This window comes from Esox lucius, chromosome 8, assembly GCF_011004845.1.
Source record: "Esox lucius isolate fEsoLuc1 chromosome 8, fEsoLuc1.pri, whole genome shotgun sequence".
Classification (NCBI taxonomy): domain Eukaryota; kingdom Metazoa; phylum Chordata; class Actinopteri; order Esociformes; family Esocidae; genus Esox; species Esox lucius.
Genome location: NC_047576.1, coordinates 34080336 through 34224514, shown reverse-complemented (window position 1 = coordinate 34224514; position 144179 = coordinate 34080336). Strand labels below are relative to the sequence as shown.

Below are 144179 nucleotides of genomic sequence, written 5' to 3'. Positions count from 1 at the left end.
AAACATATGATCTCTGTAATTGCAAACAAAGGTTTCTGTACCAAATATTAAGTTCTGCTTTTTTGATGTATCATATACTTATGTCATGCAAAAAATGCTAATTAATTTCTTAAAAAATTTGATTTCCTGGATATTTGTTTTAGATTCCTTCACTCACAGCAATTAAAAAATTGCAGACTTCTACATGCTTTGTATGTGGGAAAACCTGCAAAATCGGCAGTGTATCAAATACTTGTTCTCCCCACTGTACCTGTTTTGAGGCAGATGTTAATCCAGCTATTATAAATAAAAGTGACTTGAGTCTCTGTAACCAGGACAACGATGACGTTCAGTGACAGACAACTCGCCTGCCATTCTGATTAAATACTTCTCCACTATGTTTCATGAAACTCTTTAGGTTTTCTTATTTTTCGTGTCAATCCATGCTTAAAGTAGGGTGTGCATGAAACAAATCCCATATTGATTCTGTAAGGGACAGTGCATTTTCTTTTTTCAGTACGGGACTATACCGTATTATATGGGACAAGTGACAACCCTAGGTTAGATATACCTTCATTGCTTTAATTAAGCTACAGTAGCCTACTAGCTGCCTAGCTGGCCAACAAGATGTAGGCTGACATAGCTAACTGCACTTAAGTTAGTTGACTGAGGTCGAAAACACGCTCTGTGTTGTTTTACCCAGTGGTGATGTAGTCAAATATTGTTATACAAATAAATGTTACAAGCACATTTCAGGAAAATTTCTCTTAGCTGCCTATAGACTCCAATCTACCAGGCTCCAGTCCGGATAAGTCCCAGCAAGCGAGCCCAGTGTGGGTGTGGTGTTCTTTGGGTGATGTGCATTGTTGTTTTTGCGCCAAACATACGGACGCCTTAAGGTTTTGTGCCAAAATGTCCTGGTATTTGGAACTGTTCATAATTCCATCCACTCTGACTAAGACCTTAGTTCCAGCTGAAGAAAAACAGCCCCAAAGCATGATGCTGCCACCACCATGCTTCACTGTGGGTATGGTGTTCTTTGGGTAATGTGCAGTGTTGTTTTTGCACCAAACATACCTTTAGGAATTATTGCCAAAAAGTTCAACCTTGGTTTCTTCAGACAATTTTCCCACATACTTTTAGGGGACTTGATGTTTGTTTTTGCAAACTTCAGTCGGGCTTGGATGTTTTTCTTTGTAAGAAAATACTTCCATCTTGCCACCTCACCCCTTAGCCCATTCATATGAAGAATATGGGAGATTGTTGTCACATGTAGCACACAGCCTGTGCTTGCCAGAAATTCCTGCAGTTCCTTTAATGTTGCTGCAGGCCTCTTAGAAGCCTCCCTGACCAGTTTTCTTCTCATCTTTTCATCAATTTTGGAGGGACGTCCAGTTCTTGGTAATGTCTCGTTGTGCAATATTTTTTCCACTTGATGATGACTGTCTTCACTGTATATCTAATGCTTTGGAAATTATTTTGTACCCTTCTCCTCACTGATATCTTTCAACAATGAGACTCCTCTGATGCTTTTTGATGCTCTCCGTGGACCATGGCTTTTGCTCTGAGATGCAACTAAGAAAATGTTAGGAAAATCCTACTAGAACAGCTGAACTTTATTTGTGATTAATCAGAGTCACTTTAAATGTTGGCAGATGTGTAATGACTTCGATTTAACATGAGTTTGAATGTTATTGGTTAATTCTGAACACAGCCACATCCCCAGTTATAAGAGGGTGTGCAGACTTATGCAACCAAATTATTGTAAGGTTTTTATTTTTCATTTTTCCCACTCGAAGATTTCCGTTTGTTTTTCAATTGAATTGTTCCCATTATAGGTCACATTAAAAGTGGAAAAAGTTCTGACATGATTTATCTTTTTCTAACAAAAACCTGGCATTTTCACAGGGGTAAGTAGACTTTTCATCTACTGTACATACTTGTTACAGACTAAAACTGTTTCGCCGTGTTTAAGGGTACTGCACCCCGGAACCTTTATTAATTAACCCAGTTGCCCCCCCCAGGGACGTTAAGAGGGTTACCCCGCTAGGTTGACATGTGCTGCTCCAGAGTGTTCCTACTTGTGTATGTGGGCTGATGCAGACATTAAGTAAAGTCGATTTTTACTGTACTACTAGCATAGATACAAGCAGAAATGACAAGTAGACATCTGCAATTGATGTTTCAAATATATTTTTTTGACAAAAAAAATACAGAGGGCCTGAAATATTCCCCATTTAAACTTTCTTGAAGGTCCGTCTGTCAATTTGCATTGACTTGTAATCTCCTCCCCTCTTGTTTTAGACACTCGCAGTATTATTTTCCCCTCTCTAAATCACCTCGGATTAGCTAATACAATTCTGATCTCATTTTATAAGGGACACAAGTCTTGTTATTGTTTGAATTCAGTCTTGTAACGTTAGAGGCAGGATTCTATGAATCATTTTAAGCAATTTCCCCCCATTTCGGTTGAATTGGAAAAATATAATATATGATATTACATGTATTCAGTATTTTCATAACTATGTAGAAGTGTTCTCAAAAGTGAATACACCTCAGCAATTTTTCTAACATTTGAATGTTTCTGTGTTAACTAGAAAGGTGAGTGCCGCTCCTATGTAGAACTAATGATCCGTTAATAAGCAAGACAAGGTAAGTTTATTTGTATACCACGTTTCATAAACTGGGGCAATTCAAGGTGCTTCACATTATTAGCCCAAAAAGAACAAAACAAACATCAGGCATACTAGAAATACATTTAACATCAAAGAAAAATCATAAAAAGAAAACTTCACATATAAAAAACAAAGCATAAAAGATTATTAAAAGATGAATGAAAGGCAGCAGAAAACAAAGGTGGTTAATCAGCTGTGCAAATTGGAGCAATAGGTGGGAGGAGAATAATGATTGTAATCATTCTAATAATAATTCTTTATGGCCATCTCGTGAAAAAGTATTACTTTGGGTATTTATATACCCAAAATCTAACACCCAAGACTTTGTTTTAAGTGGCTTAAAGGCAGGAAATGTTTTTTCCCCCAAAGTACATGAGTATCTCTCCAGGGCAGAGGCTGTTTTAATGATTGGGAGATTCCTGCTTCCTTACTATCCTCATCCTGTTCACTTCCTATCCAGCAAACGGGGATGTGGGCTCTTAGGACTGAGAAACCCCTATCTGTTCAACACAATAGGGGTAGAGAGAGGGAGAAAGTTTCCAATGGGGAAATTCCAGAATTCATTTGGAATGCCAATGTCATTGTGATGAATTCCAGTAAATGTGTGGTTTCATAGTGTGGGTTGGGGTATATATATATCCACTTTCACCAGAAGCATTATAATTTCAGCCTCTGGTGAAGAGATATATTTGGTTATTTAACTGCACTAGACCATCACATTCTAATTCTACAATGGTAAGTACTCTAGAGAGTTTTATCCTGCCCTAAAATGTTATCCAGTTCGGAGAGCTAATTCATTTCTTAGTCGCAAAAGAATGGCTTAATGGTGTCTCATCTCTCGTTAAAATTATTTAAATTCCACAGGATATCTGCTTCAGATTGCTGCATAATCATGCAGCCAGAACCTCTAGCTCATGGTTCTACCACATCCTCTTGTATTCAAGTAAGCAACCAACATTCAAAAGATCTATGACTCTAAGCATCCATTCATTTAAGCACCAGGAAGAGTATTAGATTAGATTAAACTTTATTGTAATTGAACTGTACAGAACAATGAAATGCAGTGTGACATAGTGTCAAAGTATGTTGAGCCTGAATACAACAGTAGGAATTCAATTATATACTGTATATAAATATTCACCTTCTTACGTGTGAATTTTCAGTTTTCACCATATGGACTGTAGTAGAAGGCTGGTCCTACCATCATTCCCCTAAAATTATGAACTGGGACAATGCTAGAACGTGGTGCAGGAAGAACTATACTGACATGGTGGCCATTCAGAATCGTGAAGAGATCTCTCACCTTAACGACATCCTGCCCAAGAAGCCTAATTACTACTGGATAGGGATCCGTAAGGTGGCCAGCGTGTGGACCTGGGTGGGCACCAATAAGACTCTGACGGCCGAGGCAGAGAACTGGGCAGGGGGTGAACCCAACAATGGTGGGAACAACGAGGACTGCGTAGAGATATACATCAAGAGGGACAAGGACGCAGGGAAGTGGAATGATGAGTCATGTGGGAAGGAAAAGACGGCTCTGTGTTACACAGCCTCGTGTAAGAGTAACTCGTGCAACCATGGAGTCTGTGTGGAGACCATCAACAGCCACAAATGTGAGTGCTTTGAGGGCTTCTACGGAAACCAGTGTGAGAAAGGTAAGCAAAAATATACTCTAATGATCGTATTCATATATAGCCTATAGTATGAAACCAACTTAAGTATTCATTCATATTCCAGGTTCTCTTAAATTAAGCTCATGTTCTTTTCTATTTTTGGCAGTTATTCAATGTAAGATGGAGGAAGTCACTGTTCCTGATAAAGCCAGTGTCAGTTGCTCCCACCCCAATGGGAATTTCTCCTTCAACTCAACATGTCAGTATTTCTGTGAAGAAGGGTACCAGCTAAACAATTCTGGAAATATGAAATGCACAGCCTCACAATCATGGTCGGGACAGCCTCCTACCTGTGAATGTAAGTTTATATGGTCTTCTGGAAGGACAGCATTAAAGCTAGAATTTATTTCTCAATTTATTTCTCAATTTCCTTCTCTATGCCAATATTAACCTCATGGACAGAATACTTCAATCTGAACATTTAAACAAATAAATCTAGATTTTTATTCTGTCAAGATTTTACCAGTTGGAAAATTTAGACCTACCGTGCTTGTCAAACATTTAGTAATATATTGCCATTTGCTCTCTCCTACCAAGTGCTGCAATGCAGTAAGCTGTATGAACCCATGATGGGTTCCATGGCCTGTTACCATCCACTGGGCTCCTTCAGCTACCTGTCTACCTGTGTGTTTACCTGTAAGGAGGGCTATGAGATGGTCAACAGCTCTCCTGTACTGCAGTGTGGAGCGTCAGGACAGTGGAACACCTCACTACCACAGTGTGTTGGTATGTGTGGTTCTATATATCTGTCCACTTAACATATCTGTTGTAGTTGCTCCAAATACATGACACAGGAAATGTTACGATCAGAAATGTCTAGGAAGGACAAACATTTTTATTACATTCCTGGATTGTTCTCTGGACTCAGACTGATCCCTGTCTCCAATATTCCATCTCTGTCCTGCAGCTGTAAGCTGCCCTTCATTACAAAAGCCACAGGATGGCGCTATCACCTGTGATGAGGATTTCACTTATGGAAGCAGCTGCAGGTTTAGCTGCTCTGAGGGTTATCGCCTACAGGGGGCCAGCAAGGTGATCTGCACATCAGCTGCCAAGTGGAGTGAGAAGATACCGCACTGTGAAGGTAAGGGGCTTTAGGTTTGGAATTCCAGAACTTGTTATATATACTGTCTTCTATTAACCACTCTGATTAACTTTCTACTGCTACTTTCTCTCTCTCCATCTTTGCCATTCAGCTATCAAATGCCTGGAGCCAGAGAAAAGAGTTCACTTGTTGACTGAGTGTAGCCATGCCCCCAACGTCCTCTGGCCAAACTCCACCTGTAGTTTCAGCTGTGCTGCAGGTTTCCACCTACTTGGGGCACCCAATACAAAGTGCACAGAGATGGGACAATGGAGCACTGACATGCCCACCTGCACAGGTACAAAGAGTTGGAGACACACCTAGGTCCTTAGTGTTTTGCAGTGTTACTGCTTGGATTAAACATGGTTTGAATTTGAGATACAATTCAAATGGTGTGTCAGTAAGCTACTCACAATATGATATAATATCGAAGTTGTTTGTGTCACCCCCAGCGATGGCCCCTTTTCTATATTTACCAAGTACAGTGTTCTTCCCTCAGCTATTCAATGCCCATCACCGGTGGCACCACATGGGGGCCAGGTCAGCTGTGAGGACCCCTCCCATTCCTGGGGCTCTAGCTGTGCCTTCCGCTGTGATGAGGGCTTCAACCACCAAGGCGCCTCAAGCATGAAGTGTTCAGGATCAGGGGAGTGGAGCGCAGACTTTCCAATCTGTACAGGTATGTACATCTAGCTCTTAACTCCTAAGTGATTTGTAATGTTAAAGGGATGTTACAGTCTGAAATAAAATGTATTTCATTTGAGATAATATGTATGTGTCAATAATCTCAATAGAATATCAAATATTGTCAAAGCTGACGTTTGTTTTTAGAATTAATTCAAAATGTAAAGCTGAAAAGTCTTAAGGATTTACCCCATTTGTTAGGGCAAGTGTAGATACATTCAGGAGTAAAAATATGTTCACCAATTTAAACAATCATTTTCATGAACTCTCTGTACAATAATAGTGGGTAAAATATTAAATGAGAACGGAAATAACTTAGTGATTTCTCTTTTGGGTAGATATTGATCAATGTGTCGTCTGTCCCTTAGCAAAGTGCCCATCCTGTGGCTTTTCTGGGGGTGGGGGTCAGCTGTGTGGTCCCATTTCTCTCTTTACTAACTGCAGTGTTCTTCCCTCAGCTATTCAGTGCCCATCTCCTGTAGCACCACATGGGGGCCAAGTCAGCTGTGAGGACCTCTCCCATTCCTGGGGCTCTAGCTGCACCTTCAGCTGTGATGAGGGCTTCAACACCCAAGGGGCCTCAAGCATGAAGTGTTCAGGATCAGGGGAGTGGAGCGCAGACATCCCAACCTGTACAGGTATGCTATGACCTCTGTTACTTACTTTCTCCGCAAGACACAACCCAACCAAATATTCTCAAGGCATATCATGGTGTTTAATGCCATATTGGATTCTAAAGTCTCTTTCTCACTCTTGTAGTGTTGGAATGCCCCTTGCTTCAGGCTCCAGTTAATGGACAAATGAGTTGTTTCCACGAAAGCTCAGATGCAACCACCTATGGCTCAGAGTGCTCCTTCTTCTGTGACCAAGGTTACATTCTCCATGGACACGAGGCCATCATTTGTGATCTCTATGGCAACTGGACAGGAGAGGTGGCAGTGTGCCAAGGTAAAGAACCAAGCGCACATCGCCAGCACAATACTGGCACAATGAGTGTCCTATGTGGAAGTCCCAACCATGTTATGCATTCTGTATGTAACAGAACTACAGTAAACTCACCCCATTATAGGAATTTTCTAGAGGAGTTAATTCTGTGTGATTGTTTCCTGTTACCTCCAGCATCTCCTGGGCCACTCTTGAGGCCCACCACCATGGAACTGGCTGCAATAGGTGCTGTGTCATTGTCTGGCATCTCTCTGGCTGCATGGTTCCTCAAACGACTCAGACGGAAAGGTAAATAGAAGTCACTTACCGCCTCTATTCACAGAGACATTAGCCAAGAGTGATGTATCCTTTATTTACACACAATTTTTATTCAGAATGGCTTTTAATGACAATAATTGTATTTTCTTTGTTCTTTCCAGCTAACAAGTTTCATCTGGATAGCACTTCAGACATAGAGGAACCTCCACAGACCTACAAGAGTAGCATTGACAGCCTAATTTAGCGGTGAACCACAAAAGCAGGAGAAACGTTAGGAACAACTGCAGGAACTGGTTTGTTCCATTTTCACTGAAGAACTGTTAGTTAAACCTGTTATTAGAACTGTTAGTTCTAATAACATATCTGGCTTCTCTTAACCAGATGAAGGAGTCAAGTCAAGGTTAAAGCATCATGTTGGCCATAGTCTTTGTAAGATTATTCATGCTTTTCTGAATTTAATTAGTCCTTTTCATGAAAACAGGAATATTAAGCAAGCAAGTAGGATTATTCCACTATTAGTAAGGGATATTTCATATTAATCAGATAGATTATTGTCATGAACATACTCAGGGCTATGAGAAAGTGTCACCCAATGTCTCCCCTGGAAATGCCGGATTAATTAGTCAATAATGTTTATCATTTTGCTTATAGGTTACTTATTCATGCAAGCTTTTATTAGCAAGCATAGCTTACAATTACTTGTCTGTCATTTTTATCATAAGGAGAGTCCAATAACCAGGGAATGCAAAAGACGCAAAGAATCCACTCACTGCCAGGAAAACACGTTTTATGACCCTATACACATTTATCTTGCCAAATTGTTTAGCATCACCTATACAGGAAACTTCTAATGTAAACGTTTATTTTTATCACAAAGCAAAGTTTACAGTTTACATAGCCGTACTCTGTTGGGTTACATCGGCAATATATTGGTTGAGGAAGTTGGACAGATATATGATTGATTATGTGAGGGATTTTTCTTTTTACAAAAAGTATCTAAGTTTGAGGACCAAACAAGTTAGGCTCCGGTTGTACTGACGATAATAATCTTATTGAGAAAGTAGAAATAATGTTGTTATTCACTAGGGCATGTCCGGACGGGTTATACTTAAAGCTCTCTTCATGCAACCGGGAATTCTGAGTTTCCTCAAATTTTCGTTTGACAGACTCTGACTTTCTGAATTAACCCTCCGCCTCACAGTTCCTCAGTACAAAAATAAGCATTTGAGGACAGAGGACAGAGGTGCTACAATGAGCATAATAAATAATTGTTATGCATCATTGACCTATCATTGAACATGTTATCCTCCCTAAGGGAGTTTTGTCTTTGAACAAATTGTTCACCACTGGTTGGTAAATAACATTTTTATGTTTCTGTAACTTTCTTATCCAAACTACAGAATATATAATATCCCACTGTATAATTATTTTTATGATTATTATTTTTAAACTGTGAAAACAATGACTTTTTACACAAGTGCTATTTATTTTTTAAAAGCTGTCTGTTTTGTTACCTAATAAATGATCCAAACAGTGACTATTACTCTGCCTGCACAATTATTAGGCAAATCATTTTCCTCAAGATTTATTTTATTGTTGAACAAACACAATACTCTCAGTCAATCCAAAATATAATTCAACCTCAAACCTGAATGTTTAACAAAGGAATTTTTTTTGGGATCTTTCTCAGGGGAATACATAAGTGTGCACAATTAGTAGGCAACAATTATTGTGCACAATTATTAGGCAACTAAATAACAAAAATTATTTCTCCAACTCACTTGTTTATTCTAAATTTTTTGAGTAATTGCAACAAGTAAGTAACACAAAATGAAAATTAAATAACATTTCTGGCCTTTCAAAAATATTCAGTGACCGATATAGCCACCCTTCTTTTCAATAACTGCCATGAGCCTTCCATTCATGCAGTTTTTCACGGTCAGCTTTTGCTGAAGCAGCAACCACAGCCTCCCAAATGCTGTTCAAAGAAGTGTATTGTCTTCCCTGACTGTAAATCTCACATTTGAGAAGGGTCCACAAGTTCTCAATAGGATTTAAGTCAGGTAAGGAAGGGGGCCAGATCATTGTTCGGGCATCTTTGAGGCCCTTGCTTGCAAGCCAAGCACTGGATTACTTGGATACATGTGATAAAGCATTGTCCTGCATAAAGATCATGGCCTTCTTGAATGCTGAGGACTTCTTCCTGTACCACTGCTTGAAGAAAGTATCTACCAGAAACTGACAGTAGGTATGGGAGTTGAGTTGGACCTTTTTTGGACCTTTTCAACCCGAAATGTTCCAACTACCTCCTCTTTAATGATAGCAGCCCATACCAGTACCCCTCCTCCACCTTGCTGGCGTCTGACTTGAAGTGATGCCCTGTGTCCATTAGTGATGGCCACAGGCCCATCCATCTGGTCCATCAAGAGTCACTCATTTAATCTGTCCATAAAACCTTTGAAAAATCTGTATTCAGGTATTTCTTTGCCCAATCTATATGCTTCAACGTGTGAATCAATCAAATTTATTTCAATCAATCAAATTTATTTATAAAGGCCTTTTTACAACAGCAGTTGTCACAAAGTGCTTTACAGAGACACCCGGCCTTAAACCCCAAGGAGCAAACAACAGTAGTGTTGAATGTTATTCAGTAGTGGTCTTCTTTCAGCCTTCTTGACCTTGGCCATGTCTCTGAGCACTTGACACCTTGTACTTCTGGAGACTCCAGGTAGGTTGCAGTTCTGGAATATGATGGCACTGGAAGATAATGGGTTCCTGGTAGCTTCATGTTTAATTCTACTCAAGTCTTTTGCAGTTAATTTGCGTATTTTCTTCTGCATTAGTTTTTTTGCACCCCAGTTGACTATTCACAACAAAACCTTTGATTGTCTGGTGGTCACGCCTCAATAGTTTAGCTATTTCAAGAGTGTTGCATCAGTCTGAAAAGCATTTTAAAATGTTAGATTTTTCTGTGTCAGTTAAATCTCTTTTTTGGCCCATTTTACCTGAGGTCATGAAGCTGCCTAATAATTATGCACACCTTGATATAAGGTGTTGTTCACTGTTGCCACACTGTCCCTCATTACACAAATACATATCACCTGAAAATGATTCAATCCAATGAGCATTCAAGTTATGGTTTGGAGTTGGAAAATGTGGATAAAAATAATAACACGATCAGAATACTCACTTGCCTAATAATTGTGGAGTGTATTTGCTTTTTCTCATAATTTTATGCCAAATGATTTCATTATAGTTTCATTTTTCCTCCCATTGTTTCAAAAGTACGTTTGATGCTATCAACACTATTGCTTGTTCCTGTCTGTGTGGAGGCTGACACAGGTTTTTAGAAGGCTTGTGTCTGGGTCATTCCCACATACAGTACCCATACATGTCTCCTTGTGCAACGACTAATGGCCTCAGGCCTTTATGAAGGGTCTGTTCTTGTTTTGAATAATTATGTAAGTCCTTCGATTTTAAATGGAATAAACAAATTGAGAAACATTGTATGTCACTGCATTTGTCGCTCTACACTAAGAGCAGCACCTTTAGAGAGTTATTTGATATGGACTTCTTGGACTTCACGGCATACCATGACTATTGTGTCTCCCTGAGCTTTAGCTAACCTCTCTTTTAGCTTCATGAGATGACAGAAACAGATCTAACATTTCACCTCAAGGTCAAGATTTTCTCACCAACAGCAGCAAGTGCTATTTCCTATTCAAGAAATGTTAAGGACATCCTGATAATAACATCTTGGAATAGTGAGGTGCATATATTTGCCCTAAATAGATTTGTGTGCAAATCAGGAATATTCTCCATGTACATTTCCCTAAACAATGGCAACTAAACTATAACCCAACATAAAATACCTTTGACTTCCCAGAAAATGTGAACTCTGTACAGAAGCCATTTACTGAAAAACATTCAGTCAGTCATCATATCCCATTCATTGCAGTATAAAATAAACAGCAAATTCAATGATAATGCATCCGTGTATTCTATGTTACTTTGGGAATCAATGGTAAAAGAACACCATGTGGTACATTGACCACAGATAGGAATCAACATAGGTATGACAAACTGTTATGAAACCAAAAACTGATATTCATTCCACACCACAACCCGAAATCCTGAGCAAGAGAACAAGACATGGTAAGTGTGAGATACAAACTCTCTGGTTCTCAAGTATTGGCTGTCGTGTTGTATTGTAGATCCAATGTCTAAGTTCAAAACAGTGTGCAATCTCTGTTATAGCAGCTGTCCTGCTTCAGATCCAATCTCTAATTTAAAAAGTGTCCCATTTGTATGTTTTTTTATGGACAGATACTGGGAATCCATGGACATTTCTACAAACATTCAGAGCCAGTGACAATGATGTGGACGCTGATCATTACAATCCTAAGTATGAGTGGAAGTGGCATGGGTTGGACATATCAGTACTCCAATAAGACCATGAACTGGACTGAGGCAAGAGAGTGGTGTTGGACCAACAATTACACTGATATGGTGGCCATCCAAAATAATCAGGAGAATGATTACCTTGTCTCCATCTTGCTTGATAGAACTAAGGCTCCGTATTATTGGATCGGCATTAGAAAGATCAATGGAAGCTGGACTTGGATTGGAACCAATGGAACGTGGGCCCCCAATGAGTCTTGGGCACCCAATGAACCCAATGACAAACTGAATGATGAGTTCTGTGTTGAGATTTATGTCAATAAAGCAAATAAAGACAATCATGGAAAGTGGAACGATGATAAGTGCTCAAAAGAGAAACACCCAGTTTGCTACAAAGGTGAGGAACTTGGCATTTTTATTTAAATTCCACGGGTAAATTTTTAGAAACCTACAACTTTATTTTCATTATGGAAGTGCTGTTGAGATTGTTACATGTATGTTACTAATGCCAGGGATGAAAACTGTAGTTAACCAAGCAACCAGTTACTTCATAATGAAACTTCATTATACACTAAAGCTCCTTTGTTTGTAATTGTAAATCTGAGCTGCTGTTTCTTCAGCATATTTAATTATATTAGGTTGCTGTAGTTTGAAAAGGTTCCAAACATTTTCATGATAAATGTTCAAATCATAGACAACAATTTGCCAGTTCGATGCTAACAGAATTTGTAATTTACCTTTTTGTACCAAAAAGCTATGTTAGAAATCAGAATAAGGTATCTCTGAAACCGAAAGGACATGATTTCCTGCTTTTGAATGTACACTATTTGAATGTAGTTGAACTATCAAACTCCTGCAACATTTAATTAAAATACAACCCTGTTTCCAGAAAAGTTGGGATGTTGCGTAAAATTTTAATAGAAACAGAATGCAATGATGTGCAAATCATTTAAACCCTATATTAAAGAGAAAATAGTACAAAGACATGTTGAAACTGAGAAAGTTTATTTTTTCTTGAAAAATATATGCCCACTTTGAATTTGATGCCAACAACATGTTTTTAAAAAGTTGGGACAGAGGCAATAAAAGACTGGAAAAGTTATGTAATGCTAAAAAACTAAACCTGGTGAAATATCACACTAATTACGTCAATTGGGAACAGGTCAGCATGATTGGGTATTGAAAGATCATTCCAGAGAGGATGGGTCTGTCAGAAGGATTGGGAGGGGTTCTCCACTCTGTGAAAGACTGTACTGGCAAATAGTGCAACAATTTAAGAATAATGTTTCTCTACGTAAAATTGCTAATTGTTTGGGGATCATCTACAGTACATAATATTATTAAAAGATTCAGAGAATCCAAAGAAATCTCTGTATGCAAGGGACAAGACCCAAAACCAATATTGGATGGCTGTGATCTTCGGCCCCTCAGGCAGCAATGCGTTAAAAACAGACACGATTCTGTAGTGGAAATCACTGCATGGGCTCAGGAACAGTAGCTGTATCCACAAATGCAAGTTAAAACTCTATGATGCAAAGAAGAAACCATATAAACAAGATCCAGTACTGCTGCAGCCTTATTGCACATCTGTGAAGGCACCACTAATGCTGAACAACATATTCAGGTTTTGGAGCAACATATGCTGCCATCCAGATGTCTTTTTTAGAGAAGACCTTGCTTATTTCAGCAAGACAATGCCAAACCAAGCAAGCAAGAATGGAAATACATTTCACTTTTAAAACTATGGCAATCGGTCTCCTCAGTTCCCAAATGTTGAGAGTATTGTTAAAAGAAGAAGTGATGCAACACAGTGGTAAAAATGCCCCTGGCCCAACTTTTTCAAAATGTGTTGCTGGCATCAAATTCAAAATGGGCATGCATTTTTATAAAACAATAACATATCTCAGTTTCAACATTTGAGATGTTGTCTTTGTACTGTTTTCAAATAAATATAGGGATAAATAATTTGCACATCATTACATTCTGTTTTTACTTGCATTTTACTTAGCGTATGCAACGTTTTGGAAACAGGGTTGTATACAGTTAAGCATACTATTCCCCAAGACTGCAATATATATTTTTTTATCACAGAACAATGCAACAAAACATCATGCAACGGACGAGGAAGATGTCTTGAGACCATCAACAACTTTACCTGTGTCTGCGAATCGGGGTTTGAGGGCAACAGGTGCAAAACAGGTGAGGGGAATTACAGAAAATTCTTGGCACAAAGTTTCCACATGTACAGATTATGTATCTTCCAAGAATGTTTTAATTTTTTCAACTTGATGGTAGACAGTTCCTGAACCTAAATGTAATCTATCGACCAAGAAAATTGCTGTAAGCATTTTTAGGAGAGAGGAACCATCTAACATCAAATAAAAAAATACAATTCTCCTATAAATTCATCATCCTGTTGTTGCAGAACTGTTTTTCTACAGCATGAAAGGCAAACGAGAACTTGTATAAATTCCACTTGCCCCTATGAAGAATGTACCAAGCTCTTTTAAAAACGTACATATAAAATCCAAATAACAGTTCACATTTTCTTGTTGCTGCAAAATTATTTTCCAGTATCAAAAAGGATTCACTAATAGATTCACTAAGTACAGATACCCGAAAAAAATACTTAAGTAAAGTAACAAAGTATTTTTACTTTGTTACTTACCACCACTGTCATTTTCCCGCTGATGCAACCTGGCTCAAATTAAGATACAAGTCATATCTGAATATATGGATAATATTTTTTTTTTTATTAAATTATATATTTTTTTAAAGTATGCATTCTAACTTCCAACTTCACAGCACCCGCACACAGAACAGAATGATTTATTTGTTCACTTTTAACAGTAGTGACATGTGGGGAACCTATCCCCCCTCATCATGGCAGAATAATGAATTGTTCCGGTCCCCATGGAAAAACTTCCTTCAACTCCTCGTGTACCTTCCGCTGCCTTGAGGGTTTTAATTTGTCAGGGTCCCCTGAGGTCAGGTGTAACTCCTCTGGGCTGTGGGATGCCAAAGAACCAATTTGTGCAGGTATGTCAAATTAATCTGAAACCACTTCATTACTGTTAATTAATGAAAACAGGAAACACTCCATTGGTAGCTGTTGTTCATACATTTTACTCTAACTAAACGTTAACTATAAAAAAATAAATCCACATTTTCCAGAGTAGTACTTACACAGCTATTTTAGACAGGCAATATGGAAAGCCCCTATATTGTACTGCTGAAACCATTCTTTGACCCTAAAGCTTTAGAATGTAAACCCTTCTTTGTACCTGATGGGGTTGTGAACTGCTCTGGAGCCAACCTCACTGTCAACACTACCTGCCAGTTAAGCTGTGTGGCAGGGATCCTACTGGCCTCTCCAGAAGTCAGCTGTACCGTCAATGGGGTCTGGACTGAAGTCTGGACTGAGGTTTGGGCTGATGACATCTGGAGGAGAGTCAGAGTCTTGAGTGGATGGAGGCCAGTTTGTGCAAGTAATAACATCTCCATTTCTACCTCTCACTATGGATTGTATATAGAACCAAGTTATGATTTTTGTCTAGCTACACCCTGGGTGTCTCAGGGGAAGTGACTCCCCAGGGCTGCAGATAAGACAGGACCTACACATCATTGCTCAGTACACTGTGACTTACTGTCTATTGTTGTATTTTGTATTCCCAACATACTGAGTCAAAGGACAGGGGATGCTATTAAAATCTTTATTATGGGCTACTTTAAAATACTACAAATAATACATTTAAATTGTTGGTATTTCTGCACTGTGTTCTAAAGGTTATCAGAGTGTCGTAATGGTTGCAATTGGTGGCTGGCTTCTTTCAACATCCTGCTCTATCTGCTGTTGCTTCGGTCTTTGCATAAAAAGTATGTTTTAAAAAATAAAAATATTTGCAATTTAGTACATTCATGGTTCCAAGCACCTTATAGTCATGCATGCATACTTAACTTGAACCAACTATCATATCATTAGAAGCACCATTTACAATGCACAAAGCAAAGTATTTTGAAATACTGTACATGCAATGTTTTATTTTTTCCTTTTTTACCTTTTGTTTAGTGAAAAAGCATGCAAAACCAAGGTAAGATTAAATGCTGACTTTTCCAGCCTTATGTTTGACTTGTTTTATGAGCTCACAGTGCATTAGACAAATAGTATGCTGTTGAGCTTAATCAACATCTTGACTTTCACTCTCATTCTGCAGGGAAGCAGAGGAAGGTGTGATGTCAGCCTGTGAAACTGAACAACCTATGGACCAATGATATGTCACCATACAACATTATCTAGCTATTATATCAACATGTGGTTGGATTAGTACTCATCAAACATACTGAAGGATATTGTGAATGCTGTATGTCATTGTAAATGTCATTGTATGTTGTTAGACCCACGAAAGTAATAACTTCCCTCAAACTTACTAAACCAAACATAATAAAATTCTGCCGCTTTTAATGTAATAATCCCACAAAGGTAATATGTTTCCCACAAACGTAATAACAGTTGCCTACCACAAACGTAATAACCAATTTCCTACAAACGTAATAATTATTAAGTTTGCAGGGATTTATTACATTTGTGGGAAGGTAAAATATTTCAGATTTTAAAATTGTAATAACTTCCCACCAATGTAATAAATCACAATTTTAATCAAAATCTGACTCTAAATGTTTTCAACAACCAATGATATGTTCTTCCCACATATTCTTGGTCTTTAGATTCTTGCCTACTTAAATGGATCAAGTGTTCTGTAAACTGATGAGAAATACATCCCCATCACATATATTCCAGTGCAAAAATACACAGGATAGAACACATTGTGTTCCCTTCATTTTTTTGAGCACTGTATATCAATATGCACATTTGTGCTAATTAGTTTGCTTATCCTGGCAGAAATAGTGAACTTTTGGCATTCATTTTGAAAATATGATTGATCATGCAAACAAAATATATTTTATTTAAGGATAGTGATCATATGAAGCCATTTATTATGACATAGTTGTTTGGCACCTTTATAAATCATAATTATAACAGAAATCACCCAAATGGCCTGGATCAAAAGTTTACATACCCTTGAATGTTTGGCCTTGTTACAGACACACAGGTGAAAATGGCAATTAAAGGTGAATTTCCCACACCTGTGGCTTTTTAAATTGCAATTAGTGTCTGTGTTTAAATAATCAATGAGTTTGTTAGCTTTCACTTGAATGCACTGACCAGGCTAGATACTGAGCCATGGGGAGCAGAAAAGAACTGACAAAAGACCTGCGTAACAAGGTAGTGGAACATTATAAAGAAGGAAAAGTATATAAAAAGATACCCAAAGCCTTGCAAATCCCAGTCAGTACTGTTCAATCACTTAATAAGAAGTGGAAAATTTGGGGATCTCTTGATACCAACCCATGGTCAGCTAGACCAAGAAAGGTTTCAGCCAAAATTGCCAGAATAATTTTTTGGGATACAAAGAAAAACCCACAGGTAACCTGAAGAGAAATACAGGCTGCTTTGGAAAAAGACGGTGTAGTTGTTTCAAGGAGCACAATACGATGATACTTGAACAAAAATGAACTGCATGGTCGAGTTGCCAGAAAGAAGCCTTTACTGCGCCAATGCCACAAAAAAGCCGGGTTACAATATACCCGACAACACCTTGCATGGTGGTGGCTCACTGATGTTTTGGGGTATGTGAGCTCTAAAGGATCAGGAAATCTTGTGAAAATAAATGGCAAGATGAATGCAACATATCATCAGAAAATACTGGCAGAAAATGTGCATTCCTCAGCACGAAAGCTGTGCATGGGATGCTCTTGGACTTTCCAGCATGAGAAGGACCCTAAGCACAAAGTCGACCCTCCAGTGGTTACAGCAGAAAAAGGTGAAGGTTCTGGAGTGGCCATCACAGTCTCCTGACCTTAAAATCATCAAGCCACTCTGTGGAGATCTCAAACGTGCGGTTCATGCAAGATGACCAAAGACTTTGCATGACCACGAGGCATTTTGCCAAGACGAATGGGCAGCTATACCACCTTCATTGTGGGTATGGCAACTATTATAAGCTGCACTTGAAGACATTCACATTCTAGCAACTGCCTTTTTCAGCTGTAGGAATAATCAAATGACTAAGTTCCTTGTCTAAGAACTAGTTCATTCATGGTCTTAGACTGCCATCGTGTGGACCAAATGTGTAACAGCACTGTAGCTATTTCTTGTTTGCTGCAATGTAAGTATTGTTAATAATGATGCTATTTTTATCATTGTAACAGGAACCACACACACTTTTTCACACACATTCACATTCAAACACTCACGGTCCAACACACACACAAATACTAACCCAAGAACATTATGCCAGCCTGTTAAAAGAACAATTTGGAATAAACCTAGTTTGAAGAACTAGAGTTTGCACCATCTTTCTAACAGAAGACCTTAGTTTTAGTACTGCCGATCAGCAACAGTGCACTGTCCTTCACACTTTCGCTTTCCGGGCGCTAGGGGTGCACAACATATTGACTCAATATCGTTATGGCAATATCACGTTGCGCAATATCACATCGAAAATGTTGTGAAAAGTATGGAATATTCCGTTGATTTTGTGGAGAGATGCTTCGGTTGGCTGTGTGGCTTAGTTGTGTTGGATTCAAAGTCCGCTTGAAACCGCTATATAATGTTAATGTTGTGTGTGCATACTTCGACGGCGTGAGAGTGAAGAGAGAGATAAAGACAGCAAAACGAGTCAGTGGAGCGAATGAAAAGAACGGACAGAAAATTAAGAAGATGAGTGTGGCTCAGGAAGACAACGAAACAACGTAGATTAAAGAGGAAACGTTATAGTGGCCAAATAGTTACGTGATGGACTGTAACTGTAATTTTGATCAATGTCACAAATAGCATTACAAAAGTATAATCCAAAATAAATATAGAAATCTTGGCATTAAATGGAGTCGGGAGTTTAGACGAACAGAAAATGAATGAATGTCTAGAATTTGCAACAGAGTCAATGCTTCTAAAATGACTTTGGAGTAGATTTGAGATTTAGTCAATTTAAAACATCTCTATTGATGTATGCGCTGCCAAGAAATACAATAGACACCTTTACATAGGCTGAAACACGTCCGGACTCTTCTACCGAACAGCGTTCAGATTATTTATTTTTATGTTTTCAAATTATTTCGCCTTTAGTGTTGATTAGGTACCATGTCTAAAAAGCCAATACCTGTGATTGGCCCTGTTTGAGAGTTAAGCGTTCCTCTACTGTAGAGACTAAACTTGGAGATAAATCCTAAGAAAACATTAGATTAGATTCAACTTTGTCATTGAACAATACAAGTACACTACAACGAAATGCAGTTAGCATCTAACCAGAAGCGCAAATAGAAGAAGGCAGAAAATTTACAAGTATTACTTATGTACAAGTACGGGATGTCTACTGTAGATCTGCAATGAAGGCAAATGCAAGTGCAAATGGCAGTTTTTACATATGTTTAAGAATATCAAAATGAAAATCGATATTGCAATATTCATGATCAATATCGCAATATAAAATGTTGTCAATATCGTGCAACCCTACTGGGCACCACCATCGCCCAGGACCTCAAATGGGAGCCGAACATCACCTCACTTACAAAGAAAGCTCAGCAGTGGATGTATTTAATATGGTAATGGACTATTCATAACTCTCCCCTCTGGCAGAAGGCTGAGGACTAAAACCTCTCGCCACAAGAACAGTTTCTTTCCTACAGCAGTAGGTCTCACAAAAATGCCCCCGGTGCCAAAATGATTATAGCCCGCTCCCCACATGCAAACACAAGCCTCAACTGGACCAATCTACATAACCCTCCCCACATACACACACAACCATCAACTGGACAAATCTTGCACCTTACATATTTTTGAGTATATTTTTGAGTAATTTATTAATGCTCAGTCTACAGTTTTTATACTTATTCGAACTATTCTTATTTGTTTATATTACTTTGGTATAACATTGTTGCACTAATGGACCAGAACAAATTCCTAGTTTGTTGTGAGACACTTTCTGATTCTAACTATTCTAGAGGATTCTGCAGACACAACTTTCAAACATCAAGTTAAAACTGGTTTTCTTTTTGGCTTTTTACATTTCATATGCAAACAACCTAAAGAGCAACATTCTGGGTAACTTATTTTTGCCTAAATGTCAGAACATTCTAGTCCCATGGTCTGAATATTGCAAAATCTGTTATTGCCTCATTCTGCAAAGGAAATTGCACCTCTTAGACGGTCTATTTGCATTGGGTGATGACACAAAAAAGCATATGTTATTAGTTTCTCCAATCTGGACAACGAAGCAAGACTTTTTTTCATTATTGTAGACTTACATTCTGTCATACTGTACAATTTACAGTGGATATAAAAAGTCTGCACACCCCTGTTCAAATGCCAGGTTCTTGTGATGTAAAAGAATGAGACAAAAATAAATCATGTCAGAACTTTTTCCACCTTTAATGTGACCCATAATGTGAACAATTCAATTGACAAACAAACTGAAATCTTTTAGGGGCAAAAAGTAAATAAAATAATTCACAATAACCTGGTTGCGTAAGTGCGCACACCCTTCAACAACTTTGTTGAAGCACCTTTTGATTTTATTACAGCACTCTGTCTTTTTGGGTAGGAGTCTATTAGCATGGCACATCTTGACGGGGCAATATTTAGCATTTTGCCAAGACGAATGGGCAGCTATACCACCTGCAAGAATTCAGGGGCCTCATAGACAACTATTACAAAAGACTGCTCACTGTCATTGACGCTAAAGGGGTCAATACACAATATAAAGAACTAAGAGTATGCAGACAATATTTGCCTACTCTTCATTGCAAAAGCACTCCAAATCTGTCAGATTGAGAAGACATCTCCTGTGCACAACCCTCTTCAGATCACCCCACAGATGTTCAATTAGAACACTGTAACTGTTTTGCCATTCCAAAACGTTAATCTTCTTCTGGTGAAGCCATGCTTTTATGGATTTGGATGTGTGCTTTGGGTCGTTGTCGTGCTGAAAGGTGAACTTCCTCTTCATCTTTGTTACGGACGCCTTTAAGGGTTTGTGTGAAAATTGCCTGGTATTTGTAACTGTTCATAATTCCCTCCACCCTGACTAAGGCCCCAGTTCCAGCTGAAGAAAAACAGCCCCAAAGCTTGATGCTGCCACCACCATGCTTCACTGTGGGTATGGTGTTCTTTGGGTGATGTGCAGTTTTGTTTTTGCGCCAAACATACCTTTTGGAATTATGGCCAAAAAGTTCAACCTTGGTTTCTTCAGACCATGACACATTTTCCCACATACTTTTGGGGGACTTGATGTTTCTTTTTGCAAACTTCAGCTGGGCTTGGATGTTTTTCTTTGTAAGAAAAGGCTTCCGTCTTGCCACCCTACCCCATAGCCCATTCATATGAAGAATACAGAGATTGTTGTCACATGTAGCAGACAGCCAGTACTTGCCAGAAATTCCTGCAGTTTCTTTAATGTTGCTGTAGGCCTCTTGGAAGCCTCCCTGACCGGTTTTCTTCTCATCTTTTCATCCATTTTGGAGGGATGTCCAGTTCTTGGTAATGTCTCTGTGGTGCTATGAGGTTTTTATTTTTCCCCCTCGAAGATTTCAGTTTGTTTTTCAATGTTTTTTTGTTGTTCACATTATAGGTCACATTAAAAGTGGAAAAAGTTCTGACATTATTCATCTTTGTCTCATTCTTTTATATCACAAAAACCTGACATTTTAATAGGGTTGTGTAGACTTTTTATATCCATTGTAGTTTTATTGCATATGTTTTTCTGATACTGTATTGGTCAAACTATCTCAGACAGAACCTGAATAATAGGATTCTGGTCATTTCATTGATCACAATCAACCACGTTTCTGTGTGATGTCAGTCTGTGAAACTTTTCTGTGTAATTCCAGCCATGCCTGGTGTCTATGGGTTCGGCCCTGGGGGGCAGTGTACTTGCCGATGCCCTGCTCTGCTCCAAGGCAGTTTTGATTTCCTTTTTTCTTCAATGCAGCCTGTTCTTTATGTTCTGATAGTTTTCACCTGTTTGTTGTTAGCCCTCGTTAGCACCCTATTCTCTCAGCCCAGTTCTCTCAGCCCTTTGTTGAGTTATTATGCATGTCTTACCTACCATTGGTCTGTGTTTAACCATTTTATGGGTCAGTATTTATTATTATAGTGATTATTATTATTTTTCATTATTTTTGTTGTCAATATTCATTCTTTTTGTTGTCCTTTAACTCTGCGCCTGGTGTCCTGCTAAACCAAAATGTTACAGTTTCCAACCTTGTTAGCAGAAACCTCCACATTTTCTAATAAAAGTATCCACTCAAGTCAAACTAATTCCTAAAGTACCATGTCAAAAAATACAGTATTTGGCACAAGAGCATTTACAGTGGGGAGAACAATTATTATATACACTGCTGATTTTACAGGTTTTCCTACTTACAAAGCATGTAGAGGTCTGTAATTTTTATCATAGGTACACTTCAACTGTGAAAGACAGAATCTAAAATCCAGAAATCACATTGTATGATTTTAAAATAATTTAATTTGCATTTTATTGCAGAACTTTTTCCACTTTTTATGTGACCTATAATGAGAATAATTCAATTGAAAAACAAACTGAAATCTTCAAGGGGGAAACTGGACGTCCCTCCAAAATTGATGAAATACCAGAAGTAAACTGGTCAGGGAGGCTTCCAAGAGGCCTACAGCAACATTAAAGGAACTGCAGGAATTTCTGGCAATACTGGCTGGGTACTACATGTGACAACAATCTAACATAATCTTCATATGAATGGGCTATGGGGTAGTATGGCAAGACTGAAGCCTTTTCTTACAAGAAAACTCCAAGCCTGGCTGAAGTTTGCAAAAACAAACATCAATGTGTTATGGTTGGAAGAAACCAAAGTTGAAAATGTTTGCCATAATTACAATAGGTATGTTTGCCGCAAAAACAACACTGCACATCACCCAAAGAACACCATACCCACAGTGAAGCATGGTAGTGGCAACATCATGCTTTGGGGCTGTTTTTCTTCAGCTGGAACCGGGGCCTTAGTCAGGGTGGAGGGAATTATGAACAGTTCCAAATACCAGGCAATTTTGGCACAATCCTTTCAGGCGTCCAGTTCGAAAGGTGAAGATGAAGAGGAAGTTCTCCTTTCAGCATGACAACGACCCAAAGAACCACATCAAATCCACAAAGCATGGCTTCACCAGAAGAAGATTAACATTTTGGAATGACCCATCCAGAACCCAGACCTGAAATCCAACTGAAACATCTGTGGGGTATCTGAAGAGGGCTGTGCACAGAGATGTCCTCGCAATCTGACAGATTTGGAGTGCTTTTGCAAAGAAGAGTGGGCAAGTATTGCCATGTCAAGATGTTCCATGCTAATAGACTCCTACCCAAAAAGTGCAGTAATAAATAAAAAGGTGCTCTCAACAAAGTATGAGCTAAAATGTGTGCACTCTTATGCAACCAGGTTATTGTGATTATTTTATAATTTTTTTCAGAAAGATTTCAGTTTGTTTTTCAATTGAATTGTTCATGTTATAGGTCACATTAAAAGTGGAAAAATTCTGAAAAATGTTATCTTTGTATTGTTGTTTTACATCACAAGAACCTGGCATTTTAACAGGGGTGTAGACTTTTTATATCCACTGTAGGTCATGATTGGGTTTTAAAAGATCATTCCAGAGAGGATGGGCCTGTCAGGAGTGAGGATGGGGAGGGGTTCACCACTGTGAATGACTGCATGGGCAAATAGTGCAACATTTAAGAATAACGTTTCTCAACGTAAAATTGCAAAGAGTTTGGGGATCTCATCATCTACTGTACATACAAGTGCTGGTCATAAAATTAGGATATCATCAAAAAGTTGATTTATTTCAGTAATTCCATTCAAAAAGTGAAACTTATATATTATATTAATTCATTACACACAGACTGATATATTTCAAATGTTTATTTATTTTGATTGTGATGATTATAACTGACAACTAATGAAAATCCCAAATTCAGTATCTTAGAAAATGTGAATATTACTTAATACCAATACAAAAAACTGATCTTTTGAAATGTTGGCCAACTGAAAAGTATAAACATGAAAAGTATGAGCATGTACAGCACTCAATACTTAGTTGGGGCTCCTTTTGCCTGAATTACTGCAGCAATGCGGCGGGGCATGGAGTCGATCAGTCTGTGGCACTGCTCAGGTGTTATGAGAGCCCAGGTTGCTCTGATAGTGGCTTTCAGCTCTTCTGCATTGTCGGGTCTGGCATATCGCATCTTCCTCTTCACGATATCCCATAGATTTTCTATAGGGTTAAGGTCAGGCGAGTTTGCTGGCCAATTAAGAACAGGGATACCATGGTCCTTAAACCAGGTACTGGTAGCTTTGGCACTGTGTGCAAGTGCCAAGTCCTGTTGGAAAATGAAATCTGCATCTCCATAAAGTTGGTCAGCAGCAGGAAGCATGAAGTGCTCTAAAACTTCCTGGTAGATGGCTGTGTTGACCTTGGACCTCAGAAAACACAGTGGACCAACACCAGCAGATGACATGGAACCCCAAACCATCACTGACTGTGGAAAGTTTACACTGGACTTCAAGCAACGTGGATTCTGTGCCTCTCCTCTCTTCCTCCAGACTCTAGGACCTTGATTTCCAAAGGAAATGCAAAATGTACTTTCATCAGAGAACAAAACTCAGCAGCAGTCCAGTGTTTTTTGTCTTTAGCCCAGGCGAGACACTTCTGACGCTGTGTCTTGTTCTAGAGTGTCTTGAAACAAGGAATGCGACAGCTGAAACCCATGTCTTGCATACGTCTGTGCGTGGTGGTTCTTGAAGCACTGACTCCAGCTGCAGTCCACTCTGTGAATCTCCCCCCACATTTTTGAATGGGTTTTGTTTCACAATCCTTTCCAGGGTGCGTTTATCCCTACTGCTTGTACACTTTTTTCTACCACATCTTTTCCTTCCCTTCCCCTCTCTATTAATGTGCTTGGACACAGAGCTCTTTAGCTATGACCTTTTGTGTCTTGCCCTCCTTGTGCAAGGTGTCAATGGTCGTCTTTTGGACAGCTGTCAAGTCAGCAGTCTTCCCCATGATTGTGTTGCCTACAGAACTAGACTGAGAGACCATTTAAAGGCCTTTGCAGGTGTTTTGTGTTAATTAGCTAATTAGAGTGTGGCACCAGGTGTCTTCAATATTGAACCTTTTCACAACATTCAAATTTTCTGAGATACTGAATTTGGGGTTTTCATTAGTTGTCAGTTATAATCATCAATATTAAAAGAAATAAACACTTGAAATACATCAGTCTGTGTGGAATGAATGTATAAATTCTACAAGTTTCACTTTTTGAATGAAATTACTAAAATAAATGAACTTTTTGATGATATTCAAATTTTATGACCAGCACCTGTAATATCATTGAATGATTCAGAGAATCCAGAGAAATCTCTTTACGCAATGGACAAGGCCAAAAAACAGTATTGGATGACTGTGATATTCAGGCACTCAGATGACACAGCATTAAAAACAAACACAATTCTATAGTGAAAATCACTGCATGGACTCAGGAACACTTACGAAAATCATTGCATGTGAATACAGTTTGTCACTCCATCCACAAATGCAAATGCAAAACTCTACCATACAAACAAGAAACCAGATATAAACAAGATCCAGAAACGCTGTTGCCTTCTCTGGGCCAAAGCTAATTTAAGACGGACTGAGATGAAGTGGAAAACTGTCCTCTGGTCTGACAAATATAAATGTGAAATTAGTTTTGGGAATCTTGGATACCGCTAAAGAGGAAAGTTGTTATCGAGTTGTTATCAGTGCACAGCACAGAAGCCGGTCTGCAGTCCAGATCTGTCACCCATTATAAACATTTTGCATATTATGAAAGGAAAAATATGACAAAGGAGATCCTGAACTGTTGAGCTGCAGAAATTAATTAAGCAAGAATGGAAAGAAAAATCACAAAACTACTGTACAGCAATTGGTCTCCTCAGTTTTCAAATGCTTACAGAGTGGTGTTATAAGAAGAGGACATGCAACACAGTAATAAACATGCCTCTGTCACAACTTTTTTGAAATGCGTTGCTGGCATCAAATTCAAAATAAAATTTTCCAAAAACAATAACATTTCTGATATGTTGTCTTTGAAATACTTTTAATTAAATATAGAGATGAATTGATTTGTATATCCTTGCATTCTGTTTTTATTTGCATTTTATGCAGAGTCCCAACTTTTTTGGAAACAGGGTAGTATATAATGATATCATCAAATATATTTATAGATGTTAAGTTAACATTAGTAGTTAATGTAGGGTATAATGTGTCAGAATGGTGATTTATGGCCCTGGAGGGCGGGACTTCCATATTGATGTGACAGGTGGGCGGGACATCCGGTTTGTAGGGTGGGACTTCCTGTATGACGTGTGTACGGGCGGGACTTCAGGAGTGACGTATGCATCTCCGGTGCCTTTGTAATCTATGATTACATTGATGTGTCAGTGTTTGATGTTTTACAACGACTGATGAGCAAAACAGATTAGTGTTATAACAGGTGGGTTATGTTTGATGATTAACAAATGTGTTACAACAGATGTAAACTTCCATGTTTTACAATGTGCGTGTAACATGGTGTTTTTCCACAAGCACAGAGTTACACGTGAGAGACATACTTTATGTGTAAGATATAAAGAAGGGGGTAGGGACTTACGATTTGGAGAGTTTCAGCGCATTTTTCATTTTAACAAGAGATGGATCTTAAAATCAGATCTGTCCTATAGTAATGGTCCCTTAATAACCACTATTACAAACTGTAGTATATGCAGGTTGAAAATCATCCCGTGTTTCACGGTTTGTAGTCCAACACAGCACTACAGCAAACTAACATCACATGAGCAATGCTATTATTTTGAAAGAAGAGTCATGGCCAGGGCCAACCACACATTACGCAAAGGTGGATTGTGTGGTGGTTTGGGTTTTAAAATATTGTTATAAATAAAAACATGGATTTAGGCACATTTGTATGTATGAGCAATGTTGAGTTTTGTAATAAAAATTGTTGTTTTAAGTAAGCATTAACTTTTAAGTTGCATTATATGGCAAAACTTTACAAAGTTACCCGCCAGGTAGCGTATAAATTTGCATGAACAATGGCGAATCACTGACAGGTCAGGATATGTTATTTCAGGTAATTAAAACATTCGTAATGGCGTCTTTTGAAATTGTACAACGGGGATCAACGCAAGATTGTTTTCCACACATTGGTAGAAATGTTTAATAATAGGCAACGTTGGTTAAAAAAATAAATACTGGAGGATTAGCAATTAACGTCTGTGTTAGTATGGGCGTATGCTGTCACTTCTGGGTAAGATGTGCTGCATTCTCGTAATGACCAACTCGTGAAATCAGATTTTTTATTGCTGTATTATGGTCTTGTGTTTGTTAAATGTTGAACAGATTAATGGTGATATGGTGACAATAGCCAGCCTTTATATGTAAGCAGATGAGTTTATCGTTAATATATACAATTATATGAAGCGATGTCACGGCTGAGCCGCGAAAATTAACGAGCATGGCATTTCTACCAGACAGGAAGTATCAATATATTTGGTTGTCAACAATCATCAGAACTAAATAGTTATGTTTTATCCAGAATTGTATTCATTGCAGCCTGTATAGTTCTAACACAATTTTTATCTAACGTGAAGAACAATGACATGTAACCAATGACGAAGTTAAGAGGCGTGACTTGCTGGAGGCACACCGGCTGCAATGTAAAGGCAGTATTTAACTCTGCAACATCCACAGAATTCAGCTGTTGTTTCAAGCACGGAGTATTGACAGAAATGTTTAGGCTTGTTGTAAAGTGTTATTAACAATTATGACAATATGCATACAGCTGAACCTTGGTACAACATTCTTTATTCCAACAGATTGCGGACAGCCCAGTGATGATGCAGAGTTTATTACCATAATGGATTCAGTTACGGACACCCTACCTTATGGCTGCACAGCATGAGGGGATTTTTGTTTCATTGTTTTCTTTCATGCTTGATAACTTAAGGTAATACCGTCAACTCATCAAAAACTGCGCTGTATGTAAATGTATGTTTGAGTTAGAATATTTTAACCTGAATAGTGGATCGTTGTTTACACGTTAAGCTAGAGAAATGGCGAAAGATAATGCTAACAACAGACCAGACACGGAACAGCCAACAACCTCTACATAAAATCAAGCGATCACACCCCAAAATACAAATGAACCAACCATTACTTTGTTACACAGCGATGCACACAATAATCCTCAGATACAAGGCTTGTTAACCGAGCTTAGTAGCCCCCATTTTTCACACGATCTAGTTGACTCCCCTTCAAGATCTCTGATGCAAACTCAGTGCAGTGATGGCGGTGTTAGAATTATACAACATAATGCATTTGACAATGTTAAATGATGACAAAATACTGGTGAAGTTAGTGATTTTGGCACATTCTATGCAAGTATTATGGCAGGCTTGGATGCTTTGATTGTTAGAGCTTCAGACTTTGTACACGGGCCTGGTGATCGTCTGCAGATTGAGTTGATTGGTGAATCTCTGATAGACCCCGTACATGTGACCATGAGAGCAGATGAATATAATGAACGCATGTTTGGTAATTTACTTGAAAGTGTTATGCAGATTAATGCTGAGATTATGATTGATGAATCTCTAGAACTGGTGGTACAAATTGTCAAAAACTGTGAGGGTGGTGCCCCGGGACATAAAGCTCAAACACTGTTGATAGAGCAGATTATCAATAAAAAAAAGAAGGCATTTATATGTGGCTGTGAATAATGATTCTATGTGTTTTTTCTGTTTGTTTGATGGGTATGTTGAACCCGCAGTACACACATCCTGAGGCCCTGGTTAGTGTTCGTGAGTTACATACGGGCGCTGGTTTAGCGTTAGATGATTGTGTGGCATTGACAGATATTGTTCGGTTTGAGGAAATGACAGGGTTTAAAATTGTTGTCTTTCACCGAACACGGGATGGCCACTTTACCATGTTTCAAAACAGCGAGGACACCCTCCCTAGAACCGTCTTTATGTACTTACACGATAACCATTTCTATGGCATCATAAATCTGAAGGGTTTTCTGGGTGTGTCTTATGTCTGTGACTGGTGCTATACCGGTTTCAACACCCATGATGATCATGGTTGTAAACATAGCTGTAGTGTCTGTCTTCATGAAGATTGTCATACCCAACCCCCTAACACAAAGCAGTGCCCAGACTGTAATCGTATATGTTATTCAGACTTTTGTTATAGACAGCATAAACGCATAAATACTGTGTCGATTGCGGCCGTTATTACAATGTTAGTATTACCAACTATAAAGCGCACAGGTGCATGGCTAACATGTGTCCCAATTGTAACGTGGATCTGGCTGTTGAAATGAATCATCAGTGTTTTATAAAACCCTCCAAGCCCGAGGACCCCAGTGAGCGCTACATATTTTATGATTTTGAGACTATTGCCAATCCGGTGAATGGTGTACACACTGCAAATTTTGTGTGCGCAATAAACTTTGATAACGAGACGTGGTGTTCAGCCGGAGATGGTTGTGTTGCTGCTTTTTTCCAAAGGTTTAGGCAACCGAAATATAATGACTACACATTTATAGCACACAACTCTAAAGGTTTCGATGATTACATCTTGATGCAATACCTTGCTAACAATGGTATTGGCACAACACTTATTGCTAATGGTAGCAAGCTCATGATTTTTACAGACAGCACATTCAATCAGAGATACATTGATAGTCATTGCTTCCTACCTATGAAGCTGTCGGCCTTGCCACGTGCTATGGGTTTTAAGGATTTGAAAAAAGGCTACTTTCCTTACAAGTTTAACATCAAGGAGAATGCGAACTTTGTTGGCCCCCATCCGGAACCGCATTACTATGGTGTGAATACCATGATAGCTAAAGAAAAATATGAGTTTTTGCAATGGTATGCAACTGTTTCCGCAGACCCCTTTGTCATGCAGGATGAAATAAAGGCTTACTGCGTGAATGATGTGGTCATCTTGAGAGAGGGTTGTATGCGCTACAGACTCGAGTTCCTGGAGTGTTGTGGTGTTGACCCATTCCGGTCAATTACGATTGCTTTGGCTTGCATGAAAGTCTTTTGCAACAGATTCCTCACCAAGGACACCATTGCATTGGTCCCCTCAGACAACTACAACCGTTGTCAGAAGACATTCTCAAACAGCTCAATCCAGTGGCTTGAATATGTGGCCTCTGATGAGAATATATCAATACAGCATGCCCTGAACAAGGGTGAAGTGAAAATCGGTGCCTACTGCGTTGATGGATATGCTGAACGTGATGGGTTGAGCACGGTCTATGAATTTCTATGTTGTTTCTGGCACGGTCACCCAAGTGACATTGTTCAACAAGCATCAATCCAGTGACAAAGATTCAGTACGGGTTGATGCACCAGCAATGGTTGACAAAGCTAGAGGCTTTGAAAGAACAACACAACGTACATGTTCAATACATATGGGAGTGTGAGTGGAACCGGCTTAAAAACACATCCGCAGATGTCAAAGCTTTCTTGAAGACCTTTGATGCTCCAGAGCACCTTGACCCTCGGGATGTTCTTTTTGGCTGTCGTACTAATCTGAAGTTTACGGCTCGAGAAGGGGAGACTATTCAGTATAACGATGTCTGTAGTCTTTACCCATTCTGCAACAAGACAAAGACTTATCCGATTGGGCATTCAGACATAATCTTTCGAGATTTCAAATCCACTAGACACCTACTTTGGTATTGTTAAGGCTACAGTGTGTCCAGGCCTTTATCACCCCGTTTTACCACACAGGGTCGGCGGTAAGCTGTTATTTCCCTTGTGTAGATTATGTGCAGAGTCTGAAAACCAGGTAACTGATTGTTCACATACTGATTCAGAAAGATCTTTAACTGGTACCTGGGTTTCTATTGAGCTGGTTAAGGCTGTAGAGAAAGTTTATCGCATTGTGAAAGTATTTGAAGGGATTTCACCAGGACATCAGATGATCTTTTTGCAGATTACATGAGAACATTCCTGAAGCACAAGCAGGAAGCTAGCAGCTTCCCACCATCTGTGGTTGACGATGAGGCTAAAGACCAGTATATCCGTGAATATCATGAAAAGGAGGGTGTGCAGCTTGACAAGGAAACATTGTTGTAAACAGTGCTAGGCGATCTTTGGCTAAATTGACAATGAATAGTCTTTGGGGTAAGATGGGTGAGCGGACTAACCTCATGAACACAATGTTAATTACAGATCCGGAGGAGTTTAGCCACTACCTTTTTTCCAGTTGTTGAAGTCAACACTTCCCCGAGTTGGTTTGTTGGAAAGGAGAATAAAATACCAGGAGTCAGGTCAATTACCGTACCGCATATTCCGTTTATTACAAAAGCTTTTGGAGACAAGTGTCGCCGCACAATGTGGCGGTCCTGGAGCCTTCTCAATGGCTGTAGAGATCACTCTCATGGCAAGCCCTCATGCATGGGATACAACAACACCCACAAGTAACCATTATAGCACCAAATGTAGCAAGCGATAAAAGAGCAGACATTATCAAACCTTTCCACTGGCCGAACATCGAGGTCAGCCATTCCTCCAGCGGATTATCTATCCCAGAATGCTCGTATGTGACCCCTTGACATAGTCCAATTCAATCCCCCAAATTTCCTCAAACAGGTGTCCTCAGCTGGGATCGCGAACCTCTTCGCTGGGGGAATGAAGACCCGATGCCAACCTGGGAAACCTGTAACAACATACAACACACATCATTATTCCACCAATGTCCATGTACCACTTCATTCTATTCTCATCTCCTCAGACCTTTCTCAGTGACCCTGTCATCTTGGTACAAGTGGTAGGAGCCACTCGGTGTCCTATACTCCCTTTTGTTACAGTATTCCTCAAATCCTTCCCCTAAGAGTCTATTTCCCTGGCGCCGTCCTTTGTCTCCTTCACTCGCTCGTAGTCCCGCCGTGTCCTGGGGTCCGCTCCTGGCACCGGTCCGGCTGGTTTTGGTCCTCCTTCCGTCCACACTGGGGAAAGCTCCTCCTTCCCGGTTTGGATGAGGTCCGTTAGCGACCTCCCTGGCTCCTGCGCTGGTGTACACTGACTCCAATGGTACCACATCTCTCCTTTGTCCCTCAGGCGGACCGCATGGCTCGTTCTCTCCACCACCTGATGAGGACCCGTCCACCTTGGCTCCGACCACTTTCGCTTGATGACCTTCAGCAGCCCCCACTCCGCCTGGGGCAGGTTCTGGTCCAGCGGGTGCAGGTTCCTCCGTTCTCCGACTCTATTGGAGAATTCTGAAACGAGAGCTCGCAATTCATCAAAATACACTCTGTGATCTTTGGGCCACTTTGATGTCTCACTAGCTCGTCTCTCTCAGGGCCTTCTGCTCTTACCACCATCACTCGCGGAGTGTACCCTGCTGTCTGTTTTGCTGCTGTGTCTGACGCTTGATTTCCCTGAGCTACTACATTATTTGAATTATCGTGTCCTTTGCATTTTATGATGGCTACCTTTTCGGGCAGGTCTAGGGCCTGGGCTAGTTCTCTCATCTCTGCCTCGTGTTTAATCGGTTTGTCTCCTGCTGTTCTAAACCCAGCTTTTAACCACTGTCCTAGCTCCACGTGCGCTGCGCCTACTGCATATGCCGAATCTGTGTAAATGTTTACTCTCTTTCCCTTGGCCTGCCTGAGGGCCTCTATCACTGCTCTCACTTCTGCTCTCTGGGCTGACTGCAGCCCCTGGAGCCTCTCTGCTTTAAGTGTGACTAAACCCTCTGGTGTTAGTTTCACTACCGCAAATGCCACCCTCAGCCCATCTTGTTCGTGTCTGAAACAGCACCCATCAGTGAAGAAGTCCTCTGCCCCTGGGAGGGGTTCTGCCTCCAGATCGGTTTGTGTCTTACTCTCCCTCACTACCTCTTGCGCGCACTCATGTGGTGGCCCCGTCCCCAATCGGTCTGCCATATTTCTCCCTTCATGTGTGAAAATCAAATTTGGAGCCCCGAGAATTTTGCTTAGGGGTTGTTGCCTGAGGGAAGTCATAGTGAACATCTGTGAATTTACATACGCCACTACACTGTGTGTTGTGAGTATCTGAAGTTGATGCCCCATCACTATGTGTGCACATTTTTAAATGAGTCTCGCTACTCCCGCTGCATGCTGTGTGCAGGTGGGGTGCCTTTTTTCGGTTTTGTCAAATCCTACGCTTATGTACATAAGGATGTTCCTATCTCCCCTTTTTTTCTGAAACAGGACCCCGTTCATGACTTGTCCTGTTTCAGAAACATCTAGAAAAAAGGGTTTTGTGTAGTCGGGTATGGCCAGATCAGCTGCGGTGGCTAGTTGTTGTTTCAGCAAAATGAAGGCCAGGTCGGCCGGGCAAGTCCAATTGAGAGTGGCTTTAAGTTTACGCATTCCCTGCTCTTTAACTAGCGCTCTAAGTGTCTCTGTGAGCCCTGAATAGTTTGGGATGTAATTGCGGCTGTACCCCGTGAGCCCCAGGAATGATAGCATTTCCTGAACAGTAGTGGGTTTAGGATGGTGGAGGATGGTTGTGCAGTGAGCTGGGGAAAGCCCTGCTCCCTTCTGCGAGATTACTCTGCCCAGAAAGGAGACCTGCGTCCTTACCAGCTGTAGCTTTTCTTTTGAGACCTTGGACCCTTTCTCTGCCAGTCTGGTGAGGACCGTCATCGTAGCTTGGATGCAGGAGGCCACCGTTTGGGCCGCCAGCAGCAGGTCGTCTAGGTACTGGACCAAAGTTACCCCTGTCGGCAGGCAGCATCCCTGCGGCGCTTCTCTCAGTACCTGGTTGAATATACCAGGGGAAAGCGCGAACCCCTGTGGTAGTCTTGTGTATTGCCATTGTTGACCCCTATGTGTGAAAGAAAAAATATCACGAAGTTCCTCTGCTAGTGGGAGACAGAAAAAAGCATTAGCCAGGTCAATGCAGGTGAACCATTTTTGATCAAGGGTGTTACATACGGGTTAGGTACCGGTATAGTGGGTGTGAGTAAAATGTTGTTAATAGCTCTGAGATCATGGGCCATACGGTATTTCCCCGTCCCTTTCTTTTCTACCGAGAGGATAGGCGTGTTCCACGCGGAACCTGACTCCTTCAACACCCCTGTGGGCCACAAACCATTCAATGTCACATCCAACCCTTCCTCTGCCTCTGGTTTGTGTGGGTATTGGGGCAGCCATATGTGCTCTCCCGGTCCCATTTTAAAGGTGACTGGTGGGCAATCGGTGAGCCCCACGTCCGTGGGGCCCTTGGACCACAGTGAGTCCGGTAACTCATTAAGTCTGATCGTGGCTACAGGGTGATCCATCTTTTCCCTCCCATGACCCGAGTTATCTCCCTTCGCTCTAAATATACCCAATCCGTCCCTGGTGCCTCTAACCGATACGTCTTACAGCTGGGTGAGTACCATACGTTTGGCGCCTGAGGGAGTGTCCAATCAGTGCAATCGACCGCCCTTTTAACCATGGGCCCCAGGTCTTTTGCTTGGTGTTTAGGATGCAGGGCAAGTGACACATGCAGGACGGACTCCTCCGCCATCATGTACCACTGATCCTGCCCCTCTTTCAACTGTACATCTGCCGCTACCCCTTCAGGGCCTACATATATGAATTTAGACCCGACCTGCCACGTGTCCCCACACACTACATCCCCAAACCCCTCTCTATACACCTCATCGCCCTGCCGATCATAAAAAAGGGTTACATGTGGGGGGTCTGGCGGAGGAAAGTACGGCTCGAGGAGGGAGATCCACGGCCTCCACTTGAAGTACTGGGACAAAATACCCTGTTTGTCCGGCTTTTCCAGTAACAATAGTCCCCAGTATATCTCCGCTATTTCACCCTTCACCTGTTGTACCAGGTACTGCCCTTTGCTTGTGGTTTCAGGTCCGCACACCGCCGATGTCCCGTCTGGTAACGTGACAGTTAGTCCATCTGGAGAACACAAGATATTAGCCCCCAGTTTTATCAACAAGTCTCTCCCCAATAAGTTCACTGGTGTGTTTGTCGACACCACATACGGATGGCTGAGGGCCTGTTTACCCAGTATCGCTTTAAGAGGAAATGTCACTGGCAAAGTCTGTCCCACTCCTTCAAACCCCACAACTTCCACTGTCTTGGAGGATAGTAGTCCTGTGACGGGAGGGGCGGTGATGGTGGAAAAAGTGGCACCTGTGTCAACCAGAAAGGGGAAGTCCTTCCCGTCGACATTCAGGGACAGCATAGGATCTACCTTTCCCCCGCTGTCCCCTCCCCTCCCTGTAGACTGTCATTCCTGGTCCCACCCTCCCTCATAAGAGAGTGGGTATTGTCCAGGTGCACTAGGTGGTGGGACGGTGTGTGGGTTGGGAACTGGAGCTGCCCCTTGGTTTGGGTATCCTCTGCCCCCTGCAGTGTTCTGTGGGCACTCTCTGGACAAGTGGTTCGGGTCACCACACACAAAGCAGGCTCGTATGGGACTTGGGCTCCTGGAACCCCTCTGCCTCTACCCCGCCCACTCCCCCTACCATAAGCTCCCCTCGGAGTCCCTGGTCGATAGGGCGCGGTAAATGCCCCCTGGCCACCATGAGGTTGGGGTGCCCATGTGGGAACAGGGTATAAATCGGGTTTGTCAGGTTCTCCCGAGCCTAGGGCTGCCATCTGTCTGTTTCTTTTTCCCTTCATTGAACCTCACTTTGGCTTTACCCAGCTGTAAGCGCAACAGTTTCTCTGGACAGTTCCTGTATCTGTGGCTACTGCCCTCCAGTCCCCCAGTGCCAACATTTGACCGGCTGTGAGATTATCAAATTGTGACAACCATAGTCCACCTCCCTCTCCCATTGGGGGTAATTTATCTACCAGTGCCTGTACGTCTCCCAGCCCCAATGGTTTATATCGCGGTTCGCCGCCTCCCACTCTAAAGAGAGGCAGATGAAACCCAGCACAACTAGCTTCCCCTGCTTGTGACCGCGTATACATTTTACTTTAAATCCTTTAAATCGATTCTACTGCGTCATGGTGTAGTTTTTGTTCTGGTGGGGGCGAACGCGGCAGAGGGTATACATCTACGTCTCCCTTACTCCCATCTCCACTACTGTCTGCGTCGGGGTCTTCGTCTGAGTCAGTCCATCTCCCTATTACTTTCCCCGAGAGTAACACCCGTCCTCTATATGAATTTCCTTTTTTCTGCCTAGTTTTTGTCCTTCTCACTGTGTCACTATCGTCCGACCCCGACCTTGAGTCCTCACCTAACCTGCCTTTAGTACGGCCTGACCTTTTGTTTCTGGCCCCTGTAATCTCATCCTGTTTATTCCTAGTTGTCTTCCCTTCTCGCTCCTCTCCTCGTACCTCCCGTACTCTCTCTCTGCCCTTGCCTTGAACGGTTTCACCTCCCCCTCAGTGTCTGTCTCGCTCTTTGACTCCGCCTTCCTACTCAACTTTCTCTTATCTTGCTTTCCTGTGAATTGATTTATGGGCTTGCTGTTCTGTGGGTCTAAAGACAATATCCCACTTTCTAAACGTAACACTGGATACAATGGTACACGCGGTGTACCAGGCACCACCGGGTCATCTTCATATGCTGGGGGTTCTATCTCTCCTCCCTTTTTCTCCTCCTTAATTTTCTGTTCCTTTTTCTCTTTGTTCAAATGGTCTACACCCTGACACCACACTGCTAATTTACACCATTCTTTTCTGTGCTTTTCCCATTCCTTCTCCTGTTCTCTATATCTCCTTCTCTTGACCAAATTTGCTGTTTCCTTCTTGTCTCTAACTCTATCTCGATTTTTGGCACAATCCTTCTCCTTATTCCACAAAATAACATGTAATGGTCTCCTTTCCTCCAACCTTAATCCTGCCTCACTCACCACTTGTCGCAATTTCTCTTCTATCTCTTCTTTTTCTTTCTGAATTGGGTCCATCCTGCCTACAATTGTCATTACATTTGCCACCTGTATCCCCAATTGTTTCCACTTTCCCGAACCTGGACCCCACCCATCGTCATCAACTTCTCTCTCAAACTCCCCGTCCATTTCTCCCTGACTCATGTTACTGTGAGTCCCAGACTCAGAATGATTAACAAATGATTAACAGGTCCCTGACCCAACCCTTTTGGGACTTGAACCCAGTTCTCTTATAAAAATTTCAAAACTCCCCGGCCCTCTAACCCTGCTGAACGTGAACCTTTACACACAATAAATATTTCGAGGTGCCCCTAAGTCCTTGGGCCTTTAACCCGTCTGATTGTCAAGTTTCTTACTTACAATCTCCACCGTCCCCGTCGGGAAGTGGTCTGGGGTAGTCAACCCGAGAACAAATACCAATTGCCTCGCCCTCCTGAATTTAAACCAGTACCACTACGTTCTCCACAGGTTCACAATTTAGTTCACAGCCAATATGCAGATTTAGATATAACAGGCTCTGCTTACCTTTATCATGAGCCGGCTCAGAACCTGTGAATCTCGTATAGGTTAACTGGACCGGATCGAATTCCTTCTCCTTTTTCCAATCCCGTACGAGCCCCCAAAATTGTTGAAGTCAACACTTCCCCCGAGTTGGTTTGTTGGAAAGGAGAATAAAACACCAGGAGTCAGGTCAATTACCGTACCGCATATTCCGTTTATTACAAAAGCTTTTGGAGACAAGTGTCGCCGCACAATGTCTAAGGATCAACAGTCAAAACATAATTTTATACTTCAACTACACCCAAAGGATAGAGGCGTTAAGTTAACAAAGCAAGTGTGCCATTGGCCCAATCCCAGTTCTATTCCTTATAAGGATAACTGCAAGTATCCCCTTGCCCCCCTTGTGGTTTCTGTGTTGTCTGTCTGACTATGTGTGTGCCTCTAACCTGTTTCCTGTTTCTCAAAAGACAGACATACTAAATCTTTCTCTCCCCGGCAACCGCTAGAACAGGGTTTCCTGTTCTCCTACTTGCACCTTCAGTTTCAACACAGTTACAAACACTTACAGTTTTTTACAATCGCTATGACAGTTTTTTCAATACATTTAACAAGTTTCCTAAACTCTTAACGCACCAACACACCTAAAACACACAATTGGCAAAACGGTTAATTTCATGCTCAAAATCACACATTGTAAACTAAACTCCAAAACTAATTTACAAAATACAATATTACACTAACACAATACACTATGTCTAACAAAACACTGCAAACATGTTTCAAAATCAAATAATTATTCAAAACACTAACACATGTTCTCTTCCAACAGGAACATTTAGTCAATCATAACACAATGACAAAAAAAACACTATCATCAGCTGAAATTACAGAAACTGCATTATTTTATGTATCAGGTCTTCCCTTATACAATAGACAGTATATTGTATTGATCATAGATTGTGTTTTGCACTGCAGTTTCTTTTGATGCCTCTCTACATTTTTGTTTTGTTGGGTTTAGTAAATGCATGCATTTTGTTTCTTTTGCTGCAGAAATTCAATATAAAAAATGAATGACCATCTTAGAGTAAAAGGACATTGCTGCAAGATATACAAACAGAAAAAGCACTGGAAAAATAATAACAAAAACAAAGTAATCTTCTAATCTGCCCGGTCTTCTGCATTTGGCCACATGTTCTCATCCTCTACCTTGCCCCACTCGTCTCCCTTGTCCTTGCCCCACTCCTCTCCCTTGTCCTTGCCCCACTCCTCTCCCTTGTCCTTGCCCCACTCCTCTCCCTTGTCCTTGTCCCACTCCTCTCCCTTGTCCTTGCCCCACTCCTCTCCCTTGTCCTTGTCCCACTCCTCTCCCTTGTCCTTGTCCTTGCCCCACTCCTCTCCCTTGTCCTTGTCCCACTCCTCTCCCTTGTCCTTGTCCTTGTCCCACTCCTCTCCCTTGTCCTTGTCCTTGTCCCACTCCTCTCCCTTGTCCTTGTCCTTGTCCCACTCCTCTCCCTTGTCCTGGTACTCGTCTTCCTCTCCGTCGTGCAGGCATTTTTTTCTTTCTTTCTTTCTTTCTTTCTTTCTTTCTTTCTTTGTGTTGCTCCATATTGTTCCTTTTCCACACAATATCAGCCCAAAGAGTACTCTTTTAGAACATATGATCATGCGATTGAAGGTACCTCAACACCTGAGTGTGCTTCCTAGATGGGAATCAGCTGTGATTTATATATTTGCATAACTTCAATAAGCTGTTTCTCATTAGCAATGGAATAAGATACAGGGAATATATTTGTGTTTCAATTCACAATATACACAGCTGTTTACCTTGACTTTAGCCTGTAAGGTTAGGTTTAGAACATGGTGTTATCTGTTCTGACATACCGTGTGAAAGCATTTGTAAATTTGACTGTAAAATTACATTGTTTTGGTCTTGGTTGAGCTTGTGTGTAAAAGAAGTTCAAGCATTTTAAATTTGTGTTAACTGTATGCATTTTGTGTCAAAGCAACAAGAAATGTGTTAATTGTATAGCCTACAAAGATGGATGTTGTGCTAGCCGTGTTAAGAGTTTAGGAAACTTGTTAAATGTATTGAAAAAACTGTCATAGCGATTGTTAAAAACTGTAATAAAACAATTGAATCACAAACTTGAAGGTATCTCACAGCTGCCAACACTCATCACTATGTTGAGGTTATTCAAGATTTAGTTCATGGATACAACCATAGCTACCATCGGTCTATTAAGATGAAGCCTGCTGACGTTTGTGAAGAAAATGTTAGATTAGTTCTCAAGAACCTGTATGGTACAACATTAACAAGAAATGGTAATCAAAGCTACAAGTTCCAGGTTGGGGATACTGTGAGACTCTCAAAGCTGAGAGGTGCGTTTACAAAAGGCTATGAAAAAGGGTACACAGATGAATATTTTACAATAACAGAATGCATTCCTTGGGTACCTCCTGTATATAGAATAAAAGATTATGATGATGTGATAGTTGGGACCTTTTATGAACAGGAATTGCTGGAAATAATAGTGGCTAAGGATACAACTTTTTAAGTGGAAGCAGTTTTGAATGAGAAAGTACAGAAAGGGAAGAAAATGTGTTTTGTGAAATGGCTTGGTTGGCCTGAGAAATTCAACAGCTGGATACCATTGAAACAAGTGGTTGACCTAGAAACTGGATAAAACTCCAGGATTTGACTGCGATCAGCATGGATGACGGTGGCTTCTACATAACGCTCCCCAGTAACTCATCGAGACATGTCTATCCAAGCAATACAAGTTTGTGCTATACCACAAAATTTGCCAAAGGTATAGATTTGAAAGGCGATTGGGAAGTATCTTTGATAGAGTTCCAATACCCGCATACGTGGAAGACTTTTACACGGGGTGAAAACGCATTTCAACTACATGACTCGAATAACGACAAAACTTGGAAATATGAACTCAACACCGGTTATTACAGCAATATAGTAAAACTAGTGACAGAGCTCAACAGTTATATAAAACCACATGGTGTATGGGCGCGGTACGATGAATTTAAAAATAGAATGTTTCTAAAAGGTGAGCCCCAGTTTAGTTTGACATTTTGTACAAAACTGGAACAGATATTGGGCTTAAAACCAGGCGAGCGGTGGTACGCCCCATGGTACGGAACATTCCCCACAGATATTCTGGCTGGGTTTAACACCATTTACATTTACACAGATATAATTGATTATCAACGTGTTGGTGACAGTCATGTCCCACAGCTGCGAACTGTACATATTACTGGGAAAAAGAACAAAGTTGTCACAGTGACATACGACAAGCCACCTCAATTTGATAAGATCTGTATTGAGGTAAAATCTGATCAAAACCAGCTGGTTTCATTTGTAGTTACACTTCAGACCAGTCAAAAAATATTTTAGAATTTAAGATGCAGCCTCAGAAACTCTACGATGATCCTCGAAGGTATGTTGAATACTACACAACACAGGCTGGTAACGGTTTACCGGGGTATCATGGTAGCACTGCAATGTATGGGGCTGGTCTAGGGGGTCTTTTCCGAGGGCTTTTCCGGATGGCAATGTTGAAGCGAGGGTTCTCAATAGCAAAACCACATCTGAAGAATGTGGCTAGGAATATAGTTGGCGATGTTGTCAACAGTGTTATGTCACGACAAACAAAACAGCAGGACGGTTCTGGATTGATGGTTATGTCTCGAGGTGTTAGAAAGAGACCACCTGGTAGGAGGAGCCTACCAAAGAGTAAAAAACGCAAGAATGAGACAAAAACAAGAGCCGCGGTTAAAAGAGGACATACACCCTGGAGGACACTCAAAGGGAACACGGCAAAGCTGCTTAAGAATATATTTTAGAAAGATGGCACTCCTACACCGTATGTCTGGTGAATGTATGAAAACAGAGTTGGATTTATTCACAGTTCCCTTCACACAGACATCTATTGAGAAAAATACATACGTTTAAATACCGACCCTATTATTAATATCAGACGCAGCGCCTCTGGAGTTCTTTATTGCCGGGAATGGCAAAGACTACGTTGATCTAAACAATACTTTGTTGTACCTACGTGTAAAAGTCACTAAACCGGACAGAACTAATATTGATGCCGGAGCACGTGTTGGGGTTATCAACTATCCGATAGCCACCCTATTTTCACAAGTGGATGTCTCCTTAGGTGTTCGTTTAATTAGTCTGAGTAGCAACACATACCCCTACAGAGCCGTTATAGAGAGCATTCTGAATTATGGATGTGATACACTAAAGACAGTTTTCAGCTGGGTTGTTTTACAAGGATGCCGCAGGTCACATGGATGTTACGGACCCTGCAGGCGAGAACGATGGACCTACGAAAAGGGCTGCCTATTCAGCGGATAGTACAACATTTGAAATGCTTGACCCTGTTCATAGCGATATCTTCTTTCAAGAGAAACTCATGTTAAACGGTGTTGATATAAAGGTTAGGACGGTACGCGGTAAAGATGAGTTCTGCCTTATGGGGGTCGGGGATGTGCGTTATCGTTTGCATATATTATCAGCGTCACTATTTGTCAAGAAAGTGTCTGTTTCGCCAGCCGTGAAACTTGGACACACTCAAGCGTTACTCTCAACCAATGCCAAGTACCCAATTGAAAGTGTGTATGAAGACAGTTAGTTTACCGGTTGGGGGTCGTGTTTGTAACCAGGAAAACCTATTTTTAGGACCTCTGCCAAAATGTATTGTAATCGGATTGGTGGACAATGACAGTTTTACCGGAAGTTACACAAAGAATCCATTTAATTTCAAACATTATAATTTGGAGTTTATGGCTATGTATGTAGATGGTCAGCAATTTCCTAGCAAACCATTCCAACCAAATTACACAACAGGGTCAGCAGTGTGTGAATTTTACCAATTGGCCTTAGCTTCAGGAAAACACCTAAAGGACCAAGCCTTGGCTATTGACAGGTCGGACTTCTTACACGGCTATTCCCTTTATGCATTCAACTGCGCACCCGACGAGGAGTGTGGTCAGCACCTATCCTTGATCAAGTCAGGGAATGTACGACTTGAGATGAGGTTCAGACAACCACTACCCCACACATTACAGTTTTTTACAATCGCTATGACAGTTTTTTCAATACATTTAACAAGTTTCCTAAACTCTTAACACGGCTAGCACAACATCCATCTTTGTAGGCTATACATTTAACACATTTCTTGTTGCTTTGACACAAAATGCATACAGTTAACACAAATTTAAAATGCTTGAACTTCTTTTACACACAAGCTCAACCAAGACCAAAACAATGTAATTTTACAGTCAAATTTACAAATGCTTTCACACGGTATGTCAGAACAGATAACACCATGTTCTAAACCTAACCTTACAGGCTAAAGTCAAGGTAAACAGCTGTGTATATTGTGAATTGAAACACAAATATATTCCCTGTATCTTATTCCATTGCTAATGAGAAACAGCTTATTGAAGTTATGCAAATATATAAATCACAGCTGATTCCCATCTAGGAAGCACACTCAGGTGTTGAGGTACCTTCAATCGCATGATCATATGTTCTAAAAGAGTACTCTTTGGGCTGATATTGTGTGGAAAAGGAACAATATGGAGCAACACAAAGAAAGAAAGAAAGAAAGAAAGAAAGAAAAAAATGCCTGCACGACGGAGAGGAAGACGAGTACCAGGATAAGGGAGAGGAGTGGGACAAGGACAAGGACAAGGGAGAGGAGTGGGACAAGAACAAGGACAAGGGAGAGGAGTGGGACAAGGACAAGGACAAGGGAGAGGAGTGGGACAAGGACAAGGACAAGGACAAGGACAAGGACAAGGACAAGGGAGAGGAGTGGGACAAGGACAAGGACAAGGGAGAGGAGTGGGGCAAGGACAAGGACAAGGGAGAGGAGTGGGACAAGGACAAGGACAAGGGAGAGGAGTGGGGCAAGGACAAGGGAGAGGAGTGGGGCAAGGACAAGGGAGAGGAGTGGGGCAAGGTAGAGGATGAGAACATGTGGCCAAATGCAGAAGACCTTTTTCTGTTTGTATATCTTGCAGCAATGTCCTTTTACAAATAAAGTCTTTACTGCAGCAATTCTGTCTCTGTCTTTTTTTTAAACTGTACATTCTATAAAGCTACTCTAAGATGGTCATTCATTTTTTGTATTGAATTTCTGCAGCAAAAGAAACAAATTGCATGCATTTACGAAACCCAACAAAACAAAAATGTAGAGAGGCATCAAAAGAAACTGCAGCGCAAAACACAATCTATGATCAATACAATATACTGTCTATTGTATAAGGGAAGACCTGATACATAAAATAATGCAGTTTCTGTAATTTCAGCTGATGATAGTGTTTTTTATGTCATTGTGTTATGATTGACTAAATGTTCCTGTTGGAAGAGAACATGTGTTAGTGTTTTGAATAATTATTTGATTTTGAAACATGTTTGCAGTGTTTTGTTAGACATAGTGTATTGTGTTAGTGTATTATTGTATTTTGTAAATTAGTTTTGGAGTTTAGTTTACAATGTGTGATTTTGAGCATGAAATTAACCGTTTTGCCAATTGTGTGTTTTAGGTGTGTTGGTGCGTTAAGAGTTTAGGAAACTTGTTAAATGTATTGAAAAAACTGTCATAGCGATTGTAAAAAACTGTAATGTTGCTGTAGGCCTCTTGGAAGCCTCCCTGACCAGTTTACTTCTCGTCTTTTCAAACATTTTGGAAGTACATCCAGTTCTTGGTAATGAGGGTGTGCACACTTATGCAACCAGGTTATTTTAAGGTTTTTATTTTTCATGTTTCCCCCTTGAAGATTTCAGTTTGTTTTTCAATGGAATTGTTCACATTATGTCACATTACTGTGTGGACATGTTCTGACATGATTTATCTTTGTCTCATTCTTTTACATCACAAAAACCTGGCATTTTAACAGGGGTGTGTAGACTTTTTATATCACCCAAATGGGCCTGATTAAAAGTTGACATACCCTTGAATGTTTGGCCTTGTTACAGACACACAAGGTGACACCCAGTTGAAAATTACTAAGAAGTGCAAAATTCAGGGATCTCTTGATACCAAGCCAATGTTAGGTAGACCAAGAAATATTTTAGCCAGAACTGCTAGAAGAATTGTTCAGGATACAACGAAATTCCCACAGGTGACCTCAGGAGAAATACAGGCTTTTCTGGACAAAGACGGTGTGGTTGTTTAAAGGAGCATACTTGAACAAAAATTAGCTGCATGGTCGAGTTGCCAGAAAGAAGCCTTTTCTGCGCCAATGCCACAAAAAAGCCTGGTAACAATATGCCCGACATCACCTTGACACGCCTCACAGCTTCTGGCACACTAATTTGGAGTGACGAGACCAAAATAGAGCTTTATGGTCACAACCATACAGTAAGTGCTTTGTTTGGAGAGGGGTCAACAAGGCCTATTGTGAACAGAATACCATCCTCACTGTGAAGCATGGTGGTGGCTCACTGATGTTTTGGGGGAGTGTGGCCTCTAAAGGCACAGGAAATCTTGTGAAAATTGATGGCAAGATAAATGCAGCATGTTATCAGAAAATACTAGCAGACAATTTGCATTATTCTGCACGAAATCAATGCATGGGACGCTCTTGGACTTTCCAGCATGGCCTTGTGCTTAGGGTTATTGTCAAGTTGCCCCTCCAGTGGTTACGGCAGAAAAAATTGAAGGTTCTGGAGTGGCCATCACAGTCTCCTGACCTTAATATCATTGAGACCTTCTGGGGAGATCTCTAATGAGTTGTTCATACAAGACAACCAAAGACATTGCATGACCTGCGGGTATTTTGCCAGGACGAATGGACTGGTATACCACCTGCAAGAATTCGGGGCCTCATACACAAATATTACAAAAGACTGCAGACTGTCATTGATGCTAAAGGGGGCAATACACAGTATTAAGAAATAAGGGTATGCAGACTTTTGAACAGGGGTCAGTTCATGTTTTTCTTTGTTGTCATGTTTTGTTTTATGATTGTGCCATTCTGTTATGACCTACTGTTGAATGGGAATTCCATAAGAAATAAAAGACGTGTTTTGCCTGCTCACTCATGTTTTCTTTACAAATGGTACATATATTACCAATTCTCCAAGTGTATGCAAACTTTTCAGCACAACTGTATATAACAACACAAAAACAGCATATGCCTTTTCAAGTCCTATAATATGTTCTAAGGCACCTGTATTTATTGGTTCTACTATAAATAGATATATTGTATTCTTCAAATGGATCTACAGATACAACTTTTAAACATCAAGTTAAAATGGGTTTGCTTTCTAGCTTTTCATATCTCACATCTGACAACCAAAAGAACAACTTCATGTCAACAATTTATTTTTGACCAAAATGTCTGAACTTTCTAGTCCCATGGTTTCCATATTGCAAAATCTGTTATTGACTCATTCTGCAAAGGAAATTGCACCTCTAACAAAGTCTATTCGCATTTGATGTGATGACATGAAACAAGCAAACGTTTCTAGTTTCTGCAATCTGTACGAGGCAAGACTGTTTTTTAATAATTATTTCTGTACTATTGGAAATTATTATGCATTCATTGTACAATTAATTTGATTGCATATTTTTCAGATGAATTATTGGTCAAACTATCTCAGACCAAACCTGAATAATAGGTTTCTGGTGATTTTATTGATCACAATCAACCATGGTAAGACTGAACAACTTAATGTTTCCAACTTGTTAGACAGAAACCTCATGTTTTCTAATAAAATAATCCACTCAAGTTAAACAGATAATTTCTAGTACCATGTTAAAAAATACAGTATTCGGTATGAGAAGATCTAACTGTAAAGTGTCACCTTATTTACCTCAGACCTATGCGGTGACAGAAGAAGAGTACATGCCTGGACCTACCACTACAGCACCCAGAACATGGACTGGGATTCAGCTAGCCATTGGTGCAAGCAGCATTACACTGACATGTTGGCCATCCAGAACCTGGAGGAGATTGTTTACATCAACAACATGCTCCCTAAGCACCCACAATACTACTGGATCGGCATCCGCAAGGTTAGCTTATTTATATTTAATGATTACCAGCCTGTCAATCATGCCAAATGATGTCCATCTACCAAAGGGTTTGTCACTGATTTATTAACGTTAATGTATTTATATCTCATTAATGTTATGGCTTCATATGCATCAGGTGAATGGGTTATGGACCTGGATCGGAACCAACAAGACCCTGACCAAAGAGGAAGAAAACTGGGCCACTGGAGAGCCCAACAACAGAGGCAATGGCCAGGACTGTGTGGAGATCTACATTAAGAGACAGAAAGATGAAGCCAAGTGGAATGATGAGAAGTGCACAAAGAAAAAGGGAGCCGTCTGCTACACAGGTAGAGCAGTATGTGTATGTGTTTGAGTGCATGCTCACATTTGGTGTTTTCAAAAAGGACAATTTAACCATTTATAATTGAATATTAGATGGTTCCTCACTCTGGATGCAGTCGATAAGGCCAGGTAATCGGTAATCCATAGTTCAGTTTTCTCTAAATAATTGTTTCAACGTTTTTAACTTTTCGGCACTGCTGGCTACAAATCAATGAAATTGACAGAGCTGTTTGAGCATGTTTTTAATTCAGTGTACAATCAAATCATATTAAAGTAACAGCAAATCAAATATGCCTGTCCGGCCATGCAATTGGTACATTTCTTTCTGGGAGAGGAACCATCCATTATGTAAAATACTGAAATTCTTCTTTAAGTCTCCTATTTGTTTACTGCCCTGTGTGTGCAGCATCTTGCTCAGAGCATAGCTGCAGTGTCCATGCTGATTGCTTGGAGAACATAGGGTCCTACGCCTGTCAATGTTACCCTGGCTTCAAGGGGCCCCGTTGCCAGGAAGGTGAGTTAAGCTCCTAATACATTTACTATTGAATGGTTTCCTGAAGTAAGGATCAGGACAAGGGATGTAGTTCTACAAATACAAAGAAAAGTAGTCAAAATATAAAATCCATTTGGCAGGTGTTCATGATAAGATGGAAAATTTCAATGGGCAAACAATAACAACTGAGGTCTGCGTCTCCATATTTATTTTCATCTGAATATTTATCAAACATACGAATAAACAGACCCTTGTTAAATAGTGTAGTGGTTAGAGAAGCGTACTTGTGAGCTATAGGTCCTAAGATCGTATCTCCTCGCAGGCAAGGCAAAGTATGCATTGGGAATTATTCTGTATTGGTGAAAACATTGCTGGCTGAAACTGTGTACGGTTATATTGCGACTGTTTCTGGCGTGGAATAGTTCATCTTCAATCTCGCTAGAAATGTATCAATTCATATGATTAGTAGGTGTTAGTAGGTGCTAGTAAGCCTATTTAACACAATGCTCAATGGAGTCTAGCGACTGCTGAATCTTGTGATGCCGTGGCGTAGTGGATAAACCTACGTTCAAATCTATCATGTATTTAGCCTACAGTTAGCCAAAGGGATGTATACATTTTTTTTTCATAGATATTCTTGAAAATGTGAAACTTATCAGTCTCTCAGCATTCTTACTATTAAAATAACTAAATTAGTAAACAATTTTTCTGAACAGTTTTGGATTAAAGACAAATCTCGATTCCATAAATATTGTCCAGTCTGTTTATGTGTGGGACAAAGGCATCAACTTGTAAACAATCTCATTTCCCAAAATTCCACAGTCCATTGTGAGCAATTTATGTATGCACAATACAATAAATACACAAGAGTGACCATTTATTAAAAGTGAATTATTAAATATACATTTAAAAAAAAACTTTTCATGCTTTGAAATCCATCCATCCATCATCTTCCACTTATCCCGGGCTGGGTCGCAGGGGCAGCAGTCTAAGCAGAGATGCCCAGACTTCCCTCTCCCCAGACACTTCCTCCAGCTCTTCCGGGGGGACACCGAGGCGTTCCCAGGCCAGCCGGGAGACATAGTCCCTCCAGTGTGTCCTAGGTCTTCCCCGGGGTCTCCTCCCGGTGGGACGGGACCGGAACACCTTCCCGGGAAGGCGTTCCGGAGGCATCCGAAACAGATGCCCAAGCCACCTCAGCTGACCCCTCTCGATGTGGAGGAGCAGCGGCTCTACTCTGAGCTCCTCCCGGGTGACTGAGCTTCTCACCCTATCTCTAAGGGATCGCCCGGCCACCCTGCGGAGAAAGCTCATTTCGGCCACCTGTATCCGGGATCTTGTCCTTTTGGTCATGACCCAAAGCTCATGACCATAGGTGAGAGTAGGAACGTAGATTGACCGGTAAATCGAGAGCTTCCCCTTGCGGCTCAGCTCTTTCTTCACCACGACAGCCCGATACATCGACCGCATTACTGCAGAAGCTGCACCGATCCGTCTGTCAATCTCCCGTTCCATCCTTCCCTCACTCGTGAACAAGACCCCTAGATACTTAAACTCCTCCACTTGAGGCAGGCACTCTCCACCAACCTGAAGTGGGCAAGCCACCCTTTTCCGACTGAGGACCATGGCTTCGGATTTGGAGGTACTGATTCTCATCCCCACCGCTTCACACTTGGCTGCAAACCATCCCAGTGCATACTGAAGGTCCTGGTTTGAAGGGGCCAACACGACAACATCATCTGCAAAGAGCAGAGACGAAATCGTGTGCTTTGAAATGTATGTTTAATTCAAATCAAAACCTTTATCAACATCTCAGATATAATGGAAAAAATACATGCTTCAAGATTCATATCAGCAAGCAAATAGTTATATGTCGTGGAGCTCCGCCCCCTAGAGGGGCTTTAGCTCCTAGTGGTTTACCCTGGCCGCGTTAGTGGGTGCTGAAAACTCATTATGCAAGATGCAACAGTCAATCCTGCCACTATATATGACCTATGAGCCCAGAGAACACCCTCCCTTTTTATTCAGCAAACGCTTGCTGAGTACTACAGATACTTATTTATTTTGCTTCGACATCTCACCATGAAGAGATGTTTCGCCGCTGCGCGGACCTCGCTGTTGCACCAACCTCTTGGCAAGCGAATCGTGCAGTTCGCTTGCCAGACAACAACATTTATATCTACACGCTTTGCTCACAAAGACTATGAAGAGCTCATTCTGCTGACTAATTCAAATAAAAAACATTTGTTGGATCAAAGAGTTTGTGTTTTATTGCAATTTAAGTGTAGGCTATTATACAGTATGGCTATTTAAAACATACAGTACCTCACAAAAGTGAGTACACCCCTCACATTTTTGCAAATATTAGATTTTATCTTTTCATGTGACAACACTGAAGAAATGACACTTTTCAACTATATTAAGTAGTGAATGTACAGCTGGCATAACAGTGTACATTTGCTGTCCCCTCAAAATAACTTTAATGTCTAAACTGTTGGCAACAAAAGTGAATACACCCCTGGCTAAAAATGTCCAAATTGGGCCCAATTAGTCATTTTCCCTCCCGGTGTCATGTGACTCGTTAGTGTTACAAGGTCTCAGGTGTGTTACATTTGGTGTCATCGCTCTCACACTCCCTCATACTGGTCACTGGAAGTTCAAAATGGCACATCATGGCAAAGAACTCTCTGAGGATCTGAAAAAAAGAATTGTTGCTCTATATAAAGATGGCCTAGGCTATAAGAAGATTGCCAAGACCCTGAATCTAAGCTGCAGCACGGTGGCCAAGACCATACAGCGGTTTAACAGGACAGGTTCCACTCAGAACAGGCCTCGCCATGATCGACCAAAGAAGTTGAGTGCACATGCTCAGCGTCATATTCAGAAATAGACGTATGAGTGCTGCCATCATTGCTGCAGAGGTTGAAGGGGTGGGGGGTCAGCCTGTCAGGGCTCAGACCATACGCCACACAATGCATCAAATTGGTCTGTATAGCTGTCGTCCCAGAAGGAAGCCCCTTCTAAAGATGATGCACAAGAAAGCCCACAAACAGTTTGCTGAAGACAAGCAGACTAAGGACATGGATTACTGGAACCATGTCCTGTTGTCTAATGAGACCAAGATAAACTTATTTGGTTCAGATGGTGTCAAGCGTGTGTGTCGGTAAACCAGTGAGGAGTTCAAAGACAAGTGTGTCTTGCCTACAGTCATGAGTGCTGCAGGCACTGGGGAGCTACAGTTCATTGGGGGAACCATGAATGCCAACATGTACTGTGCATACTGAAGAAGAGCATGATCCCTCCCTTCAGAGACTGGGCCGCAGGGCCGTATTCCAACATGATAACGACCCCAAAACCACCTCCAAGACAACCACTGCCTTGCTAAAGAAGCTGAGGGTAAAGGTGATGGACTGGCCAAGCATGTCTCCAGACCTAAACCCTATTGAGCATCTGTGGGGCATCCTCAAACGGATGGTGGAGGAGCGCAAGGTCTCTAACATCCACCAGCTCTGTGATGTGAGGGGTGTGAGGGGTGCACTCACTTTTGTTTGATACTGTATGTCCAGTAAGGCTACATTGTGGCTTTGCAAAACTATTTTAAACTTAATTTAAACATACTAAAATTTTGACAAAACTTTTATTTATTTGTCAATGCAATTGATTTGGAACATACCATTTTGAACACCCACCTTCGATTACTTTTCCTAAATAGGTATAGCATATATTAAATGATCTCCTCTTTTTAAGAAGGGGGACCGGAGAGTGTGTTCCAACTATAGGGGGATCACACTTCTCAGCCTCCCCGGGAAAGTCTATGCCAGGGTTCTGGAGAGGAGAATACGGCCGATAGTAGAACCTCGGATTCAGGAGGAACAGTGTGGTTTTCGTCCGGGCCGTGGAACACTGGACCAGCTCTATACCCTCTACGGGGTGTTGGAGGGTTCATGGGAGTTTGCCCAACCAATCCACATGTGTTTTGTGGATTTGGAGAAGGCATTCGACTGTGTCCCTCGCGACATCTTGTGGAGGGTGCTTCGGGAATATGGGGTCCTGGGTCATTTGCTAAGGGCTGTCAGGTCCCTGTACAACCGAAGCAGGAGCTTGGTCCGCATTGCCGGCAGTAAGTCAGACTTGTTCCCAGTGCATGTTGGACTCCGGCAGGGCTGCCCTTTGTCACCGGTTCTGTTCGTAATTTTTATGGATAGAATTTCTAGGCGCAGCCAGGGGCCGGAGGGTGTCAGGTTTGGGGACCACACAATTTCGTCTCTGCTCTTTGCAGATGATGTTGTCGTGTTGGCCCCTTCTAACCAGGACCTTCAGCATGCACTCGGACGGTTTGCAGCTGAGTGTGAAGCGGTGGGGATGAAAATCAGTACCTCCAAATCCGAGGCCATGGTCCTCAGTCGGAAAAGGGTGGCTTGCCCACTTCAGGTTGGTGGAGAGTGCCTGCCTCAAGTGGAGGAGTTTAAGTATCTAGGGGTCTTGTTCACAAGTGAGGGAAGGATGGAACGGGAGATTGACAGACGGATCGGTGCAGCTTCTGCAGTAATGCAGTCGATGTATCGGTCTGTCGTGGTGAAGAAAGAGCTGAGCCGCAAGGCGAAGCTCTCGATTTACCGGTCAATCTACGTTCCTACTCTCACCTATGGTCATGAGCTTTGGGTCATGACCGAAAGGACAAGATCCCGGATACAGGTGGCCGAAATGAGCTTTCTCCGCAGGGTGGCCGGGCGATCCCTTAGAGATAGGGTGAGAAGCTCGGTCACCCGGGAGGAGCTCAGAGTAGAGCCGCTGCTCCTCCACATCGAGAGGGGTCAGCTGAGGTGGCTTGGGCATCTGTTTCGGATGCCTCCGGAACGCCTTCCTGGGAAGGTGTTCCGGTCCCGTCCCACCGGGAGGAGACCCCGGGGAGGACCTAGGACACGCTGGAGGGACTATGTCTCCCGGCTGGCCTGGGAACGCCTCGGTGCCCCCCCGGAAGAGCTAGAGGAAGTGTCTGGGGAGAGGGAAGTCTGGGCATCCCTGCTTAGACTGCTGCCCCGCGACCCGGCCCCGGATAAGCGGAAGAAGATGGATGGATGGATATATTAAATTGTTCCATTGTCAGAATTCTATACTCACAAACTGAAAACTGTTTAGAGACTTATTACATTTTTTTTACATTGTATTCCTACTTAATAACTGATTAGGCATGTGAGAGTACAAGTATTATAAAAGACGCTTTGTCTCACCCATCTTTCTCTTAGGGTTAATGTGGAGTAATTAACAGTAATTTGTTGACTTTAGGCCATTGTACAGTAAATAAACAAAGTACATGTTCTGCTCAAATGCCATTTTATTAGAAACTTAAGAAAAAAATCTACTGTTATTTACCTCTGAAAATATTAATGAAACATGGGTTTAACGTACACTCACCTAAAGGATTATTAGGAACACCTGTTCAATTTCTCATTAATGCAATTATCTAATCAACCAATCACATGGCAGTTGCTTCAATGCATTTAGAGGTGTGGTCCTGAACGCCAAACTGAATGTCAGAATGGGAAAGAAAGGTGATTTAAGCAATTTTGAGTGTGGCATGGTTGTTGGTGCCAGATGGGCCGGTCTGAGTATTTCACAATCTGCTCAGTTACTGGGATTTTCACGCACAACCATTTCTAGGGTTTACAAAGAATGGTGTTTGTGAAGCCACAACACGCACAACCTTTTGGCGGATGGGCTACAGCAGCAGAAGACCCCACCGGGTACCACTCATCTCCACGACAAATAGGAAAAAGAGGCTACAATTTGCACGAGCTCACCAAAATTGGACAGTTGAAGACTGGAAGAATGTTGCCTGGTCTGATGAGTCTCGATTTCTGTTGAGACATTCAGATGGTAGAGTCAGAATTTGGCGTAAACAGAATGAGAACATGGATCCATCATGCCTTGTTACCACTGTGCAGGCTGGTGGTGGTGGTGTAATGGTGTGGGGGATGTTTTCTTGGCACACTTTAAGCCCCTTAGTGCCAATTGGGCATCATTTAAATGCCACGGCCTACCTGAGCATTGTTTCTGACCATGTCCATCCCTTTATGACCACCATGTACCCATCCTCTGATGGCTACTTCCAGCAGGATAATGCACCATGTCACAAAGCTCGAATAATTTCAAATTGGCTTCTTGAACATGAAAATTAGTTCACTGTACTGAAATGGCCCCCACAGTCACCAGATCTCAACCCAATAGAGCATCTTTGGGATGTGGTGGAACGGGAGCTTCATGCCCTGGATGTGCATCCCACAAATCTCACAAATCCCACAAATCTCCATCAAATCTCCATCAACTGCAATCCTATCAATATGGGCCAACATTTCTAAAGAATGCTTTCAGCACCTTGTTGAATCAATGCCACGTAGAATTAAGGCAGTTCTGAAGGCGAAAGGGGGTCAAACACCGTATTAGTATGGTGTTCCTAATAATCCTTTAGGTGAGTGTATAGCCTATTGCCTGTTTAACAAACTAAACGTCCTTCATGTAAACACGCTATCTTTAACAACTGAATTATATTTTCACTTGGGTCTACTGTGGCATATTGTACTGTGGCATACTGTACTCAAAGAAATCTGGTGGGGAAAGTAATTTCTTATTTTTAAAGTTTATATTGATAAAAACAGATACAGTTTTAAGGAAATATTCATGCAGAAAAGTGGCATCAATGACGCAATAACTAATGTACTTGGTTAAAGTCTGCAATTATCCTACGTAAATGTTAATTTAATCATTGTAATCACTATATTTCCAGTCAAATAATTTCGACTGGAATTACTTTGGTTTAAATAATTACAATTAACGAAAAGGAAGAGATTAATGTGTGTAGACCAATAACATGGAATCAAACACCGCAACAATAGGATTATAGTAGACAATATTCCTCAGATTTTAATGTTTTATTCTGGCCATATATGTACAGACGCAGGCTTGAAAGACAGCAGTTTCAGGCGGGTGTCGACGTTCTCACAGATGCCTCCTGGTGGCCATTCTTATTTTTTATTTTATGTTTTTGTCCATGCCGCACGGCACTGCAACTTGCCGCGGTATACCGCGTTATAACGAGGCATACCGCGGCATGCCTTGTCGCGGACCGCCCCCTTGGGTCTGGAATTAAATGAGCGACATCTGTAGGGGCAGGCTTGCCTTGATTGGCTGTCACATCTTGCATATTGAGTTTTCAGTACGGCTAGGGTAAACCACTAGGAGTTAAAGCCCTTTAGGGGGCTCCGCTCCACTCATATAACCAGAGTTACATTCCTGGTAACTAACGATTTGGATTGATTAAAGCTCGGATTGACACGAAAAAAACAAAAAAACAAAAGAGTTTCATGAAACATAGCGGAGAAGTATTTAATCAGAATGACAGGCGAGTTGTCTGTCACTGAACGTCATCGTTGTCCTGGTTATGGAGACTTAGATGCACCATAACATCAGCAGTGCGGTTCTCCCAGATCCACGAGTTGACAGTTCTGTAAACAGAAGATACCACTGTTCGCACGCACAAGCTGTGTGTGTTTGTGTGAGAGAAATTTACACTTAGTGGAAAGTCAAGTCACTTTTATTTATATAGCACATTTAAAAACAGCAGGAGTTGACCCAAAGTGCTTTACAGTCGAGGCAGATGGATTAACATCTGCCTCAAAACATGTATACATACAGACGCTAGAACAAACGTTTTGGACTGGCTTTTGATTGCCATGGACGGACACATTTGTCCTACTTATCAACATAGAATGCTGATAATGTAGCTAAAGCGCAATGGATGGAAAGCAAATAATCTTTGCATGTCTGGCTTGCTGAGGCTGTATACTAGCAAAATACACAGTTGTCAATCAAATTTGAAAGCTTTAGTAACTGCAGTAGTTACACATTCTTTGTAGCTTAGTGATCACATCACTTAAATCACATCTTTGATCACATTTGCAGAGGAAGGCAAGAGAGCTAGCCAACATTCCCAACAGCAGATGAAGGCAAGAGAGCTAGCCTACATTCCCAACAGTAATTAGTGAAGTACAGTATAGGGAAGCATCTTACCCAAACTATATTTTTGGGGCAAATAATTCTTGCTGGGAGGCAATGCCCAAGTGCCACCGGGTCTGTATGCATGATTAAAGGAATAATACATAAAAGGCAACAATACATAATATAATACAATAATACATATAATATATAGAGGGCGAGACTAAAATGGAAAACACTTAAGACAAATAAAATTATGTAAAATCAAATCAAAGTAATACAATAAGAAGTTAAGAGAAATCGAATTAAACTGTCATGGAAAACACTTCAGATTTCACTTCAGACAATAAAAGATGCAAAGACTCAGGAGCCTTCGAATCCAAAAGTAAACTTTATTGACGTCATAAAGCCGTGCTGATCTGCAGAGCAACCAAGCCATGTTGGTCTGCAGAACAACCGACTTCCAAACCTTAAACACACATTTTTATACAGTATGGTTATACAATGATATTAGGTCCTCCCATTATGCTAATTTCTGGATGGATCCTTCTCGAATTTTCCATCATGTTTTTCACAACCCTCTGGGATTCGCTCCCCCAGCCACTACTCATCATGACTCAGCATATTTTCTGAAATGGAAAGATTTCCTTATCTATGGGCTCACTCATCCTCCCAAGATTTTGCCAAGACAGTCAAGGACAAGCTACAGGTCCTTCTGTCCTCAATATGAGATAACAACAACCACTCATTGCACTGACCATGGGAACAATAGTTTATCACTCTCTCTTAACCATTAAACTGTTTGGGAAAATAATATGAGCCCTGGTTAAATGTTTTATCAATTAACACTCAATTAATATACAGGTGATCACATGAGATGTTCTGTCTACTCTTCATCAGGTTAATGTGAAATAAAATTTTATGAAAATATCCCTACAAAACCAACAACAGAGTAAGAGGATGTTAAAAATAAGTAAAGAGTGGGCTTGACAAAAACCAAGGGACAGCGTCAGACAGATCAAAAAAATATTTAAATTTGATGCCAGCGAGTGCAAACTTATGAGCACAACTGTATAACCACTAACACTACCTAGACTAATAGTGAATGTATTACCCATTGGTGATGCAGTCAAATATTGTTATACAAATAAATAAACTCAAATATCAGGAAAAACGTGTCCTAGCTACCTATAGACTCCAATCTACCAAGCTCCAGTCCCGATATTCCATAAGTCCCACCAAGCGAGCCCTTCTGAAACCACGCACATGTGAACTTGTCGACTGAAGGAAAATGTGTCTCAAAAATTTGTAAATATTAAATTCAGATCCGTAAATAAACGTAAGATTTGTAAATCTAAGTCAACACTTGTAAATGTTAAATGTTAAGCAACGTAAATGTTTTAAAGATTTGTGTTTTTTTGTGGAATATGTTTTTGCATATTCACAAATTGTATTTATTTGTGAAACATGTTTACATTCTTACAGATAATATTTGTATTGACAAAATATTTTTTCACATTTACAAATCCTATTTTTATTTATGAGTTGTGATGAATATACGCACATATTTTCCAGATATATTTACGAATATTGAGACACATTTAACTCTAAACGATCGGGCCACATGTTAGTGAAACAATTGGATTACTGCCCCCACCCTCCTACTAATTACTATGCCGCATCCACACTCAATGCAAACTTTTGGTACATTTAAAGTAAAACTAGTAAACAATCTGAACCCCCAAATACCACAGTTCAGTGTCAATGAGGAGAATACATTTTTGGTCTTCAGGCTACATTTCTCTTTTCGCCTAACCACAATATCATAAGCCCCATGTGTGCATCACATGAATGAAAGACAAATGTGGTCTGCTTGTTTTATTATCAATGCCCACATAAAATGCAAAATGTAATGACCATTCGAGTGCATTTACCACAAACAATCACAAAGTATTAGGCAGATATCATTAAGTTTGTTCACTGCACATCTGCCAACTTGACAACGTCTCCTTTTCATGGGGAAGGAGTGTCCGTCAAAAGTCGCTGGACCGACAGCCTTGCCCATTATTTGATTCGCACACAGCTCCTAAACCAACTCAATTTGGAACTGCCTTCTGCTTATAGTTGTATTCATGCACTGTTTGTACAAAGTATGTGCATTGATGCCAGCCAGGTCTAAGACTTAAAACACTGCAACCAGGCCATAGCGACTCCCTCCCTTTACCGAATACAACCCTGCTGCCATCTGGTCCATAACATCTATGCCCCACTTAGTGCTGTTGTAGTTGGGATATAATTGGGATATAATATATTTTGCAGCAACAGTTTCTACATTCAAACCATTAGACTCTTTCACTTTGGACTTCAATGTACAACTGGGTACAGTTTTACGACTTAATAATTTTGTATCAAAATGTAGAAGTTAAATTAAAGGGTCTCTTTTGTTAATTTAAAAAGCAACAATTCTTTCACCCATGCATGTTTAATTTTTTACAATCACAACAGGAAGGGAATAAGACAGCTGTTCAAAGTCAGGTAAATGTGAAATAAAATCACAATGTCATAGTAAATTGAACATTGCTACTGACCTGACCCCAATCTCGTAACAATTTTTCTTTTCATAACTGTTGTGCAATATGTGTGGTGTGTAAGTTGTGAAATATTCTCCAACTGTCACTTTTGCTGTGACATCCTATCCCCACCAAAATACAGAACATTGAACATTGATTCACTGGTCCTGGGAATGAAACACAATGTTCTGGTATTGTGCCCTGCTCTATCAACTGAGCTTCCGAGCTAATATTTGTATCTATGTACAGTGCTCTTGATGATTATCAGCAGCCTTGTTGAGAAAAAACACAACGGACAAATGTCATGGTTATTTTACCAGCTTGATTTAACCTCAAAATGTGATATAAATCCTAACTTTAATTACAGTTAAATTGTTCAAAGTTGTCATGGACATTTAGGTTGAGCCAGCTCTCATAGTTACACTTAGAAAAACAGAAAATGTGTCCCCCAAATGGCTCTATTTTTAAACTGAAAATACACCAGGAACCCAGAGGAACTCTCAATGTATAATCTGTCAATTTGTGAAGCATGTTTAAATGGGCTGCAGTGTCAGTATATTGGGTCAAATGATCAAACAGGAGGATGGAGGTGGACAAAGAATATGACCTAAGTATATGGCATCCAGTTATTATTTCACTTTGTGGTGCTAATTATAGTTTATATAAATTATGCTGCATATAAAAAGATGTGCATATATCCATTCTAGTCCAACACAATCTTTTGTTTTATATGCCAGTGTAAATGTAAACATAATGTAAATGATGTTATCTATAATGTTATGTTAACATCATGTTTAATATAATTTAATCCCTGCATTGTGTAAAGTCTTAACTTTAACCATTCTTGTTTGTTTGTGCTTGTGTTTTGTAGTGATGCAGTGCGACACTATAATAGCTCCCCCTCATGCGTCCATAAGCTGCCAAAACCCTGTGGAGAAGTTCAGCTATGGTTCCACCTGTACCGTAGAGTGTGAGGAGGGTTTTTTTCTAGTAGGAACTAACTCCACCCACTGCTCCTCAGTGGGGAACTGGAGCCACAGCCTTCCTACATGTCAGGGTAAGACCAGGGGCCAGTTCGGATGTATTCAGTACCTTTTTACTGTATATTGATTTTACTTCCTAACCCTGAGGTTTGTATGGAGGACCTAAAAGAACGCTGGTTAGCTGTTGAATAAGAAACACCTGCATGTAAAAGTTGGAAATCTATACAAAGAAGAATAGTAAAAAAAAAATGTAGGAGCATGTCAATATAAAAACACATCTAAAAAAGAATGTTAAACTTCCATTTGTAAAATGAAAGGCAACGAAAGTATGAATTTCAATAAAATGGACAGTCTCAGTAACATAAATAATAAGAAAATTAGGCAGTTTAAATGTGATGAGCAAATTATATTGGATATCAAATTATTTTTTATGAAATGTGGAAAACATAAGTCTAGATCTCATTTTTACATTTCTTGTTTGTTTGTGTTTTGTAGTGATGCAGTGCGACACTATAATAGCTCCCACTCATGCGTCTATAAGCTGCCAAGACCCTGTGGAGAAGTTCAGCTATGGTTCCACCTGTACCGTAGAGTGTGAGGAGGGGTTTGTTCTAGTAGGAACTAACTCCACCCACTGCTCCTCAGTGGGGAACTGGAGCCACAGCCTTCCTACATGTCAGGGTAAGACCAGGGGCCAGTTCGGATGTATTCAGTACCTTTTTACTGTATATTGATTTTACTTCCTAACCCTGAGGTTTGTATGGAGGACCTAAAAGAACGCTGGTTAGCTGTTGAATAAGAAACACCTGCATGTAAAAGTTGGAAATCTATACAAAGAAGAATAGTAAAAAAAAAATGTAGGAGCATGTCAATATAAAAACACATCTAAAAAAGAATGTTAAACTTCCATTTGTTAAATGAAAGGCAACGAAAGTATGAATTTCAATAAAATGGACAGTCTCAGTAACATAAATAATAAGAAAATTAGGCAGTTTAAATGTGATGAGCAAATTATATTGGATATCAAATTATTTTTTATGAAATGTGGAAAACATAAGTCTAGATCTCATTTTTACATTTCTTGTTTGTTTGTGTTTTGTAGTGATGCAGTGCGACACTATAATAGCTCCCACTCATGCGTCTATAAGCTGCCAAGACCCTGTGGAGAAGTTCAGCTATGGTTCCACCTGTACCGTAGAGTGTGAGGAGGGGTTTGTTCTAGTAGGAACTAACTCCACCCACTGCTCCTCAATGGGGAACTGGAGCCACACCCTTCCTACATGTCAGGGTAAGACCAGGGGCCAGTTCGGATGTATTCAATACACTTGTACTACTGAATATGGATTTTGTATTTATTTTACTTTCTAGCCCTGTGGTTATAATGGAGAGCCTAAAAGATCTTTGGTTAGCTGAGTAATTAGAAACATATGCATGTAATAGTTAAAATTCTATATTAAGGCAGTAAAAGACAGTTTTTTATTTGCCTTGAATGCATCCATGCTTATTTTAAGTACATCATTATGAAATCACATCTAGGCAATTGTGGTACATTTACATTTGCAAATGATAGGTCACAAAATTTTACATTTCATTAATGTAGATTCACACTGACATGAACATTTAAATAAAAGGAGGGAGTTTTATTGTAATTAGCAACTTTGTTTAGGATATAAAAAATATTTTGGTGAATGTGGAAAACAAATATGTAGATCTCACTTTTACATTGGTTTTTTGTGTTTTGTAGTGAGCCAGTGTGACACTATAAAAGCTCCTCCTCACGCCTCCATGAAATGCCAGGACCCTGTGGAGAGGTTCAGCTACGGTTCCACCTGTACCATTGAGTGTGAGGAGGGGTTTGTTCTAGTAGGAACTAACTCCACCCACTGCTCCTCAATGGGGAACTGGAGTCACAGCCTTCCTACATGTCAGGGTAAGACCAGGGGCCAGTTCGGATGTATTCAGTACCTTTTTACTGTATATTGATTTTACTTCCTAACCCTGGGGTTTGTATGGAGGACCTAAAAGAACGCTGGTTAGCTGTTGAATAAGAAACACCTGCATGTAAAAGTTGGAAATCTATACAAAGAAGAATAGTATAAAAAAAAAGTAGGAGCATGTCAATATAAAAACACATCTAAAAAAGAATGTTAAACTTCCATTTGTTAAATGAAAGGCAACGAAAGTATGAATTTCAATAAAATGGACAGTCTCAGTAACATAAATAATAAGAAAATTAGGCAGTTTAAATGTGATGAGCAAATTATATTGGATATCAAATTATTTTTTATGAAATGTGGAAAACATAAGTCTAGATCTCATTTTTACATTTCTTGTTTGTTTGTGTTTTGTAGTGATGCAGTGCGACACTATAATAGCTCCCCCTCATGCGTCTATAAGCTGCCAAGACCCTGTGGAGAAGTTCAGCTATGGTTCCACCTGTACCGTAGAGTGTGAGGAGGGTTTTTTTCTAGTAGGAACTAACTCCACCCACTGCTCCTCAGTGGGGAACTGGAGCCACAGCCTTCCTACATGTCAGGGTAAGACCAGGGGCCAGTTCGGATGTATTCAGTACCTTTTTACTGTATATTGATTTTACTTCCCAACCCTGGGGTTTGTATGGAGGACCTAAAAGAACACTGGTTAGCTGTTGAATAAGAAACACCTGCATGTAAAAGTTGGAAATCTATACAAAGAAGAATAGTAAAAAATCTTTTGGAGCATGTCAATATAAAACACATCTAAAAAACAATGTTAAACTTCCATTTGTAAAATGAAAGGCAACGAAAGTATGAATTTCAATAAAATGGACAGTCTCAGTAACATAAATAATAGTAGGCAGTTTAAATGTGAGGAGCAAATTATATTGGATATCAAAATATTTTTTATGAAATGTGGAAAACATAAGTCTAGATCTCATTTTTACATTTCTTGTTTGTTTGTGTTTTGTAGTGATGCAGTGCGACACTATAATAGCTCCCACTCATGCGTCTATAAGCTGCCAAGACCCTGTGGAGAAGTTCAGCTATGGTTCCACCTGTACCGTAGAGTGTGAGGAGGGGTTTGTTCTAGTAGGAACTAACTCCACCCACTGCTCCTCAATGGGGAACTGGAGCCACACCCTTCCTACATGTCAGGGTAAGACCAGGGGCCAGTTCGGATGTATTCAATACACTTGTACTACTGAATATGGATTTTGTATTTATTTTACTTTCTAGCCCTGTGGTTATAATGGAGAGCCTAAAAGATCTTTGGTTAGCTGAGTAATTAGAAACATATGCATGTAATAGTTAAAATTCTATACTAAGGCAGTAAAAGACAGTTTTTTATTTGCCTTGAATGCATCCATGCTTATTTTAAGTACATCATTATGAAATCACATCTAGGCAATTGTGGTACATTTACATTTGCAAATGATAGGTCACAAAATTTTACATTTCATTAATGTAGATTCACACTGACATGAACATTTAAATAAAAGGAGGGAGTTTTATTGTAATTAGCAACTTTGTTTAGGATATAAAAAATATTTTGGTGAATGTGGAAAACAAATATGTAGATCTCACTTTTACATTGGTTTTTTGTGTTTTGTAGTGAGCCAGTGTGACACTATAAAAGCTCCTCCTCACGCCTCCATGAAATGCCAGGACCCTGTGGAGAGGTTCAGCTACGGTTCCACCTGTACCGTTGAGTGTGAGGAGGGGTTTGTTCTAGTAGGAACTAACTCCACCCACTGCTCCTCAATGGGGAACTGGAGCCACAGCCTTCCTACATGTCAGGGTAAGACCAGGGGCCAGTTCGGATGTATTCAGTACCTTTTTACTGTATATTGATTTTACTTCCTAACCCTGGGGTTTGTATGGAGGACCTAAAAGAACGCTGGTTAGCTGTTGAATAAGAAACACCTGCATGTAAAAGTTGGAAATCTATACAAAGAAGAATAGTAAAAAATCATTTGGAGCATGTCAATATAAAACACATCTAAAAAACAATGTTAAACTTCCATTTGTTAAATGAAAGGCAACGAAAGTATGAATTTCAATAAAATGGACAGTCTCAGTAACATAAATAATAGTAGGCAGTTTAAATGTGATGAGCAAATTATATTGGATATCAAAATATTTTTTATGAAATGTGGAAAACATAAGTCTAGATCTCATTTTTACATTTCTTGTTTGTTTGTGTTTTGTAGTGATGCAGTGCGACACTATAATAGCTCCCACTCATGCGTCTATAAGCTGCCAAGACCCTGTGGAGAAGTTCAGCTATGGTTCCACCTGTACCGTAGAGTGTGAGGAGGGGTTTGTTCTAGTAGGAACTAACTCCACCCACTGCTCCTCAATGGGGAACTGGAGCCACAGCCTTCCTACATGTCAGGGTAAGACCAGGGGCCAGTTCGGATGTATTCAATACACTTGTACTACTGAATATGGATTTTGTATTTATTTTACTTTCTAGCCCTGTGGTTATAATGGAGAGCCTAAAAGATCTTTGGTTAGCTGAGTAATTAGAAACATATGCATGTAATAGTTAAAATTCTATACTAAGGCAGTTTTTTATTTGCCTTGAATGCATCCATGCTTATTGTAAGTATATCATTATGAAATCACATCTAGGCAATTGTGGTACATTTACATTTGCAAATGATAGGTCCCAAAATTGTACATTTCATTAATGTAGATTCACACTGACATGAACATTTAAATAAAAGGAGGGAGTTTTATTGTAATTAGCAACTTTGTTTAGGATATAAAAAATATTTTGGTGAATGTGGAAAACAAATATGTAGATCTCACTTTTACATTGGTTTTTTGTGTTTTGTAGTGAGCCAGTGTGACACTATAAAAGCTCCTCCTCACGCCTCCATGAAATGCCAGGACCCTGTGGAGAGGTTTAGCTACGGTTCCACCTGTACCGTTGAGTGTGAGGAGGGGTTTGTTCTAGTAGGAACTAACTCCACCCACTGCTCCTCAATGGGGAACTGGAGCCACACCCTTCCTACATGTCAGGGTAAGACCAGGGGCCAGATATTACTTCAAATCAAATATGTAGATAAGAGATGTCACTGAGAATGAGCTGTCCAGTTGTAGTTGGAAGTTTACATACACTTAGGTTGAAGTAATTGAAACACATTTCTCGATCACTCCACAGATTTCATGTTAGCAAACTATAGTTTTGGAAAGTCGTTAGGATATCTACATGGTGCAGTAATTTTTCCAACAATTGTTTACAGATTATTTCACCTATAATTCACTATATCACAATTCCAGTGGGTCAGAAGTTTGCATACACTATGTTGACTAATTGACATAATTTGAGTCCATTGGAGGTGTACCCTTGAATGTATTTGAAGGCCTACCTTCAAACTCAGTGCCTCTTTGCTTGACATCATGAGAAAATCATAAGAAATCAGCCAAGACCTCAGGAAAGAAATTGTAGACCACCACAAGTCTGGTTCATCCATTGGAGCAATTTCCAAATGCATCAAGGTACCACATTCATCTGTACAAACAATAGTACGCAAGTATAAACACCATGGGACCACGCAGACATCGTACCACTCGGGAAGGAGACGTGTTCTGTCTCCTAGAGATTAACATATTTTGGTGCGAAAAGTGCAAATCAATCCCAGAATAACAGGACCTTGTGATGCTGGAAGAAACAGATACAAAAGAAAAAGTTAAACGAGTCCTACATCGAGATAACCTGAAAGGCCGCTCAGCAAAGAAGAATCCACTCCCCCAAAACCGCCATAAAAAAGCCAGACTGTGGGTTGCAACTGCATACTGTAGATAGCATTTTATCATGTTTAATCTACCATAGGGGCATCCAAGAGGGCACTTTTGCTGCGTTTGTTTCTGGCATGGGGCACCAGAGGGGGCAATCACCCCCCTGCCCCCCCTGAGTCCACCGGTGCTCAACACTGTCCTGGATTTATAGGGTTGTTTTAACCTTTCTGTTCCTCACTTAAAACCTTCCTCTCTAACATTTCTGGATAGGAAAGAAAAAGGTGCAGTTGTCTCATAATTATTTTCCAGAGCTGTAATTGCTGGTGAATACCACCTGGCTGAGCAGGCAGTGTAATTGAGGCATAACGGCTAGGCAATCTTTTCAATCTTTGACTCTCTCGAGCCTGATAGAAGTTTCAGTGTTGAATTCAAATAATTTTTTGTGAAATTCAAATGTAAAAAATAATGATTGTTACTGTATCTCACAGAAGCCAACTCTACTTTGTATCTTTCCAGCTGATCAGTGCGACGTCTTAACCAATCCTGCTCATGGCTATGTTAACTGCTCTGGACCCCATGGACAGTTTTCCTACAGTTCCCAATGTCAGTTCTCATGTGAGCAGGGGTTTCTGCTGAATGGAACGGCTGATACAGAGTGCACATCCCTGGGCACGTGGAGCATTAGATCACCCCTCTGTGAGGGTAACTCCCACATCTTCAAACCTTATTGAACACACACCCCCACCTGCTGGATGTATAAAGAAACTTTCTAAACAGTTAGGGACAGATTATTCTTATGTGCACATTTAGTAAATAAACTCTGCATTGTTACAGCATTAGTAATAATGTCACTCTTGGTGGTACATGGATTCTTACAGCACGTGAGTGTCCCTCTCCGGTGGAACCACGCAGAGGCTGGATGAACTGCAGCCACCCCTATTCATCCAACAGTTATGGCTCACAGTGCCTCCTCGGATGCAGTGAAGGATTCTGGTTAACAGGAGCTCCCACTATGCATTGCAACGCATCGGGAGTCTGGAGCCAAGACTTTCCCTCCTGTAAAGGTAAATGGGGCCAGGGTGGGATGCATAGCACAAGACTGATTCATTGATTCATTGACAACCCCTGCAGTAGCCCAATGTGAGAGACTTTTGCCCTTGCACCCCAGGGGAATGTTGCTTTAGCTGCTGTGTCTCTTCACCTCAATGGGACAGAAGAGCATTCCTTCATTATAAAAATGCCATGACCTTGTATAATTTCCAAAATGTTTATACTAGTTCTTATACCATACCTTCTTTGTATTCAGCATGGTCTTTTTATTAAGTGCGTATTTTGACTCAATGTGGACTGTGGTTGTTGTTATATTTTAGAGTCAGCAGGTATGTCGGTGGGAGCTGGGATGCTGAGGTATGCTGCAGTAGGTGCTGCTTCAGCAGCAGGGCTGCTGCTGCTGGTGGGAGTGGCGATTCTGATCTCAAAGAAACTCAAGAAGAAAAGTAAGAGAAATTGTTTCAATTCAATTCAATACAGTATTTTCAAATGCAACCTTGTCACCAGACAATTGTAGGCATGCTTGGAGAAGAAGTTAATGGTTTGCGAGACGCAGTTCAAACACAAACATTTATTTTTGTCTAGAACGTCTAGATTTTATTATGTCTGTAGAAATAGTAAGCCAGTGTTTTCCATTCCTGGTCCTTGGGACCCCAAGGGGTGCATGTTTTCACATGCCTGATTCAAACTAAAGAGTTGTTGACAACTTGGTTACATTGATTACGCAACATTAAAATCGAGTGTGTGAGTGCTAGGGCAAAATTGCACCCCTTGGGGACTCCAGGACCAGGATTGGGAAACACTGTAAGCCTTTATAATGTTGAAATATTATAGAAGTAATATAGATGTATAGTTGGTATATGACAAACCCATAATTATACTGCTTCCTGGTCCTCCACAGGTGACTTCAACTTGAACAACTCATTCTGGGAGGAAAGAGAAAATCCTGCTTTTGAGTTTTCTTAAAAATAGTTTACTTTATATCATCAAGGTTTTGCACAGTAAATTTAGATGGTCAGTTATAAGAGTTAATGTTTTTTTCTATATATTTCATGTTAAAGCCCAAGTTAGTTATATCCAACTGTACTTTGTGATATCAAAATAATATTGATATGGATAAATATGTCATTAATAAAAGTCCTAGAGCAGTCAGAAAATAGATTTTCAACATTTTCCAAGGTTTTTCAAACTAACAATACCCTGAAATGCTTAACATAATTACACATTTCTGTAAATTTGAAGATGACCCTTGAGCTTTAATGGACAGTCTCACAGTCAATTCTCAGACCCCATAAACAACCACATTCACATGTGACCCCATAAACAACCACAACCACATGCATTGCATCCATATGAATGCAATGCAAGCCAGCAATATCCAGATAAAAAAATGTTTCTGTTGAATGACCTTCTGATAAGTGGCTGTCCCATTCCATGGAGAGTGAGGACAGTTTCTGCTGAGATTAAGGACAGGATATAATTTGTATTGACATTGCCATTCATTTATTTGCATTTCACTTCAAAGATAATATGATTTCATGTGTTGTTGTATCTCCCCATACACTGAAATTATCATGTGTGCCGTTCTGATGAAAACATTGGTCATTGGTCACCTTTCTGCTTCTTCTTGGATGTCAACAGTGTTTTGAAAACTGGAATATGGTAGGTAGAGTTACTCTGAAAACACATACACTTTCTATAGTTTTGTGTTTTAGTTTTTTAGTTCTATAGTTAATTTGCAGTGTTTTCATGGACTTGACAAAGGTGAAGTCCATTCATAAGCTACGAAACTATGCAGATTACAATATTCGCAGCATTTAAAGTATATGTCACTGTATTTTCATGAGACAGAACCATACAGTACAGAAATAGTCTACACACTGCACTACACACTGCCCTACACACTGCCCTACACACTGCCCTACACACTGCACTACACACATACACTCACCTAAAGGATTATTAGGAACACCATACTAATACTGTGTTTGACCCCCTTTCGCCTTCAGAACTGCCTTAATTCTACGTGGCATTGATTCAACAAGGTGCTGAAAGCATTCTTTAGAAATGTTGGCCCATATTGATAGGATTGCATCTTGCAGTTGATGGAGATTTGTGGGATGCACATCCAGGGCATGAAGCTCTCGTTCCACCACATCCCAAAGATGCTCTATTGGGTTGAGATCTGGTGACTGTGTGGGCCATTTCAATACAGTGAACCCATTTTCATGTTCAAGAAACCAATTTGAAATGATTCGAGCTTTGTGACATGGTGCATTATCCTGCTGGAAGTAGCCATCAGAGGATGGGTACATGGTGGTCATAAAGGGATGGACATGGTCAGAAACAATGCTCAGGTAGGCCGTGGCATTTAAACAATGCCCAATTGGCACTAAGGGGCCTAAAGTGTGCCAAGAAAACATCCCACACACCATTACACCACCACCACCAGCCTGCACAGTGGTAACAAGGCATGATGGATCTATGTTCTTATTCTGTTTACGCCAAATTCTGACTCTACCATCTGAATGTCTCAACAGAAATCGAGACTCATCAGACCAGGCAACATTCTTCCATTCTTCAACTGTCCAATTTTGGTCAGCTCATGCAAATTGTAGCCTCTTTTTCCTATTTGTAGTGGAGATGAGTGGTACCCGGTGGGGTCTTCTGCTGTTGTAGCCCATCCGCCTCAAGGTTGTGCGTGTTGTGGCTTCACAAATGCTTTGCTGCATACCTCAGTTGTAACAAGTGGTTATTTCAGTCAAAGTTGCTCTTCTATCAGTTGAATCAGTCGGCCCATTCTCCTCTGACCTCTGGATGTTTTTCCCTTTTCACACCATTCTTTGTAAACCCTAGAAATGGTTGTGCGTGAAAATCGCAGTAACTGAGCAGATTGTGAAATACTCATACCGGCCCATCTGGCACCAACAACCATGCCACGCTCAAAATTGCTTAAATCACCTTTCTTTCCCATTCTGACATTCAGTTTGGAGTTCAGGAGATTGTATTGACCAGGACCACACCCCTAAATGCATTGAAGCAACTGCCATGTGATTGGTTGATTAGATAATTGCATTAATGAGAAATTGAACAGGTGTTCCTAATAATCCTTTAGGTGAGTGTATAGAGCAGACAGCTGACTGTTTGCTTTCCAAATATTAGTATAGAGCAAACAATTTTAGGTTGATTCCTTATTCTAGTCATTGATATTATTTAGATTACCATACATCTGTACTGATACAGTATATTAACAATACATATTAATAGATCAATTAATGCTTAGCAGATTAACTGAATGAAGTAGAAACTCCTAGGTAGCCTAGTTTTTTCATCAGTGTAGGACAGTGATCAGCTGGAAATAGTGAAAGGATATTAACCTACTATGTTCCAGCTAAGTAGATGTAAAAGCAAGTATTAACTATATAGTAGCTTTCTAGACAAATAAAATATACAGTTGTTTTTGTTGCAGGCCTTCATTACACTAGATTATCAATGGTTAACTAAATAACTAATTGTCCTGCTGGAATATCTAACCACACCCAGTTTCAGCTTCCTGGCAGAGGCAGTCAGGTTTTTATTTAATATATGCTGGTACTTGATGTCCATGATATCATGTATCCTAACAGCTTGTCCAGGGCTGTTGGAAGAAAAACAGCCACACTTCACAGTCGGGATGAGGCACTTTTCTGCATGTCTATCTTTCTGTCTACAGTATGCCAACCCATCTCTGATGTTTGTTTCCAAAAACCTCAATTTTGTGGTAATCTAACAATCAAACCCAATCCCGTTGAAAGTCCTAATAACATTTGGTAAACTGTAGGCGTTTTAGTTTTTTGTTTGATGACAGCGTTTGTTTAATCGTAGTTTAGAAAACTTTCTGATTCTTTGGCCACTCAAATCATCCTCCTCACTGTGCGTGGGAACAATATAGACACGTCCTCTTCCAGGCCGATTGTCAACATACCCAGTTGCCTTAAACTTTGTAATTATTGCCCTGAAAGTGGAAATGGGCATTTTCAATCTATGAGTTATTTTGGTATAGCAATTTCTTTTTTGTGCATCTTAACAAGATTTGTCGCACATCATTACTTTATTCTCGGGTCTTTCCCATAGCGATGGTTGACTATGGGAATTTGGCCTATGTCACCTCATATTTATACCCCAGTGAGACAGGACGTCATGACTTACCACTAGTATTCCTAACCATTCAGGTGAACTTAAAATATAAAATAGGAGTAGGAATATACTTCTGCTAGATTTTACTCATAATATATTCTTGGGGTGCCAATGATTGTGGCACACGTTTTGGAAAACCAGAAAAGGAACCAGGCAAGCCTAGTTCACCTGGCCCGCAATTAAAAGTGATAACTGTTGTTGCCCTCACTGGACTTGAACCCAGGTGCTATATGTATGTCCAGTGTTGGTATAGCATCTCAACATTTGACAAATCTGTCACAAATTAACATCATACCAAGTTTGAATATTTCGCTAGACACCATTAAGCTTTTTGTTAAACTGACTAACATTTCTTATTAGGTTTACATCCACCACAAACAGCATCTATGAAATATATGGCTTTTGCCATTGGCCATTAAACAGAAATAGTCACAATATAACTGTAAACAGTTTTATTTTATGCTTACTATAACATAGCTACTGAAGGTTGTATCCAGCAAAAAAAATCCTAATGCATAATTTGTTTTGACTGTGATGAGAGTCAAACACAGCACCTATTGTTTGAAGGTCCACGTCTCAAACGACTATGCTACTTAACAAGGGTGAGTCAGTCAGTCAGTCACTAACCAGGTAAGTCTAGGTAGCCAATCTGTTATCTAGTAAGTAGCCTACATGCTAGCTATAAAGCTAGTGCAAGCTAACTTCAGTTGATTTTTTATTTCAAGATAACTTCTGAATTGTAGCTAGCATCAACATTTTTATCTTCACGTCACACAATCCAAAGTTTCCTTAGTGCTGCCAACACACCCTACTAAGCCAGATACATATTATACAAGGACCATATGAATATTCTATTAGTAGGCGTGCACTTCCTGTTATGAACAAAGCCAAAATAAATGAAGATGGAAACACATTTTACTTTTTTCTTTACTGGTGATCCATGTCAACATTTTGAAGTAATGAGGATTGAGTCTATTTTTTTTTTTAATCGGAAATCCAATGACTGAAATAAAAATTCAATAAAAGAACAGTTTTTTTTTGTTATTCAATTTTTCCATTGTACAAAATATTCCAATGACTAAAAATTATACGGAGCCACCTGGACCCTCCCACCCAGGCATTATTCTGTTTGAATTAAAGGTGGTGTCACAATATGTTTACAATGATACTTTAGCAAAATATGTTTATACAATCATCCATTTCATATGGGAGTCCTTATTATAATGGAAAAACATTGTGTGTGTTTTCCCAAAACCTAAACCTAAGTTGAAAATCACATTTTCAGTTGTGATGACCAGACAAATATTTTGTGGAAAACTATTTTTCAGTTTTTACAATCATTGTGTGAATCTGAGATCCCCACATGTAGGCTACTCAGTCGTGTATCACAAACACACACAGTTATATGAACATTGTAAATGTAGCAGGTTTTGGATGCATTTGCTTATAAAACAAATTGGGCTAGTTTTCAGGCTTTTGGGCAAATTTTCAGCAGTAATTGAGCTAGAAAACATATCTGGACCTGGCAACCCTGTAGCCAGACAAAGCGCATCTGTCTCCACCATGAAACAGCATGAAGCCAATTAGAACAGTTAAAAGACAGCGGGTTTATGGCCCACGGTTGGCACTGCGGGTGCAATAAATAACTGATACGCTGACGGGAAGCTGTTTGGCTAACATCAGAATAATAATGAGGTTATTGCTGCCTGCTGAGGCCGTATGATATCCGCTTTATTATTTTTCCTAATCTCCCCGGATTCTGTTGGCAACCAGCCTTATGCACGCTAAACCACGCCCAAAGCAAAGAAACATGCAAATGAAAAAAAAAGGACAACAGGCACGCAGGCGTACACAGGCACGCAGGTGTACACACGCACGGGAACACACACTCAGACATGCACTCAGTGTGCTACTGTAAGGCATGAGCTGGTTGGCAATGGCGTACCATTGTTCCTGATCATTGACTTGCGGAGGTCTTTCATGGTGGGATACCTGAGAAGGGATGGAGAGTAAAGAGGGTTCACAGCAGAGAAAGGAGCCACAACATACACCAGGCTTCGTATCTATCTATCTATATGGCACATTCTCCCCTGACACAGCTTTCAACCACTCCAATGTCTGCCTGCCCGGACCCCACCTCCCCAGTACAACACTCCCCTTCCCAGGAATGGTGCATTCCAGCAGGGCACCGAATCTGGGTGGTCCCCCTTTGGCTGAATAGACGATTCGAGGCAGATAAATGCAGGTAGGGCCTTTGACTGAGGGGAGCACAATGTATGCGTTGATGAAGGCCTGACGGACTTTGGAGGATGTGAGCCTACCTGTGTCTGACCTGATCTGCTGTCCTAACTCAGTGGTTACTGTTTGATGACAGTAGTACATCTGCTCTCACCATTCACGTGGCATGTAGACAGATGGGGGAGTGGCCTGGCCTGACTGTCACAGACATGGAACTGATAAGTAATGCAGATAGACTGGCCCAGAAGTCAGTCTGCTAAATGCCCTCTACACCAGTGATCAGTTGTTCATATCGCTTCAGACACAGCATGTTCTAGGCCAATACTGTGAATGTAACAATTCCAAAACAAACATTGTTACAGTACACTCATTTATTCAGAGGTGATTTGTTTTGTCTGAAAACAGCTTATAGTCTCAGACACGAGATGTAATAAATACAAATAAAATGCACCAATATAGTAATTAACTTATATAATACATTATTATCTGAAAAGCATCATGCAAAACACACAGAGAGAGTCCTCTTGGAGTTAAGTCTTTAGATATATAGTGTGATTGTGAAGTGCTGCAGTTTCCACACATTGAGAGAGGCAAGGGACCAGGGAAGCATGTGTGCCCCCAGAGGTGAGGGTCCAGGCTGGTTGTGTGAGGGGAGACGAGACTCCCTACTCAGGAGGTGAAGTAGGAGTCTTGCATGGAGTAGAGACAGTCAATGGGGGTTAGCAGCGATGAGTCTCCATAAGACAGAGAGGTTCCGTCGTATAGGTGATAGAGAGGGTCCCCATCCATCTCCATGTAAAGGGCCTTGTAGCCTGGGAGACGGAGAAAAGAGAGCACATTGAGGGTGGGGGATTTAAAGTGAGTGATCATTCTTTTCATAACCGGTGCACAAATGCATTCAACAGTTTTCACTGTGTTCATTAGGTGATTTGGTTGCATTCACCATAAGGGTGCATGTGGTCCCCTGGCATCCGTGGAGGGGTAAGTCCCTGTCTGAAAGGTTCCATGTCCTGGTCTTGCTGCTGGAGGGTTGTGACCTGGCCCTCCTGCTGTTGGTGGGGGCTGGGCTGGCAGTAGGAGCCCAGAGAATTCAGGTCAGAGGTCACATTGTCACAGGATGGCGCTGTGGAGCACAGGAATCATGGGAAAGGTCAATCGCAATAACTGATACTTTAAACTGTATATAAAACCTACACAGGGGGCTCCTCTTGTCTTGACTCCCTATCACCAGGAGATGGTGCCCTTGTTGATCTTCTCTGGTTGTGAACTATTGGCTGTGTGCAGTTGGTGCCAGCTCAATTGGATTCCATGAAGCGTGTGAAAATGAAAGGTGAAAAGGAATAATGCAATATTGGTGACTTGACTCCCAACTTTCATTTGCATGTCACACTTTTTTTAGCACCCACATTAGATAATAAAACCGATTTGTCTGCCTCCGTGACTCACTCTACTTAAAAACCAGTAGTAACTGAGGTCATCAGTTGTGTGAAAAAATGCTGAATGGCTTGTCGCGGATGCCTACAAGTATGACATGTCATGATCTTTAATTCTCACTAACGTTGAGTGTTGATGCGACCATGTAGGGTTGAAGGTGGTGGTACAATTAGATTTTATGGGGAGAATAAAGCAAATAAGAAAAACCTTATTATAACCCATCTCTGTGTTTGTGTGGCTAAAAACGCATTTCTGGAATTGGATACCATAGTGCGTTTAAAGTATGGCCTATTGTAGTTTAAATTAAAATTCGTTTTGATGGTTAATTTGCCCCAACACTATTTTCTTATTGAAATCACCACTGCAAAAACACACCGTGTCGGTTTGTAAATATATATATGTGTATGTTTGTGGTACTGCAATCCTGCATGCAGGGGTGTAGAATTAGGAGGGGACGGCGGGGTCATGACCCCCCCAATATTATAGACAGGTCAGTGTAACAACCCTGGAAAAGAGTGAAAATCCTGGGATCCATTGATCCTGACCCCCCCAAAATACAACAGAAACCTACGCTGTTGCCTGGGTGTGTGGGCGTGCGTGTTCAGTTACCTACCTCCGTGATTTGCTGTGTGGTCACGCTGCACTTGGGTTGGCGGCTGCTGCTGCCTCTGTAGCTGCTGTTGTCTTCTGGCCAGTTTCTTCATCTACAATGCAATGTTATTACATCTACTGTTACATCTCACTCCACAGCCTTTCTACCCACTTCCCTCAGCTTCTCATTGAAATCTAGTCTTCATAGAAGTGTGTTCACTCGATAGAACTGCATTAATAGTGTGGGGGGGGGCATATATGATAGAGGTGAAGGTAAAACCACACATGCTGCACATGTAAAGAAATACAGTCTCTATCTGGAGAGATCTAATAGTGAGATGTCATCAGTTTCCTGAATAAAGAGATAACAGGACTGATTTCCAGGTTGGCAGCACAGCACAATGCCGAAAGAGGTCCCTTATGAATGGCGCACATGAAAGTATTCAGGAGGTTGTTATGTGGGAGGGACGTGGGGATGACGGGAGATGGGGTTGTGTGGGGGTGGAGGGCAGCATCACATTACCTTGGCTCTTTGGTTCTGGAACCAGACCTGCACCACTCGCACACTCAGACCAGTCTCCGTTGCCAAGGTCTCCCTTACCTCAGAGGGAACAGACAGGAAGTAAATGTGCAGCGAGCAAACAATTTGTTGGTTTAGAATTCAAAATAAAAGCGACCTGCATGGTGAGGATATATCATGACAAGTAATTTTTCTTCCCTTTTAATCCCCCTGCCTTTTGAAAATATTTTTAGCCCACATTGGTGCTTCGGTGCACCCATAGGAGTCTACCTTTCGACAGGGCTTGGAGGAGACCTCGAAGGAGGCTTTGAAGGCCCGTCTTTGCTGAGTGCTCAGAATAGTGCGTGGACGTTTGGGTTGTTTGTGTTCAGCGACAACTGCTTCGCTACTATGTCTGCCTGAAGCCTTTACACTAGCCTCTTCTTCTTTCTCCTCATCACTTTTACCTGCCAAGACAAAACTGCTTTTTTTTTAAAATGACCTCATTACAATTCTGATGTTTATGGACACGCACACTCAGACTCACCAAAACGTACACAAACAAGTAATCTGTACCTGAGTCTGAGGAGGTGCAAGTGTCTACTTCCAGGTCCAAGTCTCTGGCACAGAGAAGCCGTCCTTCCCTAAAGACAAAGCAGTCGCCAGTCTGTAGACGGCAGGAGCACACACTGCAGCTAAAACAGGCCAGGTGGAAGACTTCAGCCCCAGCACGCATCACCAGCTCTGCCGGGGAGATTGCCTCCACACAGCCTCTACAACGCACTGAAAACAGACTAGAGGACAGAGAATGACAAAGAGAAAAAGCAAAAACGTGCATCAAAGAAAATCTTGGTTTCAGTTTCAAAAAGGATTTCCCTCTAATGACTCTGGCAATTACCCCTGTTTTTCAGTGTCTACTGCTCTGGGGCACTGGGGTAGAGTTCAATACTCCACATATCCCAGACAGACGAGCTCTCAGAGGTTACGGGAATGTTGCTGAGTCTTGCTGTCAATCCAAACTGCCAGTTAACATCCCCCTCCTCTTCCCTGTCTCCTTCTCTTTCTCAGCTGCCTTCCCTACACACTCAGACACATACCCCCAGAGTCTTAACACCTAGCAACCAGCACTGGGGGCTCAGCTGGGAGACTGTTACCCCGTCTCTGGCTGCCGTGTCCGAGACCCAGCTCCTGGAGTTGATTTAGAAAGGCACTCTGCAGGCCATGGCTCCAGTCGGAGGGGGGCAGAATCAGAACTCCTGGTGGGAGAGGCTTGGACTGCTGGTCCGGGAATTATCTGCAGAATTATCCCTAAGTCTGCTTAACCAGAGGGGAACAAAAGGAGAGCCAGCCCCAAAGCAGCAGGCACATTGTTCCGAAGCAGTTTGGATCTGTCAACCAGGATGATATGTCATCAGTTTGGATCTGGGGTTCAACTTGAACCAAGAGTCACACCAATAAACTTTTCATACACATATGAGAGGATACGTTTTTTTTCCCCCTATTTGTTAAGTGGGTGTTGTTGAATTACCATGGTATATGGACATGTAATTTGGAGGTACAAATGTATTAAAGTTGTATTTATTTTAATGTATTTCAATATGGTATTCCTTGCTAATATGACAAAGTTATGCCACCAATGGGATTAGTAATCACGGTAAAAACGGTTGAAGAGACCATACATGCTCATGTAGTACACTGATCTAATTTACCATCTAGGTCATAGAGTTAATTCCATTAATTTATATTGACTAACACTAAGTGACACTTTGGATGTAGACACATCAAATACATCAATGGATTCTTCAAATTGATGATGTAATGGTGTGATTAGCTAATCTCTTTGAAACATAACCAAGTACATGGAAGTTGGTACAGTTGTTCTCTGAGCTTTCTGATTGACAATATATTTATATGTATATATATATATATATATATATATATATATATATATATATATATATATATATATATATACACCCACATATATATATATATATATATATATATATATATATATATGTGTGTGTGTGTGTGTGTTATATATAATATATATGTATATATGTTATATATACATATGTTATATATGTACACACTGTAAATTGGTCCATAAAAATATTAGGGGAATATAACTGAACTGAATATTCTAGGTGTGTTTGTGCAAGTGTGTTTTTTTTCCCCATTATTCATTCAATCAATCATATTTATTTTATAACGCCCTTTTTGCATCAGCAGTTGGCACAAAGTGCTTTTAAAAAACACCCAGCCTTAAACTCCAAGGAGCAAGCATCTACAGTGTTGATGCACAGTGGCTAGGAAAAACTCCCCTAAAGGGCTAAAATTTAGGAAGAAACCTAGAGAGGAACCAGGCTCTGAGGGGTAACCAGTCCTCTTCTGTATTATAGTAATTAATAAATGCATGTGGGCTGTGTCCAGAGTTATTCAAGTTATTATGAACACATTCTTTTTTGCAATAAAGGCTTATAAATTGTTACAAAAATGTTAATAAATACTTTCAAAAATACATATAGGTTAAAGTCGTAATAAAATATATTGTATATACTGTACTTCAACAAATAATAATAAAAAAATAATTTACAATACAAACAAGATAAACATTTACCCTAAGCAGACCCTTTTTTCTAATTGTAAAACTTCAGTAACGCTCAAAATAAATTTATGTCTACCAGGCATTCAAACCTGATCTAATTTTTGAGCTTTTTCCACATAAATTTGGCTAAATAAGTTAAAGCAGTTTTAATAAGTTCAGAGGCTACATCTGGTGTATCCAGTACAAACCAATTCTGTATTCTTGTGTTAATTGTTGTGGGAAATGCTGGAGCTTTCTGCAAAAGCACCTTGTAAATAAATTGAAAGAAAGAAAGTCCTTCTCTCGTGTTACATAGAGGGCCAATCCACCTTTTTGTACAATTTACAATGGTGCATTGCAAAGCAATCACCAGATATAAATTGGAGGGCAAAGTAGTAAACAGCATCTAATTGTTTAAGTGTAGGAGCAGCGGCTTGCTGCGGATTGTACCCCATAGTCCAAGACAGACAGAAAAGTGGGCTGGACAATTTATTTATTACTATTTAAATATAGACAGATTCTATTTACAGTAAATGAAACCAAGGCGTTTCACAACAAATGTTAGATCATTAATGTGTGTTTTAAAAGAAAACCTTTCATCAAGCCAAATACCCAGATATTACTAAGAGTATACTTGTTCAATATGTGATCTATCCAGGGTCGTCATTTGAAGATGAATATTAATAATAGTTATGCTACCTAGACAAGATCATGTACTTTGTTTTATTTGCATTCACCCCCAATTTAAGAGGGACTTTTGTAATGCTTGGAAGCCAGATAAAGATTTGGTTAATAGAAGGTACATCATCAGCATAAAAAATTATGTTGCATTTCTTTTACAGTCATCATTGACATTTACATGCAGTGTGAACAACAGGGGATGTACAATCAAGCCCGGGCATACTCATTTACGTATATTAAAAAATAAAGATTTGAGCCCTTTGTTCACAATAGTCAGTCCTATCACGAAGACAGTTCTAAAACCAGATGCGTGCATCAGCACAGACCTATCACTTTTCTCATTAAAAAGGAATTATCTACTACTGTATGTCAGAGATCATGTATGCTACTTTCTCGACCGGGGTTTAATAATTTATAAAAATAAATAATATCATTATTTACCAATCTTCCATGATACTACTACATCCTCATGTTAAGATTTCAGAATCAGGTCAGACAAAAGTTATTACAATAAAAGGTAGAATGTACAGTATGTAGCTGTCTTCATAGTCAGTTAATGTTCTTTACTATGTCATGTCTTATGTTTTTGAGTTTTATAAATATATATAATGTTGTTTTAACTTTGAACTGTACCTGTCTATTCTGCTTTAAGTCATGCTTGATGTTTTGTGTAGACCCCAGCAGAACGAGTAGCTGCCGCTTTTAGCTGAACGCTAATAAAATCTTAAGTCCTATGCCCACTGGTTAGCCTAACCCGTGAAACAGGAGGATCAACACTACATAAAACACACAGTTGTCTTGGCTATGCACTGACAGAATAAGTAACATCACCACACCTAATTGTCTGATTTGAAATACAACATTCAATCACATGGTGGAGCATAGACATGCTCATGATAGGCATAAGAATGGCAGCAAAACGTCAATGACGACACATTTCAGTATGACTTACGACAGTAACAACAAGATAAGCTACAGAAGCACTTATGATATGTATCACTTAATTTGAATATTACACTGTTTAATTATTATTTTTTTGTTCCTGGGTAGTGTTATTTCTTAATTGCTTATGCCTCAAAAGTATAGAAAATGGCTATTATTCCCCACAAGTTACAGTATAAATCATAATACAACTAACTTCTGAATCTTTTGGAGTCATTTTTATTTTATTTTAGTATAAATACATGTTAATTTTTTTTTCTGACTTTATGTGAACGAAAAGACACAAATGTGCCTGTTTTCTCATTGGAAATAGGTACGTTTCTAAATATCACTGTCCTGGTTACAAAAGCAAAGTTTGTGGGGAATAATAGCCATTTTCTAGGCATTTTTAGGCATAAGCAATTACAAAATAACACTTACTACCCAGGAACCAAAATTGTGTTACAGATGAATGCAAGCTTGTTATGACAGGTCGGACAATTTTATTTAAACTTAAACCATTTAAATTAAATTGTGTGATGGCCACCTAATTTGGGACTGGTTTCCTGAAAAAGGGAAATGAAGTGCTTGGCAGTTGAATCTGTTACAGGTAATGTCAGGTGCGCTTCATAACTCCCCAAATGTCTTTAGAATTGTTAAAAATGTTGAACTAGCTAGTTGCTGGCTAGTTGTAGCTTCGAATCCTAATCTGCAACTTTTACCAAGATTAATGTTTTGACAAGATACTTCTTGACCCTAATGCCAGCTTGTACACGGTCAAAATCACTCCAGACATGTCATAATTAAAAAGATCAATATGCAAAGCAATGTAGACTATTTCTACACTCTTGCAGCAGTTTTAGCTCATTTTAAAATAACAGAGACATTTTGTCAAAACTAGTGTGTTGAAGCGTATTTCAATGGGTAAATATCCTTCTAAAATGTTTTCTTTTACCAGTGCTTGTTTTGTTGACTTTCTGTGGTGTTTGTGACACCATGCACATTACCTAGCATATGACCCACCAGCCTCCAGGCAACATAAGAAATTACACTGAAACTGTTCAGTAAGATATTAGGTAAAACAAATACTTTTTTTGTCATCCATACATTTAAATATTACAGTAGCTGTTGTGAGAATAAAACATTACTGGGACGTCTTGTCATGCAAATTAAGATTTTAAGGCCTATACAAAATTCAAAAGCAATGGCCCCCACTAAAACACATTTCAAAGGCTTACTGTATTGTTCAAAAGGGGCTGTGTGCCAGCACTGCCATGGGTTCTAGTTCAATCGCACAACAGGTCTGACGGTCTGCCACTGATACTACAGACTAAAGTTCAGAACCAAATACATGACCCCAAGCACAACCTTCAAAAATCTGTTTTTTTCGCACTAAAACTAAAACACACTTAGATACAAGGGTCAAAATGCTGCAGAGGAAACAGTAGTTCGAGACGCAACATCCTAAAGCCCTGCATTGCTCAGTCATATTAGTGTTGCTCAGGGGTCGCCAGGGAAACGACTGAGCTCATTCTAGGGATCTCATGAGGGGCAAGCAGGCTGCCTGATCGACCCAAGCTGTCTGCCAACCCAAACGTCTATGGTATGTGCATTCCTAAGGCAAAGATACTGTACCTAGATGCATCAAAGGACCATTTCTAAGAACTGTGTCAGATGAAATGACCCCAACCATTTGATGTGACTCTGATGCGACTCAAAATAACCATCATTGTTGTTGATACAGAACAGAAGACTATAAAAATGTCTTAGATCACTCAGATTGCACTTTTTAGTCCACCAAATGCAATGCAAAGTGCTTCTCAGCTCTATGTTAATGCGGCGACCAAAGTACCTTAACATTATGCAGAATGAGAAGTTAGCAGTGTTAAATTTTTCAGTGAATTTGTTGATTTTAAGGGCATGGCCTGACTCAAGTCAGGACGCAAACAAATATTCCTGTTAAATGTACACTCAAGGATATATTTCCCACACTTAGCTGGTGACAAGAACATTACTGAAAGAAAACGCAGCAGACACTATTCTCAATCCTTTGTAGTTCTGACAACGACCCAGCTCTTTATCATGTAGCATTTTTTCATGTCGCAAGGCAGCTCTTACTTTCTCTTTCAACACAGGGAAAGGTCTGTCCACACATTCAAACTGCAGTGCATGTTCTCGCATTGTTCTAATCTTGACTTCTGAACCTGACCTTTGGTCCAGAGTAGTCAATGCCCTTTTGTGAATAGAAACCTCTGGGGGTAAGGATGAAGACTGAATCCTGTTGCTTTATGGGTGTACCTGGAGACTGCGATGAACACATACTACAAAAAGGGCTAATAGATCTGATTAAGACCTGGAGTTTTTGTTGACATCCCATCTGACCACCAGACTGATGACCTAATAGTCATATTATACCAACTCATTTACATTTACATTCTCTTCAATCTAGCTGCTGCTCAGACAGTGTGGTACAAGTAGGAGAGGTGAGACCTGAACATTAAAGTTTGGGGCAAGGGATGTCACAAAAATGTGAAACAGGCATAAGAAAGTGTACCCCACACAGCCCAGTAGGGGAACAGGGAGCAGGGTCAGGATTGGTCAAAAACAATCTGTGGGGGCGTTACCTGGCATGAGACCCCCTGCTAATTGGTCAGGTCAGATAACTCACAGTCGAGTTGGCGTCAGACCAAGGAGCACCTGGGCACAGGGCGATCCAGATGCCATGGCATTGAACACCCCCAAAATGTTTACACCCAAAACCCCCATCTCTCCTGTCAGAATCCCCCTGCCCCACAAACATATGGCCCTCTACAGTTCCCTTTGCAACTTCCACCACTCTCCTCCCACTCTTTAGCGCTATAAGTTAGCAAACAAAAATGTTTCCACCTGTCCTACATATGAACAGTCTGTTGTCATTTGACAATGTGGTAATTTTTTCAATAATTATGACACTGGCAACAAACACTACAAAGAGTAAAGAGACATCACAGCTTGGTCAAAATAAGGAGTTCGGCTGTGTTGGCTCCTCCAATGTGTTAGCCATCCGTGTACCTGGGAACAGCACCAACTGTGGCCTAAACCAAAACCGCAGCATGATTTCATCTCAATGCATCCAGGAGGAAACATTTTGGGCAGTGAAAGGAGTGTGGTGTTTCCAGTTTTGCCATTTGGCAGAGAGGCCATGACTAAATTGTTCAGAAATGATGGGGGCCGCCTCCATTTGGTCTGGGCCATTTTCTACTTGGCTCTCTTAGGTGTGAAAGATAGTGTATGTGTCTCTTGATTTTGGGGGGATATGGGGAGGGGGGGTATGTGACGCTTTTGAACAGGCCATATGTTGTCCCCAGCTTGCTGTTGCCACGTCAATGGGTTTTGATAATTTAACACATTTTGACAATGTGTCAGTTGAGCTCTACCCCAGATCGCTCTACCCCGTCTGTCTATGTGTGAGCGTGTGTATGTGTGTCTCAGTGCTCTCCTCTTACATTCCAGGGCCCATACGTCCCCTCCTCCTGCAGTCACCTTGTTCTCTTAGAGCTGCGACTGCCAGGTTTTATGGACTCTCCATTTCATACAAAAACAAATGTACAATATAATCACTATTATTCACACATAATAATCCCACTAATCTCCCAAAACACAGTCACATACTGTATGTAGCACTGACAGAATTACGCTGAGACATCCCCAAATAAACTTAAGAAATTATTTGAAATAAAACATTTCCCCAAACTTCTAAAACGTCGGTACAGAGAGACATTCTGACATGTCAAGGACATAGCTGGGACACAGACAGGAAGGTTCTCAGAGTGCGGCGTACCGTTGGGTTTTTAGAGTGGAGCAGGTGTGACAGATACCACACCTCTGTGGCTCCAGTTGTAGTTAATGGTTTTCAGCTGTACTAGCTATACAATTCATACAATTCTCCTGTTCATACCTATTGACATGAAGTCTATGTGAGAGAAACAGCGTAATTTGTGCCAGTGTAGAAACCAGATGTTTGTTATCCACATACAATGGCTGCTGAAATTCTTTAATAGGAAAACCTGCCACTGTCTATGCCACTGTCTAAGCCACTGTCTAAGCCGCAATGCACAAGAACAAAAATGTTTGTCTTGCCATATAAGATATCAAAACCTATGACTAATAATAAATGTTATTTGATGTAATAAGTTTGGGTTTAAAGTAAAGTTCGATCTGCTGCAATTGGGGGGTGTCCTTACACCACCACCCCCCTCAGCCCTCATGGGCTACTGGCTCCAAGGAGAACAATAGAGATAAGAGAATGTCTTTGGGGGTGACATCCCCTGGGCGTTCCCTTTCTCTTTAGCCCAGTCTAGAGCCCCCTAATCACATTCCTATTGACCTGGGAAAACTAAAAACATCATATCAATGAGACACATTTCATTTTATTATAAAATGTCGATCAAGGTAAAAAAAAATTAAATAAAATTGCCAAAAAGTATTTGAAAATGTAATGCGATGAAAACAAATGCCAAAATGTAATTAAAGTTATTTCTATTCCACTAAATTTCATAGCGATTTTGGAGGGTGAATCAAACAAGAATACCGTAGTGTAGTACCAGGGCATACTACACATTACATAATAAAAACGTTAAATCATTATTTGGTATAATTTTACCCGTAAGCTAAAATCACAGCAACACTTACCGGGCATAATCGCGCTTGCAGTAAAGTTTCTGGTCCCGTAGAAAACAGGTATTTCTGAGTGGGTCGCAGCATGCGGCGCACCGCACGCACTGCTCGTGCCAAAGTCCACCGTTGACACGAAGCAGGTACTTGTCACGGATAAGGCGGTAGCATCCCGCACACACCACACTTTGTGTCATATCTACACCAGAAAAGAAGAAAACGTTTGACATTTTGATAATGTTATAATTTAGCCAGCATAATTAATGTTATATAGGCCTAACGATTGTCTACAATTACACTGACCAAGCAAATTATTCACAAATCGTGCCTTGTTCCCAAAAGCTATTCTATTCTAATAACTTGCAATATAAATGTTAGTTAATATTTTTGTAATAGAATAAATGGTAGGCTCAAGAAATAAAAAAAAAGTACATTAAAACCACAAAAGTAAATATTATATGATATTCATTGATCACAATTTTGGTGCTGAAACATATTTCTTCGACATGGGATCATTAGTATATTTTGACAGTCAATAAGAAATTGCCTTTCTAAATACACGCAATGTATGTGTAACCATTTTTATTGGTAGAACTGTATATGCTTTAACCAATTGAATTAGGTAGACTAGGCCTACTCACCAAGTAAAGATCCCGGGTGTCCCTCCATCAGTGTGATGGAGTTATATCCTTTCTGCCATGTCAATAAATGTTTCACTGTTAGGTTCAGTTAATCTTTTTTGGAATCTGCAGAAATATAAATCGTGTGGCTAAATAATAATAATATTTATAATAATAAAACATTTAAAATGTCCAGGATACTATGTTTTTATGTCCTTGATCTTAAAATCTATTTCATCATTAATCATATCTCCTTTCTGGAAATAAAGTCCTGGCGGAGTGGGATGAAGAAGCCCGGATGAAACTTTCTCTCCTACGGAACCGCTCGTTTCAAATTCCTCTTCTTTGCACGGATAATCGTTAAACATTGAGCGTGTATCTATCTATTATCCCATTAGTCTGAGAGAAAGAGAGGGAGAGAGATAGAGCGATGCACTTCTGAGCACCTGCACGTTGATTATGTGCTCTCTCGCCTTCTCTCCATAACTTCCTCACCCGGCCTCCGTCAGAGACCCAACAAGGCACCCTGTTAGTCCATCCCATTGAAATACGAGGATGTTACGAGGATAATACCAGCAGTCCTGATAGAATGCATACCGCATGATTTAAATCCTTCCAAAATCCATAATTAAATAGAAACGTATTTACACATACTTGCTGCTACCTCAGGACAATAACACCGTTTTCGTTATGGTGACCAAAAAATTTTAATAAAAAACTAGAACTTTCGTTACTCATCGTAGGGTTAAGCATCAATACTAAAAACCTATAAAATAAGCTTTTCAATATTGTCCTATTAGACCTTCGATTTTTTTTAATAATATCTCCCTTAAACCAAAGGGGCACGGATGTTAAGTATTTGGCCAGTTATTTTAGTAAGTAATTGAAATATACACAAAGACTATCAGAAGAAATTATGATAAAATTGTATAGTTTTAATGCAGGCAAGCTTTATTATAATATACAAATTTACAAAATTAGTCTGGTGATTTTTATTTCCATACCAAAGATTACATTTCCATTAGACGCTGTATTGATAATAAAATCTTTGTAAAATGATGTTAACCCCTTTCCATTGTTGACATTATGCGACACTTTTGTTTTGCCCCTCATATCCCCAATATATTTATTTTAAATTTGTACACATGCCAATATTTAATTACGTTTATAATAGGCCTTCTTACAGTAAACAGAACTACTTGAGTGCATGGTGCATGTGTAATGGAGAATATACATTAATTAATTAGTTTGTCTGTTTAAATAAAGATATCGCAACGACACAAAATATTTACACTAATTGTGTAGGAACCTCTAAATAAGCGTTGAAATGTGGTTTAGCCAGTTTTCCATCATTGAATCAACAATGAATTCATCAATGTAGATTACCAGACAGGGCCGCCTCCAGGCATAAGCAACATAAGGGGTAGCTTAAGGCCCCCGACCGCTAGGGGGCCTCGGGCTGCTAGGGAGCCCCCGACCGATACATTTTGCTTCGGGCCCCCAAATGGCTAGAGCTTGCACTGCTCCCCAATAATAGATGTACTTGTGGAGAGCTTGCAGCATCGAGCAAGTGTACAGTTCCGTGATCTAGTGGTTAATGACATTACCATTCACGTGATCCGGGTTCGTAACTCGTGGTAGGAACTATTTCTATTGCAGGCGGCTGAACTAGGCTTGTCTGGTTTCTTGATTTCCCTGAGCAAGTGGATTACTTAGCCCTAAGGCCTTCCTATTGACATATCAAAAATCAGTTTAGAGGTCTAACTTCACATCACATGACAATGCTTTCTAAATGACAAAAAATAAGATCAACTTAAGTCAAAATAGTTTCTGTGGATTTACTTGCTCAGTTTAGATGATTCAACACTATTTTCTAGACAAACAAGAACAGTGGCAACCATGGAATGTGTAGAAACAAAATGTGCAGTAATTTGGTGGAAAATTAACCCAGGGAGGCATTTAACCCCAAGCCACCGTACTAAACATGATTTTCCAGTTAGTTTCTGAACGGGAGAACACCTACTTCCCAGTTTTCAGATTTGAAACTCATGTGTTTACTTTCTTAATGTCATCTCTGGCCTTAATTCAAATTATTCGAGTGAACATGACAAATTAAATGCACACATGAAATCCCCCAAAAGCCTCAATAAGGCCACACCCTATATTGAAAACAGTTCAAATGTTCGTGTATGACAAGCGACATTTTTGTGGCTGTGCCCTCCATACTCCCTTGAACTCCATACACCGCTATACATTTTGTTGATCTTAAATTGCCTATAATACACCAGGAACACTGCGTTTGTTATGGCAACACTCCCGGGAACATGAAAAGCTGAGGGAATAGTAGTGAATCGGTTCAGTTTCTTCAGATGTTCACTTGAATGATTGTTCCAGTTGGTTTAGGTAGTGTATAGTTGGTGATAAAACAGTCCAAGTGGGGGATGTCCTCTATCTGTCTGGATTTTGAGAAAATGTAGGCCTACTAGTCACCCACCCTTTTACCAGTCCGGTGAAATCAAGTTTAAAAATGTGGATAAATAAGTTTATATTAGTGTGGAACCCAGTTTATATTAGTTACACCTCACAACACGACATCCTAACGTATTGCCTTGCTAGGGTGGCGCTCCAAAAGATTCAATGTAAATATGATGAATGGACACAGCAAGCGCACCTCTTTGCTCTTGGAGTGATTTTGGCAAGGCGGTCACAGCTGGGAAGATTCACTACAGTCCCAAATTTGGATAATATTGCTCTGATTGTTGTTCGGTGGGGCACCAGAGCCTTGGAAATGTCTTTGCAACCCTTTCCAAATTTATTTGAATCCAATTAGGAATTGAGTTTTAACGTGGCATGATGTGACTTGGGAACCTGTGTACTGAACACTTCAATCTGATGGCAAGGGCCAAAGTCTGTCTGATTTATGTTTGGCAGGGCTGGTTCACATCAGGCCGGACTGTTAACCAAGGTATTCAAACACCTGACCTTAATAACCCCTTTCAATGGGTTGAATTAACAGGGGGCAATAACCTTTTGAAACTTGGTAATCGCATGTTTGATTACCAAGCACACTAAACAAATTAAACAAGCCCCTATTAGTGTCATCCACATCAATCCATATTTATACATTAACAATTAACAATTTATTAATAAAAAGTTGATTGACAATGTCTTGAAAACATTTGAAGAATTTAATAAACCACCTGTGGGCTATGATCCAAAATATGACACTGGTGTCAAACATTACTTTGAAGGTTTAGAATGAGAATTTGAGCTTGCTGGTTAATACAAGCAAGCTCCGCACAACAAATTTTAAAAAGGTTTCTTTTATCATTGGCCAACCTCTATCCTGACCAGAGCCCCTCCCAGGTGAAAAGAACTAGCCCCATAGATTGATACTGCCACCATGATTCACAACATGTACTTTGGGTGATGAGCTGTGTACATAGGCTTTTTTTGTTGTTGTGAGGAATAGCTTCCTCTACCTCACAGCTCAGACTTGTGGAGAAAATGCGCAATGGTTGTGGACCAAGGCTATCTCTACAGTAGACAACCAAGAAACCTTCAAATCATGTACAAAGACAATTTTCAGTCACAGAAAATTGCATTTTTCTAAGGCTAATCAAAATTACAAGTGATGTCAGATGGCGACAAATTACCATTGTACATTATTGGAATTTGACATGTTAAAAATGTCACATCTAACATCAATCCCATTTATAAAGGATGAGCACAATTATGCCACCAATGCCTAGACATTAAAAAAAGAGAAATTATCCATTTGTTTTTCATATGAATGTTGTTGTTTAGGTAATTATTTCATGATGATTTATCAAAGATTTAACCATTAGATAAACAAAAGCTGCTTTCTCAATCAGGCTGTGCAGGCTTATCATAACCAATGTAGGTCTACTCATGACATCTAGTGGCTCACCAAAGAAACAAGACATTCCTTTGCAGTACATGAATGGTAGAGTATCTGACAGGTTTTACCTACTGCAGGTAGACTATTACCTAGGAAAAACTACAGAAGATTGATCTAAAAGTACATGTACATGGTAGCCTACAGTACTGGCATGTCTGTTTAATCATTGTGCAAATGCATGAAAAATATTGCAATCAAAACTGATTCCCAAAATATGCATTTTAAATAATTTTATTCTGGAAGTATTCGAAAATGTATTTTAGAAATGTAGGGGTGTTTTTAGTTTTATACAATTAAGCTTTGAATAAAATATGACTTTAATATTGCATTGGTTGCTTTTAAAACAGATACCTGAAATTATCTATTTACAAAAACAAAAATCTGTCAACAATTCTATTAGAATTTATTTTAACAGTGTATTTTTTACACCATACCCCTCCCCCTAAAACAGATCCTACCTACACTCCCAAAAATATTTTTTTGGACAATAATAATAATAATTTGTGCTTGGTACAAAATAGGTCTGTTTTACAACTTGAATCAAGTTTCATCTTCATATCAATTACAATGTGGGATTATATACATAGAGAAGGGGGGCTTTTGTCATGTGATTTGATGAGGTGCTTCAAGCATCTCCATGAGGAAGGTGTCTATGGGCGTGTCTCCTATCAGTTTGAAGAAGAACAGGTGCTCCAGACACTTAAGGCCTATGGAGCGCAGGGCGGGGAGACGTAGCAACAGTTTGGCAAACCTAGGAAGAAAATAGAATATATTGTTCATCCTGTGTGGAAATGTTTCATCACAACACCTCCCATGAATTAACGAAGATCACATACTGTACACATTCACATTGAAAACAGTCCTCCAGCTATTTACAAATCTAAAGAACATGTAAATACCAAAAAATATAGCAATGAAGTGGTCATGATTGACATGAATCAGACCAGTTCTCTGATTGTATTGGAATGTGTTCTGAGTGTATTCGCTTAGTATTGTACCTGCCGGGCTGGTCTGGGTACTTGGCTTTGGTGTAGGACTCCAGCGAGGCATAGACTTTCTCCCGAAGACCTTCCACCTCTGGTGGATTTGACAGACCCTTTGCATCTGAAAAGAGATTCCCAGTCTATACGCTGCCTTTATAACTTCACCTTCTCCTCTAACACTGAAATGTGTGCTGTAATGTATATCTTGATTGGGGTGATTAAAATCTTTATTATTTTGCTGAATAAAGACCAGTTGATTATAATTATATATTTATTACCTATTTTTCACATTCTTTTAATGCAGGTGGGATGGGTTTGGCTTAGTGACAATGAACACTACAGCCGCTGGTCATGAATTCAGGAACACCCATGCTGCCCTAATAGGAACGTGCTATGCAGTTGTAAGTTACTGTGGGGTAATGCTGATCTAATCTGAATCTGGCTCACACTACAACATTAAGCGCAGTCAATGTGCTCCTGTATCACACACAGATACTAAAATCACAATGAGTATACAAATTTATTGTGGCATGTTCTCAGACATGAAAGACAGTCTAGGCCACAAGTTATACCAATACATCTCTGACCGCTTCATCAAAAAACCTCTACATCACACGCAACATGGACAACAGACAAAAAAGATGTCATGATGAACGTGCAAATTAGAAATGGTCCTGTGTCCATGCAAATGCGACCCACTGACCTGGGTTGAATAGGACGATAGCTCGAAGGCAGCCAAGCTCTGTCTTGTCCATCTTCATGTCTTTCATTTTAGACACCAACTCTGTCAAAACTCTGTCAAAGATGGAGCCTACTCCGGCACTGTGGGCGCTGCTTCTGTGGACGTGGAGGCCTGTGGCTAATAGGATTCCATCTTTTACTGTGACTGAGCGGTGTGAGAAGGACGCAATGAGGAGCTCATTCCAGCCTGAACATAAACACACAAACACAGGGAGTTTAACGTGGCAACAAACAGCACTGAGTGAATCACACAGTTGATCTATTGCTTTCTCAGTATCTAACTAAACCTTCTAGCTAAATCTCTGTCAACTTCAATCACCACTTCACTACCCCTCAGACCCTCCATCAATCAATTAAATGTATTTATAAATCCCTTTTTACATCAACAGTTGTCACAAAGTGCTTTTACAAAACACCCAGCCTGGGACTGATAACGTCAATGACGCAGCTTTCGCTATTTCGGGGTATGTACAATTCTGTGAGGATATGATCATCCCCCGAAAGACTATTAAGATGTTTCCTAATAATAAGCCCTGGGTCACTCCAGAGTTAAAGCAACTCCTTAATGAGAAAAAACGTCTGTTTAAATCAGGAGGAAGGTAGAGAGGAGAAAAAGATAGTACAGAAAAAGATCAAAAGCAAGATCAATGAGTGTAAAGCAGCATACAAACATAAATTAGAAAGCTTTTTTAAAAATGACGTTAGAAGAGCCTGGCAGGGAGTTCAATCTATTACAGGTTACAAGCCCAAGAAGCATCCTATGGTAGCAGACAATGATTTTAACATGGCAAATCAATTAAATGATTTTTACTGTAGATTTGAAATATATGATTTTAAAGCAAAACATAATGAGGCCATTACAGTAGTAAGAGACATGAAAGGTGTGGATATTGACATCTCTATGGACGATGTCAAATCTCATTTTAGACCTGTAAACCCCCACAAAGCTTGTGGACCTGATGGTATCAGCTGTAGGACACTAAAGGTGTGTGCTGATCAGCTGGCACAGCCCTTTCACAGGTTGTTCCAGCTGTCACTAGACACTGGTGTTGTTCCCAGTCTATGGAAAAAATCTTTAATAGTGCCGGTGCCTAAAAACAATAGACCTAAGGAACTCAATGATCTGCGCCCTGTTGCCCTTACATCCATAGTTATGAAATGTTTTGAAAAAATAATTTTAAAGGAACTTCTCCATAAGCTCTCACCTCTTTTAGACCAAAATCAATTTGCTTATCGTGCAGAGAGAGGTGTTGAGGATGCGCTGCTATCTTTGATTAACAGCATTCATGAGCACCTTGAGCATGCTAAGAGCCTTGTCAAGATTGTGTTCATTGACTTTAGCAGCGCTTTTAATACAATTCAACCCCACCTGTTGGTGGAAAAATTGGTGCATTTGGGAGTAAATCCCCAATTGATTATCTCGATCTATAACTTCTTGACGGATCGCAGTCAGCAAGTCAGATTTAACTCATGTATATCATCCTTACAAACTATAAACACAGGGGCACCACAAGGGTGCGTTCTGTCGCCCATTTTATACACATTGTACACCAATAATTGTCAAGCCTCCTCTTCAGCTCATACTTATTTTAAACATGCTGACGACACAGCATTGGTTGGTTTTTTAAAATCTAACATTTCTTCTGTGAATGAATTCCAGAGGGAATTACAGGATTTCACTCAGTGGTGTTCTGATAATTTTCTTGAAATAAATGTAAAGAAAACAAAAGAGATGGTTATAGATTTTAGCAAAAACAGAATTATAGTCCCCCCTTCTAAGATCAATGGTGAACTGGTAGAGCGAGTCTCAACCTACAAATATTGGGAGTTGAAATTGACTCTAAATACATTTTTAATGACTGTGCATTGAATAAAACTAAGAAAATGCACCAGCGGATGTTTTTCCTTAGGAAACTAAACACTTTTAGACTAGACAGACACATCCTTGTAATGTTTTATAAAAGTATTCTCCAGAGTGTTCTGTCTTTTGGCCTTATCTGCGTGTTTGGTAACATGCATGTTAAGGACCAAAAGAGACTGCAGCGTATGATCAAGATGGCCAGTAAGATCATAGGACTTGATCAGGTGTCAGCAACTCAGCTGTACAATGAGTTTATCTTACAAAAGACCGACCAAATCCTTAATGACCCCACTCACCCTCTTCATCATAAATTTATGAGAAGCAATAGGTCAACTGGTAGAATTTTACAACAGAGAATTAAAATGGAAAGGTACAATAAATCATTTGTGCCTACAGCGATCAGACTGTATAATGACCAAGCACATCGCAAGTACTTTGATACCACACTGGCATTTTAACTGGATGGTAGATCCAAATTTCCTTTTTTGACATCTACTCCAAGTTATTTTTATATACTTATTTTTATTTTTAGCTACCATAATGTTTCGTAAACTTTAGATGTCGGATTGTCTTTGTCATTTCTGTAGTATTGTTTATTTTTGTATTATGATTATTGACTTTTGTTATTGTTATTCCCATTGTACTGTTACTTTTTTGTTATATACATGTTTATTGGTTTGTCTGTGGTGTCTATATGTTTAGAGAATATGTTGCGACAAGAGTGCAAAATGAATGACCACATGAATTTCCCCTTGTGGGATAATAAAGTTTACCTTGACCTTGACCTTGAAACCCCAAAGACCAAGCAACAACAGTGTTGATGCTCTCCTCAAATATCTCTTCCTCAATTCATATCATAAATCCCTGTTTCTCTACCTCTATTCATCTTGTTTCCTATCAGGGTCTTTGTCTCAGTAGTGATGTGGTGTAATGCCTCAATTCGAGTTACTGTATGAAATATCCCACCAGCAGAGGTCAGTGTTGTCATGCTCTACAGATATTTCTAATATGTACACCCAAGTTTGGAGGCTCTGATGGGAAACATGTGAAATTAAATATGATTGGTGTCTATGACATGAAACTAAAATATACTACGGCTGTGACCTGATTTACTAACCCCTAATTAAAGAGTGCAATCAGGCATCTTTCTTAGAAAAAAAAACTTGGAGTACTTGAAGTTTGACTACAAATTAGGTGTGCTATACCTGCCCGTAGTAGAATAACCTGATCATCTAAAGGCAGCTCTGAAAAGTGAGGGATCCTCTTGGCCCACTCCACCAGGGTGAACAGCTGTTTGTCTGCTGCCTGGCAGATGTTGGTAACCGGGTCATTCTTCTGAACAGGAGACAGAATGTAAGACACAACACACCTGAATAAAATTCCATGTTATTCATTAAAATTAAACAATAGTATTTAAAGCAGGGAGACATATTTCCATGTTCTCTAAAAAAAGCATTGGCCCTCAGCTAAACACAATGGATGTGGATCAAATATAATGTTTAATACAAACTGGGCAGTTGGGTTTCTGGATGCTGATCGGCTGATTCCTACAAACACTAAGGCACCTCAGGGGTTATTGGTACTGTATACAGCCAATATACCACAGAAAAGGGCTGTATCTAGACACTATACGTTGCTTTCTGCTAAGAGCAGCCCTTAGCCACAGACTTTTGGCCATATACCACTGACCCTGGAGCCTTATTGCTGAATTATAGTCACAGACAGGGCTAAACCACATCATCCTTACTGAATTATAGTCAAAGACAGGGCTAAACCACATCATCCTTACTGAATTATAGTCAAAGACAGGGCTAAACCACATCATCCTTACTGAATTATAGTCAAAGACAGGGCTAAACCACATCATCCTTACTGAATTATAGTCAAAGACAGGGCTAAACCACATCATCCTTACTGAATTATAGTCAAAGACAGGGCTAAACTACATCATCCTTACTGAATTATAGTCAAAGACAGGGCTAAACCACATCATCCTTACTGAATTATAGTCAAAGACAGGGCTAAACCACATCATCCTTACTGAATTATAGTCAAAGACAGGGCTAAACCACATCATCCTTACTGAATTATAGTCAAAGACAGGGCTAAACTACATCATCCTTACTGAATTATAGTCACAGAAAGGGCTAAACTACATCATCCTTACTGAATTGCCGGGGCCTTCGTCTGCATATGTCTCCGTTTTGGGCTCCACAGCGAGCTCTGCATCCAGAATCTTATCGACAGGCATCTCCTCATTAAAACTACTGGTGGACTCCACCTCGTTCTCCCCCCGCTCCTTCCCCCGCTGCCTCTCCTCCTGCACCGCTGCATGGGGTCACAGGGCGAAGGTTATAGTTCCTGTACATTTAACATCACAAATCTGTCCATGTGGATGACCCATGCCAAACCACATCAGAAAATGTAAAGATATGAAACATTAGCGGCCAGGCCCCACTCCACCTCCCTCCACGCCCTCCTTCTGAACACAAACTTACACACACCTTCTCTCTTCATGCCCATGGCCAGGCACTTCTGGTAGCGGCAGTACTGACAGCGGTTTCGCTGTCGTTTGTCAATCAGGCACTCCTTGCTGTCTCGACATGTATAGGTGAGGTCTTTCCGGATGGTTCTTTTGAAAAACCCTTTGCAGCCTTCGCAACTGTACACGCCATAGTGCTTCCCTGGGTAAACAACATGCCTGACATCAACTGTTTTATTTGTGGAAACTGCCACTCAATACCTTTAATCAACACCATGGTCAATGGTTATTGGAAAAGGAAATGTAGGATGGGGCAAAGAATCTGCAATGAGGCCATTCACCATATCTAAGACAAATGTCAATGTAGAACAGAAGTAGAGATGATTCCTGCGGTTGAGGTGTGTTCCTAATTCTTACCTGAGGACCGGTCTCCGCAGATGGCACAGATGTGTTTGGACATTCCCCCGGGGCTGGTGCAGTTGTAGTTGATGCTTCCAAGATTCTGGAGACCTGGAGGAGGCTTGATGTCCTCGGAACTACTGACACTGTTCATACTGTTCATCTGGAGCAAGGGAAGAAAAAGAAAGGAGGGCAAAAGACATGGGTGGGAGAGATGGAGAGGAGGAAAAGTGGGGAGAAAGGTGAGTTTGATTCTATGATTCAACTGGTTATTGACTTCCCCATCTCGCTTTCTTTTAATTCTCTACATCCTTTGTCTCTTCCTCTGTCTCTCCCATTCCAGAGCCCTCTCCGACTGTCTGGGCTGTTGGTCTTGGCAGAGTTCTAGTGTGTTTGCGTTTGTTCTGTAAGTTGTCTAATCCAGGTTGCTAATGTCTGATGACAGGAGTGGGTGTGCTGGTGTGGGAGGGAAGCTGAGCTGTCACATTCACCCAGCCACAGTTCTGACTTCCCACCAGCAGAGAGCAGCTGGTGGGAAGTCTGCTCTCAGCTTACACCAACTCTTACACCAGTTTTAGGGGCAGGCACGGACTGGGATGGGAATTTTATGGGTTAAATATTAGTTGTGTTTGTCATAACAGTCATAACAGTCTAGTCGAAAATATTATTATCAGGAAAATGTAAGTATTAATATTAGCTAGGTGTGTTCCTCTCCTACAGTTTCTAATGGCTGTACACTGTCAAAAGTATGTTTTTATTGGCTCCTTATTGTCTTTCTGCACTTTGCACCTTGCATATACACCACTGACTCTGCTAAAATAGATCAGATAACGTACATGTGCCTAGGCTGGCATGTGCATATAGGTGCCTATGTATGACAGGATGAACAGAGTAAACATCAGTGACCTACTGTGAGTAATTCATGGCTATCTTAAGGACATCCTTTACAGGGACTGCAGGCATTTCCTATAGCTTATTTATGACAGTGATCTACTTCGCCTAGTCCCCAATGGCTGTTTGACCTAAAGCCTGGCTTTGACCTCAGAGGAGAAAAACTGCTGGAACAGCCTTTTACACTGTTTCTCTATCTCCCTCTTGCTGTATTTGTCTTTCCTTCAGTTGGCCTAGAGTGTCCTATTTTGCTCTCTCTACTTTCCCTCTCATCTCTTTCTCTGTTAGCAGTGTGCATTGAAGGTCCCTCAGGCATACAGATTCCCAGTTAATTGAGTATTCAACCCCCTGCAATCTCCTTATGCAAGTGAGTCAATGACGAGAGACAGTCCATTCCTCTCGTCACCATGACACTTACATAAGATGAAAAGACAAACCAAAGTAATGGTAAAAGAAAGTTTATATATTTTTTTATATTTTCCACTAAGCCTCCAAGAAAAACTATAATATATATTTTTGTCTGTAGTTAATTGGATTAATTGGATTTAGAAGGAGCATGATCTGAACTTTGTAAATGACATCACATTTGGGCGATATTACAGCCTGAATTTCACTTTGATCTCGGCTTCATTACTTGGTTTGCCACTTCATTTTCTGAAATTAAATTGAAGAGGTTTGGAATCCACAAATGGAAAAACAGTGCCCCCCAGTGGTCCCACTGGTGGATTTTATTTTGAAAGTTTAATTTAAAGTCTGATTGCTGTAACATACCAGCTAAATTTTTTGGCTATATGCTGACAAGATGTTAGGCAATCACTAAGGACAATTGACCCACTGAGAATTTCTAAATAGTCACCCCGGAGTACAGAAAAACACTGTGTTGTTACAAAGAAAACAATTTGAATTTTGCAACAAACCACACACACTACAGGCTAGACAGCAGCATAAAATCAAGTGTGAACATACAAGAGTGATCATATCAAATCTGTGAATAATAATGTACACCCTTTTCTCAAAGATATTATGACAAATCACCCTATATTTTAATAATGTAGACCTTTCTTATCTCTTGAAGAGAAAAAAAATAACTCTTAATCAAATAGTATGGTCACACCTGTATGCAGAATTTTAATATGGGGGATATTTTCATAAAATAATGGATAAAACTTCTACACAGCAGCCTATGCACAAACATACTCAACAGTAATTGATTGGTAAGAGCGAAGGATGCAAAAAGCTATTCCAAACTTTTCCCATTTAATATAACTTCTCTCAAAAGAAATGGATCTATTTAGGGATTGAATTACAGAATAATATTCTTCCCTGCTCAAAGCACACGTATACTTTTTCACAGAATGTAAATATAAAATCACCCCCCCCCCCTTAAATTACCTTACTTTTTTCAGAATATCATGATACTTATTCCTAATAAACTGGACAGAATCATCAAACCATTCATCTGGGATTGTGGATAAAGAAAATAATGGAAGAGGACCAGCTCTAACTTTATATCTTATTATTGGGCCAGCAAAATCCACGCTGTCCATGTTTTGGACTGACAACGCTCTGGCTTCCACTAACTGTCTTGGGAGGGTTAGGAGGTTAGGGTTAGAGGATTTCCACTCCTTCTCAATTGGTGCAGTGTTCTTTTTGTGTTAGACCTTCAATGCTTGATGGGTGGTTCAAAACATCAAACAAACATTTATCTGGCTACAACCCTATTTTGCTGTACATTGTTAGCCTATCTACCCTGTTTCAAGCAAATGTATATCTTGAAACTCATAAAATATGAAGTAGTTGCCAACTGCTACAACGCTCTGTGCTGGGGCTATGTTAATGGAGATAGTGTCAGTAATCAAATTCCAGTGGCTATTTCTAAATTATGCAAGTTAAAACAAATTGTTTCTAATGCAACAAAGTATTAAACTTAGTTTGATTTCTTATTGAGGAAGTTTCCACTTGCAATCCATGTTTTTCTATACTGTCGCATGCTTTCAACTTTGACTAGTGGTGCAATTTTACACCAATCCCATATTACGGTAAGTATTTATGTTTCACGGTAACGGTTAGGTAAATTTTTGGTGCAGCTCAGAAATTCATTCTCAACCATTACTGAAGATCAGTTTTTAGTTTATTTAGCAAATGATGCACCACTAGCTAATCCAGGAAGAATATTTAAAACCTGATAAGAGCACAATCTAAAATAAAATTAACTGCAATATGTAAATATTCTTTAAAGGTTCTATGATGTTAGTTTATTAATAACACCACTCGCCATTGGAGAACTTGCTGTTGCTCCTTGAGGATGTATTTTAAAATTGTGAACTTCATATAAGATATGTTATCGGAGTATTCCATTTAGGAGTCGCCCCAATGATTTTGTGTTGTATGTTTTGGTCAGAGTGCAGCAACCCTTTTCCCGACCTTGGTGGTAATCAGCACAACAGTTTTCAGCGGTGCTAACATAATCGCAAAAGGGTTTTCTAAAGGTCAATTAACCTTTTAAAATGATAAACTTCGATTAGCAAACATAACGTGCCATTGGAACACAGGACTGACGGTTGCTGATAATGGGCCTCTGCACGGCTATGTAGATATTCCATTGAAAATCTGTTGTTTTCAGCTACAATAGTCATTTACAGCATTGACGTATACACTATATTTCGGATACATTTTATTTTAATGGACAAAAAAATTGCGTTTCTTTTAAAAACAAGGACATTTCTAAGTGAACCTAAATATTTGAACAGTAGTGTAGCTAATGACTTTAATGTTACCCAGTAAACAATTACCGTCTTTCAACGTTGAAATATGGTTGAAAATAAGTCGGTCCGCCTTGGACTGGTTTACGACGTGATTTCAACTAAGTCGTTTCGGCTGGACTGTTTGACTACGTGTTTTCAACTGATCATGTTTTCAACTGATAATCTAAGATAGCTAGATAATCTGTTATACATGCTAAAACAACGGAGAAAACAAATGATCAAACCATGTTCATTATCTTAAATAAATGTAAATGAGTTTTACATATTGCGTCAAAGTTATAAAAAAAATACATATTAACTGCGATTGAGATACATGCAATGAGGATTCATACATGGAAATAATTACCCCACCCCACCTGGTGGCGGTAATGCACCATTAAAGATAGTTGCCAACTGCCATAAAACCGAAAGAAGAAGAAGCGAATGTGGCGCGAATCTGTATTTTTCCACCCATCATCAAGCCAACCGCCAGATTACAGAAAGCTCTTCACGTCAGAAAGCGAAAGCGTCATAAGCAGCTGTGTGAAGTAAGTAGCTATGACTAAATAATTAGCTATGATAGCAAAATAAGTGTAACCTTATAAACTTTGACCTTATTTCAACCAAACCTGACTTATTTTTGTTATTGTCCACACACCACACCAATGGACAGGTAGCTAACGTTATCTGTGTTAAATTCCCAAAATGCGGATATTAATAAGCCATTAAGTTTTAACTGTTTGTGATTATTTTGTAACTAGTTATGTTACATCGAGGTAGATATCCAGATTAATACATTTCAGCTTTGTTTAGGCTATTTATAAACTTCCTTACCTCAGCTAGGTTGCCTAACTTTTTGCCATACGGCTAAGTGGTTAGTTTTGTGTTTTTTCTTCAAGCTAGCAAGCACGAAACCCCATTGTTACCTAGATGGTGAAGTTCAAGATTGAGAATGTAATATTTACTATTATTCAAAATAGTAGTGCACTGTTAGCATCATGTAGAAAAGGAAATGTAGTTCTAAATTAAATAATCCAAATGTGTTTCAGGCAATGCTATACGCAGGGGCTGATTGGGTGGAGAATGGGAAGCAGATGGAAGAAGTTTTGCCATTGAAATGGATCGACACAGAGACCAAAGTGGTGCGATGGCCTCTAAAAAAACGTGTCTGTGGCACATAAGCACCTTTTACAACCACAAGAGGACTGGTTAAGCTTTGAATTTGTTAAAGTCAAAGTGACATCAGATGAAAAAAAATATTTTGAATGTTATTTTTGGCATGTTTTTTTTATTTTTTTTCCAGTTAAAATACTATAATACTCAAATTCGTATTACTATCGCTAGTAGTGTTTGTTTTCATTCTTGATTTTTAGTAAACCGACAGGAGTGTGAAAAATATAATTACACCTCAGCTCAAACCGAAGAGGAGGACACAGTCAGTCAAAAGAGAATGAAGAAAATAAGGACATTTGAAGATTATGTTCAAGGTAATTTATTTGGTCCTATTTAAGGACATGCAAACAATGAGCGTATAATGTAAACAATCACATATCATATGTGACAAATATAATATTGGCAAGGTCAGATTTGTCTCCTGAGGAGGATGAGTCCTTGCCAGACAAGAAAAAGGGTGAGTACAGTTTAATTAAGTTGTTTGTGTAAACTGTATTAGTATTCATCGTGATCTTACTGTGATTAATTTCGTGCATGTTCTTGTCAAGAGGATACAGTCTTGCTTCCGGTTCCTCCGCCAAAGATTAAGCTCTCACATAGGGGTGAGTAAAATAGCTGGGCTGGTCCAGTGGTATAATTCAGTCATCAAACTTCAGGGAATGGTTGGCAATATGAGTTTTTCTGTCTTTTAAGTTGCTGTAATGCTTCTGGTTTTGGAATTTCTTTTAACAACCACAGGACAAAATGCAAGGCTGCTCGAGTTACCTGCACCCCCAGAACTGGCTAACACCGCCATTAGACAACCAGCGAGTCCTGCATCTTCAGACAGTAATTTCATGTTTTTATTTATTCTACTTGCTCACAATGCAAATGGAATATAGAGTATTTTTAAGTCTGGGTTCAAAACAAAGTCTTTCAACCTTCCTGTTTCTGGATGTTCTCGTCCAACGCCTCACCGTTCACCCACAAGGTCTGAATCAACAGAAGCATTTAGTCCAGAGTCTGCCAGTAGGTCAGTTTTTTTTTTTTTTTTTACAACCCCCTACAAACACCTTGGCAATTGAAATTGGCTAGTAATTTTTTTTTCATGTCCATGATCACTTGCATTCTTCATAGTTGTCAATTCTCCTACCTCGCTTATTGACATTATTGCAGGAGCAAAAAACTATTTCAATGAGCTTCAACGCAGTTTTTTTGTTGTTATTTTTCTTCAGGATCTATGGATCTTGCACACCTCAGCGTGGAGTTTGAAAGCCATCACAGTCCGGGAGCAGAAAGAGTCGGGCATCCTCATCCAGTGAGTCCATGATCAATTTCATTCTTCATAGTTGTAAATTTTCCTACCTCACTTATTGACATTATTGCAGGAGCAGCTGCAATTACAATTTTTTGAAGGCGTATTTTCATGCCTTTGTATTAGAGGTATACTACTGTCCCATAATATTTAGCATGGACTCAACATGTATGGATGAGTCAACATGACCAGTTCCCATTTAAGCTCAATCTGGCAACAATCAGTATATTACCAACACCATTGGTTTATTCATAATGTATTGAGTGGCTTTTCATGTGTTGTGTACAGGTGTCCCAGCTCTCAAAGGTGGGAGGGAGAAACCATAAAGACTGCGTCCATAAAGTGATGGAGAGGTATAAACAACTGTCACATGGTCAGAATATAGAATGTAATTATGCAGTTAAATTTTTACTCATTGCCTGCTCTGTTTACCGCCCTCTTAGCACTTAGAAAAGCAAAAATATAGAAAGAGATGATTCATTAGGAATAATGCAAGCATAAAGGAATATTTGTAGAATGTAGGCATGGACCTATATATATGATTTTCTGCATGTTTTCTCAGGCTTTTCACCAACAATCTAATGGCTGGTTTCAACATGAAGGGGCAGGGTCGCAGTGAGAAAAAAGCCTTCCAGGATACAGTTTTTTACTCTTTGGTAAAAGGTAACTGCATTTTTCATGTTTATACAGGTGCTTCTCAAATTAGAATATTGAAAAAAGTCAATTCATTTTAGGAACTTAACAGGTGAGACCAATGTATTAGACTCATTACATGCAAAGTGAGACATTTCAAGCCTTTATTTGTTATACATTTGATTATGGCTTACAGCTTATGAAACCCACAAATTCAAAATCTTGCAAATTCAGAATATTACATCAAATCGATAAAGGAATTTTAAATACAGAAATGTTGGCTCTCTGAAAAGTATAATCATGCATACTCTGTACTTGTTTTTTTTTAACAGAATTTATTTGTATTTTTTAGAACAAAACTGTGTGGTCCAATAAATGCAGTGCCAAATTTAATACCATCTATATTAGAGCACTGGGCATTTCAAATATTTTTGAAATCATGCTTATTTTCTAAACAAGTATTTATTTCCAGAATTTATCTGTATTTTTTAGAACAAAACTGTGTGGTCCAATAAATGCAGTGCCAAATTTAATACCATCTATATTAGAGCACTGGGCATTTCAAATATTTTTGAAATCATGCTTATTTTCTAAACAAGTATTTATTTCCTATTTAATTTTCTAATTTCCCATGGGCCCCCCCTCACTGGTTCTTTGTCCTCCATTCATAAAATCCTGGAATTGCCCTGCTGAGTACATATGCATGATTATACTTTTCAGAGGGCCAACATTTCTGTATTTATAATCTTTTTTTTTTTATTGATTTTGTAATCTAATTTTCTGAGATTTTGAAATTGGTATCATAAGCTTGTAAGCCATAATCATCAAAATTATAACAAAGCCTTGAAATATCTCACTTTGCATGTAATGAGTCTATATAATATACTAGTTTCACCTGTTAAGTTGAATTCCTAAAATAAACTTACACAACATAATTTATTGAGAAGTATTTCTTTTGGGAAGGTATGCAAATCCATGCAATTGTTAATTGATAAAATGTTAATACATTGTGTAGTAGGAGTCTTAATGATGTAAGATGTGGTTTATTTATGCACCATTGATTTATTTTTTTCTTTCTTTGCAGCTGCAGTAATGAAGTGGAGTAAAACTGCCACGGAACTTGAAATTAGGGCTGCTATGGCTGAGACACTGAAACATGCTCCCGGGAGAGCTGGAGGTGGAGGTCGTCGCAAAGTCTGAACATTGTGTATTGTACATTCTTAGAGTTGTTTTTTTTGTTTTTAACTCTTGGAATGTGTTGCTTACTGGACCGTTTATTGCACTGACGCTGTAAAATCTGTTAGTTATGCACTAATTAAAATGTGTTTAATAAATAAAGTTATTCTAAGCTAACCCTTTAAAGCATTGTTTCATTCATATGTTAATATAAAATGTTATTTGAATGTGTAGACTTGAGAATTGACAATTGTCAATAGGCATTGAGTAAACGTTAAAGATCGACCTGTTTTCAACGTTGAAAAGTTGGACAAATTCGACGTCTTTTCAGTTTTCATTTTCAACCTTCAGTGGACCGTAATTAGACGTTGAAGGTTTACGTCTATTCAACGTCTAATAGACGTCTTTTTGCTAGCTGGGTAGTGATAAATGCTAACAAGGTTAGCTAGGTAATAATTTTAGCTAACTCAAATGTGGTAAATTAGACTCTCAGCTTACATTACTAAAAAACATTATTACCAACTGTTTAGCTATTAATACTTTTTTTTAGAGATGTGTCATGTTTTCAAGCCTTAGTAGCTTATTTATCTGTTTTTTTTTGTTTCAACAATTCCACTTCTAGCCAACAGAGGGGTAAACTTACCAGTGACACCTTTAAAACAGCTTGTTCCTCGTACTGGCCTCTAACAAATGTAGAAGTTACGTTAATGCGCTTTCAGTGACTAATAGTTTGCTTTTGGTGACTATTACAATTCTAAATAAACAACGCTAAAATATAATTGCTCAAACAAAAAGGCCTGGCAGCAATGTAAAACAGCCTCTAAAAGTAATCTACAGGGGTATCCACTGAAAGTGGACATGCAACAAATAAAATGTACCCTAACATCAATCATGGACGTCCACAGGGCAGACTAACAAGATTCCAGGCAGTGCCAATGCCTAAACACCTGAATGACAACACAATCTTGAAAATGTTTCCAGAAACAGTAGCAATTAGCGATTTAGGGAAATATTGATTAAGTTTTGATTACATATTGAATTATTTTGATGTCGCATATTATTTTAAAGCTATTTGGCCATGCCTGCACCATATCAGTAGTGATTTCTTTCATTACTTGTCTTCCAATACCCAGCCCTAGTCATTTTTATCCTATCTCTGATAAGTCTTCCCCTTGAGCTGACAGCTTTTTATCTCCAGCGGTTTACCTCCTCGGAAGGACAGCAGTTATGTACGGTGCAGGCTTTCAGCATCTACAAACAGAAGGGGTTTACAAAATGTGTTCAGTTATTGGTAACTAGGCCAAACCTCATACTGGTAAAACGCTCACTAATCAACACCATTCTTACTGGATTGTGGTGGGCAAATCATTGTTATGCTAGTAAGTGTCTACAACCCCCTGCTGGCCTACACGGTAATTCCAATAGAAATCATTGGATTGGTTGTGATCTGGGCCTTTAGTTTTAGGGCTATTTCAGTAGTAAGTTGGACTTAAACTCATACATTTCTAAAGTTTAATAGGCTCGATATCACTATAAAGACCTTGGCACATACTGTTTGACAAGTGCAATTCTTTGATGAGCAAGACTCAACTGTGTGATGAATTGGACAGGACACATATCAAGATAAGCTTTTCTGGCCATATTATGGTCAGTATATCTCATAGTAAAATACCAATATGAATACTACAAAGATAACGTTAGTTTACAACCATTACCTCAGTTCTCTGTGAGTATTAGTGAGAGTTTACCTGAGCAAGAAAAAGGGTTTGCTTATTTTGAATGACTATGAGATATTGTTTCTGAGGGTATGAGGTACATCCCTCTCTTGATACACAATCACTGCTGGCATAGTGTTATAAGACCTTACGAATGGACACGCAGGGGATGTGTCCACAGTGAAATACTGGGCAAACTGGGTTGCATTCGTAATCTAGTTTCCCTCAGACCCAGATCCATACTATCTATACACTGTAGTAATGGATTTCATCCTTTCCTTCAGCCCACTGTTCTTGCTTTGTTTAAAGCATTGTCTGGAACACTGTCAAATTACAGAGCCTTATAGCATTTTGTAGTTCATATCATACAAATCCTACAGGATCTTGTAGCACCTTGTGTGTTATGCTAAAAGAGGAGTGTTGTTGTTGATGTTTGTTGTTCATGTCAGTGAAAATATGCTATTTTGGCCTCAGGGGTTGCTCGGCTATCTCTGTGAATGACCAAGTAATAATCTAGATGGGAGTTCGAACACTTAGCAGAGTGGAAGAAAAAGTGAAGAATGGTCTTTGGGAGGTGATGCTGTAATCCATGAAATTCATGATATTTCACAGAGAAGACCTGCACACACACACAAACAAATACACACAACTAATCGTTCATATGTCACACAGAGGGCAGAGGAGCACTGGATTATAGTACTGTCACTGTCAGTTCCAGAGATTGGATACATCTAATCATCTAATATTTTACTAAATTGAGAACAGACCTTCAGACTAAGTTGATACAAGTTACACTGTTGCTGGTCACAACTCAGCTCCGACAACAACACTGTCATTAAGTAAAACCTACTAAAGGCATTTGCTTAAGTTAACTTCATTCACGCAGTTAAACTCAAGTCTCTCTTCCGAGTATTATTTGTAAGAGGGACTTGTTAGATGGCAGTAGCAACATCAGATGTTTTCAGATCTTATAAACAATGTTGAATATTACGCACCTCTCTCATCTGTGGACTATGGAGCGATCCAAAGTTGAGTGCAGGCGTGGAGGGCAGCTGGACGGACGGCGAGCCCATGGAGGATGTGATGACGGAGTAGGGTGAGGCTAGGCCATTCATTGGGGAGCCCAGAGTTCTCATTGGGGATGGAAGGGGCCTAGAGGTGCTGATGACAGAGGGGTGTCCCACCATACCGCTCATTGGGGGGCCATGTGAGTGGGTTGTGCTCATTGACCCTGGGGAGTCTGAGGGGTGGAGTTAAAAGAGATAGGGTTAGTGGCAGGCTAAGATGAACATACTGAACTGAGAGAGAATGAAAAAGGAGACAGATCGGGACAGAGAAACAGAGTGATCCACTGGGTTCAGACGGATAGCAAAAGGCACCTGCAAACCTGACATTATCAGCTCCAACAATATCTAAAACCAAGCATACCCAGTTCACACCCAGGTCAGTTCAATTACCATTTTGGATCAAACCAGCTTTTCAGACTTGTGCTGATTTTGACAGATATTGAAACAACCACCAATTGCAGCAAAAAGCCTTTGCAAATGGGGCACGCAAATGGACACAGTACACAGTGTGATTATAGTGTACTCACTGGGCTGTGAGTTCATCGACGTAAACTGACATGCTCATGCAGAGATCAGTGTATTTGCTCTTGAAGATGGAGAGCTTTTTCGAGCCTTGGAACGTGTCAGGTATTGGAGTACACAACTACACAACCTTACACCCACACACACACAGTGCAGGCTGTGTAACAAGATACACTTCGCCACTGGGACACAGTGCATGTCCGAGTCCAACACAGGCAAGGCCAAAGCATACCGAGAGAGAGAGAGCGCCGGGACAGCTATGAGCCAGTACAGAGACAGCACGCAGTACAGAACCAGCATGGACACAGAGACAGCACAAAGACAGAATCTGCACAAAAGCAAAGCCAGTACAGGGATAGAACCAGCACCGAGACCATGCCAGTACAGAGACTGAACACGCACAGAGACAAAGCCAGTAGAGAGATTGAACCAGCACAGAGACAAAGCCAGTACAGAGATTGAAACAGCACAGAGACAAAGCCAGTACAAAGATTGAACCATCACAGAGACAAAGCCAGTACAGAGATAAAACCAGCGCAGAGACAAAGACAGTACAGTGATAGAACCAGGGCAGAGACAAAGAGAGTACAGTGATAGAACCAGTGCAGAGGCAAAGCCAGTACAGTGATAGAACCAGCACAAAGACAGAGCCAGTACAGAGATAGAACCAGCACAGAGACAAAGCCAATACAAAGAGAGAGCCAGAACACATAACACCACAGAAATATAGCTAGCATAAAAAATAGCAGAGACAGAGCCAGTACAGAGCCAGAAAAGATGCAGAACAGCACAGAAACATAGCGAGCACAAAAGGCTAGAGCTGAAACAGAACCAGTACAGAGCCAGAGCCAGCAGAGAAACAGATCACAGAATTACATTGTCTATATAAAACTGTTGACCTTGAACAACACCCCGCCTCCATAAATAAACAAAAATAGATTGTATTGGCTGGTTAACAGATGCAACACAAAATTGTCAATCTGTATTGGCCTCAATAAAGCAGATTGGTGCTTCCCTTGTTTCTCAGGTCCATTAAATATCCTCAGTGATGACAACGCACCTCATAGAGAAGCTGTACATTATGTACCAAGCGTATAACACTTTTATTTGAGTAGTAAGTACTGATCTGAAGCTGGAAAAGAGAAGTAATTCACCAACATTTCTTATCTACCCATGTTCTACAGAGGTTTTCTAACACACAGTTCTTACGTACTACAGTAGCTATGCTGGTCTATTGTACATCCAACAATGTACTGATTAGGATTCAAATCTTCTCAACAAAAAAAAAATCTGATGGGAAAATAAACTTTACAAAAAAAGCTAACATTGAACATGTGTCTGAAAAACCAACGGGGTAGGGAAAAAGAGTGAAACAGACAGTATGAATGCAACACTTCTCCATATCAAACACATTACATATGGTGGAACCACAAATCTGCTAATCCTGGTTATGTATGCTATACAACAGATGTTGTGTAACTTCCTGTTCAGCCAAAGAACTACAGTTTCCAGCCCTCTCTCCAGGCCTGTAATGTAGAGGCTGTAACCTCCGCCCCTCTCTGTAACTTTAGGGTTTACCCAAGAAAACAGTCAGACACATACTGGGGCCTCTTTCCTGCAGGACTGGAATGATATGAAGCAAGGAGATGTTTAGGAGTTAAAGTTTACAGTATACGTCAGGCTCTCATAGGTCCCTGTGGATCAAAAGTAGCCAACTATCTGTCTTCGAGGGTGGGGAGGAATAGGAGAGGGGAGTATTCTGTGTGTGGCAGAAAGCCATCCTGAGGCCCAGAGGAAGCGTAAATGGACTGTGGAGGATAGCGGTGCTATCCTCGCCGGACTTGACCCACCTCAACAGGCTGTCCCACACAATGCTATTCTATCTAAATCAGTTCACAAAGGCTCCGGAATGTATAAAAGGTTTGTGTGCTGCTCACATTCCATAATATAGTAACAGAACTTTTGAAAGAACATCTGAAGACTCTAGCATGAGGGGACATTTCTTTGCATACAAAATCAAAATTTTGCTCTCACAGAATGAAAATAACTACATTACGAAATACAGATGACACAATATATTCCATGTTTGAGAAATGTATTTCAGAAACTATCTTCCAATAGAATCTTAACTAGAACACATCATTTTCAAAAAACTAAATAACTGCTCCAGTAAAAGTGTAAATAATAGATCCCAGAACATGCACACACGTGGTAAATGGCTAGCTTTTTAAATTAAGATATATTATTATCCATCACCACCACAACCACTATGGATGTTACAAAAATGACATTACTAAAGAAGGATACTGACAATAAAAGACAGAAAACATTTGAATAAGCTCTTTGAGCCATTTGGCTAAAATGCCATATTGGACTTCAGCAGTGCCACTTACACAATAATTGCCAACATTCATGCAACTTCCTACATAGACTGGTAAAATAATGTATTTCCTCCAAAACAGAGAGGTTACAGATAATGAGGAACATGGTTTAATTTGGAAATCATTTTATTTTTGGAGGTCACAGGTTGACTTTTGCATTGTTTTGTCCACATGTCTTTACTAAATAATCATGTGGCTTGGTGACCTTCTATTCCAGTAAAAAAAGCTGTGTTCATGTTTTCACCCTTGCCACTGTGACACAAAGGTCACCTGTTACCAAATCCTTCCCGACCAAGTTCAAAAGAGATCATATTATCAGCATTCCAGGGTTATAGATATTATTCAGAGAAAATTAGAGCTGCTGCTTGCTGCTTTCCATGAAACTCAGACAAAATGCTAATGACACACTAATAGATTTGACTTTATATATTACATGTCTACATTACAATTCTAATTTAGATTTAATTGTAATACATAACATCAAAATAACAATAATGCTATGATGACAATACTGTCCAGAGGTGGGGTACATTATTCACATTTATGAAAGTCATTCACATTGCCCATTTCTATAAACAGCTGACGACTTTGTTGATTTACCAGACTTGTTGAGAACAGATCCATGCAATGGGGTGAAGCGGTGACTACATGTACTGTAGACAGAGTTGCAGTAAGTCACCATAGTCTCCTGCAGGTTTTTATCTTTAGCTGATAAATCTAAATCACTAACCAGTCAAATTCCTGCTAGTTAGTTACGGGCTAGTGAATACAGTACAGACTAACCATGGCAGTGTGTGGTAATTCAATATGCCGATGGCCCAACAACTAATAACATCTTTCCCGGGGTCTTGGCAAGACTGCTGGGAGTGGGTGTGGGGAGAAGAGCGGGTCGATTAGTGAGAGAATTACACAGACTTCAAGATCAGAGTTTCCGCACATGAGGGTTGTGCCTCCCCTAATGTGTGCCTTGATCCATAATGTTTGTGTGGTGTGTTTATGTATGTGTCTGTTTAAATGTGACATAATTATTCAGGGTGTTATTCTTGCTAAACAAATCAGGAGAATAGACTGGGAGAGTCATTACATACTGCCGGCATTGTAAAAAGTTAATTAAGAAGTTCCTCTACAGCTAAACAGCCCATTAGAAACAGGCTCACAGCCCACAAAGCAATGTTACTGTAACCCTAAACCTTCCCAATAAACCTAACCCCAATGCCAACTTTCTGCTAAAACTCAAATGGGAATGAAAGCCAATATGTAAACAAGAAACCAGGCAAGCCTAGTTCAGCCAGCCCGCAATAGAAAACGCTGCCACCTCGAGATTCGAACCCAGGTGACACACGTGAAAGGCGGTGTTATCAAGCACTACCCCACGGAGCTGAACATTCCCCGGGTGTCAGTATAGCTTCTTGTCTCTTTTGCCACTGGCCGTTTTAACAGTTAATTGGCCATTCGTGAATGACACTGATACAGTTAAACTGACTAATGTTTCTTACTAAGTTTACCTCCACCACAAATAGCGGTTATGTATTGCGTTTGCCACTGGCAACGATAACTAACTTTTTAATCAAGTGAAAAGACAAGAGAATTGTGGAATCTACCAGAAATAATTGTTGTCGTTTTAACAGTTTATTAGCCAGTAATAGGCTTACTAGTATATCCTAACTTCCTAGGAATAGTCATAAGAATTGAGCAATTGCTAACAAGACTGAAGATGAACTATTCCATGCCAGAAACAGCCGCAATATAACCGTATACAGTTTCAGTTTTCTTTCATGGTATGCAGCATTCTTTACTTTCATGGCATATCAACATACTTTTTTCTTTCATTCGTGAATGACATTGATACAATAACTATTGAGAAAGGTGATGATAACTAACTTTTTCATCAGGTGAAACAAAAATAAATAATTGTCGTTGTTCACAATAGATTTGAATTGGAGCCTTCCACGCGGTCTGGCAAAAAATGCCATTATGTCCCTTTGAGTCATTGTTGGTGTCCATTTCCGTGCCCCATTTGCAAAGCTGTCTATCTAAATATGTAGCGCTCTCACTTAGGGAGAGCAGGTTTGAGCTAGCATGAGGATCACATTGCACAGGAAGAAAACAAACATTTAACCAAACTAGAGATAAGTGGCTGAGATTTGTTTCCATTTGATGTGTGAACTGAATGTAAGTGTGGATTCTAATGACAATCACTGGATGGCATTCACCTGGCATTCACAGATGTCTCTTTCAGTTAATCTAATTCCAGGTGCACTGTCTGTATGTAGTTCTGCGGAGAAAACTTGCTTTATGCAGTGGATGACTGAAGAATGCTTACATAATTAAGAAAACTAAACATTAAGAACTGTCTGGTCTGATCACGACCACTCTCCAGGGGGTAGCAGTGGATGCGTCAGACACTACTATTCACAAACTTCAGAGGCTAAACTGCAAGGTGCAAAATCAGTAGTAATCCTTAAAAACAGGATGACCTACAAATGACCAAGAGTCTGTCGTTTTTGTGGATAATTGAGACAAATGTCTCTGAAAAAAGGAACTAGCATACAAACTTAAGTTAGAGTTATGTTTTTGGCATGTATAGCTGCCACTGGAATTGTCTCACTTGTCTCCTTTAACGAGGTAACTGCTGAATAGGAAAAATTCTGAAGTGCACAGAAAAATCTTGACTGCTCAAGCATAACCAAATGGACTCCAGGCTGGTGATGTCAATGGGTCAAAGACTTCAGGCAGTCATTGAATGCAAAATCATTTACAACCAATTCCAAACATGACAATACATAAACTATTTAAGATAATGTTCATATTCCAAATTTCTTTTGGTCGCATGAAATGGAGAGGATTACGTTTTAAAAGGGCTGGAATTACGACGTGTTTCAGAGTTTATGGATGTAAATACCCTGAGATTAAAGCTGACAGTCTACACTTTATACCACTTAATAATTGTTTCATTTAAAATCCAATGTGCTGCAGTACAGTGCCAATACTATTAAAAAAAATACTTGTGTCACTGTCCAAGTACTTATGTACTCCACTGTACATTCCAATCGATTCTGGGTTCTCCTATTCTGCATTTTTCTGTCGATTTTCGCTACGCCACAAAGTTCTATCTAGCTCATGGTTGGGCAATCCTGATCCTGGAGAGCTGCAGGCATTTGTGTTTTTGACTGAACTGAACAGGTGTGTTGAATCTAATAAGTAATCAATGAATTTAGCAGCATAACGACAGTTGGAACAAAACCTTCCAGTATGCCAGGAATAGGGTTGCCTACACATGATATAGTATGTCAGTAAAGGGGGCTAAATGTAAACCCCTATTTTCCACAAAAAAAATGTGTTTGGCAAAAGGGTAAGCTGGCTAGCACCAATTCTGAAGTCCTTGACTTCAGTATGTGAAGGCTGCTTTGATTGCAGCAAGAACTCCGGTTAGTGAAGGGGCTGTGGCATCTGACTCTAAAGGCGGCACCCTACACTGGCAGGGTATCCCCATTTTGAATGAAAGAATCACAATATTTTGTTTTTTATTGGAACCTGCCTCAAAAAAAACAAAAAGGGTAAAAAACCCAAGCCAGCCGGCTAAACAAAATCAGAAGCTAATTTAGTCAGTAAGTAAAAATAATATGCTACAAATGTTAGTGGGAGCTCCTACAAGTACAAAAGTCATAAGCTACTCTTACCACTTGGATAGTAAACATAGCTCAAGAAAACAGCTACATTGTACAGGTGCCCCGATAGGAAAAATTTGCTGATTTCTGATAAGCAATATTATCCTTGCAATTTCTGCAGATGCATTGGAATACCAATGTTTTCTTTTTAGTGTCTTTTTAAGCATTATAGCATTACGTTTCTGTGACCATTAATATGATATAAAATTACTTAAACATGTTTGTATCTATTAAGCAGGCAATATACAACACTCAAGGCAATATTAATCTGCCTACTGCGGAAAGCTAAATTCTATGTGACAATGAACTCAAAATAGCCTCAAAGTTGTTGTATGGTCATTGGTGACTGAGCAGTTCTGCAACAACAAACAGTCCTACAGTAGAACAGCAAACAGATTCACTGGAAACAGATGTAATGGATGCATAAAACAAAAGAGCAGGCGCCTACTGAACCATGAATGAGGTTATACGTGGTCTGAGCTGAGTTAACCACACTGTGCATGTCTTCAGCAGGCTATTTCACATATACTACAGTTGAAAAGCTTGGGGTCACTAAGAAATGTCCTTAAAGGAAAGCACATTTTTTGCAGAGTTCTTCCTAGTTTTACAGTGTCTGTGTTCTTTTGCCCATCTTAATCTTTTTATTGTCCTGTCTGAAATATGGCTTTTTGTTTGCAATTCTGCTTAGGAGGCCAGCATTCAGGAGTCACCAGTTCACTGCTGACATTGAGACTGGTGTTTATCGGGTACTATTTAATGAAGCTGCCAGTTGAGGACCTGTGACTGTTTCTCAAACTAGACACTCTAATGTATTTGTCCTCTTGCTCAGTAGTGCACCGGGGCCTCCCACACCTCATTCTATTCTGGTTAGAGTTTGCGCTGTTCTGTGAAGGTAGTAGTAAGGGGTGTGTAGTAACGCATTACAAGAAATGCAAATGAGTACAGTTTCAGAGGAACAAGTACTTTTGTAGTACTTTCTGGGGCCTATCAAAAGGTGCTTCAACAAAGTATTAGTTCAAGGGTGTGCACACTTATGCCACCAGGTTATTGTGAGTTTTTTTAATTTTATTCTTCCCCCTCAAAGATTTCTATTTGTTTTTCAATTGAATTGTTTACGTTATAGGTCACATTGAAGGAAAAAGATTCTGACAAGATTTATCTTTGTCTTATTATTTTACATCACAAAAACCTGGCATTTTAACAGGGGTGTGTAGACTTTTTATATCCACTGTATGATGGTCTTAATTTGCAAGAATCTTATTTGCCACACAGATTAATAATAGAACTACAGTATTATTTATTTTTGCAATTGATTTAGTTTTTCTATTCTGCATTACTGTAGGCTGACTCTGGAAAACAAATGCCTAGTCAAACACTAAAGATGCAGTTTGCATTTGTACTTTCTTAAATAATTTTCCCTTGTTGTTACTATGGTGTTAACGTATTGAGCAAAATATGTAACTAGTACTCATGTAATTTTTTGTCCAAGTACTCTTTTTACTCTTTTACTAGTTTTTTCACGTGGTACTTCAACTTTTACTTGAGTACATTTTGGGACGAATAACTGGACTTTTACTTGAGTACAGTGACCCAAACTTTTGAACGGTAGTGTAGGTAATGTCTTATTTAGCAAAACTTAACATTTTCCCATCTCTTTCTTTAAATACAATCAAATGCAAGGCTTTAGGTCCAAATAATGTACAAAAAAAGGCTAAACTAAATGAAGATCGAGCGGGACTACAAAATACAGTGACTCTTGAAAATGTATGTTTGTCCCTGTTCCTTTTTGTCTGTGTTGCAAGTATGTCTGTTTCGTTTCTCATCCATGACTTGTGAAGCTGTGCAGAACAGCGTGTGATTGTACACACTACTACAATGAGCACAGAAACTTGTGTGCAGCTTGGGCCACGGTGGGAAAATAGGTCTTATTACTCTTCCTGTTTTCTAATGCATTTTCTTTTCTGAGAATAGTGGGTTCTGCTAGGTATGCTTGCACCTGCAAAGAGAGGAAACTTTCAGTTGCTTTTACTCCAGTAGCAAAAAGCAACATGATTATGTGTCTTTCCCATTAAACGAAACATATTGCTACAGAATACTATATTATTATGCACAGCTGAAGTGCGTGTTCCATACATCCCAATCTGGACTACATTTTTCAATAGCCTTGGACATGTTTCAATCCCAATCTGCTAAAATAGCAAAGTGGGTCGGTTCAAACCAAGAATCAGCTTGGCGAAGGGAGGCGCATTGCACATGCAAATAGCTTGAAAATAGTCTGTTTATCAGAACCAATTAAAAAACTTGCACAAATTCAGGACGCATATTCTACTGTAAATGGCCTCCTTCCCAGATCAGTTTTTGCTGTGTACTCAAATGGTCACGTCAGCCAGGCTAGAAAAAATGTCCCCCAAAAGATTTGGTCCCCCTGAGGTTAATAAAATATAAAAACAGAATGAAATAAAATAATGGAATTATTAAAAATTGAAACAATAAAATAAAATAACTTTACTTAAATAAAATAAATAACTTTACTAAAATAAATTACTTAAATAACATGAAAATATTTAGTCACTAAATGAGGTTGATGTCTGGTCCATTGTGGCAGTAAATCCTCTTATGCCAGAGTAAGTATCTCAGACCCGGCAGGCCAGCTGTCAAGAAGCTAGGAAGCTAGCAGGGGGTAGGAAGGTAGTGAAGTGCAGGAGAGCAGCGTGGGGTTGGGGTACTTTTCCACTACCACACAGCTTCCCTCCCTAGATTCACATGTTTAGAGTCACACACACAAAGACACACAAACACAGACACATGCATAATAATCTCTCCCAGAAAATGAGAATATTAGATCATATAAACTCAGAAAATCCTCTTAGTCTGAGTCTTATTTGTAAATCAATAGAGTAATGCAGTGGTTGCATTACATGCATTACAATAAAGTATTACATGCATCTAACATTGCATTTGTAAACATGTTTTATGAACTTATAAGTTATGTTAATATACATGAAACTAGGAATGTGTGAAATTATAATTTTTCCTTAAAGTTTAAACTGGCACTTTAGTATTGGTTTTCCATTAAAAAAAAGAAGAAACAAATCAAGTCATCAAAGCCGCACTATACTAAATTCACCTTAGAGCCTCTGTGTTGCACTTCATAGGTGACTGGCTATTCGGCTAATCAACTGAAGACGGAATTAACATTTCAGACAACTCTGCCAAGGCAAGGTAATTGAACGTTAAAATGAGAAGGACCTGCTAAAGCCCCAATCATATAGGATTCCTATTGAACTAATATTCTGAATGGAAATTAAATGTAGAAATTGCACAGTCAAAATTCTGTATTCTTAATTATCCTTGTTTTAGTTAGCTAGCTTAATCATCTATTGTTTTGATGCTGTCAAGGCAGCTACTATGTAGCTTTTCCAAGAAGAGATTATAAATAACAAGCTTTAGTTTAGATATCAACCAGATTTGGTTGATATCTCTCTCCTTATGTTCTCCTTATATATGCTCTACAATATATGTAATGGGTCAATATGTAAGATTTGTACTATATTACCACCATAAAAAATCCGCAGTTAATGTTTTAAGTTAATGTTCCAATTTATATATATTTTTTTACAAGATTTGTCAGAGTGACTGACATTTACATCCATTCTATGTGAAACATTTTAGTCACAGTTTCTCAATATTTTGTTTTCTGGCATCTCTGCCAAGATGAGGAAACAGCAGCTGGTGGGCTTACTGTTCATTTCCCAAACCTGGACCACTAATTTCCTTTCATTCTCAGATGGTAGGATGTAGGTTGACCACTGTTAAAACATCTAAATGCAAGACAACGGGTTTAGGAACACTTGCAGAACCTTTTAGATCAGCTGTTAATGTTGCCTCCCACCCTGTGCACATGCACTGAATTTGTTCATTTAAGCGCAGATACTGTAGCATATTTATTTAACCTTTCACAACATTCTGTTATGATGCAGGGTTGTTATATGAGAATCAGGTAATATTTAGCAAAGAAAATATTTCCATATTTAACTTAAGCAGTACCACATTCTTGTGATACAGGCTACTTGTGAAAGTAGATACATTTTCTGGTAGAGGCCTAACCATCATTTGCACACATTTGAGTCTAATTTGCACACATATGAGTCTAATTAAAGACGTTCTCTCTTGCAAATTTAGTATAATATTTGTGGGCTGTGTGTCAAGTAAAAAGTTTGAACACAACAATAATTCCATCATCCCCACAGTGCACCACTCTGCTAGACTGTCTCCTCTTGATAACTGAGTACAACAAATGTTACAAACACACAAAGTCAAAATGTTTATCTACGACAATAAAAAGTCAAGCAAAATAGCACTTTATTTTTGTGTCATAATGTTGTATCCAATTTTTGCAGTGCATCAACATTTGATTTGAGCCAATTGCACACCTACTTAGACAAATGCAAATTGGAATCTTAATTTTTTATGACTATAACATTTCTTGCCTATAATAATCGAATTTCTGGACAATTTATTGGTGCATCCGTAGTCACAAATCTCCCATCTCCCACCATAGCAAAACAATTTCAAACCACAATGAAATTTGGAGATACAGTATAGCCTACAGCATGTTTTTTAAGCTGAATAAAAAACATTATCACAAACTTTATTCTGGGGACAATAAAAGGCCACTTTTAAATCTGCAGTTTTGTTGTACAGATGTCTGAATTTTTTTGGAGCATGTAATTAGCATGTTCACTACAGGAATGTCAACCAGAGCTTTTGCTATATAAGAAACTGTCTGCATCCAAAGGCTATGAGTTTGCGCCTAGGTCAAGGACACACCTTGTGTTTTAATATTTAAAAAAATTGCAAACTCATTCATGTAATGGTTGATGAGGCAGGACAAGCGAAGGGAGAACGGAGGACATATAATAAAAGAACTTGATCTCTAACAAAATGTGAGGTTCTGTGTTGTTTGGTTTTGCATTTGCATTTTTGATCTTGAATGTACCCTGTTCTGTTTTCTTTCTTTGTTTTTCAATGTAGCCTATTCATTTGTCTTTTTCGTTTGCACCTGTGTCTCGTTTACTCCCCCTACATTTCTGTGTTTGTTGTTATTCATTGTGAGGTATTGTTTGTGTGTTTGCAACTTTACTAAGCCTGTTTCTCTGAGTGTTCTCTTTTTTTTTTGTCTTAGAATTTTTTTGAGAGTCTATTTTGGTATCCCGACCCTTGCCTGCTTACCTGACCGCCTCTCTGGATTATCCCCTACTGTACTTTGTCGTCTGATCAGCATTGATACCCAGTTACCAACCTTCTGCCTGCCCTTTGACTTCGTTCCAGCCTGTCCCATAATATACCTTTGCTACTCCCTAATAAACATCCTGTGCTCTGTGCTTGGATCCATCCATCCAACCTGCTCTGGTTGGATCCAAGAATGCCACCTTTAATTTCTGTCTGTTTCAACACTTCAACTAAGAATAACAGCACTGTCAGAGTTCCATTCCCCCATTTAATTTTTGTATTGGGACATTTTTAAACGTGTTTCTAATTGATCAGGTGTTTCCTGTTGCATTAATTGTTTATACATGAAAGAGCTGTGAATATTTAGAATCAGTTCCAGCCTTTATTTTGCTTTTGGAGTCTGTGTTTGGTGTCAGTAGACATAATCCAACATGGGAGCTGTCTGTAGAAGAAAAGCAAGCAATTTGGATGCTAAAAAGAAAGAGAAACTTAATTAGAACCATAGCAAAAGTTGGACATGACAAATCAAGAATTAGGAATGTCCTAAAAAAATAACCAAACCACTGGTGTCTTCAGCAAATGCCAATGACCAGGTTAGCCAAGGAAAACAACAGCAGCTGACGACAAAAAATATACCAGAGTGGTTCAGTGGAATCACCAACAACCTCCAGAATGATGGGGGAAATTGGTCATAATAACTGTTCATAGAAGACTTCAGTATCAGAATTACAAGGGCTACACACAATACACAAATACCTGAGCAGTACCAACAAGAAACCAGGCAAGCAATAGAAAGTGCTGATCTCTCAAGATTCAAACATGGATCGCCCATGTGAAAGGCGGTGTGTCGTTAACCATGACACCACAGGGCAGTACATTTGCAGAATGTCAGTATAGCCTCTTCTGTCTATCCTGAATCCTCTTTCGCCACGGGCCATTTTAACAGTTAATTGGCCATTCATGAATGACATGGATACAGTTAAACTGACTAACATTTCTTACTAAATTTACCTCCACCACAAATAGCGTCTATGTATGGCGTTTGCCACTGGCCGTTTCAACAGCGTATTAGCCAGTAATAAGCTTTACCGGTATCTACTAACTTACTGGAATAGTCATAAGAATTGAGCAATTGCTAGCGAGTCTGCAAAAGTTATTTCATTTCATGGCATAAGAACGTATTTCTTTCTTTCATGGCAAAACAACATACTTTTTTCTTTCATTCGTGAATGACATTTACACAATATCAATATCAATATCAATAAAGGTGACGATAACTAACTTTTTCATCAAGTGAAAAGACGAGAGAATCGTGGAATCCACCAGAAATAAATAATAAATGTTGTTCCTCAATAGATTCGAACTTAGGTCTTCCACATGAGAGGCACTGTCTTTAATCCCTACGCCAGCCCAGTGAGCGTAGCCTGCGAGACGATATGAACTCGGTACCTATAGATCACAAGTCCCCTCCTCTAACCACTACGCTATATAACAAGGGTAAGTCAGTCACTCAGTAAGAGATATTTGCTCTTCTTGGCCGGCTCCGCTTACGTGGTCAGGCGAAAATATACAAAATTGGAATTTGTTAGGCAGGACAGAGATCAGCCAATTCAATTTTGGAACAATTTGAAAGACATATGAGATGAACAGTGAACCTACATCAAAGTGATGGGAAAGCAAGTGTGGAGAAAAAAAGGAACGGTAGATTATCCAAAGCATACCACCTCATCTATGAAGCATAGTGGAGGTAATGTCAAGGCATGGGCATGCATAGCCTTTGGAATGATCAGTCCTCTGTATTGATGATGTAACGATAGATGGCAGCAGCAGAATGAACTCAGAAGTGTACAGAAGCATCTTGGCTACCAATGTACAAGAAAATGTCCCCAGACTCATTGGGTAGCGCTCCATAATGCAACAGGACCACAAACACACTGCCAATGCAACCAAGGAGTTAATCAGGAAAGAAGTGGAAGGTTTTAGACTGGTCAAGTCAATGTCATGATTTAAATCTGAATTTACAAGCTTTTCACTTAAGAGGAGACTGAAGTTAGGAACTCCCCAAAACAAGCCACAGCTCAAAATGGCTGAAGTAAAGGAATGGCAAAGCAACTCAAAGGATTATAACAAGAATTTTGTAAAGTCAATGGGTTGCTGACTCATTGCTGTTAATGCAAGCAAGGGATTTGCAACTAAATACTAGCTTTTATACTTCAACCACATGTAATCACACCAGCCCAGGATATCCACATCCATCTTTTTTACCAGTTGGATCATCTGAGACCAACCAACCAGACAGATAATGAAACTGTGGGTTTGCATAGCAAATTAATTTCTACACAAACTGTCAGAAACCATCTCAGGGAATCCTCTGCATGCTTGTCATCCTCACCAGGGTCCAGACCTTACTGGAGAATGTATCATTACCAACTTCAGTGGGAAAATGCTCAGCTTTGATGACCACTGGCACAATGGATACTGTTGTCATTTCTCATGAACAAAGTAGGTGGGGTTAAACCCAGCCTGGCTCTCATTTGTTACAATGCAGTGATGCTGAGAAGCCAAATAAAGCTTCACAGATAATGTCATACTTATAAACCAAATCCATTTTCACTGATTAATGGGTTCCTACATTAGTTCCCACTTCCAAGTCTCTCAATAAATGTCTTTCTTCTTTTATTTTTCCTCACTCTGTTTCTTTCTGCCAAAACTGGCAGAACATTGTTGACCTTGAGTCTGTCTCTGTACTCAGCTCAATTATTCACACTGTGAAAAGTTAACTTATCTCACTCTTTCTCTTTCTGGAGACTTTTCCCCTAATGCAGCAACTTTCGGTCCAACAGGGGAAGCAGGCAAGCCCACTCATCAACCTATGGACAACATTCTTTCAAAAAGTAGGGCAAAAAAACTAGTACATTTCCTCATGGTCCTAACAGACACAATGACACAAAGAAAATTTTAAAAGAGGAAGAGGACAGATGATGTTGTTGAGACAGACAGACAGCATAGATAAAGAATGCTAATTCAAACAACAACAGGACAGGCCTAGCCAAACCCAACACAAACCAACGATTCCCAATTAAGCATGAAGGAGACAGAATGACCAGACATCCCCACAAAACAAACAAATGACAACAAGAGATCCACCTAAGTTCCAAACAAACAGTCCCGTGTGGTTACTGGTAGTGGTTAAGCAACTCTCCCTTCTTTATAGAAGTCTGTGTCCACGATAGAGAGGAGAGGAGGAGTGGAGAACACACAAGGGAAGAAGAGAGGGGAGATGAGAAAAAACAACAAGAAACCAGGCAATCCTAGTTCAGCCGGCCCCCAATAAAAACCCTTGTTGTTGCCCTCCGAAGATTCAAACCGGGACCGCGCAAGTGATAGGGTGTGTCTTTAACCACTACGCCACCAAGCAACACATATACCAAGCGTCGGTATAGCCTCTTGATATTATATAATTTGGTCACGCATTAACACAAGTTTTAATATTTCTTTAGACACCATTAACCATTGCGTTAAACTAAGTAACATTTCTTATTAAGTTTTCCTCCACCACAAATAGCATCTATGAACTGTATGGCTTTGCCACTGGCTGTTTAAACAGCTTATTAGCCATTCGTGAATGACATTGAAAATCCACCAGAAATAGTCACAATATAACAGTAAAAGGTTTCATTTTAGGCTTATAACGTAGCTATTTAACAAGGGGTACTCAGTCCAGTCCAGTCAGTCAGTAAGAGACATTCGCTGTTCTTGGTCGGCTCCGCATACGCGGTCCGGCAAAACTTTCCTTTTCAACTTTTTTGGAAAGGAAAGAAAAAGATGCAGTGGTCTATTAATTTTTGCCAGACCGCATAAGCAGAGCCAGCCAAGAAGAGTGAATGTCTCTTACTGAGTGAGTGACTAACTTACCTACAATGTAGTGGTTAGAGAAGCAGACCTGAGGCTATAGGTCCGCGTTTGGATCTTCTCACACTCTAAACAAAGTATGCGTTATGAATTATTCCGTATAGACAAAAACTTTGCTGGTTATAACCTTCAGTATCTACATTAGCCTGAAATAAAACAGTTTATGGTTATATTGAGGATTTGTACAAACACTTAGCTGGCTAGAACATTCAGTAGTTACGTTATAGTAAGCCTTAACTAAAACTGTATACGGTTATATTGCAACTGTTTCTGGCATGGAAAAGTTCATCTTCAGTCTTGCTAGCAATTGCTCAATTCTTATGACTATTCCTAGAAAGTTAGTAGATACTAGTAGGCCTATTACTGGCTATAAGCTGTTAAAATGGCCATTGGCAAAAGCCATACAGTTTACAGACTCTATTTGTGGTGGAGGTAAACCTAATAAGAAAGGTTAGTCAGTTTAAAACAATGCTCAATGGTGTTGAGCGACAGATGAGATGTGTAGTGTCGTGGCGTTGTGGTTAAAGACAGTGCCTCTCATTCGTGTTTTCACTTGATGAAAAAGTTAGTTATCATCACCTTTATTGATAGTTATTGTATCTATGTCATTCACAAATGAAAGAAAAAAGCATGTTGTTATGCCATGAAATGAAATAGCTTTGGCAGTGTAAAGTTCTGACTCGCTAGAAATTGCTCAATTCTTATGATTATTCCAGTAAGTTACAGTAGTAGATACTGGTAAAGCCTATCACTGGCTATTATGCTGTTAAAACGGCCAGGGGCAAATGCCATACAGTTTATAGAGGCTATTTGTGGTGGAGGTAAAATTAGTAGGACACATTAGTCAGTTTAACTGTCATTCATGAATGGCCAATTAGCTGTTAAAAAGGCCAGTGAAAAATGATATGCAAAACTTTGCTGGCTACAATCTTCCGCAGCTACGTTATGGGAAGCCTAAAATGAAACTGTTTACTGTTATATTGCGACTATTTCTGATGGATTTTCTATATATATCTTAGGATTACTTCAGGACAAACACTTTGCTGGCTATGATTCTCTTGTCTTTTCACTTGACGAAAAAGTCTGTTATCGTCACCTATATTGATACAGTAGTTACTGTATGATACAGTAGTTACTGTATCAATGTCATTCACAAATGGCTAATAAGCTGTTAAAAGGGCCAGTGGCAAAAGCCATACAGTTCATAGATGCTCTTTGTGGTGGAGGAAAACTTAATATGAAACGTTACTCAGTTTAACACACTGCTTAATGGCGTGTAGTGATATATTAATGGCTAATAATTTTTTTAAATGGTCAGTGGCAAAAATCATACAGCTCACAGATACTATCTGTGGTGGAGGTAAGCTTAATAAGAAACGTTACTCAGTTTAACACAATGGTTAATGGTGTCTAACTAAATATTAAAACGTGGAGTTCTATTAATGCGTGACAAAATTATATAATGTCAATAGTCTATATTGATAATCAGCAAATGTACAGCTCTGTTGTCTAGTGGTTGACGACACAGCCTTTCACATGGGCGACCTGGGTTTGATTCTTGAGAGGGCAACACTTTCTATTGCGGGCCAGCTGAACTAGGCTTGCCTGGTTTCTTGTTTCCAGAGCTGTATTTGTGCACTGTTCTACATTTTTGTGAGTGTGGCTACATATTTCTGAGTCACATTTTATAGATCAGTTTCACATGGTCTCCAGAACCCATATATATTTCAAATGTACTTTCAAAATAACAAAGCGCATAATTACTTGTATAAATAAAGAGTTGGGTAACAACAACACAGCTCAAAAAAATTCAGGGAACACGTAATATCAATATCACCTGTTTTGGTGCAAATGAAAGTGACAACAGGTGCACTGTCAACAGCAAGACAACCTCCAAAAAGGAAACGGTTTTGCAGGTTGTGGCCACAGACAATTGCTCTCTCTTTTCTCGTTTCTTCTCTAGTTATGCATTTTGCTAGTATCTCTACTGGTAGCATGGGGTGGTACCTGCAGCCCATTAAGGTTGCACAGGTAGTCCAGCTCCTCCAGGATGGCATATCCAGGATGGCACATCCATCCTCCAGGATGGCAGAGAAGGTTTGCTGTGTCTCTTAGTACAGTCTCAAGAGCATGGAGAAGATACCAGGAGACGGGCTGTTACACGAGGAGAGCTGGACCGGACTGTAGAAGGGCCTCAACCCAGCAGCAGGACCGATATCTGCTCCTTTGTGCGAGGAGGAACAGGAGGAGCACTGCCAGAGCCCTACAAAATTACCTCCAGCGAGCTACTGGTGTGCATGTTACAGTCCAAACTGTGAGAAACAGACTCTACATCCTCTAGTGGGACCTGTGCTCACAGCACCATGCAGCTCGACTGGCATTCGCCAGAGATAACCACAATTGGCTGTTCTGCCATTGGCGCCACATTCTCTTCACAGATGAGATGTTCACACTGAGCACATGTGGCAGACGTGAAAGAGTCTGGAGACGCCATGGTGAACATTATGCTGCCTACAATATCATCCAACATGACCGGTTTGGTGGTGGGACAGTGATGGTCTGGGGAGACATGTCCTTGGAGGGACTCACAGACTTCCACGTGCTAGCCAACGGTACCCTGACTGCTTTTATGTACAGGGATGAAATCCTCAGAACCATCATCAGACCTTACGCTGGTGCAGTGGGCCCATGGGTTCCTCCTGGTGTAGGACAATCCCCGGCCTCATGTGGCCAGAGTGTGTAGGCAGTTCCTGGATGACGAAGAAATTGAAGCCATTGACTGGCCCTTACGTTCCACAGACCTGAATCCAATTGAGAATCTCTGGGACATGATGTGTCGGTGCACCTGAAGCCGCCAAGTAGCACCACAGACTGTCCTGGACAAACTGATACCCTGATCCTGGTCTGGGAGGAGATCCCCCAGGACAGCATGCGCCATTTCATCAGGAGCATGCCCAGATGTTGTTGGGAGTGCATACAGGTACGTGGGGGCCATACACACTACTGAGTCACATTATGAGTTGCCATGATGAAATTCACACAAGTTGGAACAGCCTTGTTTACCTAGATTTTCGGTGTGTGTTTGAATCCAGCCCTCAATCGTTTGGTAATTTTGGTTTCCATTGGCCATTGTTATGTCATTTTGTTCTCAACGAATTACACAATGTTCAGTAAATATTTAAATCTGTAATGTATTTCCTTAATTAAGATCTGATGTGTGATTTAAGTTGAGCAGTGTATAACATAGAAGACCACAACTAGGAATATTAAAATATAGCTCATTACATGTGTTGCTTATTTCATACTTTTTTTGGTAGGTACTGCCCTGTTCAACCTAACAAATTATCTGAAATTAGGCCGAAATACCTATCAAATCCGTAGAAAAAGGATAGATCTAAAGATGAAAGAACCAGCATGGGTTGATAACATGATAAGGATTGTCCCTTTAGGTTCCCTTAAAGTTTTCTGTGATCTAAACTTGACTACTTTAAAGCATGCCTTATTAAAGTAAAATGTCCAGGTTTTAAACAACTACACGCAGTGCATGCTATAAATAATGTGTGGTGTGCACAAAAAAAGTATTTTGTCTTTGCTCTCTTGAGCATTTGATCTGACCGAACAGTGTATGTCGACAGAATCAAGTATTTCTCCAACATTTCTTGGGAGGTGTTGGAATCAAATCTGAGGGTTTCTGGCCATGTATAAACATAGGCTGATTTCTACATCCATCAGCTGGTTTTATCCCAGCCCTGATTCTGCACATTATTACAAACAAATTGTTTTATAGAGGCATTACAGAACGCCTTTCTCAATGCCAATAGAAAGAGAGAGTAGTAAACACTGGTGGTTTCACACATGCGCCTTCTTTTCAGACACAACAAACGCACACTCGCATTGTGTTGGTGCTCTGGGTTGACTGATAATGGCTGGTGACAGCCTGAGTGTGCCCAGTGAGGACAGACCCTGCCACTGTCTCACTTCTGTCTGTTAGAAGAGGGCATATCAACACCTTGTCAATGATAAGAGAGGGAAAACACAGGACGGAGTGCTAAAGGAGAATAGAAAAAGAGAGGAAGACTGATGTGTTGAGAGAAAAGACAGTCAGGCAGAAAGACAGAGGTGGCATGGAAAATTAGACGTGGTTTTGGTTACAGCTTGATGGTGACACCACCTCAACAACCACCTCTGAACCCTGACTTGAGTGTGCCTACATACTTGGGTAAAAACATTCACATTTCTTCTTTTCATGCCAGTGGCACACATGAAATCATCTCACCATGTTCAGTCATTTAAGAGAACATATGACATCTGATAAAAGACAAACGAGAACACCAAAGAAGAGGCAGTAACAGAAGTAATTCAAACCAGTATCCAACAATCGAGAGAAAGACAGAGAAGAACCACAAAAAAGGCACCTTCGGGTTTCTCCTTGAAGGATCCCCAGGGCCAAAATAGAACCCCAAACTGTCTCTCCTTTGTAACACTTAGCCTTCTCTCTGACTTAGCAGTAACAGCTGTCAGACTGGATCTATTAACCACAAGCCTATAAACAACCCCACATCCCATTAACCAAATATTACGCAATAACCGCACACTGAGGTTGTTTAGGAAAACCACCAAATGACAAGAGAACCCAGGAACAAACAAAAAGCAGCCCATACAATTATCTGATATTTTAAGACAGCTAAAGGGGTGTCTTCTTCTCAATCCCTTTAAAACAAAAAGTTTAAAGACTTGTTGCAAACATGATCTTAAACATACACAGACTAACACATACACTGATCAACCATAACATTATGACCACTGACAGGTGAAGTGAATAACATTGATAATCTCGTAATCATGGCATCTGTCAATGGGTGGGATATATTAGGCAGCAAGTGAACATTCTGTCCTTAAAGTTGATGTGTTAGAAGCAAGAAAAATGGGCAAGCGTAAAAGATCTGAGCGACTTTGACAAGGGCCAAATTATGATGGCTACACAATTGGGTCAGGGCATCTGCAAAATTGCAGCCCTTGTGGAGTGTTCCCGGTCTGCAGTGGTCAGTACTTATCAAAAGTGGTCCAAGGAAGGAAAAGCGGTGAACCAGCGACAGGGTCATGGGCAGTTTGGCTCAATGATGCACGTGGGGAGTGAAGGCTAGCTCACCTGGGGAGTGAAGGCTGGCTTGTGTGGTCCGATCCAACAGACAAGCTATTGTAGCTCAAATTGCTGAAAGTTAATGCTGGTACTGACAGAAAGGTATCAGAACACACAGTGCATCGCAGTATGTTGCGTATGGGGCTGCATAGCCATAGACCAGTCAGGGTGCCCATGCTGACCCATCCACTGCCAAAAGCGCCTACAATGGGCATTGTTGCAGAACATGGGTACCCTATCATAGCAACGGTATTCCCTGATGGCATTGGCCTCTTTCAGCAAGCTAATGCGCCCTGCCACAAAACAAAGATTGTTCAGGAATGGTTTGAGGAACACAACAATGAGTTCAAGGTGTTGACTTGCCCTCCAAATTCCCCAGACCTCAATCCAATCGAGAATCTGTAGGATGAGCTGGACAAACAGGTCCGATCCATGGAGGCCCCAACTCACAACTTACAGGACTTAAAGAATCTGCTGCTAACATCTTGCTGCCAGATACAACAACACACCTTCAGAGGTCTAGTGGAGTCCATGCCTTGACAAGTCAGGGCTGTTCTTGCAGCAAACGGGGGACCTACACAATATTAGGCAGGTGGTCATAATGTTATGGCTGATCAGTGTATTTCAAATACTTTACTTAGAGCCAAAAATCAAATGTACATCTAAATATCACATTGGTCTCTGTATGTATGGACATTCAAGGGTACAGACATCTCCTCAGCTTGGCTGCACACCACAGCTAAAATAGAACAATACCTAGCCAACTGCTTTGCCCTAATCATTAGTAGGCCCACAAATGTGGAGGTCACTTACTGCAAGCTTGTGTATTAGACAGAGACTTGTTAAATATGAGTACTGCCAGCCTCCGCCCATCATGCCCTCTAGAATCATTGTACCCCTTGGTGAAGATGAGAAAAAAGGCTTATAAAAAACTGCATTGTTGTTCATCAGCTTGATCATACACTCAAAGTGAGAGAAATCTACACCTAATAAAACTTTTAAAAATAGATACTTAATCAAGAAATACATTATTCTCAAAAATATGCGTCATGATTACAGTGCTGCCATAGAAAAAGAGGCTAATATCTGGATTTATGTTTTCACAGATCGATTTTTATAAAGTCTAATTCAAGAATAATCTCAAAATATTTCAGGAATAAAGTCAACATCTTATTGTGGAATTAAGTGATGGTCTAAGCAATAAGCACTAAGCTATGCTAAGATCAGTTAAAGTAGCACAGACTGTGGGATCATTACACCAGTGAGTTTGGTTCATTATCTGTCCCTTGGAAATGACATTTCAAAAGAAGGAAATAAAAAGTTTGAAAAGCTTTTGTCAGCCTTTTGATTTTGCCAGATTTTCTGTAACAATGAAATGTAAGCTGCAAGGTAAGGAGACCACCTAATTTTAGCTAAGCATTTCTGAGTAGCATACTAATTCCTAACATGCTGGCATGGAGCATTTAACCACCAATGGTATGTCCCCCTACCTTCATATCATTCTATTTCATGTTTAGAGTATACCAGCTGTATTTTGCTAATCTATACACAATGTCAAGCCCTTGTGTTATTGGCCACATTGTCATTGTGTGCTAGTTGCTGTAAATGAATACTATTTAATTAAAATATATGAAAATTCTAGCACCAATTAAAAATAAATTCTTACATTTTAAATCATTATGGAGCACTTACATTTCCAATTTCTATTATTACCAATAAACACAGAATGGAGCAAAATACAGTGTTCTTTGAAGAAAACATGACACAGAATGCACAGGACCTCAGACTGGAGAGAAGATTAATCTTTCAGTACAACAATGACCTAAAGCACACATCCATGACAACACTGGAGTAGCTTTGTGACAAATCACTGAATGTCCTTCAGTGGCCAGGCAACGTTCAGACTGGAACTCCATGGGCATTTGTGTGGAGACCTGAAGATGGCAGTTCACCAACACCACCCATCCTATCCGTCAGAATTTGACAGGAGCTACAAGAATGGAAGAAACTGCCCAAATCCAGATGTGCAAAGCTGGTTGACGTATACCTGTGAAGACTCAAAGCTGCACTGGCAGCCAGGCGCTTCTACAAAGTCCTCAATAAACGGTCTAAATAGACATGAGATGTTTATATTTTTTATTTTCAATAATTTGGCATAAATGCAATCATAAATATAAATGATGTCTATAACACAACAGTGTTGCGTCCAAAGAAGCTGTATACATTAGTGAGAGGTACTCATGGATGGAAACTAATGGCTAATGATTTAAATAAATTGAAAACATAACATACAGCATGAATAAAAAGATTATTCTATTAGATTTTTCTCATGTAATTCCTAGGTGCTAATAAGCATAATACGTTCACATGAAAATTCTTTAACCAATTTTACAACCCTGTTTCCCAAAAAGTTGGGATGCTGTGTAAAATGCAAATAAATAATTTCTCCCTATATTTAATAGAAAAGTTCATGAGAAATGTTAATGTTTATAGAAAAATATATGCCCATTTTGAATTTGATGCCAGCAACAGGTTTCAAAACCCCCCAAAAAACCAGGCAAGTCTAATTCAGCCGGCCCGCAATTTAAAGTGACAAACGTCGTAACCCTCACATATTAACATCAAGGCAAGTTTGAATATTTCATTTCTTATTAAGTTAATCTCCACCACAAATAGCATCCATGAAATGAATGGCTTTTTCCACAGGCCGTTAACAGCTTATTATCGAGTAATAGGCTTACTAGTATCTAACTTACTACTTGAACTTAACACAGCCAAAGCTATTTCATGGCGCAAAAGTGTTTTTCTTTCATTTGTGAATGACATTGATACAGGAAACTATCAATATAGGTGATGATAACTTACTTTTTCATCAAGTAAAAAGACGAGAGCCCATGATTCCCAAATAGAATTACTAATTTTGATTCGTCAGACCACAGGACAGTTTTCCAAATCGCCTCAGTCCATCTTAAATGAGCTTGGGCCCAGAGAGGGCGGCGGCGTTTCTGGATCTTGTTTATATATGGTTTCTTCTTTGCATGGTAGAGTTTTAACTTGCATTTGTGGATGCAGTAACGTACAGTAACAGGAGTGGTGAACCCCTCCCCATCTTTACTTCTGAAAGTCACATCCTCTCTGGGATGCTCTTTTAATAACCAAACGTGTTACTGACCTGTTGCCAATTGACCTAATTAGTTGTGAGATGTTCCATTAGGGTTTTTTTTAGCATTACACAAATTTTCCAGACTTTGTTGCCCCTGTCCAAGAATTTTTTTTATGTGTTGCTGGCATCAAATTCTACAAAGCCATTTCTTTTTCAAGAAACAATAACAATTCTCAGTTTCAACATTTTATATGTTGTCTTTGTACTATTTTCTGTTGAATATAGGGTTTAAATGATTTGCACATCATTGAAATCTGTTTTTCTTTACATTTTACATCCCACCTTTTTTGGAAACAGGATTGTACCTTAATAAAATAGTTTTTTCTCAGCATAAGAGCCTCTCCTACAGCAGGATAAAAAGACATAGGTAGAGATGAGACAGACATGTGGGCAAAGAAAGGAAAAGAAGGAGAGGGAGGGAGGGATAGAGAGAAGAGAGGAAGGCCAAGGGGAAACAGGGAGAGGCAGAGGGCAGAGGGAGAGATAGATGGAAGAGAGAGACAGAGAGAAGACAGGGAGAGGAAAGACTGAGAAAGAGGGGAGAGAGAAAGGAGATAGGAGCGTTGGGGGAAGAGAGAGACAGGGAATAGAGGGAGATAGAGAAGAGAGGAATGGATAGAGGGAAGACAAGGAACAGAGTGACATGGAAGAGAGACAGACAGTGAAGAGAGGGAGGAGAGAGTATAAAGAGAGAGATAGACGTAAGAGAAGGAGATACTGAGAAAAGAGAGGAAGATATAGAGGGAAGACACAGGAAACAGAGAAGAGACACAGGAAACAGAGAAGAAACACAGGAAACAGAGAAGAAACACAGGAAAAAGAGAAGAAACACAGGAAACAGAGAAGAAACACAGGAAAAAGAGAAGAGACACAGGAAACACAGAAGAGACACAGGAAACACAGAAGAGACACAGGAAACAGAGAGACAAGGAAAAGAGACAGAAGAAAGAGAGGGAGAAAAGGGGTAGAGAGGAAGGAGGGGGATGAAGGGAAGAAGGGGAGAGACAGAGGGAAAAGAGGGGAGCAAGGCAGAGTCCGTTGGCGTGGTTTATGGGATTACCCAGATTATCCTCGGATCAACTCCAGAACCCCTCCCCCTCTATCTGCCTGTCCTCCCCTATACAGGGGATGAGCGTGTCAGCATCAGATACACCTGTTTGGCGGAGCTGAGTGTGTGTATACAAACACATGTATACACACACTCAGTGCAACTAGCCATTTCCATATTGCTTCATCATGATTCCCAATGAAAAAACATGTGCAGAGATAATAAGGCAACACTGGCCAACATCTAAAAACAAGGTACCTTGAAACTGCATGAGTCTTTTTGTGTCTCAGTACTAAGAGTGCTGAACAGGAGAAGATTGTTCAAGTATTATAAGTGTGGAGAGCTGAACAAAGTGGAAAGTGTCAGTATTATAACTGTGGAGAGCTGAACAAAGTTATTGGCTGAGAGGATCCCTTCTCTACTAATTTCCTATGGCATCCCTGCAGCGATGGTAAAACCTGACAAAATGTTTTTCAGCAGGTCCCAAGTAGAATATATATTTTTTTCTGCCTTTGGTTTGGGTTGCGGGACAAAGTTTTTTGGGCATGCTTAGTGTCAGAATTAGGGTTAGGAGTTTCATTTCTGGGTTTCAGGTCCACCAAAAAATAAAAACCCCAACATGTGTGTGTTGGTCATTCTCTGCCTTAGCATTTAAGTAGTCCAGCATGTTGTATGTGTGTTTGTGTTTATACAGTGGATATAAAAAGTCTACATACCCCTGTTAAAATGCCAGGTTCTTGTGATGTAAAAGAATGAGACATAGATAAATCATGTCAGAACTTTTTCCACCTTTAATGTGACCTATAATGTGAACAATTCAATTGAAAAACAAACTGAAATCTTTGAGGGGGAAAAATTAAAAATAAAAAACTCACAATAACCTGTTGTGCACACCCTTAAACTAATACTTTGTTGAAGCACCTTTTGATTTTATTACAGCACTCAGTCTCCAAATCTGTCAGATTGCGAGGACATCTCCTGTGCACAACCCTCTTCAGATCACCCCACAGATGTTCAATTGGATTCAGGTCTGGGCTCTGGCTGGGCCATTCCAAAATGTTAATCTTCTTCTGGTGAAGCCATGCTTTCATAGATTTGGATGTGTGCTTTGGGTCTTTGTCGTGCTGAAAGGTGAACTTCATCTTCATCTTTCTAATGGACACCTGAACGTTTTGTGCCAAAATTGCCTGGTATTTAGAACTGTTCATTCAATTGAATTGTTCACATTATAGATCACAATAAAAGTGGAAATGTTTCTGACATGATTTATCTTTTTCTCATCACAAAAACCTGGCATTTTAACAGGGATGTGCAGACTTTTTATATCCACTGTATGTAGTGTAATAAGCCTTGCATTCTCGGAATGAGAATTTATTCTCGGAATGAGAATTTATGTGCCTCAGCGGTACAAACCATAACACTTTGCCGGCCCAAAGCCAAATCTGTTCACTTACTGCCATAGGGGAGACAGGGGTGACATGACCCCCCCCCCCCCCCCCCCATCCTGGGGGAAATTATGATTTGTCCCCACCAATATATCACAGTAAACAACTATGTCATTTCAATAATAGTATTAAGACGCAATGAAAGCACTTGTGCTGATTATAGACACTTAACAGCGCATTTTTAAGTTTCAACTCCCTTTGCCTAACAATGGTTGGATGCACTGTACCTGGCTGCACGACGTGCCACTGCCACTGGCACATTGTGCAGCCAGGTACAGTGTATATGTGGGAATTCGAGAGAGTTAGTGACTGACTTTCAGTAAGTATTTCAAACAAAGAATATGTCAGAAATGTCTTTACTTCTACACTCAATACAATAAAACTAATTTCAAACTTTCACCAGCCTTTATTTTCGCAGCATTTAATTACAGGTTACACTTTACGTTAGCTAGCGGTTAGCTGACATTTGCTAGCAAGTTATAGTAACGCCAGACAGGGTTTGCAGCTGTTTGAATTCGAGTCAATGAGCGAAGCTTGCAATGGAATGTATGTCATGTTACTTAGCTGGCAAGGTGACAGTGTTCATGTCTACAATCTGAAAGGCACTCAATGCACGTAGCTAACATGAGCTTAATCCAGTAAGTTTATGTTCATAGGGTTCCCACACAATAGCTGAATTTGCAGAACTACAGCGAGCAAACCGATGGCACAAACTAAAACCGTATTACAGCCTTCCTTTTGGTGTCCCCCACGAGAATTGCTCTTTAGAATATTTCATGTAATTGTCCCCTCCCAAGTTGATATCAGATTTTCTCCCCTTCTTATAACAACCAAGATAACTGTATCTAAAGGAACACCTGTTGTGTGTGCTAGCAAGGACCTCTACCCACCCTTCTGAACCATACAGGTCAACCCCAATGTGGAAATAAGCGAGATATTCTTTTGCGCAAGTGGTGACACTACGGGTAAGTAGTGGTAAAATGCTACCCCAGCACTGACATAGGCTCAGTTTTTTTGTTTTATTTGTCAATTCAAATTTAGCAGACGCTTTCGTCGGCAATACAATCAGAATGCTCTTACGAACTGAGCCACGTGGGACTTCTCGGGCAGAGACGGCGGCATATTTAATACCACTGTCAAACTCAACAAGCCTTTAGGGAATGGCTAAAATAATACAGACCTCTTTAAATTCATATTGAGTGGTAATAATAAGCAGTGGCCCACATAAAACACATTGGATTAGGCTGAAAGACGCAATTAGCATCAATAACGACGTTCTGCATATTCAAGGGTTGAGCTGCTTTGCACATGGTAAAGGAAAATAATTGATCTTTGTCTATGCGTGCCTGCATGTGTGCATGTTCCCATAAACACTGACAAAATGTTAGCTTTCATACTCCTCCCTCTTTTGCCACTCCCTGCTGGCTGGACATAGGGGACACTGTGTGTTTTGGCTAAGGGAAGGACTGCAGTATTGACGGGGAGGAGGACTTAAACTTGACATCTTTTGCACACCCCCTTGTTTTCAAGGGAGAATATCTGGCAGACAGGGGGGAATCAGATCAGAGAGAATGCAGACAGAAACCTTGAGTAGAACAGACAGAGGGGGCCATATCCCCAGCTGTAAAAAAAATCTGTATGAAGTGGATGTCACCGTGCACATGGGCCTGTGTGTTAGTGCATTGGTGTGTGTGTGTGTACATGTGCATTTGTACATCAGAGGATAACATTTTGACCATTTGCGACTGTTCATACCATTCTATAATAACTTACAGTGGATATAAAAAATGCCATGTTCTTGTGATGTAAAAGAATAAGACTAATATAAATCATGTCCGAACTTATTCCACTTTTAATGTGACCTATATTGTGAACAATTCAATTGAAAAACAAACTGAAATCTTCGAGGGGGAAAAATGAAAAATAAAATCCTTACAATAACCTGGTTGCACAAGTATGCACACCCTCTTATAACTGGGGATGTGGCTGAGTTCAGAATTAACCAATCACATTCAAACTCATGTTAAATAGAAGTCATTACACACCTGCCATCAAGTGACTCTGATTAATCACAAATAAAGGTCAGCTGTTCTAGTAGGATTTTCCTGACATTTTCTTAGTTGCATCTCAGAGCAAAAGCCATGGTCCGCAGAGAGCTTCCAAAGGATCATAGGGATCTCATTGTTGAAAGATATCAGTCAGGAGAAGGGTACAAAAGAATTTCCAAAGCATTAGATATACCATGGAACACAGTGAAGACAGTCATCATCAAGTGGAGAAAATATGGCACAACAGAGACATTACCAAGAACTGGACATCCCTCCAAAATTGATGAAAAGACAAGAAGAAAACTGGTCAGAGAGGCTTCCAAGAGGCTTACAGCAACATTAAAGGATCTGCAGGAATTTCTGGCAAGTACTGGCTGTGTGCTATATGTGACAACAATCTCCCGTATTCTTCATATGAACGGGCTATTGGGTGGGGTGGCAAGATGGAAGCCTTTTCTTACAAAGAAAAACATCCAAGTTGGCAAAAACAAACATCAAGTCCCCCAAAAGCACGTGGGAAAATGTGTTACGGTCTGATGAAACCAAGGTTGAACTTTTTGGCCATAATTCCAATACGTATGTTTTGCGGAAAAACAACACTGCACATCACCCAAATAACACCAAACCCTCAGTGAAGCATGGTGGTGGCAGCATCATGCTTTGGGGCTGTTTTTCTTCAGCTGGAACCGGGGCCTTAGTCAGGGTGGAGGGAATTATAAACAGTTCCAAATATCAGGCAATTTTGCACAAAACCTTCCGGCGTCCGTTAGAAAGCTGAAGATGAAGTTCACCTTTCAGCACGACAATGACCCAAAGCACACATCCAAATCCACAAAAGCATGGCTTCACCAGAAGAAGATTAAAGTTTTGGAATGGCCCAACCTGAATCCAACTGAACATCTGTGGGGTGATCTGAAGAGGGCTGTACACAGATGTCCTCGCAATCTGACAGATTTGGAGTGCTTTTGCAAAGAAGAGTGGGCAAATATTGCCACATCAAGATGCGCCATACTAATAGACTCATACCCAAAAAGACTGAGTGCTGTTATAAAATCTAAAGGTGCTTCAACAAAGTATTAGTTTAAGGGTGTGCACAGTTATGCAACAAGGTTATTGTAAGGTTTTTATTTTTTATTTTTCCCCCTCAAAGATTTCAGTTTGTATTTCAATTGAACTGTTCACGTAATAGGTCACATTAAAAGTGGAAAAAGTTCTGACATGATTTATCTTTGTCTCATTCTTTTACATCACAGGAACCTGGCATTTTAACAGGGGTGTGTAGACTTTTTATATCCACTGTATAAATATACTCTCATTTAAGTTAGAAACAAGCTGTACGTTTTTTTAAATCCCCTTTTTTAGAAAGACATACGAAAAGCTAGCAGTGTGTTTTTTTCTGTTCTGTTTAGAGCACAGTGAAGGAGAAATTTAATGAGACCTACTAAACTACCAGCAATACCTGTTGCTGCCAATCTGGCTTCAATGTGTCAACGGGCCAAGTCTTTTGAAATGCTTAGTCTATGAGCAAAATATCCCCTCCCCTTTCTCAAATTAAAAAAATGCCTACACCAGCAAAATGTTGATTTGTCCAACGAACACTTCCTTCCTTCTTACCCCAAAACTTCCCCTAGCCTCCTCTAAATGCACACACATCCACACAGTCACACACACACACAGAATCCAAGGAAAGCAGGAAACACACATTAAATAGCAACACACATAAGCTAGATCTCAGCGGAAGGACAGCAGAACTGCACAACATGAAATACAATGTAACTACATTGACATGACAAGTAGAGGAGGGCCTATTTGACTCTGCTGGAGCTCTGCTGGAGCAAAACCAGCCTTTAAACAACAAACTCTCCAGTGGACTCTCCCTCTATAGAAATCTGTCACAGCCACACTGCCTGGGTGGTATAACTAAAGCCTACAGGTAGATTGGGTGTGGCGCCAAAACCTTATTTGAACAAGGATTCTATCACTGCAGACAAATAGCAGTTTAAAAATGCAATATGCATTATGTGTAATATGTAGTATCCTACTATTAACCTGTTGTATGTGTGTGTGCATGCATGTGTGTAGACACAAATGTGTGCAAATGCACGTCTATGCACATGCATTTGTGCGTTTGTAGGTGAGTATATGTGTTTTTGGGTGTAAACACATACATAAAGAGTGTTCCTCCTGGTTCCTCAAACAGAAAGCAGGAGAATCATTGACCACTGGCAGCAGCTAAAGAGTTCAGAGTGCTACTGTCAACCAGTCCTGCAGTGACCCCTCTTCTTTCTCTTCTCTGTCTTCTCTCTGTCTCACCCTCTTTCCCATTCCACAAGTCCCTCCGTTCTTTCTCTAGCCACCGTCTCTATCGTCAGGTCTTTCCAGATCTCTGAGTTTGCCGCGTGTCCTCCGCACGTCTGTGAACCCTCAGACTGACCGGTAAACCCAGAAGTGTCAACTCGAAAGAAATCCTGCTGAATGGTCTGTAACCGCAGAATGCTCTCTAGACATGTATCAAACATGCTGTATAACACTGGGAACAAGTGCTGACATGGTAAAATAAAGTGTTATTTACAAAATAATCTACAGATGTTAACTTTGTTAACAATGTGCTGTTGAGGTCTGACCTCACTTTTTAATGCAGAGATATCAAAGTGATCATACAGGTATATGAAACCAGTATAATGTGCTTTTCCATAAAGGCTGTCCTAAACAATGTGTTTGTAAGCCTACAGTCCAGACACTTGGAATTGCTTGTCACTTGCTGCACAACTGTCAATATACATAGTCTTACACTACAGTAAAAAGAAAGAAAATACAACATTAAATCAGTGGTCTATGTGTAATATCATCATTATTATGTCTCTACCAAAGATGTCCTTGAAATTACCGGGTACTCCAGGTATTGAAACATATGATAGTATACTCAAGGTATTATAGCAGATACTTAAAGTGACCTGGTAAAGATGGCAATCTGATGGGAAACAAATGATCTGTTTAAGCATATATGTAGGCTAACAGCCGTACAGCATCCTCCATGCACTCAAACCTAGTGCCTTCCATTCCTAGGAGACTGAGAATTTTTCACATTCACAACTACAGCTGTTTTCTACAGAATTTCTCAACAATAGAAAATGTTCACAAAACACTGTTGATATTACTATCATGCTTGAGTAGTGCATGGCTTGGAAATGAATGTATCATTCAGAGAGAACATCACATGATAAATGATGCATATAGTGTGTGACTCACTCTTTGGTCTTAAAAAAGCTCTTGGCTCCAATTTGACTGTGCACAAATCACAGACAGAACGCATCATAAAAGTATCAAGTTTCACCTCAGCATGTACAGTACCGCTTTTACATAATCTTGCACTGTTGTAATCAATAGATTGTGATGCATTTTAACATGTTTATTGGCAATTTGACTATAGGCTACCTATAGGCTAATTAAAAGTAATTGTTGTGTGAAGAGTTTCTAGTCTGGTTAATGTCACATAACTTGTTCAATGACAAGCTGTCAAAGAAAACTCAAAAAAGTTATATGTCTTAAAGTGTGTATGAGTCACAACTCTTAGCCTTAAGTTTTCACATTAACCTATTATTTTCATTTCGGGAGTTTTGTGGAAAACCAGGTACGAAAATCGTAATTGGTAGTCTACAGAACGTCCTCGATTGGGAAAACACCATTGTAGACCAATAAATTGTGTTTATGTCCAAACTGTTAGCAAGAGACGCGCGACGACTACCATAAATTACAAAAGCGCAATTAAAGTGCCAACCTCTGACCTTGTCTGAACGGGAGAACCACGATCACCTGACTTTTACATTGGCCACAACCCTCATGTCAATAGGCACTACAGCCAGACGAGTTATATCTGAACAGATAACGCAACCATTGAATTCATGGATCGAAATCTCCGACTAAAGTCCGTGGACTGCAGCGTCTATAGCCCGCTTGCTGGCACTCCGAGAAAGACGCCATGAATCCAATGCATGCTTCTTCAAAGCATTAACAAATTGCATTGTGGAAAGGCTAAACGTAACATTATAAGTAATAAACATATCAGAAATATACTTACTGAGGTGTAAATAAGGATCATTATGCCTACTGTCCATAATGTGTCAGCGCTGCGTCGTTTTTCTATAGTTATAAAAGCTGCGCTGTCACAGGCAACAGCATCCCAGGCTGCAAATTCCACTCCCCAGCCAGACTGAACTTAGCAAGGCAGGTCTACGCGGGGGCCCAGCAAGGGGGTGGCGAAAGCTTCTTCCAATGACAACAGTCATCGATATCAGCCACGAACATGACGAAACTTTTGCTTCGCAACGATGCCATGTTCCAACCTAAAATGTAGAAATGGGACACAAATCATTTTCTTAGAAAGAAAGAACCATACCGAGAAGAAATCCAATATGGCGTTAGGAAATCCGGAGATTTTTTTTACTACAAAATGCAGACATTAGCTCAGTATGTGAATCGTGTGGATGTTTTTATATTTCCTTATAGTAGGCCGTTTCCACTATTATTCTAGCATACGAATAATTAATTTATCATATAGGATTTTAATTACGGTATATTCTTAAATGTAGCTTAATGTATATATGCTTATATATTTGAATGACCCTATTATTAGGCCTGTATTTGTTTGACATCAGTGTGGTATTGTGTGAAAAGTATCATTTTAATACATTTTCACTTGTAGGCCTATTCTCACTTGTTGGCTTATTTATTTGTAATATGATGCAAATTCGATTAAAAAATTTGTCTGTGTGTGCATGCGTGCGCATTTTTGTTTAATGTACTGTATCCCATTACATGAGTGCCCGTGTGCAACGTTTTTCTGTTAAGGATATAGCTAAAACATGTTTTTTCCATCAACCCAAACCCAAACCATAGCTAGCAAATCTTTGGGCCTACCTATTTGGAAAACTGCAGATCCGTGTCTCGAGACCCCCTGGAATCCCCCCGATCTTTCTTCAGGGTGTGGGGTCATTTAAGGGTGAGCTCGCGGTACCTCAGAAGGTTATTCAGGAGTCAACCCGCGCTGAGGCATTCAGTCATGAACTGGGGAGCGGGCAGACGCTCTGTCAACGGCGGTCACTGACCACTCAGAGGGCCTTTCGCTGCCCCGTTAATGGGACAAGCACCCCTAGCTCCCGGCCTTGTAACAACGAGCGTAAAGGAGCACAGGAGGATGCTAACCAAGATGAATGGTTTTTTTTTCAGTCACTCTACATTAATGAGGGCTTTTCATTTGCTTACCCGCCCCCCTTCCACAGCACCACGTTCTCACCGCCTCCATTAGATTACGTAAATTCATTAAAGTCAAAGAGGGGCATTAAATTTGTCATTTGTCAATTCTCTCTTTTGTGCACTCCTAATGGTGGCACATGGTTCAAGGCATTTCTGATTAGTATATTTTAAGGCGGTGTGCATGATTATATATGGACCACATGGAATATCTGATTCATATAAACAACCCCTTTCGTTATTTTCTTTTGCTTAGACTGAAGTAAGGAAATAACCAATTCAGTTTTAAGTCTTAAAGAGCATTAGCATCTAATTTTAAGACCCTCATTGCAGGCTTGTGCAAACACAGGTTTTTAAATGATAGTTAAAGCTGTGTTTACTGGCAAATGCATTTTATTTATATTTCATGCCATTCCCCTAAATCTGCACACACACACACAGATAGAGAGAGAGACAAACACACACACACACACACACACACACACACACGGTCAGTGAAGTAACACTGCACTAATCCCTTTGTATTCACAGCACCATTGCCGCCAAACAATGTTCTAAAGCGTAATCCCTCACCCAACACAACAAACCTTGGCCACCTGCTAGCATAGCTCTTGTATACAAATAGAGGACAGAAGCAGCACAAGGAAAGAGCAACACTAACTTACCTAGTCAGGAATGTGTTAACCCACTGAGCTCATGTCTATGCATTAGTTTGAAGAGCCAACAAAACTGTTTGGGGCTAAAGCAGATTTAAAAATACTTAAATCAAATGAAATAATAAGCAGATAACATTGATATCATGCATGTGGTTTTCCCTGTGGATATTTTTTAACAGAAGGAAACATTTATGTTTTTAGGAAACACTTACAGTAAGGGCACACACAGAATACAGAACAGCCAGTGCACATCTGCAAAAGTACACAAAACAATCTGTAGTTTTCCTTTAGCTGTGCTGGTTGAGAGTAGTCATGGGCGACCATTCTCTCTCTCCATCTGCCCTGTTCTCATTAACCCATCTTCCATCTTTATCATCTAACCCCTCAGCTACCCTACCCCCAACAACTACCTCCTACACCCCTGGCTGACACCCTCTTCTTCCTACATTGGCTTGAGATGATGAGTGTTCCCTCTCTTTGTGGTTGTTAGCATGAGACAATGCCACACAACAGTGCCAAACATCATTTATCTCACTGGTCGTCCATCACACAGACACAAAAGATGAAATGTGGCGTATTCTGTTTAGAAGGGAGGGATCTTTCACTCTACTTATAACTAAGCAAGCTCTTGTCCTCTTCTCTTTCTACAGGTCCAGGGACTCCATTTTTATAGTTTTTTGTCCCCATTCCATGCGTGATCATTTGAGAAGTAAAATGCTCAGGTGGGTATGCCAGATATAAAAAAAATATTTTTCAATACTGAACATAGAGCTGGGCTAGTGATGCATTCTTAAGTGAATCAGAGCAGCACTACCCTCTCTCTTTCTCATTCACTTGTCTTTCTCCCATCTTCATTTGATTTATTTCTCTCTGTCTGTATGGCCACCTTGTCATTCACCAATATGCCTAATAGTCAACTACAGTAGAGTTGTTGGAATTTCAACACGCAATATCACATTGTTCATTTTATCAGGACACAGTGTTTTTTGAAAAGCTGTGAGTGGAAGCTAATATCAGTACTAATATGAATGTAATAGCATAGTAAGTAATTAGTCTAGAAATGCTTTTGGCCCGTAATTGAGAGAATGCTGTCTCAATCAATCAAATGTGTTTTATAAAGCCCTTTTTACAATCAGCAGTTGTCACAAAGTGCTTTCCCAGACACTCAGCCTGAAATCCCAAAAGAGCAAACAACAACAGAATTGATGCACAGTGGCTGAGAAAAACTCCCTAATAGGTCGGGACTTAGGAAGAAATCTAGAGAGGAACCAGACTCTGAGGGGTGTCCAGTCCTCTTCTGGCTGTGCCGGGAGAAGATTAAAAGAGTAAAAATTACAATGATATGAATAAATGAATACATGCATGTGGGCTGTGTGTGGGCTCTAAGTCAGCTGCATGACCAGGTGGACACAAGGGGGCAACAAGGTCTTTTAACCTTTCAGTCCTTATGGAGACGTGTTACCCCAGAAAACACACCTACTCCAGCTGCTTTTGCAGCTCATCTGACTGGGTTTTCCCATAGTCCAAGAGCACCTGGTTGTCACATGGCTACTTATTTTTACCATACCTTCTGTAGGCATTCTCCCTTTGTTTTCCTTCACCTGTCTCTTTTCAATTCTATAAAATTTTACAATGCTTTTATGTACTGTCCACCAGGTGACCTTGGAGCTTTTGTTAATAAGCTTGACACCTTGATAAGTTAATTTGCTGACAATGGCTCACCGCTCATAATACTAGTCAGCTTCAACCTTTCTACACCTGCCTTTGACTTATTGCCTCTTTATCAATCCCATTCATTAGATTCTGTTTGTTGACTAATCCCACTCCCCCTTTGGGTTCTCTGATCACTACATTTGTCTCCTTATTTTTATTCACAACCCTGTTTCCTAAGATGTTGGGACGCTGTGTAAAATGTAAAGAAAAACAGAATGCCCTGATGAGCAAATCAATTAAACCCTATATTGAATAGAAAAATAGTATAAAGACAACATTTTAAATTATTAAACAGAGAAATGTTATTGTTTCTTGAAAAATATATGCCCCCTTAGAATTTGATGCCAGCAACACATTTAAAATATGTTTCTGACAAGGGCATTCAGACTATTTTACTACGCAGCCATGCAGAGTGTGGTTTGGGATTGTCTCACTAAGCAAGACCTTCCCTGAAAGAGACGTCTGGATGGCTGCATTATGTTGCTCCAAAACCTGTATATATTGTTCAGCATTAATGGCGCCTTCACAGATGTGCAAGTCATCCTTACCATGTACTCTAATGCACCCCCATTCCATCATGGATGCTGGCTTTTGAACTGTGTGCTGATAACAAACCCGGATGGTCGCTCTCCTCCTTAGTCCATGATTCCCAAAAAATTATTTCACATTTTGATTTGTCAGACCACAGGACAGTTTTCCACTTCACCTCATTCCATCTTAAATGAGTTCAGGCCCAGAGAAGGCAAAAGCGTTTCTGGATCTTGTTTATATATGGTTTCTTCTTTTAATTTGCAAGAATTTTTACTTGCATTTATAGATGCAGCGACGTACTATGTTCACAGACAATGGATTTCAGAAGTGTTCCTGAGCTTATGCAGTGATTTCCACTACATAATCGTGTCTGTTTTTAATGCAGTGCTGCCTGATGGCCGGAACATCACAGCCATCTAATATTAGTTTTCGACCTTTTCCCTTGCATACAGAAATTTCACCTGATTCTCTGAATTTTTTTATGATATTATGTAACATTGATGATGAGATCCCCAAACTTAAAGTGGGCATATACACTCACCTAAAGGATTATTAGGAACACCTGTTCAATTTCTCATTAATGCAATTATCTAATCAACCAATCACATGGCAGTTGCTTCAATGCATTTAGGGGTGTGGTCCTGGTCAAGACAATCTCCTGAACTCCAAACTGAATGTCAGAATGGGAAAGAAAGGTGATTTAAGCAATTTTGAGCGTGGCATGGTTGTTGGTGCCAGACGGGCCGGTCTGAGTTTTTCACAATCTGCTCAGTTACTGGGATTTTCACGCACAACCATTTCTAGGGTTTACAAAGAATGGTGTGAAATGGGAAAAACATCCAGTATGCGGCAGTCCTGGGGGCGAAAATGCCTTGTTGATGCTAGAGGTCAGAGGAGAATGGGCCGACTGATTCAAGCTGATAGAAGAGCAACTTTGACTGAAATAACCACTTGTTACAACCGAGGTATACACCAAAGCATTTGTGAAGCCACAACACGCACAACCTTGAGGCGGATGGGCTACAACAGCAGAATACCCCACCAGGTACCACTCATCTCCACTGCAAATAGGAAAAAGAGGCTACAATTTGCACGAGCTCACCAAAATTGGACAGTTGAAGACTGGAAGAATGTTGCCTGGTCTGATAAATCTCGATTTCTGTTGAGACATTCAGATGGTAGAGTCAGAATTTGGCGTAAACAGAATGAGAACATGGATCCATCATGCCTTGTTACCACTGTGCAGGCTGCTGGTGGTGGTGTAATGGTGTGGGGGATGTTTTCTTGGCACACTTTAGGCCCCTTAGTGCCAATTGGGCATAATTTAAATGCCACGGCCTACCTGAGCATTGTTTCTGACCATGTCCATCCCTTTATGACCACCATGTACCCATCCTCTCATGGCTACTTCCAGCAGGATAAAGCACCATGTCACAAAGCTCGAATCATTTCAAATTGGTTTCTTGAACATGACAATGAGTTCACTGTACTGAAATGGCCCCCACAGTCACCAGATCTCAACCCAATAGAGCATCTTTGGGATGTGGTGGAACGGGAGCTTCATGCCCTGGATGTGCATCCCACAAATCTCCATCAACTGCAAGATGCTATCCTATCAATATGGGCTAACATTTCTAAAGAATGCTTTCAGCACCTTGTTGAATCAATGCCACGTAGAATTAAGGCAGTTCTGAAGGCGAGAGGGGGTCAAACACAGTTTTAGTATGGTGTTCCTAATAATCCTTTAGGTGAGTGTATTTAATGTTAATGTAAGAATCAATAAAATGTCTCAGTTTCAACATTTGATATGTTGTCATTGTACTATTCTCTATTAAATGTAGGGTTTAAATGATTGGCACATTATTGCATTCTGTTTTTATTTACATTTTACATAGCGTCCCAACTTTATTGGAAACAAGGCTGTAATTATTATACCATATTATAATATTGTATAATATGCCTCATTGCAGCAACTACTCTCAGCTTTGGGAGAGTAGTTGCTTTGCTACGAAGCACATCTCTCTAATTAATTTTGTTCTCATCAAACTGCTTGCTCAACCAACTGACAACAATGACTGAGCTTGCAGGCACCCAGCTTACCACAAGGAATTGCTAGAGTACAATTTAGCATGACAATTTTGTGCAACATCACCCCTGATAGCACTGAGCCAATTTGCTACTTCACATGTAAGCCATTGTTGGTATGCTAGAACCAGGATTTGAACTCATTTGCTGACTGTGTCATTCCAGACCTATCACTATTTTGTATCTTAATCGCTCCTCTCTTCCTGCTCACCCTAACTACTCACTCCATGTACAGCAATCTTAAACCCTACCTTGTTTACGTAATCAAACAGTTGTAAATTACACTGTGATATAATTTTTTTAAGGATAAAAAGAAAACTACTGATTACAAGTAATCCCAAACTAACTCAAGTCACTGCTGCTATAAAAAGTTGCTACAGGAATACTGCTGGCTCTCCCACAGGAAAGAGGTTAAAAAGCATGCAGGCTTTTCCTGTTATATTCCTATATAGGACATCCTGTTGGGTTTATGCAGCTTTTTGGTGGCAA

At 40.0% G+C, this 144179-nt stretch overlaps 6 protein-coding genes across 17 annotated transcripts; 4 read left to right on the top strand and 2 right to left on the bottom strand.

The window, feature by feature from the left end:
- Nucleotides 1-3240: 3240 nt before the first annotated feature.
- Nucleotides 3241-8719, top strand: LOC105009430 (E-selectin). The gene is made up of 12 exons (XM_034293631.1): nucleotides 3241-3389; nucleotides 3519-3597; nucleotides 3818-4309; nucleotides 4434-4625; nucleotides 4865-5053; nucleotides 5235-5411; nucleotides 5524-5709; nucleotides 5911-6090; nucleotides 6554-6733; nucleotides 6855-7043; nucleotides 7215-7328; nucleotides 7460-8719. Exons 1-12 carry the CDS (start codon nucleotides 3387-3389, stop codon nucleotides 7540-7542), a joined length of 2064 nt encoding a protein of 687 aa, XP_034149522.1. The 5' UTR covers nucleotides 3241-3386; the 3' UTR covers nucleotides 7543-8719.
- Nucleotides 8720-10444: 1725 nt separating this feature from the next.
- LOC109615528 (E-selectin) lies at nucleotides 10445-16381 on the top strand. 4 transcript variants are annotated; one of them, XM_020044890.2, is made up of 8 exons: nucleotides 10445-11453; nucleotides 11625-12096; nucleotides 13791-13898; nucleotides 14550-14738; nucleotides 14957-15187; nucleotides 15486-15575; nucleotides 15769-15790; nucleotides 15914-16381. In XM_020044890.2, exons 1-8 carry the CDS (start codon nucleotides 11451-11453, stop codon nucleotides 15969-15971), a joined length of 1173 nt encoding a protein of 390 aa, XP_019900449.1. In that variant the 5' UTR covers nucleotides 10445-11450; the 3' UTR covers nucleotides 15972-16381. The 4 variants fall into 4 exon arrangements, with proteins under 4 accessions (XP_019900449.1, XP_019900450.1, XP_019900448.1 ...); XM_020044891.2 differs by having other exon boundaries at nucleotides 10445-12096; nucleotides 15011-15187; XM_020044889.2 differs by having other exon boundaries at nucleotides 10445-12096.
- A 29286-nt stretch (nucleotides 16382-45667) lies between these two features.
- Nucleotides 45668-66574, top strand: selp (selectin P). 7 transcript variants are annotated; one of them, XM_029121377.2, is made up of 18 exons: nucleotides 45668-45749; nucleotides 45837-45915; nucleotides 46081-46277; nucleotides 46414-46606; nucleotides 47008-47115; nucleotides 58528-58713; nucleotides 59135-59320; nucleotides 59742-59927; nucleotides 60384-60569; nucleotides 60991-61176; nucleotides 61589-61774; nucleotides 62231-62416; nucleotides 62829-63014; nucleotides 63461-63646; nucleotides 64882-65061; nucleotides 65244-65429; nucleotides 65736-65861; nucleotides 66317-66574. In XM_029121377.2, exons 1-18 carry the CDS (start codon nucleotides 45708-45710, stop codon nucleotides 66379-66381), a joined length of 2850 nt encoding a protein of 949 aa, XP_028977210.2. In that variant the 5' UTR covers nucleotides 45668-45707; the 3' UTR covers nucleotides 66382-66574. The 7 variants fall into 7 exon arrangements, with proteins under 7 accessions (XP_028977210.2, XP_028977209.2, XP_034149533.1 ...); XM_029121376.2 differs by having other exon boundaries at nucleotides 64882-65067; XM_034293642.1 differs by lacking the exon at nucleotides 60384-60569 and having other exon boundaries at nucleotides 64882-65067.
- A 5611-nt stretch (nucleotides 66575-72185) lies between these two features.
- On the bottom strand, nucleotides 72186-83910 carry lmx1a (LIM homeobox transcription factor 1, alpha). Its single transcript, XM_010868871.4, has 8 exons — nucleotides 83837-83910; nucleotides 83214-83394; nucleotides 74930-75147; nucleotides 74645-74820; nucleotides 74378-74455; nucleotides 73877-73967; nucleotides 72773-72952; nucleotides 72186-72641 (listed from the first exon to the last, which is right to left on the bottom strand). The coding sequence occupies exons 1-8, from the start codon at nucleotides 83862-83864 to the stop codon at nucleotides 72499-72501; spliced, it is 1095 nt and encodes a 364-aa protein (XP_010867173.3). The 5' UTR covers nucleotides 83865-83910; the 3' UTR covers nucleotides 72186-72498.
- Nucleotides 83911-86987: 3077 nt separating this feature from the next.
- Nucleotides 86988-138645, bottom strand: rxrgb (retinoid X receptor, gamma b). 3 transcript variants are annotated; one of them, XM_020044311.2, is made up of 10 exons: nucleotides 138373-138645; nucleotides 137534-137798; nucleotides 104825-105069; nucleotides 94222-94366; nucleotides 93821-94006; nucleotides 93490-93650; nucleotides 92528-92657; nucleotides 89424-89648; nucleotides 88736-88841; nucleotides 86988-88488 (listed from the first exon to the last, which is right to left on the bottom strand). In XM_020044311.2, exons 2-10 carry the CDS (start codon nucleotides 137568-137570, stop codon nucleotides 88341-88343), a joined length of 1383 nt encoding a protein of 460 aa, XP_019899870.1. In that variant the 5' UTR covers nucleotides 137571-137798; nucleotides 138373-138645; the 3' UTR covers nucleotides 86988-88340. The 3 variants fall into 3 exon arrangements, with proteins under 3 accessions (XP_019899870.1, XP_012990600.1, XP_012990601.1); XM_013135147.4 differs by having other exon boundaries at nucleotides 86989-88488; nucleotides 93827-94006; XM_013135146.4 differs by lacking the exon at nucleotides 138373-138645 and having other exon boundaries at nucleotides 137534-137855.
- LOC114839615 lies at nucleotides 98279-101205 on the top strand. Its single transcript, XM_034293892.1, has 10 exons — nucleotides 98279-98386; nucleotides 98888-99046; nucleotides 99212-99325; nucleotides 99424-99468; nucleotides 99560-99613; nucleotides 99750-99839; nucleotides 99939-100019; nucleotides 100226-100308; nucleotides 100594-100658; nucleotides 100868-101205. The coding sequence occupies exons 2-10, from the start codon at nucleotides 98956-98958 to the stop codon at nucleotides 101037-101039; spliced, it is 795 nt and encodes a 264-aa protein (XP_034149783.1). The 5' UTR covers nucleotides 98279-98386; nucleotides 98888-98955; the 3' UTR covers nucleotides 101040-101205.
- Nucleotides 138646-144179: the final 5534 nt, after the last annotated feature.

Coding starts and splice junctions, on each gene's coding strand:
- lmx1a (XM_010868871.4), bottom strand. CDS start 83,864: ATGGAGGGACACCCGGGATCTTTACTTG. Junction 73,968..74,377: donor TCCAGAACCAAAGAGCCAAG/GTAATGTGATGC, acceptor ATTGCATTGTAG/ATGAAGAAACTGGCCAGAAG. Junction 72,953..73,876: donor CCACACAGCAAATCACGGAG/GTAGGTAACTGA, acceptor TGTGCTCCACAG/CGCCATCCTGTGACAATGTG.
- LOC109615528 (XM_020044889.2), top strand. CDS start 11,607: ATGTTTTTTTATGGACAGATACTGGGAATCCATGGACATTTCTACAAA. Junction 12,097..13,790: donor ACACCCAGTTTGCTACAAAG/GTGAGGAACTTG, acceptor TTTTTATCACAG/AACAATGCAACAAAACATCA. Junction 15,576..15,768: donor CTTCGGTCTTTGCATAAAAA/GTATGTTTTAAA, acceptor CCTTTTGTTTAG/TGAAAAAGCATGCAAAACCA.
- LOC114839615 (XM_034293892.1), top strand. CDS start 98,956: ATGGATCGACACAGAGACCAAAGTGGTGCGATGGCCTCTAAAAAAACG. Junction 100,020..100,225: donor ATTTAGTCCAGAGTCTGCCA/GTAGGTCAGTTT, acceptor ATTTTTCTTCAG/GATCTATGGATCTTGCACAC. Junction 100,309..100,593: donor GAGTCGGGCATCCTCATCCA/GTGAGTCCATGA, acceptor TGTTGTGTACAG/GTGTCCCAGCTCTCAAAGGT.
- selp (XM_029121376.2), top strand. CDS start 45,708: ATGAAACAAGCAAACGTTTCTAGTTTCTGCAATCTGTACGAG. Junction 65,068..65,243: donor TAGATCACCCCTCTGTGAGG/GTAACTCCCACA, acceptor GGATTCTTACAG/CACGTGAGTGTCCCTCTCCG. Junction 65,862..66,316: donor AAAGAAACTCAAGAAGAAAA/GTAAGAGAAATT, acceptor GGTCCTCCACAG/GTGACTTCAACTTGAACAAC.
- LOC105009430 (XM_034293631.1), top strand. Junction 6,091..6,553: donor AGACTTTCCAATCTGTACAG/GTATGTACATCT, acceptor TTCTTCCCTCAG/CTATTCAGTGCCCATCTCCT. Junction 7,329..7,459: donor CAAACGACTCAGACGGAAAG/GTAAATAGAAGT, acceptor TGTTCTTTCCAG/CTAACAAGTTTCATCTGGAT.
- rxrgb (XM_020044311.2), bottom strand. CDS start 137,570: ATGGACAGTAGGCATAATGATCCTTATTTACACCTCA. Junction 94,007..94,221: donor CTGCGGAGACCGGTCCTCAG/GTAAGAATTAGG, acceptor TTGTTTACCCAG/GGAAGCACTATGGCGTGTAC. Junction 88,842..89,423: donor TATCGTCCTATTCAACCCAG/GTCAGTGGGTCG, acceptor ATCTCTTTTCAG/ATGCAAAGGGTCTGTCAAAT.